Source organism: Schistocerca serialis, chromosome 9 (assembly GCF_023864345.2).
Source record: "Schistocerca serialis cubense isolate TAMUIC-IGC-003099 chromosome 9, iqSchSeri2.2, whole genome shotgun sequence".
Lineage (NCBI taxonomy): Eukaryota > Metazoa > Arthropoda > Insecta > Orthoptera > Acrididae > Schistocerca > Schistocerca serialis.
Genome location: NC_064646.1, coordinates 428,209,932 through 428,354,110, shown reverse-complemented (window position 1 = coordinate 428,354,110; position 144,179 = coordinate 428,209,932). Strand labels below are relative to the sequence as shown.

Here is a 144,179-nt window from a genome sequence, read left to right as displayed (position 1 = left end):
AGCAGAGCTTCACATCTGATGCCATGGACTGGAGTGTCCTGGCAGTGAAACATCCATCATTTGGTGTGGAAGCCACCACGTTAAATTGCCAAAGCATATCTTTCACCAGTCACAACAGAAGGTACACCTGATCGTTCTTTATCATGAATATTTGTTCCGTCAGTAAACATGATGCACCGTTTTCGAACTGAAGCTTCATTCATCTTATTTCAAAAAACTTCAGTTGTCTTGTCTATAAATTTCAGTGAATTTTTTGGATTCAGAAATGGTAATACACTAAGAACTTCAAACTTGATGTGATCGTTCATTTTGTCACACACTTCAAAATTGCACAAATAAACAGTAAACAACTGTTCCTGCTCAGTGTTAGCATCATATCGGTGCCAACACAAAGAAATATTTGTATTTTCTTCATCATCATGTGAATCATGCTGTTCTCATTGTCAATTTTATATTTTGTTTGGATAGACTTTTAACTCTGAATGAGGTGATAAATATGTTTCTCAAAGTATATGTCAAATCATTATTTACTTGTTCAGAGAACATGTATAAGAGCAATGCATTAGTTTGTTGTATCAGTTTTTTTAAATATATTATAAAATGTTAATTTTATATTTATTATATTAATTTTATAGAATTGCACTGTGCATAGGTATGCCATACAGAATTATGACAATTCCTATATCATGTATGTGATGCAAAGGATGATGATAAACTAACCTAAACAATTAAGAATGTCGAGAATACATTGCCAGGGCTGGGGACAGCTTGTCAGATCAAAAGTCGATTCCCATTTGATTGAACGGAACTAAGCGGAATGGAATATCAAAACATTTCTCGCTGATTATTCAAATTACTATATTCACACAGGCTGTCAACGGAATGGAATGCGACGTCAGAGTTAAGGTTTCTTTGGAAGAAATATCTGATGTAGCAGATGTCAAGTTTTTGTGTTGTTACAGTTTTTATTCCATTATTTTGCCCTATCTTCATAACAAATTGCATATGTTTTATTATGACTTGTGTATATTTTCTATGAGCATTCTTCCACAAGAGAGAGGCCAGGTGTCAGAAACTGAAAAATGATTTAAATTTTAAAATACCTAGACAGAGAAAGAGTCTACACTGTACCTAAATAAGAACATAAATAGATGAAGCAATTTGCAATAAATGCCTTTTTTAACAATCAGCTCTACTAAACAAGAAAAATACAGATGTTTTGATGTTATTTGCTATTCTGAAAGAAAGGGAAAAAAACATAATAAATAAGGAAAAAGGCTGCCTTATAAATATTGTTTAAGAAGTTTGTATGAATATTGTGCTAGCGAATAAATGTTGAAGTTTGTTTAGATGACACTTTCCCTATTATTTCTCTTCTCAGTTTGTGGTATTAAGTTAACTTAACAATTAATAAACTTTGTCAGTACTAGTTGCTTAATTCTGATACTGCAACCACTCACTCAACTTTAAAGGTTAAATAATGCTTTTGACAGTTTATTTGTGCTTTATGTTTAACTAACCAGTCCAAATCAATAACAGCGCACACACAATGTTTAGGAATTGCCATAAAACTGTATTCTACCTGCATTTCCTCACTTGCGTAATCTATTAAAGGCCTTGGCTCTGTGCACACTTATGGCTGCCCAACAGACTTACTTCAATCAGCAACCTCCTGCTCCTCCTCCTCCTCCTGGAGTAGACATTTCTTTATAGCCTCTTGTAACCACTCATCACTTACCTTTCTTTGTGCAAGAGAATCTTAGGTGCTTTCTCTCATAGCATTCACTCACTGTCTTCTACTATCACTTACTCTCCTGCCATATTTTCTAAAGAATTCAATAGATCTGCAATACTCATACTGTCTTTTAGCACATTATTACCAGTCTCACCTTGAGCAATGCCATTGTGTATCATAGATTCATTCTGAATACAATTCATTTTTTCTTTAACTACTTCCTTCATCATTGTGCACCTCACTGTTTTCATCACTATCCTCACTGCTACCTCCATTCCCACTACTTTCTTCATTCTCATTTTCCTCCTCCTCCACTTTGTTATTCTCTTTACTTTCATTTTCCTCCTCCTGAAACTCTTCCTTCCTATATTTTTTTAGCTCTGCTCCTATATGAGCTACCTTTAGCATACATTCAAACTTGGCACTTTCATTCTATTTATCTGTAACTTTTGCACTTTTTTTCCCCTTGGATATTCACAAATACTTTCCCTTCTTTCTTGACCAAGTGTAATCTTTTCCACTTTAGTGGAATGGCTCCTTCTGTTATTATTAAGGTACTATTTTACATTACATTTGGGTTATTCACATCCCACCTGTCAACTTTACCTGCTGTCTTTATAAATTCATGGGCACACTATAACATCTCTTATTAATTGGCAATTTCTCCGTTAAAGTGTCTATCGTATCACTGTTACCTGTGTCTTGCTTGAATTTTCACAGTAATGCTTCCTAGATCTCCACACCTTCCCTACGTAATGAGGTGTCCTTGTGAAAGATCTTTATACATTTTTTTTTTCCTACACCAATACTTCTTCAAATGTGTCTTGTCAAATTCCTGAAAACTTTCATATCTCTGTTATATATGAACACCATTTAATATTTTTTTGTTTTCAAACAATCCTCTGTTCATTTAAGGTTATCCATTTGTGACCAGTCTTCTGCAAATTCCCCTTGTAACTCATTAATAAGTGCTGCATGATGTAAACTTCTCTTTGGATTAAATTCTAAATTGGTAAAGTGGTTCTCATGTACAGCTATACTTTCCATTTACAACAGTTAGTGTGCTCCAGGACCAGACAACCATAGAAATCTTTAATTTCATCTTATCCTTTCTTGCATAGGGGAACCTCTTTTCTTACAGCATTATCCAGCACTTGTGCTCTTTCTTTTGATGAGACTTCCACATCAGACTGTCTTATCACAAATTTATGGTTTTGTCTCTTCAATTGTTTCTGTTATTTCAATTCTAGATCCTGACAGTTCTTCATGGAAATTTTTCCTGATCTTAGAAATCTTGTCAACATTGCCCTTCAAATCCAGTTTTAATTCCTCAGTTTACCGCCCCATTCCCTCTACAAGGCTTTCCATTTTTTCCTTAAAAGCCTTTTAGCCCAAATTCCATTTTATCTTTGAACATTATTATGTATTTCTGATATTCCAATTTTAGTGTAAGATTCCCTTCCTGATTCTTTATTGCTGCTAGCAACTGATCACTAAATCAGTTGTTCACTTGTGGTGTCCCATAACCTTTCATGGGAAAGGTCTCGGCACACCTTAGGCTCTTTAAAGTATTGAAGAAAGCTGCATGTACAAAATACAGGAGACATATATAGCTTAGAGGGACATTGTAAAAATAGTACACCGACAAGAGGTGTCTCTCTGTACAGAGTCAAGTGAGATAAGGCGCCACCTGAGTGTGCTGTCTGAATGGTGAGCGGGTGTCTACACTTACTGCTGCAAGTTGAAGGTGCTTTGGAGGGGCCACCATAGAATACGCAATCAAACCTCTCCAAGAATGTCAATACTAGTAAAGACACGAAAGAGACTGGTTGATTATGGGTGAAGGTCCAGATTAGAAGTTGTTGTTATATGGTTGCTAATTGTAATTGTGAAAGTTTATGGAAGAAAATACAGCATTTAAAGCAAAGTCACCATCAAAAGTAATTTATGCAGCTAAAGATAGCAGAAACCCTCTCTCTTCTAGTCAAGCACTTGCACCTTGGAAAAGTAGTTGCTGAGCATGGTGAGACGTCCAGTTGGAACTGACTAGCAGTTTTAGCTGATAACTTTTATTAAAAGTGGCTGTCAGTTCTGTTTTAATATACTGTACATTCAACTAGCTGAAGAGGAGGCTGTTACATCTGATATCAAGTATGGTGAAGCACAGCAGCACCAAGGAACATGATAAACACTGCATTATGCCGACCATTATGAACAGGGCATAGTGCAATAAGTGAATAAGAGCTGAAGAAGAGAAAGCTATTCAAAGAGATATGGCATTGCCAAGGGCAATCATCAACATTAGTTACAAAATAACAAGAGGCTATTGAGCCATAGACTATGGTTTTTCCTCGCCAAATAAGAAGTCACTCACACAAGTAAGAGCTAAGGTGTTTTTGAAATTTAAAATTATGAAGATGAGTAGTGGCTGCAAATATTAGGTGGCTGAAGTATGTGCTGGAAGACCAGCACCCGCAATTACAAGGGTCCACATTGATCCGAGAGCAGGCATAGTGAGCTGCTTTGGGCTGATGCAAAAAGCTATACATCATGCCACTGCTTGCCACCACTCTGTTCAACTTGCTGATGCTGTGACGCAGGTCATTGGCACTGTGACACAGTTTCCTCTCGTCAGTCTGAGAGAACAACAGTTTTCACACTGACATTTGGAACGGCATACCTTTGCGGATCATAGTACTGTTTAAGAAACTATTTTGTGAAAGATGTCAATACCATTCAAGTCATTATTTGACTGGTGACTTAGTGTATGCCTGTGATTATGAGGAAAATGACATCAGAAATTCCTGAGTAGTTCTGCATCTTTCAAGAAGAGTCACAAAAGAGAGGCGAAGAGGCTAGGAGGAGGCATGAAAAGCTGTTACAACACTTCCAATGTTGCATCGAAGAAATGAAAAGACATAACTAAAATGTAAAAACTGAGCCAAGTGAGGAAATCCAAAGTTTACATAAAAGTTTTGATGAAAGTTCTAAGCTACAGAATGAAGAGGTGACCAGTACCATTGAGGAGCAAGAGTGTGAAGAACTGCAACAGAAGGTTACCATTTTTTCTGAAGAAGTACATAAAGAGATTTCATCAGAGTGTGACTTAGTGTGGAAGGAAGTAGATGAATATGGTAAGGAGCTTCATGGAAATGTGGAGGAGGTCAGAGGATTTGCAGAACATGAATGTGAAGATATTAAGGAATGAATCTCAGAAGCATGCACATGTATCAAAGTGTTGGAATGTCACAGTGTGTCCAGTGACACTATTGTGCGAAATGAATCTACAATTGGTTTGGAGGGTAAGTTATAGGCTTTAGAAGACCAGAAGTTTCAAGAAAACACCAAGAATTTGAGTAGTATTAACTCATGCAGGGATGATACTACTAGACAAAGGGAGGAGTTTAAAAAATTATGTGACAAAATTGCTGAAACCTGACAGGCACTAAAATCAGGAAAGCAGGGGAATAGTACCCAAGCCTACATTTAGTAGAAGAGTTGAAATTAGGGAGTGCCATGAATTTGTCTAAGTTTCAAGCCAGATGGAGATGTACACCCACCATACTTCCTGAGAGTAGTTTGAAGATGCCTGCCACAAAAAAGATAGACTTTGCACCAAGTTATTTAGTTTGTTATGTGGCAGAATGGGGAACAGTCTACTCTTAGGAGTTATAATCCTGGCCCAATTTTCAGAAAAAGTTTAAGAAGTAATATTGGTCTCAGGGAATTCAGCAGAAGTTAACATTAGAGTTGTTACATCCTAAATACTATAACAGTTCTTGAGGTAGTTTCAGAAATATACTGAATGGCACTTAACATGATCAAAATATTTAGTAATCCAGTAGAAGAGATTCTATATAGGGGATGGTCCACAATGAATGATTTTTTTATGTTTGTGGAAAGTCTAGATGCAATGAACAAAGAACATGATGATTTCAGTCACAGAGACTCGAATGGGAATCAAAATGGTGACACAAAAAGAGCAAGTACTAATAACAATAGATTTCAAAAGAAAAGAGAAATAAATTTTTGTCAGATTCTTGCCAAAAAAATGGGCAACAAACACAGCACCTATTGAAAACCTCAAACATGCAGATGCTGAAACTTCCTGGCAGATTAAAACTGTGTGCCAGCCCAAGACTCGAACTTGGGACCTTTGCCTTTTGCGGCTAAGTGCTCTACCAACTGAACTACCCACACACGACTCACGACCTGTCCTCACAGCCCAACTTCTGCCAGTACCTCGTCTTGTACCTTCCAAACTTCACAGAAGCTCTCCTGCAAAACTTGCAGAACTAGCACTCCTGGAAGGAAGGATATTGTGGAGACATGGCTTTGCCACAGCCTGGGGTTGTTTCCAAATGAAATTTTCACTCTGTAATGGAGTGTGCACTGATATGAAACTTCCTGGCAGATTAAAAGTACGTGCCGGACCGAGACTCAAAGTCAGGACCTTCGTCTTTCGTGGGCAAGTGCTCTACCAGCTCAGTTCGTAGAGCACTTGCCCGCGAAAGGCAAAGGTCCCGACTTCGAGTCTCGGTCCGACACACAGTTTTAATCTGCCAGGAAGTTTCATATCAGTACACACTCCGCTGCAGAGTGAAAATTTCATTCTGTGCACATGTTGCAACCAATGATAGTGATGGGAAACAGGCAACATCCTGGAACCAGGCCCATTATTCAGGATGTGTTGATGTCAAGCAAGGCCCATACATTAAACAGCTAGTTTCTTTCACAAAAACTATACCATTGAAAGAATGGATTTTAGAATACCAACTATTAAAAGACACTGAGAATAATTTTAATCCAATAGGAGAAATAAACCGTCAGGAGATAGACATGTGTGTTGACTCAGGAAGTGAAATCACACTTGTTTCAGAGTCATCATTATTAACATTAAGACCCGAGATGGTATACCCCAGAATAGTATACATTGTTGATATTACAAGTTCTAAAACAATACAAATAAAACAAGAAATAAGTTTACCTTTAACACTGGGGAACTTTACATGTATGCAAACACCTTTAGTAGTGGCCAATGACAATTTGCAATTACTGCTCAGCGTTGATTGGCTTATTGCATATATAAAAGTTTAGATTTTTCAACCCGAGAATTGATGTGTAATTACAACCATCAGTGATACATGATACCCTTTAAGAACAGGGGAGTAATAAGTAACAGAAAATATGACCTAAGGTTAGTGGCTACATGAAGCATTACGAGTTCTTACACTCACGAGCAGAGCTAAAAGTCTTAGAATCTGATTTGTTAACAGACCAGCAAAAAGAAGACTTATATGAAATATTGTTACGGTATGGAAAAGTGTTTTCAGATAAAGCAGGGGTACTAGGAGATCATGCCTGTAACCTTAAAATGAAGGATGATAGACCATTTTTTGTAAACCTTATCCCATACCAATGAGTATGCGACCCTTGGTGCAGGAGGAGATAGACAGGATGCTTGAAAATGATGTTATTCAACATAATCTTAGCATATATAATAATCCCCTAATAGTGGTACATAAGGTTAGTGGTAGAGTCACGTTAGTCCTGGACATACACCTGGTGAATAAACGTTAAAAAGCAAAATGAGATGGAGCAGTCTGTATTGATGAATTACTGACAAAATTTGAGTGAGCGCATATTTTAGCTCCATAGATTTGATCTTGAGGTATAGACAGGTCACACTAAAGAAATTCAAGAAAATACATGGTCTTTTGTATGAGTAAAAGTCTTATCAATTTAAAGTGTTACCACTGAGTTTGAGTATTTCGTGGTCTGTATTCATTAGAGCTTTGGATGAAGCTGTATTCATTAGAGCTTTGGATGCAGCAATAGGTAAGGGTCTTCTAAAATAGTTAATTATTTATGTAGATGCTATATTACTAGTGTCAAAAACTTTGGAAGAACATTTTAATCTATCAATAAGAACTTTGGATAGATTTTATGTTAAAGGTCTTACAATTAATGACATTTTGGCAGGGAAGAGTTAATGTTTCTTGACATATGGTAGGCATAAATGGGATAAAACATGATCCAGAACAAAAACAGGCTATCAAAGATTGTCCCAAACCAAGAAATGTGAAGCAATTAAGATCATTTTTAGCCTTAGCAGAATTTTATAGGAGATACACACAGGGGCAACCTATGAACAGTCCCAGGCTACTAATACTTCTCAAACAAAAGCCAAAATGGACTTGGAATGAAGAGCAATCTGAAGAATTCAATAATATTAAGTTAACATTGGCAGAGACACCTGTCTTAAGGCATCCATATATGGATAAGCCTTTTAGATTTAATAGTGATGCATCAGAATATCTAATTGCTTGTGAATTGTTCCATTGTGAGTGGGAGCCAACATTACGAGCCCACAGTGCCTTAACATTTGCCATCAGAGCACTGAACAAACGTGAGCTAAATTATACTGCAACAGAAAAAAAGAGTTATTGGCCAAAGTATGGACTATAAAGAAATTTCAGACTCTGATTTTCAGGCATAAAATTATAATTTTTGCTGATCATCAAGCTCTGTCCTTTTTAATGGAAAATTGCCTATTACGTAGGAGACCCATAAGCTTCCAGACATCTTGGACACAATTAATACAGGTCATGAGTGGTCTTAAAGGCAATCTTATACCAGCCTCCTGCAGAACAGTGGGAAGTTCTGGTAACGATGATGAGACCACAAAGGCTCAAATATGTTGAGATGTCTAACTGTGGTGGCTGAGAGCCTTGTGACAACTCACTATTATGCTCACAATACCAGTCACGAATTGTGTGAGTTGCGTAAACAGGAGTTCTGTCATCTTGAAACACAGCATCACCATTCGGGGGCAAATATTGTATCATGGGATGAATCTGATCAGCCAGAATGATCACATAATCTTTGGCAGTAATGAGACCTTACAGAGCAACCATGGGGCCTTTGAATACCATGCTATGGCTGCCCAAATAACCACCAAACCCCTGCCATCTCTCACTCTTGGCAGCAAACAGATTGTGGCCATAAGTTAGAAACAGTATGAAACAAGACTTGATGCATTGTTTTGGAACTTCAGCCCGCCTGCAGTTACCAGATTATTGGAGCCCTCTTCATGTTGCTTCAGTGCTGACTATGTTAGGTACGACATTCAGTACTACAGTGACTTTTCCAGCAGTTGTCCTCTTATTTTTGTCACAATCCTCTTCAATACCATCCAACACAATCACTCAACACACAGTTTTTGTCTGCTTTGTGACTTAGTGCATTACGTTTCGCTGCTTTCCCTATATGCGGTATTAATCTGCTACATGGTGCCTCTTGAATCACCAAAAACCTACCATGGTTATGGAATACCCACCACAGAAGCACCAACAACTAGCCCAAGTTCAAATTCATTTAGCTCTGACATAATGCCCTCACAATTACACAGAACTAGTGATGTAACACGCTGTCACAATCCTTTGACACCGATGCCAGAACCGCACTGTATGCATGGTGCCATGATTTAAAATAAACCAGTGCCAGTGGCACTGTTATAAAAATAAATCTGTGAAACATTTGCTAGAATAAAGAGGTCTGTGATATGAACATTGATCTTAAAGGGCAAACCCTTACTTAGTAAGGGCAAGAACACAAACCAATCAAGCCCATTTTCCACAAGTATATTGAGCAGCATAGCAGGGCCAGGCATTGGCAAAGTTGCCAATTGAAGCACTGTTGTGTGTAGTGATGTGACTGTCTCGGCTGTGCATGGCCATTGTCTGGTACCCATTGCACGGTACATACAGGGCAGTGCCAGTGTCAGTGGTACTGCCAGGTAAGATCGCTTCTGCTACCTTCCCCACCCTACCAAGTGCTAACAGGCTGTGTCACGTTATGCTTTATTCTCTTTTGTTATATTGTCGAGTGTCTCGAATTCAGTGTCAATGGCAGGCAGACGAAAATCTAGCCTTTTGTCGAGTTATTTCACTGTAGATGATAAAAACCACTACATAGCAGTGTGTGATATTTATAAATCTTGGACATTGTTCAAATCAACAGCATGTTTAAAATGGCGCACACTTCACCACTGCACAACAGTGATTTCGCCTCAAGGTGGAGAAGTGACTCATCACTAGAAAGAAGAAACAAGAGTGATGAAGAATGGGGAGTTGAGTTTCACGATGGTGCTTTGAGTTCTAGTCAGTATCATGATCTAGCTCCCTCTCCTCTAACATCACCAGCTACTCCATTTTCAGAAGTACGTATTTCAGTGGCTAACGAACATATGACTGTAACTGCATTCATCAGAAGAAAACTAACGGCTCCTCAAAAGAAGAAAATAGACCTCACATTAGCAAAAATGATCTACACGGATTTACAGCCAGACTTTTTGGCTGAGGACACTGGATTTGTGGAGTACACTCAAGATGTGAACCCTTACTGTGAACGCCTGTCAACAAATGTTTTAAATAATTCACTGATAAATTCTCTGTGTAAGACTTGTCAGCTTAAAATATGAGAATACCTTCATCTTGCACCTTCTGTCTGTTTAATTACTGACTGTTGGGCATTGCTTAATACAGACAGTTTCATGGCTGTTACCAGCTATTTTATTTTGCCAGACCGTATGACCATGTAGAGTTATCTTGTTAGTGGGTTCTTTGTATTCAGGGAGATATACTGCGGGAAATCTGTGTGTTCGGCTTAAGCACATCACAAATGAATGGAACATTGATGAGAACATTGCAACAGTTGTGTTTGACAATGCTTCAATACTGTTAGTGCAATCGAGTGAAGTAAATTTACTAGATTTGACTGTTTCACTCTTATGTTACACTTAATAGTGTAATCTGTGCTGAAGCAGTGTGCATGAAGATCACGAGAGATACCATGGAATACTTCAAAAGAAGCACTATAGCAATGGCAGCCCTTAGAATCTATTTACAGCGAATGACCTCCTAACTGAAAAACTCATCCACGATGTATCAGCTAGGTGAAACTTGATATTTTACAAATGATCTAACGCTTCCATCAGCTTTCAAGTGCTATGAATAGTATGGCTGCTGTACTAGGCCTAAGCTTCCTGCCATTGTGGAAGAAGAATTTATTTTTTATTTATTTATTTTATTTATTTATTTATTTGCCTGTAGACAACATATAGTATATGATTATACAAAAGGTCAGTATGGTTGTATGACATAAATTACAGTTTCTTTGATCACAATCACATTTATAATAATAGAGAATCATATTTTTTCATTATGCTGTAGAATGCTTTCTCTTTCAACCATGTCTCTACCACCATTTTAAATCTATTCTCATGCAATTCCCTCGTTCCATGTGATGTATTGAGGTAAAATGTTTTGCCGGCATATAAAAAATTATTTTGGATTTTACTCAAACGTGTCTAATAATTTTCTATTTGTGCACATCTGACCTGCTTTCATACATGTGGGCATTTTCTTTGGCATACATAAGTGCTTTAAGATGTATAGACTGGGAACTGTAAGAATTTTGTGCTCATACTCATCTGCATTATGGAATACTTCTTTGGGGAAACTCGGCTGGGGCTAAAGAAATGAACAAATCCATAATGGAAAAGGCATCTCTCCTCTGGCAGAAGAAAGCCATGAGATGTATTTTTGGTGTGAGCAATTTAACTTCTTGCAGACAGTACTTCATTGAGCACATTTGCTTGACAACATTCACATCATTATGTGACGTGATAAAAGTTGTGTCATCAGCATACATTACAGATTTATATGGTAATGTGTTGGGCAGGTCATTCACATAGACAATGAATAAGAAAGGTCCCAGTACAGATCCTTGTGGGACTCCGTATTTTACCTTGAGAAGGTCAGATTTGTTGTTTGAGTTTATATGGACCATTTGGTTTCTGTTTGTCAAATATGATTACAGAAGTAATAGTTCTGTTTCAGTTATTCCATATTTTTCTAGATTCTTAATTAAAATGCTATGCTTAATTAAAATGCTATGCTGGAAGTATCCCACAAGGATCTGTACTGGGACCTTTCTTATTCAAATGCCTTGGTTAAATCAACTAAAGTTGTATAGGTATGTTCCCTATTTTCAAAACCTTGTAATATTGATAAGACAACTTCCTGAAATGCTTTTATTGTTGAATGGCTCATAATTCATGACACCTGCGCAATTTTGAAGCCATGCCAAATAGTGGCACATGAAATGAGTGCAGACAAATATATATTGGTGTTGAAGGTGATTGTTTTAAGGAAGGGATTACTTTCTTCCTGCCAAAAAATGATCAATTGAAAGAAGTTTCCTACGTAGCCTTGTGACACAAGTTATACACTTGCTGGTGGGGTTGTCTGGGGAAAGGGAGCAAACAGCGAGGTCATCGGTGTCATCGAATTTGGGAAGGAAGTCAGCCATACCTTTTCAAAGGAACCATCCCGGCATTTGCCTGGAGTGATTTAGGGAAATCGTGGAAAACCTAAATCAAGATGGCCGGAAGCGGGACTGAACCGTCGTCCTCCCGAATGCGAGTCCAGTGTACTAACCACTGCGCACCTTGCTCAGTACACTTGCTGGTGATCGGTTTAAACCAATACTACAGAAATATTGAGAAAAGCAAGAAATTTGCAGCCTGTGCATTCTTGGAGCCTAGGTTCAGGAATAAAGCATATTTTACTATCTTCTTGATGCTGGAAAGATCAAAGAAGATGTCGTCACCGATGTGGCAGACCTAGTTTTAAGACCCCATCCGTAAGAGAGGTCGTGGGGAACTGGATGTTCTGTTGCTACATAGTTGCTGATGAAGATCAACTATGCGAATTTTCACCATGGGCTAACTACAACAATGGTTTAGCTAGATGTCAGCAACCACAAACCACAACACGTAAGTCTCAAGCTAATGTAGAAGTAAACAAACATGAACTCGGTTATTGAACATTCGGGTTAGAGAAATAATGTTTATTTTTATCTTTTTGTTATAGGTACCTGGAAGACACCTTACTAGCTATGCAGGCACATCCGTTAAAATGGTGTTTGTAAAGAATGCTTTAGTATCCCCAACCTTTACTCTTTCGCTGTGCAGAAGTTGCGTGTTGTAGCAGCAACCGCCCCTGTCGAACGCGCGTTTTCGAAAACTGGTCAAATTTTGACGAACAGACAATCAGACCGTCAGCGGTAAAAGTGAAAAAATACTGTTCTTGAACGCGAATGGAAAACTTATTTGAGGGTATTTTGAAGTATCTTGCATGTAAATATTAATGTAAATTACGGTATATCTATATGTGGTTCCTTTTCTGTCAACACACGGAGCATAAACGTTTTTATACGAATATAATGAATCAGTAGACATCGTGGCATTGCAAGTGTTTTGGCACGGTGACGCGATTGTCACTGACACTGCGCACACCATTGCCAGTAGAGGCACTGTAATTTGCATCACTACACAGAACATCATTCTGACCATGCCAGACGCTTGCAAAGTACGAGGTCTGTCCAAAAAATTCCGGAACATTCGTAATTTCGTGCCAACAGTGTGTTGAAGCGAAATGCGATTGGCACGTTTAATAATGTGTAACTGCCAGAAGTTTCATTGCTGTATGTCTGTTAGATATTGCCCAATGCTGTATTAAGTAGAACTTTGTGTCGTACTGTTTGCGAATTTCGAAATGGCAGTTAGAGCAGCAACGTGTCTGCATTAAACTTCGCACGAACCTCAAGAAAACCATTACACAGATGCATCAAATGATGCAGGAAGCCTACATAGAAGAGTGCTTAACACACTGACAGCTACGTGAGCCAACGGTGACTCACAGTTACACGGGTTGTGACGCCAGGTGAGACATATTTGGTTCACGTATACATTGTACTGTGGGCCGCATGAACCATAACTGGCTCACATGAAAAGTTGTGCTTAGACGCCTCGTGAGCCTCATAGGGCTCACAGATAATACGTTTCAACTATGGGTTTAAAAGTAGTGGCTCCACTAAACACTCTCGTGTTCGTAGCACTCAATACCTTTACAGTTGGTAGTCACGGTGATTACTAACGTCGGCGTGCGGGTACAGTCAAATGGTACAGAAAGACTGTTTTTGAAATCCTTTTTGGAACATGTTTGTAGTTGATCAAGTGCTGCACGAATTGGCAAACAAAGGATCAAGTCTCGCACACAAATAATTCCTTTCAGTTGCGCTTGACTGTTGCTATTGAATGCCAAAGATTCACAATCACGAGCATATCGATCAGTGATCTCCACATGTCGATGCACTACACGGCGTGGTCAAAGTCTTAACAAGTGCACTTAGTGTGGAGGGGGGGTAAATGGGCGAAGCTTGTGCAATGTCCGGGGCTGTCGCTAAAATAACGTTTCCTCAGTAGAGAGACCAAAGCAGAGAAGTCAAAGATGATGTTCGGGCTGTTATAAACATGGAGGTAAGAATAAACCTCCATGGTTATAAACGCCTGCCAAGACCACCTACAATAAAACAGACATTAAGGCAGATATCGATAGTTGACAATATGGCGGCAATCGTGGGGGAAACAAACCAGCGTGCTTGTATTTCCATAACGCGTGTGTGTAACATTGTATACGTGACGTTCAAGAGAAGCGAAAGCATTTATTACTAGCTGTTATTTATGTTATATGCTGTGAATGTCGTCACAAGTGCTACGCTGGTATTTATTTTCTAGGTTCTGTAGTAAGTTCGGCATAATTTAAAGTGTAAACTGTTCTTGCGGTGGGTCGTAGCTGTTGTGTATCACGATGTAAATCCAATTACAGCAAAACATACGATAACTCAACGTTTAAATTTCCCAAGGAAACAGCATTGAGGAACAAATGGATTAAACTAATTCATAGAGATAATTTTGATGTGAACGATAAAGCTGTGGTATACATTAAGCGTTTCGAACCTAAGTTTGTGGTTAGGGAAGACGTTTTTCCTGTGGAAAATAGTGAACCAATACGTGTGCCTCGAAAAATACCAAAACTAACAAATGATGCAATTCCAACGATCTTTCCTAATCAACCTTATTATCACACAGTACCAGTTCCTAAGGAAAGAAAGAATCCTGAAGATCGTGTTCAACAGCTACTGGAACGCAATATACGTGACTTTCAGCATTTTAAAAGCGAAGTGCAAAAAGGGAATGTTTGTCCATTTACAATTTTAGTAAAGGATAACTACGTATCTTTCATTATATTAAAGGATGATTCAGTCAGTGATGTGCCATTAGTTTTAGTGTGCTTCAAGATATCAAGTTCCTTGGAAGTAATAGTGTTTCACAAAAATGTGTGTTTGCCTACAGAAACCTTGAAATGCATACTACAGTGTGGGGACGAAGAGAACTTGAAATGTGACAAGTGGACGAAATTTGATAATCTGGTGAGTCACCTAAATGGTTTCACAGATAACTCTACTGGCACCATTGACAAGATTATAATTTTAGTCAGTGTTCTCAAACAAGCACTGAAAGCTGGTAGTGATTTTGACGCTGAAATAGCACCTAAAATAGAATTTGTTTTGGAGCAATTACAACTTGCAATAACGAAGCAAAGTAGATATTCTCCTGAACTTTTGATATGGGCAGCAACCATTTGCTTTTCGTTTCCTGGTGCCTACCATCACTTGAGAAAAACAAATGTGTTAACATTACCTCATCCTGTGTATTTAAGGCAGTTTCTATACACAATGGGTTCAAATAAATCTTGTATTGGTCCATCACAGGTAGCTTTTTTGAGAAAAAAAATAAATTTCTTCAGGGAAGTGACAAGGTAATTTCAGTGATGCTAGATGAAGTTTATGTTAATTCAAAATTCTCTTATAAGGCAGGAAAGATACTTGGTATTGCTGAGAATACTTCAGATACTACAACAACAGGTACAAGGCAGGTTTTCATGGCATCATCTTTACATTCTGATTACAAAGAAGTAATAGCTCTCTTTCCTGTAGAAAAATGTTAATTCTGATACTCTACTGAAAATGACAATTGATGTATTAAAGTTAATGCATGAGCTTCAGTATGATGTTATATGCCTGGTAACAGATAACCATAGCACTAATAGAAAAATGTATCAGCTTATGTGTGGTGGCACTTTACAGCCGTGTATTACAAATCCAGTCGCTCCATCCAAATTTCTCTTTCTTCTGTTTGAAAATGTGCACTTGCTTAAGTGTATCACAAATAACTGGTTGAATGGAAAAAATGAATCCTTCTTAATGCCAAATATTGAGGATACGTTTGCTTTCATCAATACCTTTCTACACAAGGGAATGCTGCGTGTGAATATACTGTCAGTGAAGCAAAGTTTTCAGATTTGAGGAACCTGTTTCATTCTGAGAATAATAAACTGTTGAAACTTGCCCCAAAGCTAGTGAGAAAGGCAGTGTATCCAACTTCTATTGAGAGACAGAATGTTACCCTTGCTCTTAGTGTTTTTGATTTTAAAAATGTAGCAGCACTAGAAATTTTGAAAAGTCAGGGGATTGAGATTTCTGATGGCACTATTCAGTTTTAAAAATTAATCATTAAATGGTGGACTGTTTCTAATGTCCAGCATCCCATGAAAGGCAAATACACATCAGATGATAATTCTGTCCCAATCACTGGACCTACTGACTCCAAACTTTTGTTTCTTGAAAATCTGAAAACATTTCTTGATATCTGGCATGCATTGCCTACTCATGGAAAATTAAGCAATGAAACATATACTGCTTTCTCTCACACACTTGCAACAACAGTTCAGTTATGCAGATACATTTTTAAGACTTACAACTGGTCCTATATTCTTACAGCAAAATTACACACGGATGCTTTGGAAGCAAGATTTGGAGCTTATAGAAGGCTTAAGTGGCTGCACATATAATGTTTCAGTTGAGCAAATCTTGGAATCTGAGAGGAAACTGAAAGTAATAAGTCTACTAAAGCTCAGATCTACTAAACATGGTGAATTTACATTAAACGATTTTGCAGCAAAAGTAAAGTACAGCATAAAACACCAAACGTATGAAAATTTAGATAAATTAGAACCCGCTTTAGAGGAACTAGCAAACATTCCCATGATGGATGAAGACTTGAAAGTCTTGGTTTGTATTGCTAGCTACACCAGCAAAACAGTGCTTGAGAAGCTGTGAAAAGGTGAAAAATGTTCAGGCTGTGAAGAAATGTTGCAGACACAAGATGAAATTTTGTTGCAGTGTGAAACCAAAGAACTCCTTTCCTATTTCAACCAACTGAATCGTGGGGGATTGAAGTGTCCTTCTTCTATGATGATTTCCTTGTTTTGTAATATATAAAAACTTTTTCAAGTTCTGATTTGCAGCACATATGAACCAGAATTTCTCAAACTTGAAAATCAGAGAGATGCAGTACTTGCCTTAGGAACTGAATTGTGTGAAAATGCCATTACTAACCTCAGTGATGTATGCAAATGTGGAATTCCCTTAAACACAATAATCAAGAAAAGTATTAAAGTGCTTTCAAATATTTTTATTAATAATTACACAAAACTGTTAAATGAAAAGTGTGTTTCAAAGGAAATTGCTTGAACACTAGTCAAACAAAAAAGAGGAACTCATGAAGACATTGCAGCAAAAATAACAAAACGCAAAGTGGCCAAGCTGAGCAGCAAATAAATCCAACAGGTACTCAAAATCGAACCGCTTCTAACACATTACATAATGACAGTGACTAGAATTAACTGCATATTGTTTAATACAATTTTGAGCTTTAGTTACACGCTTCATTTATTACTGCTATGTAGCTTTTATGTTGCAAATTATTATTAGTGTCCAAATATGCCATTTATATGTGTTGTGTAGTAGTTTTTTGGATTTGATTTTGAGTTGCATCTCATAATTTTACTTAGTCAAGTACTTATTACGTAATTTGTGGCTTTAGTGACAACTTTTTATTTAAGTTTGAAGATAGAAAAATATGTAGCAATACATTTCTTACGCAATTTAGACTCTGCTTTCCATTTATGAAGTTTGTAAATTATTCGTATTAGGGTAGCGCTGAAATACTTGGTCTAAGAGGGCAGCCATCTTGGTTTCTGTGTTGTGGTCTGATTTATTGTAGGTCGTCTTGCGCCTGCAGAGAACATAAGAAAGAAAGGATGCTCCTAAGAAAGTGAATAGATTGTGCACTAAATGCAATAAGTGTGACAGTTTTATGTGCAATGTGTGTTTTAGCGACAATGACAACGCTCTGTTGAAGAAGTAGAATAGTCTAAGACTTTTATTCATGAACATTGTCAGACCAAGTAAAAAAACTGTAAATAGTGTTATATGTAGCTAATATAATCAAATAAACCAATTGTTTGAATCATTTCTTGAAAAACTATTTTTTATACCTATGTGGTTTTAAATCGTGTGAGCCACACATGGCCACAGATTATAATTATGTTAAAATGTTGTTAGGCCACGAGAGCCATATATGGCTCACGCCTGTTATCAGTCCAGACCAGTCATAAATTGACATTTTTATCAAGCAACTTAATTCTACATGTTCAAAAGAAGAAATCTAATGCAAGAAAACAATTTGACTTAAGAAATAATATTCGTGATAGCAATGCATGGTCCAAATTTCATCATAGCAGTCAATGTGTTAAGCCATACTCGGTATTACGAATAGTTCACACCATTTAAAAATGGCTGTACAGAAGTTAAATTTGGTTAATGTCTATTGATGTCATTCATGTCATGAACATAAACGAAACTGTGCATGCTAATACAAGACTGTCCAAGAGAGTGCAGAAAAATGTAACATTTCTGTTGGATCATGTCATGAAATCCTGACACTGCATCTTGGAAAGCATCCTGTTGCCTCCGACGGCAACTGCCTCCAACGGTTCATAAGTCAAGACTAGAAAGATCCTCACCTTGCAATCTATGAAGAGCTGTTGCATCGCGCAAATGAGAATGACATGTTCCTTAAGAGAATGAGAACTGGTGATGATACATGGGTCTATGATTGTGATGTTGAGGCCAAAGTTCAGTTATCACAGTGGGGCAGGAAAAGTTCACCAAGACCAAAAAAACCTCGTCAGGTCAGTTCAAATGACAAAGCCTGGCTGATACTTTTCTTTGACTTTGAAGGATTAGTTCATTATGAATTCGTGCCACAGGGACAAACTGTTAATCAACGGTACCATCGGGATGTGTTGCGACCTGTGCGAGAAAATGTGAGACGGGAATGGCCTGAAATGTGGCAAGACAGTTCATGGTTCTTCCATCAAGGTAATGTACCCCCATATTCATCCCTGTTGGTGCGTGACTATTGCACAAAAAACGAAATCACTGTGCTGTCTCATCCTCTGTACTATGCAGGCCTGTCCCCTGCGGACTTTTTTATATTTCCAAAGTTGAAAACCCTGTTGAAAGGCCAAAGATTTGCAGCGACAGACGAGACAAAACAAAATTCACAGACGGCACTTGGCGCCATCCAGCAAGAGGCGTACCAAGACTGCTTCTTGAAGAGGGAATGGCGTCAGGTGCAGTGTATCAGTTGTGGAGGAGAGCATCTTGAAGTGGACCTTTCACAATAAATAAAAGGTAAGTGAAGAACAATGTTGTGAACGAGGTTCTGGAATTTTTTGAACGGACCTCGTATTTAAGGCATTGCACAGGTGCTGTTAATGGTCAAATACATCAGCGCCACCTGAGCCTTGGCTAGCACCTGCATCAATGTTCAAGCAAGCATTTCTTGTGAAGTTTCCATATGCTTGCCCAACCTCTATGTATTAGGGTCCATTTCTGCTGCAGTAGAATTGTCAGCTTGTACAATTTTTGAGATGTTTCTAAGGTTGTCAAGGTCAGAATTTTTCGAAAGCAGCAGTCTATACTTTTCCCTCACTTACGAACCCCATTTCCCTGGCACATTCTCCACATTTTTTGCTCTGTGTCATCTGCAGTTTTGAGTGGCTTTGTGAAAACCTGCCCTTTTTTAAACTGGCAGATAACTTGTGGCAGAAAAAAAACGTGGCCACAATGAAAGTTAAGTCATTTCTCACTTCCGACAGTTTGAGAAGTTTCTTTGTCGCTGCAATTGAAGATGCTTAATCATCCAGAGCGATGACCATGTTATATGTACTCGGGAAATTTGAAGTGTAGTAAACTTCTGCTGAAATCCATGTTCTCCATCTCATTGTGATTTTCTTTTCATTTTTTATGTATTTGTAGAGTCACAGGTTTGTCATAGCAGTAATTGGTATTCTTGTCTTTCATAGGTTGAGGGGGAAGAGGCATATCTAGCAAAATGTCTGAATCTTGGTGGCGCTTTCATAAATAGCTTATTAATACTGCAAATAAATTTGTCACGTGAAACATTTATGGGAATATAACTTTCAAAACTGTCCCAATCTTTTACATGTATGGTAGTGCAACTGAGACGAAAACTAATACATTCTCATACTGAATTTCCTCAGGCCACAGGATCTATAATTAATTGATAAATAACTGTGCAACAGTTGAATTGTTAACCTTCCCCAGACACTCTTTTACAAGGAGTAATGCTTTTATTGATTCACCATCCACATGATTTAATGGTCCAACAATCACTACATTTACATGCGACACATCTTCCAAAAAACCAAAACCGTTTTTCGATGTGTTTACATGTTATGATCTCAAGCGGATTTGCTGGTCCATTTAAATATGGTGTCTGGAAAACAGTTGATCGAGTTCCAGTACAGTTTTTGTTTCTCTTAACTCTAGTATTACAGGTAAACAGTTCCGTCTCAGTCTAATATTTCTGTTTCTTTTTCACTGCAAAATAAGTTCATATTTACCGAACATTCTGAAAACAAGACGTAACTTGACAACCCAACACGTTTTAAAACCGGTTGTGTATACATGGGAGCAAGAATCGATTGCAGAATGAGAACACTGACAACTATAATCCGTTCATCATAAGAATAAACCTGATTTAAATAAACACAAACGCAATGATTGGGCAGAAGCCGTAGCACATGTATACTGGTGTTGTTACGCTCTTGGAAGTAGGTCCTACTTAGTGAAACACGCGCGTGGAACACGGTGAAAAAGTTCCAAGAAGTAGGCTGTTCTTAATTTTTGTCATATATTTACGGAGATAATCGGCTTTGAAGTTTTCCCAGTGGTGTATACAGGGTGAAAAGTGATTAAACGGACAAACTCTGGGAGGTTGTGGGGGCATGAAAACAAATATTTTTCCTAATGTCATTTTTTCCTACGAGGATTATTTAAACCGTTGGAGGCCATATTACGCTCTTCAGCTGATAGACGCCATATTACGATCTTCAGTAGTTAGAGGGCGTATTACGCTCTTCAGTTGTAGGCAATTGCTGTCCACCAGTGTAGTAGTGCATTGTCTCTGTTTACTAATGGAGCGATACACCTGGAGTGAGTACGCTGATATGGTTGGTGCATACTACATAGCACACCACAATGGACGAGCTGCACAGCAGGTTTATCAACAACAATATCCTAATCGCCATATTCCGCATCATACCACCTTTGATGCTGTGTACCAACGTCTGCATGAGACCAGGTCATTTAGCAGATTACCTGGACAGGGATGCCGTCGCACAGTAAGAACGCTGGAATTTGAGGAAGCTGTCTTGCAGCATGTGGAGCGGGATCCTTCAGTCAGCACTCGTGCAATTGCGCGTCACATGGGGACGAATCAGACGAATGTAAGAACAATCCTTTGAGAGAAATTGTTATGTCCATTTCACTTACAGTGTGTCAACAACCTGGAACCAGTTGATTATCCACCCAAGGCACAGTTTTCGCAGTGGTACCTGGAATAGTGTGAAATGCATCCTACATTTCCATCCTCTGTGTTGTTTACCGATGAAGCAACTTTCGGGCATGATGGAGATTTCAACATGCACAATTCGCATGTTTGGAGTGAGGATAATCCACTTGCCACAGTTATTAGCGCCCATCAAGTGCGGTTCTTCGTTAATGTGTGGGTCGGTGTTGTTGGAGACTGTTTGATTGGGCCGTATCTGCTACCTAGTTGTTGTCTCTTGGTCATAAAAAAATGGAAAAGTGTTTGTTGGTTTAATTAATTTGCTGCCAGAGAAATCTTCCTCTACCGGGTGAAATACTCCTCATAGGAAAAAATGACATTAGAGAAAAATATTTGTTTTGATGTCCCCTACAACCTCCCAGAGTTTGTCGGTTTAAATACTTTTCACCCTGTATATGCAGTCGATACTGAAACTCCTTACTTAATATTTGGTGTAGTCTGTAGCGTAATGGAATGTGAACCAAATGCGATTATTCATACGTAGGTTCAAATCTCCACAGTAACGTTTCTTTTCTCGTTCAATTTGAAATATCTACATCTCATAATTATAAAACTCATTATTTTTATGAATAATGCACGTCTTCTTGTTTATAATTACATATTGGGCGCGAAATTCCTGTTTCTATTTCTGATACAAATTCTTAATTATTCCATTTCAATTACAAATTCTTAATTATCGATGTTTTATGAAAAACTGTTCATAACAGTTGTTTAAATTAAGAAAATATAAGTTTAATTCTTTAAGGCAAGACTGAATGACCAAACCCTCTTTATTAGTACTATGTCCATCGATTTATACCACAGCAGTACGTAAGTATCGTAGAAACTTCAAAAATAATTTTTTTCACAGCATCGAGCACATCATCCAAATGCTGCATTTTTACATTTGCTATTGTACCATTACAGTATGAACCCAACAGAACTGATCTGGAGCCAAGCTGCGGGATTTGGTCTGAAAAGTAACTAGATTGTTAAGCTGCAAGACGTACTGGAACTAAAGCATGCAGCTTTTTCACATGTCACTGCCGAACGCTGGCGGGATATAGAACGGCTCGTCAAAAGAAGAAGAGAATATGCTGCTCCTGGTTGGCTTAGTGGATGCTGTTGTTGATAGGCTCGCTATGAATGTAGCCAGTAACACTTCCATAACTGAAATGGCTTTGGATAAGGAAGGAGCTATGTGGCTTCAATATGGTGAAGTCCTTCAATTCTCTCTTACGTTACATGCAGCTTATGCAGAAAAAATACCCTGTGGTTAAGTTAGGAATTTTCATCATTCTTGTTTTCAATTACAACAGTACGTTAGCTAAAAACGATAACCTGTTGCGGTTTTCGTCTAGTCGTTTAAGGAGCGTATTGTGGGAGATTTTCAGTGTATCCTTTCACTCTGCTTCAAAATTAAATGACATTTGAAGCTGTATTTCTCCTCTGCTCGTCTGTTTTTACGTGTGAACTGCAGCTGGCTACGTCACTGGAGGCTAGCTGTACCAGCTGACCAAGCCAATGTTATCCAAGTTAAATGCGCCGGTAAAGCTGTTGTCCCTTATTATCGCTAGTCGATGTGCACGTAACGCACAACACAAAACACGCTCTCATTATCGTACTTGACAGTACTCGAGACAGTTTGGCAGCAGTCCTACGTGAAACGGAAATCCAATGAGGTTCCAGCAAACGCGGAAGAATACATAGTGCAATTTTTACATCAGGTTTATTCTTATGATAGATGGATCATAGAAGCGCATTTCAAGAATCGATTTTGAAGCATGTACATGACAACCCAGAAGCGGCATTGGGAAATCAGTCGAAATCTGGTTTTAGATGCCCCATGCAAAAGGAATGAGAGGGATTCAGGCATCAACAAATGTTTTACACTAGTCAAATGCTAACTGCGACTTCCTATTCGATGTAGCAATTGCCATTTGAAGTCAAGAAATCTTGGAAAGTGCATTTTTGTTTTTGAGTCTATTGATAATGTTGAGAAATGAAAGATTTCTTTTTGTGTTTCATTGATGCTCCTATATTTTGCACAAAAATATTTTATAGCCAGTAGAAGACACATCAGATCTGAAAATATTAATGTAATTTTGCAATTTACTGCAAAAGTAATATTAAATTTCGACACATTACTACCTTCCACAAAGTGACAATGGAAACTGAAAGAAAGAGAAATTTTGTACAATAATGGAATCGTATTTTTCAACACTCATTGTTGCTTTTGAAGGAGTTATGATCCTGTAAAAAGGCAAGTAAACAAAAGTGAAAACCGCTACCAACCGTCATTTATTTTTATTGCAACAATCATTGTTGTTTCCAATTATAATGTAATAATTAACAATAAAAAGCAACAAAGGGATTTATTTCGGCAATTATGCATTTACATAAAAAAGGGAACGTAAAACTGCAGCGTTTTAGTCACAAAGATGTAAATTGTAGCGATGTACATTCGAACTGAAGATAGATTTGACACATTTAAGAACGAATTATGCTGAAGTTCTGTTCGCTGATCATAAAGGGGAGCAGGTACTGAGGGAAATGGGCTGTCTCTGTCTTCATGGCCATTCATTGTCCATTTCTATGCAAGCAAGAAATTCTAGAACAAACATCTGTCTTACAGGTAGATTAACATGAAGCAAATCCTTAATGGGGGCAATATTATATGGATAGCAATGCAGGATGATGCATACAATTTTATGGACTGTTCTTGCGTGTCTGACAGTTTCCCAATTGGTACAACCAATAGATTTACCTTGCTATCACAATTAAGTAAGGAAGAGGCTCCAGTCGAAGTAGATGTAGTTTAGATGCAACATAATCTCACTAGGAAACCAACTGTTTCAAAAAAATTAGAAAGTAAGAGGAAAGTTCTGTTGCTAGGTAGCAGCCATGGAAGAGGTGTGAGCCAGATTTTGTAGGAAAACTTAGGTGACAGGTACCAGGTCACAAACTTTTTCAAGTCAATTGCAAGTCTTAGCCAGGTGGTAGAGGATATATGTTCCTTTTGCAAGGGTTTCACAGAGCAGGATCATGTGATGATAGTGGGTGGAGTGGGAAACAGTAATGATAGGGATCATGGCTACAGTATTGATTGTGACCTGGTGAAAATAGCCTCGGCAATGATCCATACCAATGTTGGGCTGGTGCCTGCTTTTGTGCGGGATGATCAGCCCCAGTTGGACCACTCTGTCAGGAGGGTAAATATGGAGTTGGATCAGTTGCGTAGGGCGGCCACTCTGTCAGACATTGGATTGGTTCCTGTCGAGGTTATTGATGGGGGGGATTTCACAAGGCGTGGCCTACACCTCAATAGGAAAAGGAAGGGCAAACTGGCAGGGTTTTTGGCGAAATCCGTAAAGGGGGACACTAGTACTCATGGGTGTACCCCTTTTTTAGACTAATGTCAGTGTCCAATGAGAAGTTCAGGCAGGCAGGTGCTAAAGAGGTCCAAAACTCTCAAAATTTTCACAACAGGAAAGTAAATAATAATGTTACCATATTTAACCAAAATATTGGTGGAGTAAAGAAAAAAGTAGATTCTCACAAAAGTAAAGTAAAAAATAATGTTACCATTTTGCACCAAAATATTCCAGGATGGAAGAATAAAGTTGATGAGCTTCTGGTTTGTTTAGATGACATTGAATCTGATAATGTAATAGATATACTATGCCTGTCTGAGCATCCCATTGTGTCTGATATGGAAAAGGTAAATATCAGTGATTATAAACTAGCTGCACATATGAGTAGAGAGAATAAGGTGAGAGGAGGAGTTGCCAATTATGTCAAAAGTTATCACTGTGTAGAAAGCTTAGATACAAAAAAGTTTTGTCTAGAGCAACAAATAGAAGCATGTGCCTGTCAACTTAAGCTGAAGGAGGGCTCTTTTATAATTGTAACAGTACATAGGTCCCCTTCAGAAAACTTTCATTAATTCCTGGAAAAAATGGATGCTTTGTGCTATCTGTCAGATAGGGGAAAGCTAATTATTATTTGTGGGGACTTCAATGTTGATTCACTGAAAGAGAGTAATAGGAAGAATGACCTGGAAGTCTTGCATGGTTCTTTCAGTTTGACATGTGTCATTAATTTTCCTACTCAGTTAGTAAAGGACAGCAGCACATGGATAGATAACACTTTTATAGACCAAGATAGGTTTAAAAACATAAATTCTTGTCCTGTTGAGAATGGCATCTCTGATCATGATGCTTAGCTAGTTCAGTATATGACATAGCTCCAGTCAGTAATTCAAAACTACCCTCCAGAGTTGTGTGTTCAATTAATGACTCAACAATTAGAAATTTCAGAGAAAATCTTCAGCAGTTAGACTGGGATGAGATATACAAGGAACCTGATGCTAATTTAAAATATAACTTATTTCATGATACACTTGTAAGAGAATTTGAAAACTATTTCCCCAGGAAAGTAGTTAAATCTAATTATAAGAAACCATGCAAAAATCCTAGGCTTACTAAAGGAATAAAAATATCTTGTAACCACAAAAGGGAACTGTATCTAACAATAAGAAAGAGTAATGACCCAGAAACAGCTAAATATTATACAAACTACTGTGCTACATTAAGAAAGGTTATTAAAAAGTCCAGAAGCATGTGCGTCATGTCTGAGATTAATACCTCTGATAACAAAATCAAAACAATTTGGAATATTATTACAAGGGAGACAGGGCAACCAAGAGTACAGGATGACAGCATCACCATCAAAGTGAATGGAAACTTGATAAACAACAAGCCGGAAGTCGAATACATTTTGAATAACCATTTTTTAAATGTTGTGGAGAAAATAGGATCTAAATGTTCATTAGAAGAAGCAAGGCAGTTAGTGGAAGAGGCCTTACCCACACCATTTGATACAATTGAAATTCCACCCACCTCTCCTTCTGAAATTAGGAAGATAATAAACTCTCTCAAGAATGAAAGCTCACATGGAATTGATGGCATTTCCAGCAGGATAATAAAAGCTTGTTCCCAAGAGATAAGTGGGATTCTTAGCCACATATGTAATAGCCCCTTGAAGCAGGGTATTTTCACAGATATACTGAATATGCCATTGTTAAACCACTGCATAAAAAAGGGATACGTCTGATGTCAACAACTACCTTCCAGTCTCTCTTCTGAGTGCCTTATCCAAAATTCTTGAAAAAGTAATGTATTGTAGAGTAGCTTCACACCTTTGTAAAAATAAAGTTTTAACAAAATGTCAGTTTGGTTTCCAGGAAGATTTTTCAACGGAAAATGCTATATATGCTTTCACTAATGAAATATTAAATGCTCTGAGTAACCGAAAGTCACCCATTGGGATTTTTTGTGGTCTCTCAAAGGCTTTTGATTGTGTAAATCATGGAATACTTCTAGATAAGCTCAAGTACTGTGGTATGAATGGGACAGCGCTCAAATGGTTTAAATCATACCCTACTGGAAGAGTGCAGAAAGTTGAAATAAGTAGTTCACATAATATGCAAAAAACTGGTGATTTCTCAAACTGCGTCCTCTGCTGTTCTTAATATATATTAATGAGTTGCCATTCTATATTCACGAAGATGCAAAGCTGGTACTTTTTGCCAATGATACAAGTATAGCTATCACACCCAACAGACGAGAATCAACTGGTGAAATTGTAAATGATGTTTTCCAGAAAATCATTAAGTGGTTCTCTGCAAATGGGCTCTCATTAAACTTTTACAAAACACAGTGTATACTGTTCCACACAGTACGTGGAATGACACCATTAATAAATATAGACTTCAATCAGAAATCGGTAGCTAAGGTAGAATATTCAAAATTTCTAGGTGTATGCATTGATGAGGGGTTGAACTGGAAAAACACACTGAGGATCTGCTGAAACGTTTGAGTTCAGCTACTTGTGCTACTAGGATCATTACAAATTTTGGCGATATACATCTCAGAAAATTAGCTTACCACATTTATTTTCATTCTCTGCTTTCATGTGGCATCATATTCTGGGGTAGCTCATCATTGAGTAAAAGAGTGTTCATTGCACAAAAGCGTGTAATTAAAATAACTGCTGGAGCTCAACCAAGATCATCCTGCAGACACTTATTTAAAGAGCTAGAGATCTTCATTGTAGCCTCACAATATATATATTCACTTATGAAATTTGTTATTAGCAATCCAAACGAATTCAAAAGTAATAGCAGTGTACGTGGCTACAACACTAGGAGAAAGGATGATCCTCACTACTCAAGGTTAAATCTAACTTTGGCTCAGAAGGGGGTAAATTATGCTGTCACAAAAGTCTTTGGTCACTTACCTAATAGCATCAAAAGTCTGACAGATAGCCATATAGCATTTAAAAGGAAATTAAAAGAATTTCTTAATGGCAACTCCTTCTACTCATTAGATGAATTTTTGGATATAGTAAGTGGGTAATTTCCCCAACACCCACATAAAAAAATTAAAAATATTAAGTGTCATGTAATATTTTGTGTAATGTAAAGTCCTCAATGATGCAGCGCTTGATTATCTGCCTTAACAGATATCACTTGTTAATAGTCTTAAGAGCTTTTAGCATTGTACTCGATAGTGGCAAAAAACCGAAGTCTGATAGTTATAAGATAAATACAATGATACACAGTCAAACGACAGTGTATTCTTTCAAAACAAAACAAAAAAGAATCTTCTACTGATGTCGGATCAATAATTTTCCTCACTATGCCACATTGCACTCCAAAAGCAGCTGTCTTTTCGAATTTCGTAATCATTTCCTCTAGATTCTTGGCAGACATCTGCCAACGCCGTTTTTCTTACACTTGAGTGTCTGGAATATCTGCAGGGCTACTGGCGTACAGTCACAGTGCACGTTCCTGCACTGAGACAGTCGTGCCGAGTGTCTCAAGACCGCAAACTAGGGAACATGTACTTTGCGTCTTTTACTTAGCATATTCTGCCCCTTACCTGCCATCTAGTGGTACAATTTTCGTTAAACTTTTTTGTGTTTCCATAACGTTTCCCATTTCATCCATACTATTCCGTTTAAACTGGAACTTTAGTTACAGTCACCTTGCTGCACACACCAATGCTTGGAGTATGATTGTGCTCACAATACTACCCAATCAAGCAATTGACGAGAAAGTTGTGGCGTAATCATCTCCAACCTGTTGGCTGACACTGCTGCTGTATCAGTCCTGTCCGACGGATCTCTGCCTGTGGTAATAACGGTAAACAGATTCTAACACGTTGGTGGATATATCAAAGACAGGTACAAATATAGACATAGATTATGCGTAACTCAACCCATGCATTCACTGGAGAATACCGATACAGTGTGGAACATCTCGAGCGGCTATGGCCACTGGAGAATCCATGGTCATGAATGAGAGACCTCCACATCTCCGATCAACATTAAGTCATACCTTCTACTGAGGCATTGTAGAGAAATTTGCACAGTGTATGTGTAATCATTTCTGATATGGTAGCTGGCACAAAAGACCCTCAATCATTCAGGAAGGGGACATCTCGCCACAGCAAACCTGTCATAACTCACAGACACCTCCAGGCTCATCAGAGAACTTCTTAGTAGACAAACGTTCCTCAAACTTTAAGTGCTTAAGAACTTCCCTCCCCTCTACTTTTCTCTCTAGACCAATCAGCAAGAAGATCCCCTCCTCCTTCCAACCATAACGTTTTCAAAGCTTTTTTTAGCCAGGCAGAACTCCCAGGTGGAATAAAGACACATAATTATAATTAAGATACCTATCCAAAATAAACCCTAATTTTTTTTTTAGTTTGCAGTGATGCGACTCATAAACACGCCTGTGCAAGAACGCTGACTGTTTACAAGATCTGTCAAAACTCCCAGGCAGAATAAGAAGACATAACTTATGAAGTATTAATGTGTGGCGTCCGTGTAGGATTTGTAAATAGGACAGAAATACTTCATGCTTTCCTGGTGATCTGTTGACATCTTGGATATTCAAGAATCCAGCTGGAGGTTCGCGTCGTTCTAGCATGATACTTCAACAGTGTGCCTCGCTGTCTTCTTCAGGTGCTACCTGAGACTAGTCCTTGGGACAATAGATTCCAGTATTTATGCCTGGAAGGAGCTGGGCGGTCCATAATCGGTCTGCGCCAAGTCGAGTGTTCCGTCTGTGGTCCGCCCCCACCAGACTCGGCTTCAATGGATCCCTCCAGTCGCGGATGTTCCGACTGCCGTCCGCGCCCGTTTTGACCGTCCTCAGCGGTTGTGGTCGTAATCTGAGGTGTATCAGACCCGATCTGAGATGTTGGGTACTCTGTCTCATGACTGTTACTATCATTTCCACTTCTGTTTCCTGCTGGGAGCTCCATAAACGGTCCGCGCCGCGTCGTGTGTTCCGTCTGGTGTCTGCGCTCACCAGACGAGGCTACATTGGCCCTCTCTGGTCGCCGGTGTTCCGACCCCCGTCCGCGCCCGGCCTGGCCGTCTTCTGAAGTCGAGTTCATGATCTGGGGTGTGTCAAATCTGGTCTCCCATGCCTGACACCTTGTCTCATGGATGTTCTCTCGGTCTCCATTCCTATTTCTTGTAGAATCCCAGAGTGTCCTACATTGAGTTTTCACAAGCTCTAGCGCTGGATTCCAGGCAGTGCTGATTTGGTATCCCGAGTCTCGGTCGATTAGATTATCTGTGACCTTAATCTCAATGGTTTCTTTAATGACACTGTCCCAAAATCTTGAGGTCTGTGTCACAATCTTGGTGGGTGGGCAAAATATGCTCTTGATGTCATATATCTGGAGAATCCTGCTGATCTCGGCAGAGATAGGTCCAGCATATGGCAGGTATGTCATCTTATTTGCCTCTTCTGGTTCTTTTTCTGGATCCTTTGGCTGATTGGCAGGTTGAAGTGCCTTCTGGATATCTCTAGAGGAGTACCCATTCCTGCTGAACACTGGTCGTAAGTGTTCTATTCCTGTTGCCAAACTATCAGGATCTGACAGAGTTTGTGCTCTGTGGACCAGTGTTTTCAGCACTCCATTCTTCTGTGCCAGTTGGTGGCAACTGCTGTCTTGTAGGTATAGGTCAGTGTGTGTAGGTTTGCAGTACGCACTGTGTCCAAATGTGCCATCTGCCTTTCTCTTCACTAGAACATGCAAGAATGGAAGTAGTCCAGCCTTCTCCATTTCCATTGTGAACTGAATATTCGGATGGCATGAGTTCGGATGTAGCAGGAATTCATCTAACTTCTCCCTACCATGGGGCCAGATGACAAAGGTATCATCCACATACCTAAAAAAGCACTTAGGTTGATACGTGGCTGAAGAGAGTGCCTCCTCTTCAAACCATTCCATAAATAGGTTGGCCATCACTGGTGATAGAGGGCTGCCCATTGCCATGCCTTCTGTTTGTTCGTAAAATTGACCCCCATATAGAAACTATATCGAGGTCATACATGGCTGAACAAGTTAAGGATAGTCCCAGTGAACATCTCTCCAATAAGCCTCAGTGCCTCCTTCAGTGGTACTGTCTGAAGAGAGGCACACGTTGAAACTAACCATGATGTCTGTGTCTGTGATATGTTGCTGGCTCAGCCGTTGCAGTAAATCCTCTTAGTTCCGGATGTAACGTGCACATTTACCCACATGTGGTGTCAACATCTTCTTCAGGTATTTCGCAGTAGGGTAGGTTGCTGCGCCAATATTGCTGACAATAAGTCGCAGAGGAACCCCATCCTTGTGAACCTTGGGGAGTCCATACAGTCTGAGTGGCGCTAGCGCTTTGGGATGCAGCTTGTTGATGACTTGTTCAGGCAGGCTTGTCTCCTTCAACAGGCAGGCTTGTCTCCTTCAACAGTACCCTGGTCTCTTTCTCCAGCTCGATGAGACCACCTTAAAAGTGCTAAGCAAGAGCCTCAATTTCGCAGTGACCCCTAGAAACGTGCCTGCCGCCGCCTTCTTCAGTGCAGTAGAGCAAGTGGCCAACACGCTATCTTCCAGTGTGGCCAAAGAGATCCAAAGAGAGACCTGCAGGGCGATCACCAAGACCAAGCCACCCAAATCCAACATTTCAGGTGATGACAGCGACTCCAGGAGGATGACAGCGTTGTGGTGATGCCCGCAGACAAGGGGAACTCCACAGTCATCCTAGAGAAAACAGAATATGACAGAAAGGTGCAACAACTTCTGGAGGATCCGATTATGGAGGTTCGAAGAGGAGACACTCTCTTCAGCCACATATCAACCTAAGTGCTTTTTCAGGTATGTGGATGATACCTTTGTCATCTGGCCCCATGGTAGGGAGAAGTTAGATGAATTCCTGCTACATCCGCACTCTTGCCATCAAAATATTCAGTTCACAATGGAAATGGAGAAGGCTGGACTACTTCCGTTCTTGGATGTTCTAGTAAAGAGAAAGGCAGATGACACATTTGGACACAGTGTCTACCGCAAGCCTACGCACACTGACCTATACCTACAAGACAGCAGTTGCCACCATCTGGCACAGAAGAATAGAGTGCTGAAAACACTGGTCCACAGAGCACAAACTCTGTCAGATCCTGATAGTTTGGCCACAGGAATAGAACACTTACGATCAGTGTGCAGTAGGAATGGGTACTCCTCTATAGATATCCAGCAGTATTCTCCAGAAATATGACATCAAGAGCATATTTTGCCCACCCACCAAAATTGGGGCTATGCTGGGGAATGTAAAAGATGACCTCGGGCTATGCAAGCCAGGTTTTACAACATACCATGCCAGTGTGGGATGTCATACATTGGGCAGACCACCAGAACTGTGGACATCAAGTGTAAAGAACACAAGAGACACACCAGACTCAGACAGGCAACTAAATCAGCCATAGCAGTGCTTTGTCTGGAACTTGGCCATTCAATGGATTACAATGACACCAAGATTGTGACACAGAGCTCAAGATTTTGCGACAGTGTCATTAAAGAAACCATTGAGATCAATGTCACAGATAATCTAATCAACCATGACTCGGGATACCAAATCAGCACTGCTTGGAATCCAGCGCTTGAGCTTGTGAAAACTCAACACAGGACCCTCCGGGATTCTACAAAAATAGAAGTGGAGACCGAGAGAACAGCCGTGAGACAAGGTGTCGGACATTACAGACCAGATTTGACACACCCCAGATCATGAACTCGACTTCAGAAGACGGCCAGGCTGGGCGCGGACGGCGATCGGAACACTGGCGGCCAGAGAGGCCCAATGTGCGGACCGATTATGGAGCGCCTAGCACAAAACAGAAGTAGAAATGATAGTAACAGTCATGAGACAGAGTACCCAACATCTCAGATGACGACCACAACCGTTGAGGACGGCCAAAACGGGCGCGAACGGCAGTCGGAACATCCACGACTGGAGGAGTCCATTGAAGCCGAGTCTGGCGGGCGCGGACCACGGACGGACCACTCGACTTGGCACGGACCGATTACCGCCCAGCTCCTTCCAGGCATAAATACTGGATTCGGTCGACCCAAGGACCAGTCTCAGGTAGCACCTGAAGAAGACAGTGAGGCACGCTGTTGAAATATAGTGCGAGAGCGACGCAAACATCCGGCTGGATTCCCGAATATCCGAGATGTCAGGACAGAAATAATCTGAAGTACATGCGTCCTCGCCACACGCAAACGAGACAAAGCAATGGACACAGTGCAGCAAAAATAAACTTTCCAACATAGAAAGTCAACAAATGACAGAGATTACTGTACAATAAAAAAGAGTCAGCTTTGAGACTGAACATTGTCTGTCGATAAGCATATTCTCCAAGGACCAATTAATCTACCACCAACATGATTCAAGTTGCGAACTACACATGCACAACGACTGCTGGAAGAAGCTGATTGCGCGTACCTAATAGCAGTAAAATCAGTATTTCTTCACGGTTCCTATGATCCGCAAAAGATTCCAGGCAGCTGAGTGGTGTAGTCAGAACATTACTCTTGGTGTAAATGAAACGCCTAGTCCACGAGCCTGCAAACTCAGAATACGGACAGCAACTAAGTGTAAAACGGCTTGCGCACGCTGATAAAGGGGGGAATCGCCATAGCTGCACAGTTCATGAGCATCGTCTGTTGATAAACTGGTTCTCCAAAGACCAACTAACCTATCATCAGTGGGATTCAGATAGTTGGCAGCACGCGAACAATGACCGTTGGAGAAAGAGGTTGATGAAATAATTGTAAATAATGGAAGTAGGGCGTATATTTGCTACTAAACAGCGCATTTTTTGGTAATGACAAAACTGTATGGGTGAATCCAAAACCTCACAGACACGTAATAAAAATAATATTAGAAAGCTTTTATTCATACAGGTTCCTCTGGCGCTCGGTGGCAGCCTTATCAAAACCGTCTCTGGCGATTACAGATGCCATGGCTAATGTATGCGCTGCTCAGATATCGTTTCGTATTGGCCGCAGTGCGACTGTCTTAAGAGGCAACATGAGTTATCTGATGAAAGTTGTTGCACGCCATTGGAAGGAATTCTGGACTGTTACTACCAGCGACACACACATGTCGGAGATTCCCTCCATTTATCGTTCGCGTAGGGTGATTTTTCGTGCTGTTGCTTGGAGCCAATGAGATTGATCTTCCTGTGGGATTAGCAGGAGGGGTGACTGATGTCTCTGTTGGCTTGTACTCCAAATCTGGCTCCTGCAGGAGTCACTGCCCGCAGCCATGACTGGGTAGTCGATAGAAACGCACTTCATCTCGGCACAAATATGGCGGTGATTGTACTGTTAGGAGGAATGTGGAGCCTTTTTCTCCAGCAGTCGTTGTTCGTGTGTTGCTCACAATTTGAATCCCATTAGTGGTAGGTTAGTTGGTCTTTGGAGAATCTATTTTTCGATAGACAATGAGCCTGAACTGTGGAGCTATGGTGATTCTTTATCAGCGTGCGTAGGCCGTTTCACACATAGTTGCCGTCCGCGTTCTGAGTCTGCAGACTCCAGGACATTTGCGCCAAGAGTAATGTTCTGACTACACATCTCAGCCACCTGGAGCTTTTTTTGTGGATTGTAGTGATTCTACTGTTATCAGGTATGCACAGCCTGTTTCCTCCAGCAGTCATTGTGCATTTGTAGTTCGCAATTTGAATCATTTTAGTGGTAGATTAATTGGTGTTTGTAGAACATGCTAATCGACAGACAGTGTTCAATTTTAAAGCTGGCATTTTTTTGTCGTATAGCGAGACAGGCATGGTGATCTCCATCATTTGTTGACTTTATATGTAGGAAGAGTTTATTTTTGCTGTTCTGTGACCATTGCTAAGTCTCGTACGTGCGTGGAGAGGAAGTATATACTTTGGATTACTTCTGCATCTATTTACGAGTTTTATAGTGACGTCACACATTAATATTGCATGAGTTATGTATCTTCTTATTCTGCCTGGAAGTCTTGCCGGATCTTGCGCATAGGGTTCTTGCACGACTAAGTTTAGTAGTCTTACAGCGTTTCTCCGAACTAATTATATTGCAGGGCTTATTTTGGTTAGGTATCTTAATTGTAATTACGTGTCTTTATTCCACCTGGGAGTGTTGCCTGGCTAAAAATGGGGTCGCCCAACACCAAGCTAGCTTTAAAAGCGAAAATATTGGACGAGGTGGGGATATTTTTGCTGATTGGTCTACAGAGAAAAGTGGAGGGGATGGAAGTGCTTGGAACTTAAACTGTTAGCAACGTTTGTCCTCAAAGGAGTCCATAGATTTCGTCTGATGAACGTGGAGGTGTATGTGAGTTATGACAGGTTTGCTGCAGCGAGATGTCCCCTTCCTGAATGACTGAGTGTCTTTTGTGCCAGGTACCAGATCAGAAGTGATTACACATACATTGTGCAAATTTCTCATGCCTGGAAAAATGTACTGGCTTAGTGCTGGAAGGAGGTGTGGTGATCTGTCATTCATAGCCATGGATCTGGTAGCGGCTGCTGTAGATCAGGAAGCTCCTCATCAAACCGGCATTCTCCAGCGAATACAGGGGGTGAGTTGCTCGTAATCTATGTCTGTGTTTGTACAGTCTTTGATACTATCACCAACATGTTGTGATCTGAGGGTCTGAGGCTCTCAATTCAACCCCTGGTCCTTCAGTCAGTGGCTGGACCTCTCCCTCTCCCCGGTAGGTGGACCTGTCAAGATGATGGCAGAGCAGTGGCAGCCTCGCTGCAGAAGTCAGCACAGTGGTTGTTGATGGCTTGACGACTTGCCAAATTCGCCGATGCAGCGATTACCTGCTTAGCCAGGCGACCATTACTTCTACTTCTAAAAACAGGTCTGTTGAGTTGTTACAGTTACTACAGTCACATTTTCTTTACGCTGAGGTGGTAAAAGTCATGGGATAGCCATGTGCCATATACAGATGGCAGTAGATCGCATACACAAGGTATAAAGGAGCAGTTGATTGGCGGAGCTGACATTTGTACTTAGATGACTCATGTGAAAAGGTTGCCGACGTGATTATGGCCGCGCGACGGGAATTAACAGACTTTGAAAGCGTAATGGTAGTTGGAACTGGACGAATGGAACAGTCCATTTCGAAAATCTTTAGGGAATTCAATATTCCGAGATCCACGATGTCAAGAGTGTACCAAGAACGGCAGATTCCAGGCATTAGCTCTCACATGGACAACGCAGTGGCCGACACCCTTCACTTAACTACTGAGAGCAGTGGCATTTGCAAAGAGCTGTCAGTGCTAACATTCAAGCTACACTGCGTGATATACCCGCAGAAATCAATGCGGGACGTACGACGAACGATCCGTTAGGACAGGTCGGCAAAATTTGGCACTAATGGGCAATGGCAGCAGGAGACCGACACGACTGCTGTTGGTAACAACACAAACACCACCTGTTGCGAACAACACAAACACCACCTGTTGCGGTATTTCCTGGACTTGTGACCATATCGGTTGGATCCTAGACGACTGGAAAACCGTGGTCTCGTCAGATGACTTCTGATTTCAGTTGGCAAGAATTGATGGTAGGGTTCTAGTGTCAATAGGGCACTGTGCAAGTTGGTGGTGGCTTCATAATGATGTGGGGTGTGTTTATATGCAATGGACTGAGTCCTCTGCTGGTAATGGTTATGTTTGTCTACTTGGAGACCATTTGCAGCCATTCATGGACTTCATGTTCCCAAACAGCGATGGAATTTTTGTGGATGGCAACGTACTGTGTCAGCAGGTCACAATTGTTCTCAATTAGTTTGAAGAAAATTCTGGGAAGTTCGAGCGAATGATTTGATCACCGATACCATGCAACACGAACCCTGTCAAACATTTATGTGACATAGTCAAGAGGTCTGTTCGTGCACAAAATCTGCATGTGGAACACTTTCGCAATTATGGAGGGCTGTAGAGTTAGTGTAGCTGAATATTTCTGCAGGGCTCAACGTTTTGTGGAGTTCATGCCATGTCGAGTTGCTGTACTACGCCGGGTAAAAGGAGATCCGACATGATATTAGGTGGCGTTACCTCCGTGTGTGCTAAAATGTTCCTGGTCGAGGTAAGCACTGGGGCACAGGCCGGGAAGCAGACATAGACGCCATGGCGCCTCGGCGTCATGGTGGGCGAGTGTTCTGCCGCAAGTAGTCCACCTTACGGCATGGAGCCTATCTTTCTAGGCCATTGTCTTAAACTATTCATTTCCCACAAGTTTCAAATACACAAACTATCTACACAAAAACTTAGTAGTCGTGAGAAGCGCTAAACGCGCTTTCACCAGGTCTCCTCCTCTCCAAAATGTTTAAAGCAAGTATTGTAAACATAATCCAAATGGACCACTAGTATGTAACGCAGTTCCCATGTATTCAAGACAGTTACCACGTGAATCCTCACAAAGTAACTCAGGAAGAACACCAACCATAAACGCCTGGCGCAAATTTACGCAGCATTGAATTACATAATATAACATGTGGCTTTATAATACGTAGCATTAGTCATCGGTTGAAATAATGGAAAGTTTGACTATTCTTTCAGTTGAAAATTAAAGGAGTTTCAGAAGATATACCATGTTTAAAATTTGCAAAATAAATTGCTTTTAAAAGATAATTAAAAACATTAAACTGCAGAAGAAAAAACTGCTAGACGTAAAATGTGAAAATTATACTTTAAAGTTCTGTGCTGTACAAGCTATGCCACTTGGGAATGATCTTACCAGACCAGCTGTGGCTCTGCATGTAAGACGATCACGTTTATATCACATCACTCAACTTCGTTTGGCTGGAAACCGTTCTCTTTCACTCTTTTCTGAAAGTGCCGACATCCAGTACCTTGACTAAGACAATTACGAAGATCTGACACATGACTTAGTGCAGACAGGGCACTAATAAGTAGCGAGCGTTTCTAGTATTTGGCATCTTTTCGACCAAGGGAGGACTTCTTTGCAGATGTCTTATTATGGTGTATGTGCAAAACTGAAACTAGGTTTGCAGATGTAAGAAAAGTGACTCCACCTAACCGCTACTCGAGTGGCACCACTGTGGATGCGTGTGGAAAAACCCAAATTCTTGTGATGCCACTCGAGCTATGCAAATTTTAACCATGTCACAAAAGTTAAAGTCGCTTCAACTTTGTGACGCCATTTGGATTTTCCCGCCACCAATTAGCATCATTCGAATGTCATCTAGTGGCTGAATTCTGAACAACCATCACAGTAACATGATTTTCGCGTTAACAATCGTGTGTATTTCACAGTTCAAAAAAAGTCTAAAAAGTGGCAGTTAGCAGCAACTGTTTGTGGAGACAGAAAAACGAGTGCGATGAAGGCATTGCATGAAATTGTGTATGGCTTGTATGAAACTGTTCCCTCTTCTGATTTATGTATTGATAAAAAACTAAAACACAAAGCATTTGAAATGCTTACATGAATGAGCGCGACAAAGTGTTACACTCTTGCAAAGAGTGATGCATCTCCGGGTCTATCTGGCACACTGGCAATAACGATTTCTGAAAATTATTTAGAAACTGTATAGTCGTAAATTATAGCATTCTTAAAATATCTTGTTCATTTCCTTTATGTGTATTTACAAAAAAAATCCTGCATTTTCCTTAAAATGCAAGTGATATATCTGCGAAAGTTTAATAGTAATAATAATGCTATAAGTCAATATACAAAGCTAATAATTTGGTGTTGTATGGTAAAAGCACAGCTAACCTGACAGTAACATGATGTCAAGTATGGTTTCATTATGTATGTTGAGTACCTAGCAACTCTGGCAACATGATATGTGTGTTCTCGTTCTAAGTGATGTGTGCCGTGAACCACGAGAACATGATATGTATTTTATCACATACATTATATTAACTTTCTATGTTCAAGATTTTCTGGTAGTTGAAGGTTTTGCCATTGCAGTTATGAGAACGTAATGTTGATTTATGTGATGAAGGTGAATGATGTTTCTATTATACACTCCTGGAAATTGAAATAAGAACACCGTGAATTCATTGTCCCAGGAAGGGGAAACTTTATTGACACATTCCTGGGGTCAGATACATCACATGATCACACTGACAGAACCACAGGCACATAGACACAGGCAACAGAGCATGCACAATGTCGGCACTAGTACAGTGTATATCCACCTTTCGCAGCAATGCAGGCTGCTATTCTCCCATGGAGACGATCGTAGAGATGCTGGATGTAGTCCTGTGGAACGGCTTGCCATGCCATTTCCACCTGGCGCCTCAGTTGGACCAGCGTTCGTGCTGGACGTGCAGACCGCGTGAGACGACGCTTCATCCAGTCCCAAACATGCTCAATGGGGGACAGATCCGGAGATCTTGCTGGCCAGGGTAGTTGACTTACACCTTCTAGAGCACGTTGGGTGGCACGGGATACATGCGGACGTGCATTGTCCTGTTGGAACAGCAAGTTCCCTTGCCGGTCTAGGAATGGTAGAACGATGGGTTCGATGACGGTTTGGATGTACCGTGCACTATTCAGTGTCCCCTCGATGATCACCAGTGGTGTACGGCCAGTGTAGGAGATCGCTCCCCACACCATGATGCCGGGTGTTGGCCCTGTGTGCCTCGGTCGTATGCAGTCCTGATTGTGGCGCTCACCTGCACGGCGCCAAACACGCATACGACCATCATTGGCACCAAGGCAGAAGCGACTCTCATCGCTGAAGACGACACGTCTCCATTCGTCCCTCCATTCACGCCTGTCGCGACACCACTGGAGGCGGGCTGCACGATGTTGGGGCGTGAGCGGAAGACGGCCTAACGGTGTGCGGGACCGTAGCCCAGCTTCATGGAGACGGTTGCGAATGGTCCTCGCCGATACCCCAGGAGCAACAGTGTCCCTAATTTGCTGGGAAGTGGCGGTGCGGTCCCCTACGGCACTGCGTAGGATCCTACGGTCTTGGCGTGCATCCGTGCGTCGCTGCGGTCCGGTCCCAGGTCGACGGGCACGTGCACCTTCCGCCGACCACTGGCGACAACATCGATGTACTGTGGAGACCTCACGCCCCACGTGTTGAGCAATTCGGCGGTACGTCCACCCGGCCTCCCGCATGCCCACTATACGCCCTCGCTCAAAGTCCGTCAACTGCACATACGGTTCACGTCCACACTGTCGCGGCATGCTATCAGTGTTAAAGACTGCGATGGAGCTCCGTATGCCACGGCAAACCGGCTGACACTGACGGCGGCGGTGCACAAATGCTGCGCAGCTAGCGCCATTCGACGGCCAACACCGCGGTTCCTGGTGTGTCCGCTGTGCCATGCGTGTGATCATTGCTTGTACAGCCCTCTCGCAGTGTCCGGAGCAAGTATGGTGGGTCTGACACACCGGTGTCAATGTGTTCTTTTTTCCATTTCCAGGAGTGTATATGATGCACGGGTAAGATATATGAGTAATTAGAGGAAGATGACGCATAGTTTGACAGCAGCTTTTTTAATTTTACAAATGGGGAAATTAATGCAGTACTGACAGTCTATACACATTCTCGCAACTTCATTGTTGTTACGCACTTGCCCAGTGGATCTGAATAAGGAAGAAATAAGATTTCTGGTGGCAGTATAATTTCTGCTTAACTGTAGCATTTAATAAAGGAAATCACAAACTATATTACAGTGTCTTTAAGTATCATTGTACAATGCTAACTCCAAAATTCCATACAGAATAACTTTAATATCTTGTCTTATTTAACTGATATAGTGTGCAAGAGTGACAATAATGCCTTTTAAATGAGGTTTTACGACATCATAAATATCATGCTGAGGCTTCAGGAGTAGATACCACAAAGATATACAAAAGCGGATGCAATCACAAAGATATATACTGTCTTTCAAACAATCCTTTGGTGCAACACATGTAGTGTGTGTGAAATCTCAGTCATCACTCTGTTAAATGACATTGCTGCTGAACAGAGGGAAGATGCAGCACTGCTGAAAACCATAGAAGAGTTGAAGGAGGAGTAACTGACCAAAGGAGAATTCATTTAATTAATAGGCATTGCATAAGAGGAACTGTGATAAAATGTGGCGGAAATGGTTGTTCGTCATCCGAGATCACTGAGGACCATCTATCCTGAAGTATTTCCACGATACTCCAACTTCTTGCCGCCTGGGATTCGTGAGGACTGTAGACAGAATCAGATGCAGGTATCACTGGTTAGATCTATACAAAATCTATTAGACCCCAAGCATGAAGCTTAACTCCAAAATTCGATATAGAACAACTATATTATTTATTTTTATTTACCTGATGTGGAGTGCAAGAGTGAAAAAAATGGCTTTGAAATGAATCTTTAGGGCACCATTAATAGCGTCCTATGGATTCATGAGTATGACATCTCAGTATTATACAAAAGATACAAAAGTGGACACAAACACAAGGATGCCAACTGCTGTAAGACACTATATGAGCCACTGTAAGAAATGCCAGTTATGGAAGCATGTGCCACTCTTACCCTAGGGCAATTGGTTGTTTTTTTTTTCTTAGATACATGAATATTGTACAATTCTAATGCAGAGAGAGTTATGAGCTGTAATCCTTGTGAAGATTTTCATCGATGGTGTAGAAGGAGTTGGCCAACAGGAAGTTCTTTAGTTCACTCTGAAACCGATCTTTATTACTTACAAGACCTTTGATATGCTCTGGTAGGTTATTGAATATATGAATACCCATGTATTTGATTCAAAATGTTGTTCAAATGTGAGTGAAATCTTATGGGACTTAACTGCTAAGGTCATCTGTCACAGAGTGATGTACTTCTCGCAAGTGAGAGACTGTTTGTTTACTCTTAGGACAATGTATCTTTGACTTGTTATATTGTATGTTCTGTGACTATGGAATAAAGTGTTGTTGGACGGCTAATCGCTGCTCTACTGTGATTCACGACATAAGAATTTGGTGCCGAAACCCGGAATAGACTTTGCCCGAGACAATTCCACGATTGTCGTAGTGAACCGAATTCTGGACGCACGTCACGCGGCAATACTACGACGGGGTTTACTGCAGCGATTTGTTACACCACGCAACAAGCTCTACGACGACAACCGCCATCATACACAACTAAGTTCAATTGAATTATCACGCAACATGTTTTGTAGTGCCATTTGTAAAGGCATCTGATTACATTATTGCCGCTGTGTACTGCTATTGTAGCTGTTCGATTAGCGCTTTAACGAATTATCAGATCCTACGCTACGCCTGTAGATTGTTTATGACTAGTGCTGCCATCTAGCGACCATCAATTGAACTACTTCGACTAGCGATCCAAAGATAACGCCTTACTACGACCAGCTGATCGCTAGCCGACACTGCTTTAAACTTTCGAGTAATCGGACGGAATGGACGTGCCAGACCACAAACCAGAAGCGCAATTACACTCTCTAAAGAGAAAACGTATGAGAGAAAGAGCAAACATTACGCGACTCGTGGCGGAAGTTGCAAGGTTGCCCGACACATCGGAAATCGCGGATTATAAATATTACAATGACAGATTGGGAAGCGTTCTGGACCGCCTCGTTAAATTAGATGAGGATATTCACGAGTTGTTAGACGATGGCGAATACGAAGAAGATGTTCCTAAATGCGAATATTATATAGACACCGCGAAACTCACAATTTCCCGATTGTCTCACGAAATAGAGAAACAGCTTGCGAAGTCGGTAGCAGACATAAGGATTCCCAACAATCCGCCGGCACAATCTGTAACAATGAGTGTTCCCACAGCTTCAGTAAAACTTCCGCCGATCAAACTTGAGCCTTTTTCAGGCGCTATTGAGACATGGGCGCGATTCTGGGAACAGTTTGAGCAGTCGGTTGACAAATATCCGACGGTAACTACAATCAATAAACACATTTTTCTTCGCGGCTATCTCTCGGGAGAACCAAAGCATTTAGTGGACGGTATTGCGGTGACGGTCGAGACGTACACAGAAACGAAGAGGATTCTCCGAGCGCGTTATGGCAACAAGGATCGAATAATTCGAGCCCACTTAGATTATCTCGAAGCCATAAAACCAATTAAGCTGTCCACCCCAGAGGAACTTAATTCAACATTCATTGAATGCCAGCGACGTATTCAAGCTCTCCGGGCACTTGGGGAAGACGTGAACGGATACGGTCGAGTCCTCGCGCCGAAAATTTTACGCGCTTTTCCGGATGACATATGCCGCCGCTGGATAATTCACGCCAAGCGTACAGGAATATCCGAAGGGGACATTTTGCAACTGATGGAGTTTCTGAACGAGGAAGTCGACGGGGCGCTTACCACGCAGAAGATACACGGTGAATTTTCAAGCACTTCTAGTAACCTTCCCACAGCGTCCACACTTCACGTACACGCGAAATCTAAAAGATCGACTCCGAAGGATACCAGCGTAAAGGAACCATTCTGCGTCTTTTGTGAATCTGACGGTCATTGGGCGCAAGACTGTAAAAAGATCGTACGCGTTAATGATCGAATAGATAAATTGAAACTAGAAAACAGATGCTTTCTTTGTCTTCAACGTGGCTACAAAGTGTCAAATTGCAAAAGGAAAGAAAAGGCTCGGTGTGTTAACTGTAAAAGACTGCATCATAAGTCCATTTGTGAGGAACGAAAGGATATTAGGGGTTCTGCGGGTCAGACAAACGTTACTTCCGTTGGAAAGGTATCTGTCGCTCCCCACGGTTACACGTACCTTCAGACAGCCCAAGTATGCGTCTCAGGACCTACAGAATTGAGCAGGACAACGCAATGTCTACTGGACGCAGGTAGTCAGTCCAGCTTCATAGCAAAATCGCTGATTGATGATCTGAAACTGCAAACGGTAGACCGACAAGAACTAACCGTTTGTTCCTTTGAATCAAACCCTACACGCCCACGCCACCGCAGGCTTGTTCAGTTTAGTATGAAGGGGCTATAAAGGCACATTTGCATGCCGAGCGTGAGTTTCCTCGGAAACGCGAAATATTAATTAAATAAATAATCAGTGACAAATAAATAAAGCCTATGGCACACAACTGCAGCGCTGTGTCGCTGATAAAACAAAAGCACAATTACGTTACTCTTATGTTTGATTAAGAAAGGGAGAGCTCTGGTTGAAGTGGTGCGAGAAGCACGTATTTTATTTTATTGTCTGGCACACCGCCATATTTCATGTTATAGAAGAATACTGCGAGTTGCAACCACACTAGGCACTCGATTCTGTAAAGAATTTATATTTATAAAAGTAAGTAGGATTATGAACTGTAGGCTTATTCATTGAATATATCTGATTTAACTAACTGTGTAACTTTTTTATGTTTAGTAGACAATCACCTCTGTACGACGTATTGGCATGGCTGGCAAATTATTGTAATATTGAGATTTAGATAATGAGTCCGCACCTACCGCAGCAGTCTTTGGAAACGATTTAATTACGAAGTCCGATTATTTCAGTTTTATTTCACGGTCAACTACGAGTAACATTGCCTTTACGAAAAAGCCATTGTCAAGCGTCTGATACCGAATAATTAAACGTCCACGTTCCAGATAAGCAAATACAATTGCAATCACAATCACCATCATACAGATAGAATAATTAACATATTTAAAATAACAACAACATTTTTTTTATTATTTATTTTATTTATTTTATATTGGCGACTGCGTGTCGGACTTGTTATTTTGTCATTTGTTACATTGTTCTCTTTGTTTCATGTAAAAAAAAAAAAAATCAACTTTCTGGACCTGGACGTCAATGTATGAGAGATAACAAAATCTGAAGATATTTTCCAATTCTGAAATTTTGCGGGAAGACGCAATGAAACTTCCAGCAAAATAAGGTAAGACGCAGCATCTTTGCATTGGTAGGCTTGACCAGACGTATAATTCACTGTATTAGCTTTTCAGTACATTCTGTAGTGTTTCTTTTCTGCATAACAGTTTCAGTGATAAATTTCATTCTCAGTACTTTTCCCTAAACAATAACGTATGCAACAATACCAATACACGAGTGTACAATATGGCCGACTTCTGTACGATATCATGTAACATGGCCAGCAGCCATTACCAATAATCTCAAATTCAGTTTATATTTTTAAATTAACAGACAGCCATTGTTGCTACGAACGATTCATGCTCAACTACATTTTATTTTAAAATCAGTGTCAAAAATTTTCTTGAAACATATATCACGTGTGGCATGGTAATAACTAGAAAACAATACGCAAAAATGGAACAGCAAGGACGTACTATTCAGACGCAATCCGACTCGGACGTGAGACAAGTGTTAGAAAATGACTTTACGACAGCAACCGGTAGTGACGATTCATCAAACATTGACGCAAGTGTTGACGAAAATTTTGACGATAGGCCGTCCACTACAAAAATTTCAAAATCTCAATCAGAGCCCATGTTAATGCATGACGTCACGTCTAATGACGCGGCGGGGGCAGAGACCTTGCAAACGGTAAACATTGCCGACATGTTACAAATGCTAATGAAACAAAACGCAGAAAACATGGCAACCTTAAAGGCACAATTAGAGACACAAAATGAACAGTTAAAAACACAAAATGACGAAATCAAATCTGATCTCATAGCAATCAAGATAGGTAATGACGCTTTATGTAAGCGTGTGGAACTTATAGACGCCACACTGACCAAACAGATGACCGAACTCAGTACTAAATTTTCCCAGCTTAATACGAGACGAGAAAAGACTACAACTGACGTAGCACTTTTACAGACACAAGTAAAAAACCTTAATGTCACGTGTGAAGTTCTTACTGAACAAATTCAAACATATCCTTCAGTACATGACAACCTTGAAAAACGAATTACTGACGTACAGAATAAATTTGACAATGTTGAACAACACCTGACTGACATCTTACAATCAGATGCCACAGCTCATTTTCAAAATATTAATAAAGAATTTCATGATTGGGTTGAGAACAAAGACAAACATTTTGATAGATGCTTACGTGAAAATTTACCAACAATTGTGCACGACTCCGTAGCGCAATACATTACTAATAACAAACAGCTGATCAGTGACGCAGTACAATCCGTCACTGCACCCATGAGACAATTCACCGATCAACTACAGTCTGAATGTAACGAAAATATCAGTCAAAATGTACAGTTCAGAAACCAATATACATTCGAGTATGATACACACATTCCGCACACGACAAATACACAAGAACAAAACACACCACGACTACAACACATACCACGATGTGGAAACACAAACACAAGCTATTATCATGGTAAACCACAGCAACATTATCGTAATTACTCGCCAGCTGAACATACCAGTAATTACAGTGGAATAAATCCATATCACAATGCGAAGGAAGATGAAAGCTTAATGAAACACAGGCAATTCCAGATTTTTATCCCAGAAAAACGAACCATTCATCCGGTGATTTTTCTTAAATCTTTTAGTAACGCATTTCCACGCACTTGGAGTGACCGGAAAAAGATTTCATATATTGTCGGTTACATCCAAGGCGATGCAGCTGTCTGGGCATACAGTCAAGCTGACGTATGTACCACGTACAGTGAGTTTGAGCGTGCTTTTCTGAACAAATTCTGGTCGCAATCCGTCCAGGAGCGACTCAGAAGACAAATTTTAGAACCTGAAACTTTTAACAGTAAAAATGGTAACTTACGCAGATATTTTGAAAAATACTTGAACATGGGACACTTTTTAGACGAACCAGTCGCAACGCGTGATATACTCCGAGCGTTGAAGGCCAAATTGCCTTTCAACATTAAGGAAAAACTTCTACATATCCCGGATGACGATTCAGATTATTTTTTAACAGCTTTAGATTCGGTTGACATGTTACTTGAAGATCAGCGCTTCGCGCGGCAAAACAGCAGCCACAATGTTTACACTAGTGGTATGCAAAACATGCAGGCTTGCCAACACAATTCTGGCGCGCCCACAGTTGGATACGCGGTACAACAAAAACAGCAAACTCACATGCCGTCTCAGTACGGAAATCAAAATCAACACGCGTATTCCAATACAAACAATAGTTACAACAGTAATAACATTTCATGCGGCAATCCATACAAAAGGCACTGCGGTAATAACTACAACGGTAACAACGGATACAAAGGTAATAACAAAAACACAAACAGAAATAGAAATAATAATAACTACGAGCCAAGACAGCATCAAGGTTGGACTCGTAACGATCAGTACTTTCATTCAAACTCTGCTTTACCACAGCAGCCACCAGGTCAAAATTGGAGCATACCTTACGACCGACAGGTAAGTTATAATGCGCAACAGCAACAACAACCGCAAAAGTTTGGAGATCATAATAGGCAATATCCGAATGTGAATATAATAGAAATGACACCTGATGCACAACCTCAATCTGTGTCAGTACCTAGTACAAATGATAATCCAACAAACTAGAAACAGTCACTACTTTGCCCCAGGTCGTGGCTGAAGAATTCTTGGGGGGCGACTTCAATGTTAATCAGTTATTCGACACCACACTTGAACAACAGAATAATGATATGCCGAGTAATTCTAAACAAAAACTACCTGTTTTATTTATAAGATACAACCACAATAACAATATATCAGATGAACTTTTACAAGACAGTACACAATGTCGTTTAAACACAAATGAAATTGTTTTAGCATCTACTACTGGTGTAGTAGGTGGGATTCCAACTACTATTATCCTACATACAGGTGCAGCTGTGAGCGTTTTGTCTTTTAATTTCTATAAAAAGATGTGTGAATTGGAACCTGTGCCTGAGTTTCCTGCCCAAAACTGTAAAATAACTACTGCACTAGGTAATAAGTCATGTAGGGTTACGAAGCAAGTTTTTGTAAACGTTAAAATAGGTAATGGAACTGTACAATGGCCATTCCTGGTTGTACGAGACCTTGTGACAAATTGCATATTAGGAATAGATATTATGAGCGAGAAGGACTGCATTATAGACTTCTCCAAGGGTAAATGTATTTTAAATGATAAAGGCAGTGTAATTATTATTGATTTGGACAGGAGAACTCTAAAGCATGACAAACACTGTACAGGGTACAAGGTTCAGTTAGTACTTGACAATGACATTCAAGACATGCAAACACACTCATCTGACACAGAGCTAATGGACTTGAAAACATTGCTTGATCATAAGATAAGTGAAGCTACAGCTCTCAGTGTACATGAACGTATAAAACTACAGGAAGTGTTATCCAAATATTTACAAGTTTTTACCAAACGATTAGGTGTTATCAACACGTATGTGTACAAGATTGAAGTCAAGCCTCACAAGATCTTCTACCATAAGACATATAACGTACCGTTATCTCAACGACCTGCTGTGTGGCAAGAATTAAAACAAATGTTAAACTGGAAGGTCATTGAACCATCCACCTCACCTTATTGTAGTCCTCTACTTGTTGTCAAAAAATCAAATGGAAGCATTAGGTTAGTGTTAGACGCACGAGCTATTAATGAAATAATTTTACCGGTTCACACAAAACCTGAAAATTTAGAAGAGCAATTACAGAAATTTCTAGATGCAAAATATTTTTCCACAATAGATCTCGCTAATTCGTTTTGGCAGGTGGGTATCACTCCTGATTCTCGGAAATATACTGCATTTATGTTCGGGGGGCGAACCTATCAGTTTTGTGTTCTACCCTTCGGACTGAATGTCAGCTCTGGGGTATTCATTACAGCCCTGGATACCGTGCTTGGCGACGATTTAGTTGAGACAGTCACACACTATGTAGATGACATACTGATAGCTACACAATCTTGGAATGAACACGTTGACACTCTTCAAAGAATTTTAGAAAAATTTGCACAAGCTGGAGTCACAGCCAATCTAAGAAAATCAAAATTTGGTTGCAGTGAGATAAAGTATTTAGGACATATCATTAATTCACAGGGCATACGTCCGGATCCCAGTAAATTAGATGCTATCAGAAACTTTCCTAGCCCTCGAACTAAAAAGCAGTTAAAATCATTCCTTGGGCTATGTTTATTTTTCAGACGGTTTTTGCCACAACCACTTTTGAACAGTAAACATCTGCTAAATCTACTCAGAAAGAATCAAGTTTGGATCTGGTCGGAACAGTGCCAGAATGACTTTAATACAATTAAACATGCTTTAGTGAATGCTAACATATTGAGCCATCCAGATTTCAATTTAGATTTTTGTATGACTTGTGACGCTTCACGTACAGGCTTGGGCTGTTGCTTATTTCAAGTTGTAAAGAATAAAGAGGAGGAACAGATAAGAATTATTGGGTTTGCGAGTCGCACTCTAACTGAATGTGAGCGTACATATTTGGAAAACATATTGCAAACAGAACGATCAGTGGAAGTTGTCAGACAAGGAAATCACACCTGAACAGAAAATACGCACAAATACGAAACAAACATCACAGAAACATAATAAAAAGAAAACAAAAATTCGAGGTAGGAATGTTTGTACTACTTCGTACTCATCATAAATCTGTTGCACTCAAACGACGCAACGCTAAGTGGCGTCTGCTATATGAAGGACCTTATATAATTGTTAACATACCGCACCCTGGTGCGTATCTGTTACAACATCGTAGAACTAACAAAATTATTGGGCTATACGCACACCGAGATCTTAGAGCATTTCATGCTGAATAATGTCAAAGACATACCCATCAAAATATTGCTAAGCAACTCGAAAAACTCTGTTGCTACAACACAGATAATAAGTAGTACAGAAATTTTCGTTTCAGCGTTCCAGAGTCGCAGTTGAAGACAGAAGAACTTTTCTTTCAACGCCGCGGCTCCACCGAGGAGACTGAATATTAAAGTAAAATTTATGATTACGTAGCAGTGAATGATATGTTAATTTTTCACGGAACATTTGTTATTGTAGGTACCACTGACTTGGTATGACACCTGACGAACTGACAGACGTCATCTGTGAAGCGATCTTTTACTTTGAGAAATAGATTAGACGCACATCTCTCAACACGAAAAGCATCTATCAGTAGTCAAGGCCACACAGACACTCTACACACACGCACAAAACGCGAGGAATCGAACATTTTCTCTCTCTTACTATTTTGAATATTTATTGAGTAGTGAAAACGCCTGGTCTTGCCTACTGATGTAATGAATGTTGTGTCTAACCTATCTTAATTTCAGATGACATCACAAAAAACATCGATAATATCCCAGCAAAACCGCTAAAGAGGATGTAAATATCTGCAATTCATGTAATCAAATGTGACACAATGTAATAACCTATAGCGATGTAATGATGATGTAAACATGTTTATGTGCAACTATATTATGTTTATGCTAAGAAAATATGTGACGTGTGTATGTATAATTACTTATTTTTTTAACTGATGTATAGTGTAACTGTTACTATGTAAAAATTTGAACAAAACGAGTGCCAAAAAGACATTGCATAGTGAACCACTGTTCACGGACATTAACGAACATTACTAACTCTGCAACTACGCGGAAACCTATGTGAAAGAAACTGTTAATGCCATTCATTATGCAGCGTATCTATGTAAACGCGATGAACGATTTCCTTGATTAATAACTACGAACATTTAGGTGAGCTATATTCAGCAAAAAACTGAAAATGTGAAGTGCATAATTCGTGCATCGTCTAGTGATATTACTACAGTACCCAACTTCAAGATGTTAACTGGATTAAATGGACACAAAGTGCCTGTCCAGAAAACAACACGACGGGTGGAAGAATTTTGGTTGGAACTTCAGGGAATGAAATGTTCTCGAAATGTGACGGACACTCTTACCTGGACTGTCCAAGGATCGACGCCAGCTATGTGCCGTCCGAGGTTCTGCAACCAAGCTTCCACGGAATGTAAAAAACGAACTGCACGTGGACCAATTACTCGACGGGTAACGTCTGATCTGTAATAAGCAATGCTTTTAGTCACAACGAACTGCATCACTACGACTATAATGAAAATGAGAAATGGACACGCTTATGTATTAATCACGTTGTTATACAACGATGTTACTGTGATCAAAAAACTTTACCACGACGATACTAACCTGTAAAAAATTATTGTGCAGCGGATGAATATGAACTGTAATAACGACACGATGTGTATAGGTCAACGCACCTGAAAAATACGGACATTTTTCTTTGAAGTATTTCAAAACAATACTATGTAACTAAGAACATTCAACAATCTAAGTTGTATTGTGTTATAACAAATATTGTAAATTTAAAACTAAGTTACCTGTCATAGAATGTAGTCTTCATATGTAATCTTGGTTGAATATTTTCTTTGTGCAACGACTGAAAAACGCGCGCACACGAACAATATGATCTGCAATACTGTGCCGCGTGATCTAACTGTACGATATAACGGCAGTGCCGCAGTTACACAGATGCTTCTGCGCATGCGCACACTCTATCTGCCAACATTAGAACTTTTACGGCGCACCCGTGTCATTCAAATTTTGTATATAATGTGTATAATGTGTAATGTAAGTCATGTAAATAGTTGTAGATAACTTAGATTTTCTTGTGCCTTAGGTGAATTGCTCGCCTGCAGGTGTGTCCTTTCGCCTCGCAATTCAGGGGGCAATATAAAGGCACATTTGCATGCCGAGCGTGAGTTTCCTCGGAAACGCGAAATATTAATTAAATAAATAATCAGTGACAAATAAATAAAGCCTATGGCACACAACTGCAGCGCTGTGTCGCTGATAAAACAAAAGCACAATTACGTTACTCTTTTGTTTGATTAAGAAAGGGAGAGCTCTGGTTGAAGTGGTGCGAGAAGCACGTATTTTATTTTATTGTCTGGCACACCGCCATATTTCATGTTATAGAAGAATACTGCGAGTTGCAACCACACTAGGCACTCGATTCTGTAAAGAATTTATATTTATAAAAGTAAGTAGGATTATGAACTGTAGGCTTATTCATTGAATATATCTGATTTAACTAACTGTGTAACTTTTTTATGTTTAGTAGACAATCACCTCTGTACGACGTATTGGCATGGCTGGCAAATTATTGTAATATTGAGATTTAGATAATGAGTCCGCACCTACCGCAGCAGTCTTTGGAAACGATTTAATTACGAAGTCCGATTATTTCAGTTTCATTTCACGGTCAACTACGAGTAACATTGCCTTTACGAAAAAGCCATTGTCAAGCGTCTGATACCGAATAATTAAACGTCCACGTTCCAGATAAGCAAATACAATTGCAATCACAATCACCATCATACAGATAGAATAATTAACATATTTTAAATAACAATATATTTTTTTATTTATTTTATTTATTTTATAGGGCTTTGGCAGAATTCTTCAGTGCCACTTACTGCCTTCGAAAGTACTCACGTTATTTCTCACCAGCCTTCGGTTCCACAACATATAAAGAGTTTACCAGATGCCCGTAAGATTACGCTAGCAGATCCGAAAACCGATTCAACAGAAGACCTTCCCTTGGAGATTCTTGTAGGAGGCGATTTTTATTGGAAGATAGTGAAGCACAATTCGCCCATACGCATCTCTGAAACCTTAGTGTTAGTTCCTTCTCTGTTTGGCTGGATACGTAGTGGTAACAAGTCACAAGCCTGTGTGCATGCAACCGTGGTAAATTTTGCTCAGACTGACCGATCTCCTCTGCACTCTGAAAATGATTTCAGACGCTTTTGGGACTTGGAAACTATAGGGATTACTGCCGCTCAGGATCTACCTGTGAACAACAAGGATACGAGACTTCTTGAAGAGTTTAGAGCATCTTTCTCTATAAAGGATCATCGAGCAGTCGTTACACTTCCCAAAATGCAACATAAAGGGCTTTCGAGTAACAGACCTATCGCGGAAAAACGATTCAAGCACCTCAGGGAAAGATTTCAACGTCAAGAGACATTTAAGCAAATGTATTTCGATCTTATGCTAGACTACATTACGAAGGGGCAAGTAGAGGTCGCTCCCACCCCACTCTCAGGAAAGGAGCTATTTTATCTCCCTCATCATGCAGTGAGGAAGGAGAAATACGGAACCACTGTGGAGAATAGTCTTTGACGCCTCATCTCACGAAAACAATGCACCTTCTCTGAATGAGGTATTAGAAGTAGGACCGAACCTATTACCAGAGATTCTGGAAATTTTACTGCGTTTCAGATTATATTCTATGGCTATTGTCGCGGACATCACACAAGCTTTCCTTCAATTAACCTTGAACGAAAAGGACAAAGACTTGACCAGATTTTTCTGGTTCAAGATTAGCCAGGATCAAACAGGAAATCTTCAAACGACGAACGAACTAACAGAATACCGTTTTAACAGACTCCCATTTGGCCTGACCAGCAGCCCATTTTTACTTTCTGCAACACTAAGAGAACTTGCCGACAAGTGTATGACAGCATTTCCCACCGTAGCGCCACTTATAAACAAGACTGCATACATGGACGATTTTGTGATCTCAGTAGAAGGTGATAATTTGGTGATAACTATATACTATGAACTTGTAACCCTAATGAAATTGATCAGTCTCCCCTTATCAAAATGGGCTACCAACTGTGAACTACTCCACACTATCTGGAGGGCAGAAGGGCGAGAAATCCACACCCAGACTCAAGTTTTAGGTGTAGACTGGAACACCGCAGGTGACTACTTCTGTATCGATCCTAGCGAAATCATCAGAAGGTCGTCAGAAGAGCCAGCCACCAAACGACTCCTTTTACAATGTACGGCTAAATTCTATGACCCACTCTGACTGTTTTCCCCAGTTTCTCTTGTTGGGAAATTGCTATTCCAGGACACATGGTGCCGAGGAATTGGCTGGAATGAACTTATGACCTGGGACTTAGGGGCACGATGTCGCACTTGGATATCTAGCTTACCTTCATTGTCACATATACATGTCCCTAGATGGATAGCTACAGCTCATGGAAGAGACTCTCAGCTGCACGTATTCTGTGACGCCTCGGAAAAGGCATATGGAGCAGCTTTGTACATTCGTACTGTCTTAGATGATGACGTCGTAACCCATTTAGTCTGTAGCAAGAACAGACTTGCTCCTATTAAGAAGGTGACATTGCCTCGACTCGAACTTTTAGCAGCAGTGGTTGGGACCAGACTATTGTGTTACTTTTGCTGCGCAACAGACTTTAAAATTGCCCGTGCGATACTTTGGACGGATTCTACAATAACACTAAGTTGGATTCGCTGTGATCCTAACAGATGGAAGACCTTCGTTTGTAATCGTGTAACTGAGGTACAAACACACACGACTCCCACACAATGGAAACACTGCCCAGGACCAGACAATCCTGCTGACCACCTCTCACTTGGACTCCTCGGCTACCAAATGAATTCTTTGGACATTTGGTGGCATGGGCCGCCTTGGCTTACACGCCCCCCTGAATGCTGGCCAAACAACGATACTCCAACGATGGTACGACTTCCTCCCGAAGAAAAGAGGAAGAAAACGCAGAGCCAAGTTTTGTTGATATCTACGCCAACCAGCCTTTTGAACTTACTTAAATTCAGCTCATACTGGAAGCTCATTCGTATCACAGCATGGACTCTCCGTTTCCTACACAACATTCGTCAGAAGAATAAATCTTCAGGAGAACTTACAGCCACCGAATTATTAGCTGCCAAAATGTATTGGATTCGAGTGGGCCAGAGAGATTCCTTCCCCAACGAATTACATGCACTTCAGAATAACTTACCACTGCCAAGAGAGTCAAAAATCGCACGATACAATCCTTTCCTAGAAGATGGACTGATACGTCTAGGAGGTCGACTGCAGTGCACTAGCCTAAATAGGGAACAAAAACATCCTGTACTCCTTGACGGTTCCCACCACTTCACACAATTGGTTATTCGAGAGACACACATCCGCCTGCATCACTTTAGTGTTCGTTCTGTACTATCCAAACTGCGAACCGAATTTTGGATCCTTAGAGCTCGTCAGGCCATCAAAAGAATCCTATACTCATGCCTCGCATGCAAGATCTTGAAGAATCCACGAGGGCAACAGATCAAAGCACCGCTGCCACCTGAACGAGTTTCACCTGCCAAACCATTTGCTGTAACCGGAATAGACTTTGCTGGCCCACTATTCATCAAAGTGGGGAGGGAAACGCACAAGTCATATATCACTCTTTTCACATGTGCTACCACACGAGCTGTACACCTCGAACTCTGTACAGACTTGTCAATGGACAAGTTTCTTATGGCACTTCAGCGATTCGCCGGAAGACGCGGACTACCCCACACGATATATACAGATAAGGCGAAAACATTCCACGCCACGAATATGGAACTAGCCCAACTTTGGAAGGCATTAACCACCACAAAATCTTATCAGTTCCTCGCCCACCACGGTATTACTTGGAAATTCCTTGTCTCCCGTGCGGCTTGGTGGGGAGGATGGTGGGAAAGAATGGTGGGCACTATAAAGCGTTGCCTACGGAAGGTACTGGGACTCGCAAAGCTCACTGAGGAGCAACTGAACACCACCTTGATCAGTATTGAAGCCGCGGTGAACTCCAGGCCCATCACACCAGATGATTGTGATGCACTCACACCATCCCATTTTCTGGCGGGAGAAAAACTTACGACTATTCCGACGGGACCAGAGCCTTCAGCTAACACGAATTTAACAAAGGAATTCCGACTGAGACAGCAACTCTGTGACAGTTTTTGGAACCGTTGGGTTAAAGAATGCCTATTGGAGCTCCGGAACTACCATGAAGTTAAACGCCCATCGGGACGAGTCATCCCCTTTCGCCCTGGCGACATCATGCTGATCCAAGAGGACCTTCGTTTGCGACATATGTGGAAGAAGGCCAGGATAGAAAAGGTACTACCAGGAAGAGACGGCAGGGTAAGGACGATAATACTCCGGACACCAGAAGGTCACATCATTAGTCGTCCTGTGCAGCTGGCCGTACCTTTGGAGGTCGACCAGGGTGGGGAGGATGTCACAGAGTGATGTACTTCTCGCAAGTGAGAGACTGTTTGTTTACTCTTAGGACAATGTATCTTTGACTTGTTATATTGTATGTTCTGTGACTATGGAATAAAGTGTTGTTGGACTGCTAATCGCTGCTCTACTGTGATTCACGACATCATCAGTCCCTAAGCTTACAGACTACTTAAGGGGCTTCGGAACGCCCTATACTTGCAATGTTAAAATAACGCTTATAAATTACATCTTTCCTCACAAAGTATTTGAGGTAGGAAGTTGAAATTTTTACAGATTATTTATTGGAATATGGGCTACAACTTAACACAGGGATTTTACAAAATTTTAGTTCAGTTATTAAAGATGATTTTTTTCAATTGTAATGAAAATTCACAACATTTTTTTGCAATTTTTTATTTATATATTCAAAAATATGCAGTTTTTTGGAAAAAGGCTGTGTTAAATTATGCAGAAGGTACTGTGTAACATTTACTGAAAGGTTGAAACAAATATGTTTGGAAGATCCTTAGAAAACATGTAATTAGTATGAGAAAATAAAAGTTTTGGGAATCGAGCGACAAAGATTGGATTAACTGTTTAGTGCATTCCAGGTCCATAGGATGGATTATCTTCATCCTCTGCAAACTCCTCCTCCAGCTTCCTCTTGTTCCTCCTCCTGTTTACTCTTGCTTGTATTTCTAGACTCTTTACAGCCCTGTCTGCAGCCCGAAGGCATTCCTTGTCTAAAGCAAGTATCGCTCGTTGTTGTGTTCGTAGATTTTGCTACCATTTTCTTCAGTTGCAGTTACTGCAACACTGTTCCAAAAGGTGGTCATGTATGAACACTTATCACATTTCAGTTGTATTTCACTAGCAAGTCCTATGTGCTTTATTATGTAGAGTTCCAGACCAACTTCACTACAATGAATACATCTTACACAGTTTGAAAAAATTCCTTTGAGAACCGACATATCAAATATTTCATTCACATCTGATTCGCCCATAAAACATTCATAGTTTTCACTCATTGAACCAAGCTTCTTCTGTGAAGTATTTTCTTTCCCACTTTGACTGCTATTGACAGGTGTACTTGAGAGGTTAGGTTCACTTACTTGGTTATCGTCTTTATTGTTTACAGTAATAACATATACCTTTGGCTTTCCAACATTTCTCCTTTTCTTAAAAGCCTTCAGAGGATTTCTAATAACTTTACTTTTACTCATTATTATACTTCAACAAAACAGAGACTCAAGAAACAGAATTAATTACGAATATTTTCGAGATAACGACAGAGTAAATAAATATGAAACAATCGACAATCACATCACTGATATATATTGAACCATCACAGGTTAGCCATAACACATACTTTATCTCACATCACTAAAATGTACCTGATGAACACGGACGTTAATAATAACACCATTTGACAGCAGTTTAACAGCGACACAGTGGGTCACGCCCATGTAGAACACATTTCAAAAAAAATTTTAAAATAGTTGTAGTCTTTGGAATTGAATCAATTATATATCTATTAAAAGGTAATAGTCTGCAGATTCAGAAAACGCAAAAAAGTAAAAATTGAACTTTTCATGATTTTGAGCCTTTCCAGAGCCCCTTAACCTAAATTATCCTAAGGACAAACACACACACCCATGCCTGAGGGAGGACTCGAACCTCCGCCGGGGCCAGTATTTGACTTCTTTTTGTACTAATATTAAGCTTTTATAGTACTTTGGTTCTGGTATTATAATAATGTTTTGCACTATTTCGTGTAAAAAGAGACATATTGGAAACGACAAAGGACATCAATGAGTATATATACTGAGAAGTAGTAGTTAGAATACCATGTTTCTTAAACAGGTCTTTGCATGATGATCTAGGACTGACACCAAATATTATTCTAATGACACGTTTGTGAATTTTGAAAATGTTCTCTTTGTGAGAGGAGTTTCCTCAAAAATACCGCCTGCAGCAGCGCCATTCTGCTGAACTGGAATCAGCTTCTTGGACAGGTTCCCGGTATCGCTAAATGGGAATCGATGCATAATAGTATCACTTACTACCTCACCCACTATGCTGTCACTAAAGCTGTGTCGGCTGTCGAACCTCTGGAAATTGAAAATTGCCTTGTAGAAGACAATATTTTCCAGTACAGAGCACCCCTTATTACGATCTAGTGTGGAGGAAAAGTTTCCAGTCGCGAGTAGTATCAGAGTAAGTTCACATTGTGACATCACCCACAGCATGACAACTGTCTAGCATCCATACATGAATGGCCTCACAGAATGCTTTGATAAGACGATAACCCTTATGCTCTTTGTGTACACTGATGTGGAACAGAGTGATTTGGATACAATACTGCCTGTTGTCACATTAACATACAATACAGTGAAGCAAGACAGCACAGGCGTCACACCGTTCCTTCTGCTACACAGTTACGATGCCAATACAACAATGAACACACTATTCTCTTTTCAACGCCACTCAGTTTGTGACTACGTGGAAAACTACAACACCAGGACCGAAGAAGCAAGGCAGCTGGCTCACTTACAGACCATGGACACTCAGGGGAAGGACCGAATGAGCTAGGAAGCCATGCACTCGCCAGTGAGATGCGGCCTAGGAGATTTGGTATAGATTTTTACATCTGTGTGGAAAAAGAAGCATCGGAAAAGTTACAAAAGTGCTACTCTACACCCTGTCTTATCCTTTGTTGCTTGTCAAACGTCACATATGAACTCATGGATTATGACCCATCATCAAGAAGACAATGGCACAGAGATATCGTTCGTGTCATCCCTACGAAGCCATAGTATGGTGCAAAGGCACAAGTCCACTATGGTGAGTTCTAGGAAACTGAAAACTCGCTCGATGATCTCGAAGCTTCAGTCCGAAGGGCTACCTTCTATACCCATCGTAGGGAAGAGGTTGTGACAACATGACAGAACACGAGGATCTGAGAGTGCCACCATAGAGAAGGTCGTGGGTGCTGTAGTCGGCTCCAACGCGAACTTCTGATTCGCCAGCCACAGTGGTTGTTATAAATATTTTAGCACACAATCACAGCAACGCCGTTCGGAAGTCAACATTCCATAATCTCAATGTCTCAATTAATCCTACATAAAATGTACTTCAGAAACACTCAAAGTAAAAAACATAAACAGATAAAATTATTTGTCTCCGTATTTTGACAGTGACTGTTTTCGAAGTGCATTTTATGTGGAATTAAGTTACTCCTGATATTAGTAGTTGTATGCTAAAATATTTGTTATGATTACCTTAACAACCGCTACCTCTGGTCCCTAAGATGAACAATATCAGAACCGTAGCGGTTAGCGTCGCTAACTGGCATGCTGTAGGTCGCCATCTCAAACCTGACCACCAGCAATTATGTGTTACTTAGTTATCAGTTCTGAAAGGTTCTTGAAATATCTTATCTTTACATATTCTGGAATATTCAGTGTTTGTATAAAGACCAACGTTCTGGAATATTCGATGTCTGCCTAAATAGCTGTACTGTGCGACCAGGAATGAGCTGTGTTCTGGCTGTACATTGGAGTCAATAATAAACGTGCTTTCAGTACTAAGCTTTGTATTTGATTGGTGGCCCTACCATCAGATTTGGACTTGATTGTGGTTTGACGTGACGATATTATTAGTTGCAGATTCACATCCTGCATTGACAAACCTTCTTTTACCTCTATAGGTGGCATAGCACATTTTTCAGGTTGTATGCTGCCGCATCCTACATGTACTTGCACAGTTTCTGTCAACAGTTCTTAGTCACCTGCATGATATACCATTCCCACTGCCGCCTGTCAGATTGATCCTCTGTTCAAATGCGCCACAGGTACCCGATGGATTCCAGTTTAGTTGCTCCTCTGCTACACCATACAGTTATGAATGTCCACCAAAAATTTCTTTCCTGCTTTATCATTGGGACATAAAGCTATACTTCGCCAAGAGAAACGTTCGCTTTTTTCCTATGACACTTCCTGCTCGCTTTGTGTCAGAAATTCCTCACACTTTCTGCACACCTCCTTTTTCTCGAATGTGATTTACGTTTTCTACAAAGACGGAATGTACAGTAATCACGTTATTAGAATGTTATGAGTCGCTTATCCATAACCTGTTCTTCAAATCTGCCTTGATAGAAGGGTTTGATTGATATATGTAGCGTAACATTCGTCCCAAGCAGCTTTTACCCCTACTTTTCCATTGTACATACACTGTCACATTCCTTTTTTAATGGAGCCTTTCGTGACATGTCCTTTTCCCCCCCACAGTGCCCACAAATAACTTCTTGTTAATCACAGTATTTTGTCACATTCCCAAGATCTTGGCAATTCCTGCACTGTTTCGCTGCTAGGTAGTATTCACTGTCACTGAACGACATCCGAGGTTAAACTTTTGACGCTTCAAGGGAGCTGTTTTAATCCCAGGGTTCACTTTAATACCTTAGTGGACCACCTTTCTTCCATCTGACCCTATCTAAAATCGTATTGTGAAGCTTCTTTCAAAGGTTTCCTTGACCCATTCAACTTCAAAGCTCTGCAAATATCCTCTGTATTTTAATGTCTTTACATCTGTGTCTTCTGGCATACTGTAAATATCATCAAAGGCCTATTTTTCTTAGGCTGTCGTTTCTTGCACCTTTCCATTTTCATCATCATTTTCATGCCACTTTGCTCAACACTTTGCACGATGACTATTGTATTAGTATGCTAGATTTTCTGTTTATAAAGTTTCTCTTTAGTGAACTTCACTAAGTTCGTCAGCTTTTGCTGCACTATCTTCGATTTATTATTTGTTCTTGACCTTATGTATTTTGTTCAACAAATTAGAATTTTAACTCATAGATTTTGTTTTACAGTTTACTACATTCGTTGCTTTTTTAATTGCTGCTGTTTTCTCTGTGGTGTTATCGTTTTCTGAATTAACCATACTAACTGGCGCCATTCACTCACAGTTTGTCATCCTGGCTGCACCTGTTTGGCTGGCCACGGTGGTCTCGCGGTTCTAGGCGCGCAGTCCGGAACCGTGCGACTGCTACGCTCGCAGGTTCGAATCCTGCCTCGGGCATGGATGTGTGTGGTGTCCTTAGGTTAGTTAGGTTTAAGTAGTTCTAAGTTCTAGGGGACTGATGACCACAGCAGTTGAGTCCCATAGTGCTCAGAGCCATTTGAACCATTTTTTTGCATCTGTTTGCCCACTTCATGTTAAATCCATTGCTGTGCATGGCCTCCACATTAAACTCTGACAATGCCTTACCTACCACCCTGCCTGCTGATTCGCAAGAAGCAGTGCTGTGCACGTCACATACAGTTGCAATAACAAAGTGGAGGAGGGAGGGCGGAGGGTTGTTACGGGTGTCATGAACTCGAAAAACATTTCAGTGAAAATGTTTATATTTCATATATATCGAATTCCAAATTTCGAAGTTGATTTTCAGAGAAGAAAGTAACATGGGTATTAAGAGCTCCAAAAACGAAAAATACTCCAGAACGTACCATGTCTTGTAACACCGGATGTGTTTCAGTTGTCTTGCCCTTGTGGATGGGCTTGCAAACTCACTAGCAACATTCTAGCTAGGTCAAGGTGACATTCACAAGCTGTCAACTACAAATTTCGTATGGTACACGAGTTTACATGTAGAACTAGCAAATCATAGAAAGTTGCATAAGGAAAGACTCATTAATAAGATAATAATAGAAACAATGATTTCCAAAATTCAACAGTTGAAAGAAATTAGTCTCCCATTATTTATACGCTTATGTAGCCATAGCCTACAGACCTGCCTTCACAATTATACTGTTTAGTGATTTTGTATTTTGTAAATTATGACATTGTCAAAGCTGTGAGAGTTTGCTGATATTCACCGTCATCAACATCAGCAGTGTACCATCCCAGTTTCCCATGTCCTGTTAATTTGACTCTTCCTTCAGTGTGTCCATAATTAAAGTTACAGTTACAAAACTCTGTAGACAGAGAACCACTGCTTAGAGTGACGTCAAATTTGAACCTCAGATTATTCACACGCGGGTAAACATTGAGGAACAAAAAAAAGGAAACTTTTAGCAATAGATGGCCCTGATAGCATCTTCACGTTAATGAGGTCGGCTACAAATGGTACATGAAGCGCAATACGTCGGCTATGGTTTGGGTTGCACATTACACTGTCTGTACTGTTCAATGTGCATGATTGTACAATTTCGGAAGTCGACAGTTGTGGCGGTGTTAGTTGGGTAAGCCCATCCACCACAGTGAGATCGAACTACATCGGATGGGAAAAATCGTTTTTTAATTGTCCTGAGCCCAAAAACCGCACAAAAAGCAAACTGACACCGGTTTTTAACTGTCCTGGTGCCAAAAACCGCATAAAAAGCAAAACGACATCGCTTGCTAATTGTTACGAGAATGGCACAAGACATGATCAGCACGCTGTCCACAAATTGAAATCAAGGAACAGCATGTTCCACAACAGATCAGAGTGTCTTGGGGAGCAGCAACGGTCTAGGGGTGGAGTGGAAGGGGGACACCAGGGGGTGGGGGGACTGAGTTGGTGGACAATATACAGGGTGCAGACGTATTCAAGGAAAAGGAGACGGTGGGGGAAGGGGATGAGGTCGTGGGGGATTGAAGGCGGATATGGAAGGCGAGGCGGAGTGCGTGGCGTTCTAGGATTTGGACGGCCTTATAGAACCTGGGAGGGGTGGAAATCCAAGCAACACCAGTATAACAAAGGATGGGGTGGATCAAGGAGTTGTAGGTGTGACTGATGGTGGAAATATGCAGCCCCATGTCTGGCCAGACAGGAGGCAAGGTGTGTTGTGGGCTTTGTGTTGAATTGTAAGGAGATGTGGAGTAGTGCATGTCATCCACTTGATCACCATTTATATGGAAGTAGTAGCCATCTATTGACGGGCTTTGTCTTAAGACTTTTTAAAATATCACATGTTTGATGCTGGATACAATGTCATATAGAGTGCCACTGGAAATATTTGTATAAAACTGACATTTAAATAAAAACCGTGGCATTAGAACCTATGGAACGTAAACATGTCACATTCAGAGCTAGTGGCATGCTCCTACTGGCTGAAAAGTAGAGGTACTAGCCTTAAGTGACCTCTGGTAGGTGGTGCTCCTGTGCAACCTACATGCATGTAGCTGCAATGAGCATCATGTGTGACTTCATTAGTACATATTATTAACAGAATTAGCATATTAATAAATAGTTGAAAAGAGGGAGATGAAATGGGGTAAAAAGTGTGTCATTAAAGTCATATGACTAGTGAAGAGCCTGTAGTCTCAGGTAAACAGAGCAGACTCTTTAGAAAACGTGCAAACCGCACCAGATGCACGTGCATGAATACACAACCATAACAAGCACAAGTATCAAAGCAAAACCGCTTCAAAGACCACTATCGCTGTATAAGAAGTCCAACACTAGACATTTCCAGTTGACTACAGGCATACTGGACTACTGTAAAAGGACACAGTATGGCAGAGAAATTGCAAATATTAGAAGACAAATGCAAATTGGGAAAAGAAAGGGGGCCTAGTAGAGGTAGTACAGCCTCGCCTGTAAAGCTAAGGGGAGTCTTCATACTGATAAATCATGGTATTTGAACAAGTATACTAGAAGAGGGAGGGGGTGTTATAAGATAGCCAGTAAAATAATCAAGCAATCCTCACTAAACACTGTACATGCCTAGAATTCAAAATGTTATTGGCAGAATAAAAACACACTAAAAATGAAGAAAGGGGGAAGGGCAATGGGTCTAAGATGGCTCATTACTAAAATGTTGAACAACAACTTAACTGTAGATGACAAAATATCAGGAGATGTCTTCTTAATAAACATAGAATCCTGAGGAAAACAAACATTACATAGAGACCAGCAACAAGTCTAAACTTGGCTACCGGGCCATAAGAAGAGGCTTAAAGCCTTCCAGGAAAGGCCTATGTGCAAGCTGAAGCTGATCGTTTAAAGTGTAGCTATTGTTTTCCTCTAAGCAAGAAGACTTCCGGCATAAGAAGTCAGCCTCATTCTGCCAACGGCCTTGTCAAAGAGGGCGGAGGAGTAGATAGAGGTTCAGGGCACTCTCTTGTCCTAGGGGTGCGAAATTGCCCCTAAAGGCGGAAGTATCAGCAATGATCAACGACATGAGGATGCAGAAGGCAATGGAAACCACTGCATTAAAGACATGTAACGTGTATCCACAGGACATGTGGCCTGTAATTGAAGAAATGTCATGATGATCTCTCCATTGGCAAAAGATTCCGGAATAGTCCCCCATTCGGACCTCCGGGAGGGGACTGCCAAGGGGGAGGTTACCATGAGAAAAAGATTGAATAATCAACGAAAGGATAACGTTCTACAAGTCGGGGTGTGGAATGTCAGAAGCTTGAACGTGGTAGGGAAACTAGAAAACCTGAAAAAGGAAATGCAAAGGCTCAATCTAGATATAGTAGGGGTCAGTGAAGTGAAGTGGAGGGAAGACAAGGATTTCAGGTCAGATGAGTATCAGGTAATATCAACAGCAGCATAAACTGGTATAACAGGTGTAGGATTCGTTATGAATAGGAAGGTAGGGCAGAGGGTGTGTTACTGTGAACAGTTCAATGACCGGGTTGTTCTAATCAGAATCGACAGCAGACCAACACCAACAACGATAGTTCAGGTATACATGCCGACGTCGCAAACTGAAGATAAACAGATAGAGAAAGTGTATGAGGATATTTAAAGGGTAATGCAGTATGTAAAGGGGAACGAAAATCTAATAGTCATGGACGACTGGAATGCAGTTGTAAGGGAAGGAGTAGAAGAAAAGGTTACAGGAGAATATGGGCTTGGGACAAAGAATGAAAGAGGAGAAAGACTAATTGAGTTTTGTAACAAGTTTCAGCTAGTAATAGCGAATACCCTGTTCAAGAATCACAAGAGGAGGAGGTATACTTGGAAAAGGCCGGGAGATACGGGAAGATTTCAATTAGATTACATCATGGTCAGACAGAGATTCTGAAATCAGATACTGTATTGTAAGGCGTACCCAGGAGCAGATATTGACTCAGATCACAATATAGTAGTGATGAAGAGTAGGCTGAAGTTCAAGACATTAGTCACGAAGAATCAATACGCAAAGAAGTGGGATACGGAAGTACTAAGGAATGACGAGATACGTTTGAAGTTCTCTAACGCTATAGATACAGCAATAAGGAATAGCGCAGTAGGCAGTACAGCTAAAGAGGAATGGACATCTCTAAAAAGGGCCATCACAGAAGTTGGGAAGGAAAACATAGGTACAAAGAAGGTAGCTGCGAAGAAACCATGGGTAACAGAAGAAATACTTCAGTTGATTGATGAAAGGAGGAAGTACAAACATGTTCCGGGAAAATCAGGAATACAGAAATACAAGTCGCTGAGGAATGAAATAAATAGGAAGTGCAGGGAAGCTAAGACGAAATGGCTGCAGGAAAAATGTGAAGACATCGAAAAAGATATGATTGTCGGAAGGACAGACTCAGCATACAGGAAAGTCAAAACAACCTTTGGTGACATTAAAAGCAACGGTGGTAACATTAAGAGTGCAACGGGAATTCCACTGTTAAATGCAGAGGAGAGAAATGGCTCTGAGCACTATGGGACTCAACTGCTGTGGTCATAAGTCCCCTAGAACTTAGAACTACTTAAACCTAACTAACCTAAGGACATCACATACATCCATGCCCGAGGCAGGATTCGAACCTGCGACCGTAGCGGTCGTGCGGTTCCAGACTGAAGCGCCTTTAACCGCTCGGCCACTCCGGCCGGCGCAGAGGAGAGAGCAGATAGGTGGAAAGAATACATTGAAAGCCTCTATGAGGGTGAAGATTTGTCTGATGTGATAGAAGAAGAAACAGGAGTCGATTTAGAACAGATAGGGGATCCAGTATTAGAATCGGAATTTAAAAGAGCTTTGGAGGACTTACGGTCAAATAAGGCAGAAGGGATAGATAACATTCCATCAGAATTTCTAAAATCATTGGGGGAAGTGGCAACAAAACGACTATTCACGTTGGTGTGTAGAATATGAGTCTGGCGACATACCATCTGACTTTCTGAAAAGCATCATCCACACAATTCCGAAGACGGCAAGAGCTGACATGTGCGAGAATTATCGCACAATCAGCTTAACAGCTCATGCATCGAAGCTGCTTACAAGAATAATATACAGAAGAATGGAAAAGAAAATTGAGAATGCGCTAGGTGACGATCAGCTTGGCTTTAGGAAAAGTAAAGGGACGAGAGAGGCAATTCTGACGTTACCGCTAATAATGGAAGCAAGGCTAAAGAAAAATCAAGACACTTTCATAGGATTTGTCGACCTGGAAAAAGCGTTCGACAATAAAAAATGGTGCAAGCTGTTCGAGATTCTGAAAAAAGTAGGGATAAGCTATAGGGAGAGACGGGTCATATACAACAACCAAGAGGGAATAATAAGAGTGGACGATGAAGAACGAAGTACTCGTATTAAGAAGGGTGTCAGACAAGGCTGTGGCCTTTCGCCCCTATTCTTCAATCTGTACATCGAGGAAGCAATGATGGAAATAAAAGAAAGGTTCAGGAGTGGAATTAAAATACAAGGTGAAAGGATATCAATGATACGATTCGCTGATGACATTGCTATCCTGAGTGAAAGTGACCAAGAATTAAATGATCTGCTGAATGGGATGAACAGTCTAATGAGTACACAGTATGGTTTGAGAGTAAATCGGAGAAAGACGAAGGTGATGAGAAGTAGTAGAAATGAGAACAGCGAGAAACTTAACATCAGGATTGATGGTCACGAAGTCAATGAAGTTAAGGAATTCTGCTACCTAGGCAGTAAAATAACCAATGACGGACGGAGCAAGGAGGACATCAAAGGCAGACTCGCTATGGCAAAAAAGGCATTTCTGGCCAAGAGAAGTCTACTAATATCAAATACTGGCCTTAATTGGAGGAAGAAATTTCTGAGGATGTACACCTGGAGTACAGCATTGTATGGTAGTGAAACATGGACTGTGGGAAAACCGGAACAGAAGAGAATCGAAGCATTTGAGATGTGGTGCTATAGACGAATGTTGAAAATTAGGTGGACTGATAAGGTAAGGAATAAGGAGGTTCTATGCAGAATCGGAGAGGAATGGAATATGTGGAAAACACTGATAAGGAGAAGGGACAGGATGATAGGACATCTGCTAAGACATCAGGGAATGACTTCCATGGCACTAGAGGGAGCTGTAGAGGGCAAAAACTGTAGAGGAAGACAGAGATTGGAATACGTCAAGCAAATAATTGAGCACGTAGGTTGCAAGTGCTACTCTGAGATGAAGAGGTTAGCATAGGAAAGGAATTCTTGGCGGGCCGCATTAAACCAGTCAGTAGACTGATGACCAAAAAAAAAAAAGTATTTGAAAATTTCGAGCTCTTCCCATAAATCTAATTTACACCCTTTTACTTCTTTGTGTAAGATTGCTTTATGAGCAATAAACAATGTTCTTCAAAGGTGAAGTTGAGTTCATTGCTACCTTTTTCCAATGGATATTCTTTATATCTCACTTTCATTGCTCTACCAGTCTGTCTAGTACAGTAACTGGGACAGTTACTGCAGATCATTTTGCAAATGCCGGAATTTGGCAACTGCCCCCCAATATTTTTGATAGTGTTTACAAGACCTTTCTTCAGATTATTATTAGTAGAAAAAGTTATCTTGCATTTATATTTATTCGCCAAAAGGCGTTCTATTCTATAGAACACTTTGCCTAAAAAAGTATCCATCATCGAATATTTGATATTTTAAAAAGTTGTAAGAGACAGCCCTACAGTAGATAGCTACTGATTTTATATAATGTATTTTAAATGGTGATTAAGTGGGTGACATGCACTAGACAGCGTCAACGACTCCCACATTGGCTGCAGATAATGTGATTCTGCTTGAGTACAGTGCATTAATTTGTTTTGTAAAAATTTCCTGTAATTTTGCTTATTGCAAAGTTACTATCTTTGTTCCACCCACAATGTCGTAATTTTGCTACCAGGTATGATACGTACTGAAAACCATTGAAATAATGGCTAAGGTTTAATAAACCTAGATTTTGCGACTGGTTGGCTGTTATTTCTAATCCATTGAAGCTTTTGCATGCACAGTTGCTGAAGTGCAGCTATGTCCAAAATGTTTCAGATAACCCCACAATCAGAAGTCTCATAGATTAAGAATATTTCGGAAATGCCTGTGCAGCAGCTGCTTCAGTGGTTGTGCTATGTGTGGAGGTGCGCCATCTTACATAAAAATTACCCTACCCACAATTCACGCTGTTGAAAGGTTCAAATGACATTGGAGTGCAAAACACTTTCATACCGTCTACTATTGACGGTACAAGTAACGGGACCCGCAGGGCTCAGCTACTCGAAAAAATACGGCCCTAATATAAGGATGCCATCAACCTGCATCACCCAGTCACCTTCACAGGATGAAGTGCTATCGACTGATGTGCATGCGGATTTTCAGTTGCCTATATCTTGCAGTTCTACATATTGACGTGTCCTTGGAAACAGGCTTCGTTTGACCACAGAATGTTCCATAGCCACTCATTATCCAGTTCCATTCGAGAAAGAAATTCCAGAACGAACGTTTGTCTTGCTGGCCTGTCAGCGGGAAACAACTCCTGAACTTGGATGGATAGTAATGCAGGATGTTTCGTAGGATCTTATGTACCATACCTGCAGGGATGTCTACATCTGGGCAATTCTCGTTGCACTGTATGTTTGCACATCAGCGCTCGACTCCTCCTGCACTGCCGTGAGCACATCTTTGACCTGCTTCTGGATCACGGGGTCCCAGTTTCGATTCCAGGCCGGGTTGGGGATTTTCTCTGCCTGGGGACTCGGTGTTTATGTTGAAATGATTTCATCACCATCATCATCATTCGTGACAGTGGCTGGATTGGATTGTGTAAAAATTGAACTGTGTAAAAGTTGGGAATTTGTATGGGCCCTGATGACCGCAAAGTTGAGCGCCTCACAAACCAAACATCTTTGACAAGCGTTGGATCAACTCCTTTTCTCACTTGCTACATTGCACTTCAGTACAATCTGTAGTTTAGAAATTTGTAATCGTTTTCTAGAGACTTTTCGCAGAAACGGACAAATGCCTTTTCTTCATACTCTTGAGTGTCTGGAATTTCTTCAGGGATACTGGCGCAGTCATAGTTCTTGTAAAAGAGCTTTACAGCAGCTTACGATCCTCAGACTAGCAGTCATGTTGGGTGTCTCAAACACAAAATGAAGAACAGGCATGTGCAACACATCTGTTAGTATGCATATTCTGATACTAACCGTGCCATCTATTTGTCAAATGTTCGTTAAATATTCGTTTTGTTTCATAACGGTTCCCCCAGTGTCAGTAATGTGCTGTTCAAAGTTGATATCATCCTGAGCAGTGGTTCTGTTTCTACAGTCTCTTGAAAGTGGAACTTTGATTACGGACACCATGTATAACCTGTCACAGCATGTCATCCATTATCCTCCTGGCAGCCAAGTCATCATTGATCATATCCATCCAACAGGTTCTGGGTCTTCCTATAGGACATTTTCCTTCCACTTCTTTTTCCGGATTTATTGTCGCTGTTGTTGTAGCCGCCAACATACTCGTATATCCACTTGTCGCCGTAGTCTGGATGTATTAATTTGGTCTAAAAGGGACATGATGATAGTGGTTTTCTCCCTCATCTCTTAACATATCCATCGTGGTCTTCTGATTAGTGGATCTAAGGAATTTAATTCCTGATATCTGTAGTCTTGATGGCTGTCTCTCTGTGAGACAGCATGCTTTTATACTGTAGGGCAATACTGGTATAAAATAGCTGTTGAACCTCACTCATTTTGCTTATTTCCGTCATCATATCGTCCCATAGAAAGAGTTTTCCGTGCTGGTGGTATTCAGAACCCTTTTGTACTCTGCTGGTAATCTCTTACCTAGTCAAATTATCACTGAAGAATATGCTTCCGAAGAAAACTGTCCGCACACTCTGGCAGGTGGTCTCCTAATTTCACACTTGTGGAATGCCAATCCCTGTTGACTGCTATCACAACTGCCTTGGTTTTGTCAGTGTGGAGATTGTATTCCAGGACCTGGGGTTTCCACACGTTGACTCTGGTCTGAACTACCACTTCTGATTCACCCCATGTCCTGACATCATCAGCAAAGACAAGTGCATTAAGTTCACCAAAACTTTTCTTGATGTTCTTTATTACAGGAGGCTTAACGATGATTAACAGTAGTGGGGACAGCGCATTACCTTGCTGAATTCCACTCGTTGTCTGAAGTCATGAAGGATCATCCCCCTCCAACTTGTGCACAGCTAATAACAGTCGTCATACATCACCTGTATTTTCCTTATCAGTCCTTCAGGTAATTTTGTTTTCCTTAGGTACTCGCATATCTTTTCCCTTGTAACATATATGATTGCACCGAAGTGAGAAATGTCATGGGATAACGCATAATGTCATGCCAGACCTCCTTTTGTGTGGCGTAGAACAGCAACTCGGAGTATGAATGGAGTCAAAAGCTCATTGGGAGTTCCCTGCAGAAATCTTGAGCCATGCTGCTTCTGTAGCTGTCCATGATCGCGAAGGTGTTGACGGTGCAGGATTTTGTGCATCAACTGATCTCTCAATTGTGTCCCACAAATGTTCAGTAGGATTCATGTTGGGCAATCTGGGTAGCCAAATCATTCGCTCGAATTATTCAGAATGCTCTTCAAAACAATCCATCGTGGTCTTCTGGTTAGTGGATCTAAGGAATTTCATTCCTGATATCTGTAGTCTTGATGGCTGTCTCTCTGTGAGACAGCATGCTTTTATACTGTAGGGCAATACTGGTATAAAAATTGTGGCCTGGTGAGTTGGGGCATTGTCACCTGTAAAAATTCCATCCTTATTTGGCAACATAAAGTCCACATTTGGTTACAAATGGTCTCCAAATATGTGAACATAACGATCTCCAGTCAATCATTGGTTCAGTTGTACTAGAGGACCCACTCCATTCCATATAAACACAGCCAACACCATTATGGAGCCATCACCAGCTTGCACACAGTGCCTTGTTGACAACTTGGCTCCATGGCTTCATGGGATCTATGTCACATTCGAACCCTACCATTAGCTCTTACCAAGTGAAATCGGGACTCAACTAACCAGGCTACGGTCTTCCAGTAGTTTAGGGCCCAATGGATGTGGTCATGAGCCCAGGAAAGGCGATGCAAGTGATGTCATGCTATTAGCAAAGACACTTGCGTTGCTCGTCTGCTGCCATAGCCTGTTAACACCAAATGTGCATATCGCTATCCCATGACCTTTGTCACCTCAGTACACAATTTTCTTTAAGTAACAGTCTGTCAGGTACTTAAAATAACGCATTGCAAATCACCAGCTGTATCAACACAACTTTATTTCTTTACCGGTTTTGGTTCACTGAACCATCATCACTGAAGGTCTGTAACAGTGCAATAAACAGAATGGAGGATAGACAGGCAAATACAGAAAAATACCAATACAGAGGCAAGTTTATAGGGAAGTACCATTGTACTGACATATATATGGGTATCTTACAACTGTAAGTTTTTAGTAGAGGAATAAAGTTGTGTTGATACAGCTGATGGTTTGCAGCGCATTATTTGAAACTTTCATATGCCTTTCTTAATCTAGGAACACAATTAACAAGTTCTTGCATTCCTTCCAGTATTGTTCCGACAGCATGCAGATACTAAAAATTAGAGCCACCGTTGATCTGTTATTTCTTAGGCCATACTGCTTCTCTTCCACGTGTGGTGCCATTATTGTTCTCAATATTCGCTCTATGATGTGGAATTTTCAACCTATGTGGCAGTAGGGTCATTCCTCTATTATTAGTAAGTTTCTGTCTACTGCCTTTTTTAAACAGAGGAATTATAACACCTTTACACCCGTCTGTGGGCACCTAGTTTTCTTACCATGTGCATTGTGTTTTCTGTGTGGCCATTGTAAAATCTGGACGCCTGCTGACTTCATCATGTTCATATGCACTTCATCCACACAAAGATTTCTTTCTTTTATTGTTATTCTTACTCTTTAGTTCCACCAAGGCATTTTCTTTTCCCTCGTTTTCATACTTCTTGTCCCAGAAACTCCTTCCACTTCCTTCACCAAAGTGTCCCATCGCCTAGTCCATTCAGCCCTCCCAGTGTTCACTTAATCTTTAGGAGTATGAGCTACTATACAGTTCTGATAACCAACTTGCTTATCCACTTTTTGGAGTTCCCATACCTTGATTTTTGGCGTTTTCCCACTCTGTGATTTTGGTATGTAGATATTTTTCAAGTCTGCTGTCCACAGACAATGATCACTGTCAAGGCTCTCATGGGATACTACTCTAATATCTGTAAGTCTTCGTCTTTCTTCGTCTGTGATGATATAATCTACTACAGTATTATCCTGCTGTTGCTGTTATAGTTCTTAAGTTAGCTGCATGACAGATGTACTTCTCAAATTTTCGATTGTGCGCTTTTCAAATGCTATTTCCCACCCCTTTGCAATTTATTAGACATTACATTGTAATGATCCCACTAATCACAGATGTAATAAAATTGTTAGTATTACACTAAAACATTTCATGTATTTTATTGTTATTATTGTTGTCATTATTAGCATTAAAATCACAGTTACCTGTGGCGTTTTAAAACTGGGTTAGAGACGGAGTAACATTAGAAAACTGTAATCCGCTCCCCCCTCCACCCCCATATCCCTGCCTTCCAAGAAATGAACGCTGGATCTGTGTCTAGTCTGGTGTCGCTGCAGGCTGCAGGTGGCTGGGACAACAGAGTAGCTGGTAGCAACCAGTGAGCACCTGACACAGCGCTGTGGTCTGTGTGTTGTTCCTCACCTGATGAGCTGTGATGTTATCTGATGGCTGTCATCACAGCATGCCACTCTGTCCAGTGATAGAAAATCTCCTTAAAGATTCAATCTTTTACAAAAATCACACAAAATGCAGAAATTCGAATACTGTATAGATCTCTATAGTCTCTCTTAATATGTCAAATATCTATTATTAATTTAATTCCTGTTTGTTTTTTATTTATTTTTTCCAGATAAAATTTTCTTCTGTGGTAAACAGATTCAAATCTTATGTGCCTATTATTGAAAACTATTGAAGTCAGTGGAAATAATTTTTTATTCATTTTTAAAAAAACATTGATCGACAATGGCACTATCAAAAGTTATGTATCACATTGCACTTGCTATGTGTAAACTTATGAAAACGGGATTTTTTTGCAGTTTCGTCAGTGTCTAATTTGTTACGAACATTACCTTTTAAGTCTATATTTCCTACAAAATCGATGTAAAAATTCTGAAATTTGCATATTTATATATCTCTATATTGTCTTTAAGCATTTAATTAGTTCCAGAGTTACGTTTTTCTTTGAAGTAGGTGCAATTTTTGCATGGAGATAAGTCTTTTACTTGAGAACTGGCAGTCAGTTGGTTTACACAGCTGGAGAAACAATACAGTCGGTGTTGACAGTGCCAATCTCACACTGGCGGGGTTGGTGTTGGGAGGACTCCTTCTCACTATATAGCTGTCAAATGTCAAGTACTTTAAATCATACTACAGTAGTCATTGTGACTATAATGATGTTGTGGTTGCTAATCTCTGGTTTCTTACCGTCACTGTCAGTATCGACCAGGTCATATCTGTTAGTTGCCACTAGGTCTGAAATACTTGCGTTATATGGTGTGTCAAACTAATTGTTCTAGACAATTTTACGAAGAAAGCATTCAGTATTACATGACAAGATCGCCTGGTTATTTCACTAGCAGCGAGCATATGCATAATAATTGCATACAGTGGCCTGTAGTCTTTCTTCGAATGATTATGCAGTCATCATAGCAGAATCAGGTGGCTGGTAAAAGCATCTGAGAAGTAATTTGAGTGGACTTACGCTATTTAGTTGCATCAAGACAATTTAGCAGTCAAACTGAATTTTAACTTTCGCTAGACATAAAATTTTTGTTTAGTGAAATGAATACGCCCTTCTCGAATAACCTAACCTATTTTTGAGATATATGCTCCCTGCGTCATTATTAGTATAAGAACTTTCTAGTTGAAGCTTCATTGAGTCCTCAGTTTCGACTATAGTTCGGTTTCCTGACGAGTGATGAATTCAATAACATTTCTACCAATTCTTTGGCAATTAAGTGCTAGAATCTTGATGTTCTACGTCTCTATATTTTGTTGTCGATCCAGTTTCACTATCTGTATATGAACTGTCAACCATTCATTAAGTGGTCCAGAAATTTTTACAGTATAAAAAATGCACACTCCAAATGTACTCTGCTACCGGTGTAACTGATTTAGCTGTAGATTGATGAGACATATCATTGAAAGTTCTATGGTCCTTATAGCACAGGTCCAAATATCCACTGACTCAACCACCATGGAAACGATAATCTCTGTTTGCGACACTCCACCTGGTTCCACATTGCAGTGCATTGAGCAATACTGTGTACAGTAATTAAAATGGTAAGCTCCGTTTACACCCAACAAGTGAGGTCAGCTGTTTTCACCCTTTCCTCCTACTGCAAATTACAACTGAGGGGAGTCTCAGACCCTAAGTCAGTGGTTCTCACATGAGCAGCAACCTGCAGATGCCTGCACTATGCATCTTCGATAATCACTCCACATCTCAGATGATGCTCTTTGTCAAAAATCCTGAGTATATACAGATTTTACTTCCACCTCAAGGTGCAGTTATCTTATACTATTCCAAGGGGCTCCACAACATATTTATTGGAACTCCCAATAACTAAGTTCCTCCTCCCCCCTCCTCATGTATCCACGTGGATATGGCTTTAAAGCAATCACATGTTCATTTGTTAGGCAAATGGAAGGGGTCTCCACACTCACACTCTGGTTTTAGCAATGTGAACCATCCACAACCATCCACTTAACCTGAATGAGCATATTGCAGATATATTCAGTACACTGGAAGGTGCTATGGCAGCAAAGCTCATGAACAGTACACAGCTTGTGTTTTACCTGGCAGCAGCATTAATATGTTTGGCTGGAGTGTGCAAGGTTGGGAAGTGGAGACTGAAGTTAGGCTTGGGTTGAAGGGTGATAATTCGATTGATAGTAGTGGAGCCAACGAATGTGAATGTTGAATGCCAAGTAAAAGTTGTTGCAATAGATTGACCTACTTGTATATTGTACTTAAACAATGAAAAACATAAGGGGAAGGGATCCACTTCATAGCTTTTGTGAAAAGTTTAACAGTAGCATATTTGCAAAATGACTGTTTTTTTCAACACAATACAATTTAAACTTTTGAGTGAATCTTCAAGTATTGCATTTAAACTATTTCCAGCATAGACTTTAAACTGGAAGACCTGTACTTGCCTCTCTTTCACTTGGATATCGTCAATATTAAAACACATAACCAATACTTTATCAGTAACTACATGGAAGAAAATTTAAATGTGTGGGTTGACTTTAACAAGAGGAGAATGGAATTTTCATTATTTGTTCACAGTATTTCTCAGATTTAATTATAGCCCCTAAACTATAATAACTTCAATGACACACTGTTACAATAGTTTGCACAGTTTACAGGCAAGAAGCTGCACTTTTTTTTTTTTTTACTCTTCACCTGACTGTATATGCCATTTAGCATAGAAAACGCATTTAATGTTGCTGGAGAGTGAAGTCATACAAGAAGTGAATTTGTCACATTTGATTTTAAACTGTGACAAATCGCAACTAAGTATTGCAGTTACCAAAAAGTAGCATTTGCAGAAATCAGTGATATCGGAAAGTCAGAGTTTAGCCTATCTCCATCAAATTCAAATATAAGTGATGACTGTTATTCTACAGTGTTCTAACTATGGGACTGTGGCACAGCAGGTTCCACAAAGTTACGTGAACCACAAAATAAAAACACAGGAAAACAAAACGAAACGTGGTGACCCTTATAAATTTATTAATGTTATGATGGAACTCCTCAACAAAATACAGATAAAAGGTACATACTAGGTTTTTGAATAGACTGCTGGGCACAGGCTCATGACCTATGATCATGTAAACTGGCAGATGTCATAGTAAGATATATCAACCTGCAATAGTCGTTTTTTAAGATGGCTGATACTTATTCATCAATTAAACAATACAAATTATATAGATTTTGTCAATTGTTGACATGGTGTTTACTATTAAATAAATATACAAAGATTATTACAGTTGTTACAGATCTTATGCTTTGTCTTACAACATTTATAATTGTGTCATACACTGATGTGTTATACATATTATATTTATGAATATTAAGTGGCTACATAAATTTATTTTAAATATTCGTTTACAGTGCATTAACTTCAATACAATAAACATGTTACGGTATTTACAAATATTAAGTGTCTATCTATAGTTATTTTCAATAGTCATTTACAGTCCGACAACTTTTGTTTAGGAGTTCATTTATACCTTTAATTTTCTGTGACAGGGTGCTGTACTTTTCTAGGCTGTTATATAGCAAATTATTCTCTGTTTTGACTCGTTTTTCCTGTTTAGATATAAGTAGACCGTGGATCTAGTTTCATGGTCATGTACTGATGTAGTACACAGATGATTTTTTATGTAAAATACAGTCTAGATGATGTATTCACATGGGAAGGTCACTCCAGTCCTAGGTTCTTGAATAAATTCGTGCAATGGGCCCTACTGCTACTGTTTAGTATTATCAATACAGCCTTTTTTTGAAGACAACCTGTATGTTCCAGCACTTGTTTCCCAAAACGTCATTGAATAACTGAGCACTGATTGTATGTAGCCAAAATAGACCATTTTGAGGCATGAAATATTACACACTAATGCAACAGTTTGTCAAGTGTAACATATGATTGATAGTCTCTTTGCCAAAGCCTTTACACATTATGACCATTTTAAATGGCAGTCTGCATTTAACTCCAAGAATATGGTACCATAACACATTCCAACACATCATTGTTACTTTGTCATCTAGTATCATTGTGTTGTTAATTTAATCATAAGTACATACAGTTAGTTTTCACGTTTAAGCTACTTCATTTTTTTACTGACCATTTTATAGGTGTGTTAGACTTTTCATTCAACTGTTTTGTAGTTTGCCCTGTGATCACTTTGTTGCTTTCATCAGTAAACATTATTTTCTCTCCACATCTGACACTCTGTAGAAAGTCAATAATATAAATAAGAAAAAGGTTTAGGCCTGATATATTTCCCTGTGGGACATCCATGTTAATATATTTTGGATCTGACAAGTGTGCAACAAGAAATCCTTTTAAAGTATATGAGATCTCCACTCATTGCACATGATTTTGCAGGAATCACTTAAGCCACTTCAGAGCCATATATCTCATTTCTAGTAACTCTAATTTATGCAATCGAATTCTGTGATCAAATGTGTCCAATGCCTTTGATACATCCAGAAAATTTCCATTTGTATGATCACCTTTCTCCAGTGCCTTAACAATGACTTCTAGAGGATATGCTGTATAGCTTTTCTGGATGTGAGACGATGTTTTTCGTTAAAAAGAATGTTATATTTATTTATGTACTTCATTAATGCCTACAGTGCTGGTCTTGTAGTTAGCTGCCATTGCCTGTGGACTGGCTATAATACATTTTTTTTTGTACATTGTAAATCTTGTGTATAAATATGTAGTTGGAATTGCAAAACACTTTCAGATTTATTAGACTTTCTACTTTGTACACATATATTTTAATATTACTAGTGTTAAATCTGAATACACAGATTAAACTTCATTTTTATAGTAATAATCATAGACAAAAAAATTGAAAAGGAGTTCTAGCATACAAAATATATAAGCAAATATGTGAATTTAAATCTGAAAAACCACGTAAAACACAAGATGAAAGCCTAATTTAGGGTGTGATACAATCTGAAACTTGGGGAAACACATAGTCTAATATTACACTCACTGGAGTCATATGATCACATTGATTTCCTGCTTTACCTGCAGAAGAATGCCTCACAACAATACAAACTATGACAATAAAATGATAAACAATCACCTTGTGAATATTGCGATATGATAAATGTATGTAGCAATTCATCTTAAAAAAGCTTAGAATTACTACTATTTTCAGATGATGTGTAACCTGAATCGTCATCAAATATTTTCATCATATGTAGACAATCAAGAACTGTGTAAACTATTTTTTTTCCGGTTGCTTTTCCTCCTCACTGCACATTTCGAACACAAAAGAAAAACAAAAGCCTATAAAACGCATGAAACAGAGAGATCTCCAATGTCAGCTAATGCCTATGAAACAAGTAGAGATAACGATTTCAAAAACAGCTAATTTTTCGAGTGGTTCCGCTGCTACCAACCAGCGGTTCCAGCAGAAACTATTAAGCCTGCAGACCTGTCAGATGTTTGGGGGAGCCTTAAATATATGTTCGACAGTGCAGAAAATCATCGTGGCTAACGTGACGGAATATTACATTCTGCTGCACATTCCTATTTCCCGCCACTACAGTAATGTTATGTCAGCCTCACGCTGAAAGTTAATGTATTTTTCATTAGTGTTTCAATAATTTCGGAACTGGTGGATAGTATAAAGATTAGCCTCAAGGTTTCTATGTTTTCTGCATCACCATTTTAAAGAATGGGTATTGAAATTGCTTACTTTTGGTACTGAGGACAACAGCCAGGTTTGAACGATTCATTGGTTATTTTTGTTAGTGCAAGTTTTGTGGTATTTGCGCATTCTTCAATGTCACAAACCGAGATTTCAGATAGACACGTCGACTTTTTAATTTTTGATTTGCCATACAACTTGTGCCACTTCTCCTTCCGTTTAGTATGGTGATTGGTCCTGGTTGTGTAAGGTGTACATGTCTGGAAATATCTGTTGTAATATATTAACATTATTGCTGAAGTAAACATTCACAAAATTTGCTATTTCTTTTGGGTGGCTTACTTTACTATATTTGTTTTCAATTTGTGAATTCAAGTTTTTTGCCAAAATTTTGCTGTTTCCAGTTTGATAATATTCGAAGCTTTTTGCTTTATTTTTCTGCTTTCTATTTCTTACACTCAATTCGAGTATCATGCAAATGCAAAATCGTGGTTTTCTGTTTTGAGAAGCTGCTCAGTAAGATTTGTTCCAATAACAAAACTTACTTCTATAAACACAAAACCAGCCACTTTTTATAACTTTATTAATGGCAGTATGTGTTTTGGGATTTACCCATCTTCAATTGGTATGATTCATTATTACTACTATATAAAGACAAGCTATTGTTTACTGTTGTTACCAAAAATTTCGAAAAGTTCTTTACCAATGTATTTCAGATTTTTGTAAAACAGTCCTATAAGCTTCTGGACCAACACAGGTCACACATTTTCTGCATATAAGTGGTATATAAATATATACACACTATATGAAGAGAAAACATTATCAATAACCTTGGATAGTTGGTAACAGATTTACTTCAGATTTTTATTTAATACTCTAATAAAAGTTTGTACTGAATTAGATTACATATTTTCTCAATGGATATGGTACACAAATATATATGTACAATCTACACAATTTGTCATATTGTCCATAGCTTACAGTGCCACACCACAGTCGTCATGCACATCGATACCAGGCACATTAACAATGTCTCACTGCATCCACAATGACAAATGGGAGAAGCTAAAGAAGAGATCCTCTCTCTGAACACAGCAACGTCCTCACGTGGGGGTCAATGGAAGTACTCTCCCAGTTCGTGGCCTCAGCTCAAGCCATAACATCATTCAGTAGGATTAAAGAGTTATTCAAGTGTCAGATCGAAATGTAGTTTTGCAAATGTTGAACATTGTCCTTCAAGAGAAGAGTTATAACTGTGTGCATCAAGTGATGCCTTAATGTTCAATGTCAGCTGAAAATATCAGGTACTCCTGTGGCAAAGCATTGTATTAAGTTAGATAAAACTTTTTATCATTCATGTAATAAAGCGAACTAATATTCCATATGTCCACAGCTCGTAGTCTCGCGGTAGCGTTCTCGCTTCCCGAACACGGGGTCCCAGGTTTGATTCACAGTGGGATCAAGGATTTTCACCTGCCACGAGATGACTGGGTCTTGTCGTGTCGTCTTCATCATCATGATTTGTCCCCATTACGATTGGAGGAAGGCAACAGCAAACCACCTCCATTAGGAGCTTGCCTAGTATGGCAGTGCGGATCTCCCGCGTTATTCCTCTATGCATGGGCTTTAATTTCCATTTCCAGTATTTCATACGGTGTACTTCAGATGAGCTATCTCCCAGAGCAATCAAAGAACTCACATTTATAGTTGGACAGATGCAGTTTCGTCTATTCCTAACAAATACTGACAAGAACTGGAGCTTAACATGCTCGTTTATAACACCAGCTGCCTGCCCTGCTTGCGAGTTGTGCACATGTTTCTGGCTGTCACCCCGTTTTTTTTCTGTCATATTAGTGTGTCTTACCATAATGCACGATGTCTGAGCTTCCACAAGAAATGTCTCCAACTGAGCTTGCACAGTTTCAGCACTGCAGACTGAGCGCCTATTGCTCACTGTCAGCCAACTGCAGTCAATACTACAAAAACAAATAGCACTGCTGAGAGCAGCCGCTCAAAAATTTCGCCCATACCACAGTCAAAATGGAGAATGGTCGAACTATAGGACGCACTTTGTCGCCTGCAAATTAACGGGTATGGATCACAGTGCTTAATTTTTGTCCACATTGGTCCTGATGTGTATTGCCTCTGTGTAAAATCATGTGTCAAAACTGTTTCCAAGAAAGTCACAGACAATAATCTTGTGAAATAGTTGGATGGTAATTTTAATAGTGAAATCCATATAGTAGCTATGTGGTTTAAATTTTTTTCGTCTGATGCAGCAGCAGGCTCAGTCAGTCAAACAGAGTATATCAGAATTTAGAGATCTCATCAGATATTGCAAGTGTAAGTGTCCATGTGGAATTAATTATAGTGAAGTCATGTTACATGATGCTGTTACATAGAGTGTTTGACATGCATGCATTCACACTACAAGTCTAAAACAGCCAGACCCCAAGTTAAAAACAAGTTCTGTCTATAGTGGAATCTCAGACAACTGTGGACTCAACAGAAATTGATTTTAAGGCTCTATGTGTTTCTTTTATTCGTAGTGTACCAGGCACTCAGTTTCATGTAGAGAATAATGGTCACGTAATTAGAAACAGGGCTCAGATAAACAGCAGTAACAGTAAGAACAGTGGAAGTAATAACTTTCCATCTAATACCACACACCATGTTTTGCAAGATACTGGTCGGAAAACAAATCCTCAGTGTTTTTCCAGGCATGGTCAGAATGTCGTAATGCAACTTGCTTTCAGTGTGAACATGTGGGTCACATTCAGTGAGCGTATTTACATGGCAAGCAAGATCTGGGCAACAGCTGCTGTCATGCAAGTGCATGGTGGCCACAGCTACACTATCAACAGGTGCATACGGTATGGGCCACACCTCTCACTGAGGAGCACACTGAACCAAACACTTCTGCATTGTGGAAATCCTCCAATGCAATGCTCCAGCAGGCAAACAAACTTTTCGTCAATTTAAAAGTGGTGGTTCCATTTCCCTGAGAAATAAAGACACTTATGACAGAAATGGTGGCTCACATCTACAGTAGCCTGCTTCTATTTTATCTGCCTATAATGACCACGAAATTGCAGTCCTTGGTATGTGTACTTTGCCATCAACTTTTCAGGGAGTGACGAAGTATGTTTCCTTTCATGTATCCAATCTACAAACAGTGCAGACATTTTTAGCTTACATTTATTTGACTTGTTCAGTTTAAGTGTTCAGAACAATGTTTTACAAACCAGTAATTCTGTGCCTCACACTAACGTTCTTGACTTGAGTTGTAAGTAGAAGGAGCTGTTTGAACCGGGTATAGGACAGGCTAAAGATTCTGAAGCACATTTATCTGTGAAGAGCAATGCGTATCTGCAATTTTTTTGCACCCAACCTGTCCCCCATGCATTACTTGAGCTAGTTCCTCAGGAACCACGAAGATGGCAAGACAATGGCATTATCCAGCTCGTTTCTGCAAGTCTCTGGGCATCGCCCATTGTCATTTTGAAGAAGCAATCAGGCAATTTGAATTTGTTCACAGACTTTGAGACAACAGCAGTGGATTCTTTTCCTCTTCCAAGCCTGGCGGAACTGATGGACAAACTGAGACATGGCAAACACTTTCCAAAATATATTTGCCTGAGGCATATGCACAGTTACCACTTGATGAACAGTTCAAGCAATACTTTGTGGTAAACATTCACTTAGGTTTGTTCCAGTTTCAATGACTATCAATCGGAAGTGCTGCAACTCCTGCTATTGCTCAACGATTCTTGATACACTTAAAAGCAAAAGTCTCTTCTTGTGCAAGATATTTAGGCGATATTTTCGTCGTGACTTGTACGCCTGCTGAGAGCTTAGCAAATTTAAACTGTTTGCTTCAAGTTCCTTCTGCTGCTAGCTTAAGGTGCTGCAAGAAGGTACTTTTTCAAGAAAGAATTGAACTGTCTGGGTCACACATGTGCAGTGTACACATCTTACTAATTTGCACTTGACTTGCAATTACTGATCTGCTGGTATCCTGTAATATGATTCTGCTTGCTGACAAATCATCGGTCTTTGATGACCTTGTTCAGTCATGCAAAGCTAGTCCTACGTCAGATGGGGCAAAAATTGCAACGTTGGGATCTGATACTGATTTCACAGATCATTTCTGAAACATGGGATGGTTGTTAGTTTCCTTTTGTTGTCTCCATACATCCACCACTACTGCAAGTGGGGTATCATCTTTGTCTTCCAGTTTTTGTCTTGAAAATCTTTCAAGGTCAATGTCTATGACTATAGATTACAATTCATGTCAATAGACTTCCAACAGTTATGTACCACTTATGGTGTAATCCATGTGACTACTGCACCTTTTCACCCACAATCGCACATGAAGCTGAATGGTTCATTCGAACATTCAAAAATCATATGGAAAAACTTCATTCCTCCACACACAGAATCAGATACTGGAAATTTTCCTGTCCTCCTATTGCTCCTTCCCATGTGAGAGCAATTCGCCGACAGAACTGCTACTTCTGTGACTGCTGCAGAAACATTCCGTTGCACTAGGTCGGACAAAATTTCAGCCACAGAAAGAAATCCTTACAATGTCTTGGGAAAGAGCCAGCATTGGGAGTATGGAGCTATTGCCAAAGCAATCAGTCGTTCATCTTATGTCATCCATGGTGCTCCTGGGCTACTGCAGAGCCATCAAAAGCAGCTGCAACACACGTGCGAGTATGTCAGTGATTGTGCGGCAGAATGTTTGTCCACAGATCCAGCATGTCACTCAGACCCTCAGTTGCAGTCATAACTATCCCTCTGCCAATCGAGGCTGGTACCTTCCGTTGTGGTGCTCATGGAGATCGACACTCTGCCACCGTCTTCGCTGCAGCTTCTGCCCCCGGCACTGGCATCAGCGATGCTGGTGCCTGCCCAGCTCCCAAACTGATGCCTGTGGATGATACACCCCTGGATAGTCATCATGCTGCTAAAGAAGATCCTCTTGTTGGACAGGCAACCGCAGCGTCTCTCTCTGGATGTGGGCATGCACCCTGTGACTGGATCTCTGGCCTGTCTTCCCAGTCTTCCGCGCAGTGTATATGAGGGTGTGGGCAGGGAGGCACCATTGGCTGCAGTTACATTCCCTGCCTCTTGACCTCCTCTTCTGCATCTGCATTCAGTCGTTCATGATGACTGTGCAGAGGTTTGGGGGGAGGGGGAAGGAGGAATGTGGTACTGTTCAAAGACTCCGTTGACACACCACGGTCAGGAACGCCCATTGGTATCAAAAACATTAACAATGTGTCGCTGCAATTCACAGTGAAGAATGGGAGAGGCTAAAGAAGACATGCAGTCTCTCTTAGCATAGCAGTGCCCTCACATGGAGGTCAATATAGAGAAAAGTATGGAAGCACTCAGCTCTCTTTGTGACCTCAACAAGTAGGATTAAAGTGTTATTCAGGTCTCAGGTGGAAATGTTCTTTTGTAAATGTTGTTACCAAAAATCTCGAAAAGTATGTGATCGATTTACTTCAGATTTCTACACGATACTCTAATGAACATCAGACTGACAGAGACTACATATTTTAAATACATGTATAGTATGTAGATACATATAAACATTGTTAGCAAAAATCTCGAAAAGTTCTTAAAGGATTTACATCATGTTTGTGCATGATACTCTAATGCACATTTGGATGGATACAGGATATATATTTACAATGTATATCATGTATAAATATATATGTAATATAGAATGGAGAAATGTTGTTACCAAAAATGCCGAAAAGTACTCGACCAATTAGCTTCAGTGTTTTAGACGTTACTCTTATGAACATATGATGGACACAGGCTATATATATTTTAATCTATGTAACACATAACATGTATGTGTAATATATGTGGAGGAAATGTTGTTACCAAAAATCTCGAAAAGCTCTTTACTAATTTACATCGGAGTTTTTCATGATACTCTAGTGACCTTTGGGTGGATATAGACTATATATTTTTAGTGTATGTAATGTATAGTTCTTAACAGATATACTTCAGATTTTTAGACATTGATGCAGATATGAGCTATACATTTATTTTAAATGTCAATGTATGGGTTTTCTTTTGTAACAGACTGCAGAAAGAAAAATGCTGAGCTGTGCTGTGAAAATTTGCTATTTGGCTTTGTTTCTCACAGTCAGTTGAACTATGATATCTGGGTATGTAAACCATTAGACAAACATTTTCTCACATATATATGCTTTTTCCTTCTGTGTAATTTCATACAAAAATTGTATACACAGCCATACACTGTTTTGTGTTCTTCCTCACTGGTAGTTTTACATAACACAGGAAAGTTGTTTGTATGGCTTTTTGGCTTATGATTACTAAAGAATCGGAATGTTCAAAACCTTACAATCCTACCCATTCTCGGATTAAAACTAGGCAGTGTCATTGAAGTTAATATACTTACAGACCCGGCAGCTGGAGAGGTTTTCTCATACCCCGTATATCAATGACCCCAACAGATTTACTCATTCATTTAAAGCGACTTCAGTTCCCAGTCCTGAATAAACCAGGCTCAGGATCAGAGAGAAGGGGAAAGATGAGGTGTACAGAGAGGGAGGGGAAGAAATGGACGTATAGAAGGGGAGGAGTAGATGGACAGAGAAAGTGGAGAAGAGGTAATGGATGGAGGTAGAAGGAGGAGATGAACAAAGAGAGGATTGAGGAGGAGATGGGCAGAGAGAGAGGGGGGAGGAGATTAGGATGTATCTTCAGTTCCGACACCAGTTTGTGAAGCACGACCAAGTTTTCTAGTTTAGTACATTTCCGTAATTACAACATTTTTGTTGACTGTAATTTGAACACTTGCTGCTTGTAATAGTCAAAAGAATTGTTATTTTGCACAAGATAGCTGCTGTGTTCAAAATGTAGTCAGTAAAACATTGTGGTAATGAAGACATAAATGTATTACGCAAGAGTACACTCAGGATCTGTGCTGGGTGGAGGGAGTGGGCTACTCATATTAGTTTTGCAGTGAGTGGAGAAATAATTTTGAGGTTTCACATTATCCAGCACTTATTCTGTTTTTCTTCAAATTAATACTGAGTTGATGCCTGTATGTGTTGCGGGGTAGGGTACAAACCGAGTCACACTAGACCATCACATCACGTCAACTTCAGGGTGTTTTCACAATGGACACAGCCCAAATCACAAGCCCAGTACCATATGATAAATGGAAGAAAGCTGGGGTCACATACACAACAACAGTGTCGTCACAGCTAGTGGAATACTGCAGTTGCTGTCCAGTTGCATGTGCGAACTCCCAGCTCTTAGTGGCACAACTTCAAAGACGCAACGTTTGTCATGCCACAAAAAGTCCAATTTGGGTGTACTTTGTTGCGCCACTTTCCTTCCACTTCCTCAATCTAGTGGCAGTACACGAGTATTCTATCGCAGTTATCATGGAGTAACTGTTGCTGTAATCCATTCAATTTCAGTGTGTTTTCATTTTATTACCGAAAAAAGTGAAAATAGTGGTCAGCACGTATACTTTCTCAGCTTCTGGAACTACAACAGCAACAATTGCTTCTCTGCAGCAGTGAGTGTGTGTGTGGGGGGGGTGGGGGGAGGGGGGGTCAATATTTTCAATTTAATGACATATCCTACAGTCTTAAAAAACTGTTAAATGAAAAATAAATAAACTTAATATATGTAACCACAAAAGAGAATTATATGAACTTCGTGATTTGAGATACCAAGCATTGTATATTTTGCGGATTATGTGCAGGAAACAGCTCCTTAGTGTGTTGTGGCAGCTGTTAAACTAAAAATTTGTTATTCGAAATTCCTTTCTCAACGAATATTATAACATTCTAAAGTCTTGGAAGACTATGGTGTCTAGAGATGATTGCCTCTGCAGACAGCATTTTCATCTCCAGCTGTTATTTCTGTTATATGTGTTTGTGATCAGTGATTTATCCATGTGTAAAATCTATCATCAGAGCCAAAATTTATGATTCGGCTTCCTTGTATTTATCTCTTTTCACCACTCTAATGGCAAAACCAAAACAATGACATTCATAACCTCCAATGTGACTTCAATTGACGTTAACCTGAAATCCATGTAGTCATGTAGAATTTGTGGCGTCCTGTGTGAATGGAAGCTCATGATGCCTCTACAAAAAGCAACAAGCTGTCGTCGCACATTACATGCGTGTGTGAAACCGGCTTAAGGTTATGAGTTACCGTCCATGATACAAAAAGTCGGAGTATATTCTCGAAATTGAGAAACTAACAACGATCAAGTTTATTAATGGCAAAAGTAAACTTCATGACGAATATTTTTTAACAATTTTGTATCATAAACAACTGAAAGTAAAACATTTCAAAACATCGATATTTATTAGATAGTGAAAATATTTATTTGATAGTGAATATGCACAAACACAGCATACAATACTGAGAAGCAATAAATAGAGTCTGTTTAAGAAGCAATACATAGAGTTTGATTACCTTGCCTTTCCTTATGTAACGAATAATGTCATCAACAATTGTATTTTTCTCCTTCATATAGCTGACTGTTGCACTTAATAAAAGGTTATTTAATGAAAATTCATTCATCCACTTATGTTCTTCTTTATACACAATGTAGGTGTCAGCCCTGTCTGTCATTATAAAACCCAAATCGTTTGTCACTTTCAGCTATCTGGCCTCGCTTGTGGAACGACAAAAAAAAAATCTCCAAGTCGTCAAGGAACATTTGGAATTTGTGAAAGCAAAACAACAAAAATAATGATCACGAGGATACAAAATCATGAAAATCACTGGTGTAATATGTGCGAGTGTGGCGAATATAGATTAACATTTGATGTTAGCAGACGACGTCACTGTCAAACCTTTCTTCCAGGGAAATCTTGAGGTGAGATGACGTGACGTGATGTAACGGTCAGTTGACAGACTGTGTGAACGCCACCATTTGAAATGCGCTGTGGAATTTTTTGAGGTGACGTGACGGCGAGCATGAATAGGCCTTAAGGTCTGTGAAGCTCTTTTTTCCCTAGAGATGGTAGATGGTGCAGCTACTCACGCGCTGGGTGTCCCATTATGTAACGTCATTTGTAGATGGGTGAAAGCCCGTAACGTGAAACTACAAAAATAAAGCTACATAAAAGTGGCTCTTCATGGCAACGGAGCTCAGTCACGATTATCGTAAATAAATTAATGATAATGAAAATTTTTTTGAGTTGTACAGTGCGCATGGTATGTTTTAGATACTTATATTTTCAGTGAAGGTATTGATTATTAGGTCTCTACTGCTAGTTCATATTTTTCGATTAACATGTAAAATTAATTTTCTGGTAATTACCAAAAATTATTAAGCATTTTAAAGGTTACTGTATTTCGAAACAAATTATTTTACTTTTCGAAAGAGAGATATAGAAATGCGTAACAATGCACAACGATTTTATTGCGATGACGCTGATCATTGGTAGAGATTCCGCTTGATTTCCAGTGTCGACTGGCTTTTATTATGTATCGAAGTATCGATGTCTCGTTATTCGAGTATCGATGTAAAACGTCAGTGTCTTGTAAAGTAGTGTACAAACTACTCCGAATGTTTTGTGTTGGAATGCGGTTATTTTGTTAACGGGCTACGTAATTTTGTTCTGTGCGGCACAAGTGTATGTTTTTATAACCGTTCAGGTGTCGGGGAAGCAAACAGCTTTACCAGTGACAAAAAACACGGTTTCTCTTTGCCGTAAAAAATATTTCTTCAGTTGTTCAATAATATGGTGCGTCTTGGATGTGTTTATTGTGCTGCTTTCTGTGTATTTTTTGCAGAAAGGCGAAAAATACGTGTACTAGAGCAAAGACTTATCGATTAACTTTGATCGTAAGCGCATGCGCTAGAATAATAATTCCGTGTGAACAAGAGAATGTCGAGTTTTCTGCCATCCTTAGTTTACTTGGACGCTGGCTGTTCCAAGGTCTGTTACCATGAGGAAAAATCGCTGTTATGTGAATTCGTCCTGGTTGTGTCGCCTCCACGATGAATGATATAAACGTTATTACGCGTGGGATCAAGTCACTGTATACATATGGCACGAGTACAGCGATGAAAAGTACTTTTGGGTAGTGGAGTCACTATATAAATGGACCTGTTTGGTGCACAGAAGTTTTCTCATTAATCAAGTTCCTCATTAATGGTATAAGTTCAAACAATTATATAATGGCAACTGTAGAGTATGATTTAGACACTTCTGGAGGTTTAATGCCCGTAAGTAAGGAATGCAGCCATATTTGTTGCAAAATGGCTTCTGTTATATGTAATATATTGAACGGCACGTTACAGTACCGTCAGTTGTAGTTACGATTGTTAGTAAGTAATTCTTAAAATATCTTCTTTTTGTAATTAGCAAATCCAAGCCTTGATAGCGCCTCCAGTTAGTGAAGAGGTTGTCAAAACAAAGAAAAAAGAGTCTAAAGAATTGCATCCCTACTACAAGAGACCAGGGAAAGGGCATAATCACGATTGTTGTGATGCTTGCGGTGAAGGTGGCGACCTGTTATGCTGTGATAAATGTCCAGCTTCATTTCATCTTCAATGCCAGTGAGTAACAGTGAATTTCTGTCCTCTTGGATATTTGCTGCATAAGGAAATGTAATATAAGTAATGCATAAGTAGTAGGCCTAGTTGAAAGGATTTAAGTAAATAAACAGCAGTTTATTTTACAAATGTGTTAATCTCACCATAAGCAACGTATTAATTTATTTTACAAATGTTTTAACCTCATCATTAGTAACCTGTTCAACATTTCACCAAAACTCACCACTTTCCAGTGACCCTCCCTTGGATGACAAGGACATTCCGCTTGGTGAATGGTTATGTCATTGCTGCAGAACTGCTGGTGTAAGTTATTTATCAAAAGTAAAATTACCATATGTTTTTTATATGAATAAAAAATTCTTGCAGCAGTGAATGTCATTTTCTCAAGTGTTTGTAACTTTTTGGTACTTTTTAGAATAAATCTGAGAGACTTGCCGTGAATTCCAGTATTTTAAACACAAAATGTGAGAATAAAATCTTTAAACATGTGAAAGGTAATATTTCTTTCCTTTGTTACTGATTTTATAGTTCAGTAATTAATATTCTCCATAGTTGGCATTTCAAAAGTTGTTGCATATGCAGGGAGATGCAGAGGGAAGAAGGAGTGTGAAAAGAATGGAAGTGAAACTGGGCATGTGACCATAGAGAATGACAAATTATTATCTGAAAGTGTTAAAAATGAGGAAAGTGCAATGGATGTGTTGATTAAGGCTGCGTCAACAATGAATCCTAAGCAGTTTGAACTTCCCAGAGAGCTGATGGTTCCACTGCCATTTCCTGGTACTGATAAAGGTACGTAATTCCTTTATAATTATCATAATACCAGGAAATTACTCTGTTATGTATAACATTTTTGTGGTGGACACCCTTTTTGAATTTTCATACTTCTGGAAGTTATTGAAATATATAAAAGTCAGGTCAGCTGAAGAATGGGATACAACTTGTTGGGTTTGACCAATGACATCATATTTAAGTCATAGATTATAATTTGTTGAGCCATAGATAGTGAAGCACTTAGCCTATCTTGGGAAACGAAGCAGCAGATTGTAAGTTTAAATAAATGAACGTATCATTTAAAAAAAAGAAATTGCGCATGTTTTGTTGTTGCCGATCATTTTAAAGAATTTGTGTGCACGTTTTAATTTAGCGATGTATCAGCCACGAGTAAAGAATAAGATATCAGTGTCAGGTTTGTCATTCTGTTCGTCATGTATAATACTAGTGTTCTCTTTTTCAGTTAAGTTACAGGATACCAGTGTTAGAGGTGTTGTTTTCTATGCAATAGGTCATATCTGTATGAACAAAGTACTGGATACTAATGTAAGAGTTGTAGTTTTGCTCTCAAAAGATTATCTGTCTACAAAGCAACAGACTGCTGGTGTTAGACATGTTGTTTTCATCGATATAAGTAATATGAGTATCCTGTTCTTCAGTATAGGATACAAAATTTAGGTACATGTTCCATTCACTACTGGTAATACTAGTGTCCTGGTCTTCAGTTGACCTATATAGGTTATTTGAAGAACAGGATATCAGGTCAACGGTTGCTTCCGATCCCGCCCGTCAGCTTTGACCTGTGATGTAATGGTGTGTGATGTCACAATGGCGCGGAGTTTAGTTTATGAGTGTGTTTTGTTTATAGATGTCGTTTTGTTGCAGTTGGTGGTGTCCTCTGGTGGTGTGTTTGTGGTTTGCGTGTTATGTGGTGTATTGGGTTCATTGTGGTGTTGTTGCTTGTTCTGCAAGGTATTGGTTTTGACTGTGCTACGAACGGAATTGGTTTTATTGAGTTAACAATTTAGTTTTTGTTGTGTCTAAGTTATTGTAGTGCTGTTTGCTATAAGTCGTGTGTTATTTTGTTTAATTTAATTTGTGGCTGCTTTTGTTAGGTATGGATATGACAGATAAATTTAACAGCACTTGTTTGCGTGCAGAAATGGGGGGCAATGCGTTGTCCCTCTAAAATTTTTGCAACTGTATGGGCTGCTGGCAGAAGCGATTAGGTGCAGCGTGTGTCGGCAGGAAATGCAGTTGTCAAATGTTGTCTCGGACTGGGGACGGCTACATGTGGCGGTGCCGTAGGCACAACCTATGGTGCTCCATAAGGTGTGGTACCTGCTTTGAGAGGTCTAGGTTGAGCATGCAAGAGTTTGTGTTGATGACATATTATTTTTGCTATAGATCCTCTCCCAGTTTTTGTGCGCATGAGAGTGGTGTGAGTGAGAGAATGGTTCGTGACTGGTTTTCATTTTGTAGGGAAGTGTGTTCTGAGTAGGCCTATATTAAGCAGAGGGGTAAGTTGGGTGGGCTCAGGGTGGTGGTGGAGGTTGACAAGTCGCAGTTTGATGAGAAGTAGTAGGGAGGGGTAAGTCTCTGGAGGTTTCTGGGTGTGGGGGGCTGTTGTATCTGTGGGTGGTTTTTCAGAGCTTGTTTTTAGGGTTTTGGAGGGGCGGACGAAAAGGAAATTGGTGGGATTTATTGAGGAGTTTATTGAAGTGGGCAGCACAATAGTTTCCGATGCTTTTTCATTTTATAGGGGGTTGGGCGAGAGGGGGTATGATCATTTAGTAGTTAACCATAGTTTGGAATTCAAAAATTATGAGACTGGGGCATGTACAAATATAATAGAGGGGTTTTGGGGGGTGGTTAAGTCAGTTATTGGGAGGGGGAAGAGGCACTCTTCTAACCTTCAGTCTCATTTAGATGAGTATTGTTGGCGGAAGAGCATCCCTGAGGGCTACTGCATTTTACGGGTTTTCTTACGGGCAATTAGTAAAATGTATAGGCCGAAAATGGTTGGTTAAGGAGGTGGTGTGAGGGTGGGTCGCTGTGTCTCGGGGGGTGTACTTGTTTGTGGAGGTAGGTGGGTGGGGGGGGGTGGTTTGATTATGTTGTGGAGGATCTATTTTGTTGCAGTTGTTGTTGAGTTGTGGTGTGCGATTGAGATTTGTTTATTTTTTTGTTTTTATTTGTTGATGGGTCTTTGATTTTGGAGTGATGGTCGAGGTTGGGAGGGGGGTTGTGGGTGGGTTAGGAGTTTCTTTTGGTTGCGTTTTTTTGTTGGTATGTGTGTGTGTGTGTGTGTGTGTGTGTGTGTGTGTGTGTGTGTGTGTGTGTGTGTGAGAGAGAGAGAGAGAGAGAGAGAGAGAGAGAGAGAGAGAGAGAGATATTGTGGTGTGTGTGTGATTGTGGTGGCTGACCTAGAGTTCAGCGCCGTAACTTTTTGTGGTTAGTAGTCATTCTTTTCGGTGTATTTTTTGCATGTTATGATGGTTGGTGGGGTACTTCTGTGTTGTTTGGTTGGTGGTATCGGTGTTCTGGTATTGTGAGTTGCTGTTGACCTATGTAGGTGAAGGGAACTGTCCAATTCCAATGTACGGTCGTGTTTTGGCATCGTGAGCTGCTATTGACCTATAAAGGTGAAGGAAAGTGTCCGATTCCAATGTGCAGCTGTAGCTATGTGTGTTTTGGTATTGTGAGCTGCTGTTGAACTATATAAGTCAAGGGAAGTGTCAGATTCCAATGTGTGTCATAGCTATGGGTGTTTTGGTATCATGAGCTGCTGTTGTGCTGTATAGGTCACAGGAAGTGTTTGATTCCAATCTTGTTTGTGGAGGTGTTGGTTTTAAGGTGCCAATAGTTGTGGTGGTGATGATGTAATTTTTGGAGTTTTATAATGTAGTATCGACAATTGCAGTTGAACTGTATAGGTGAAGGGAAGTGATAGATTCCAGAGGATATTGTGTGTAGTGGGGATGAGGAATTTTGTGTTGTCGATTTATTTCGTCATTTTGTGTCGTTTGGTATGGTGGTGTGTGTTTGTTTATATTTAGTTTGCTCCCACCCATAAACCCCCAATTTCCCACGCTTGTCCTGTTTGTTTGATTGTATTTTTGGAGTAAGATGTGTGTGTTGGTTTTTCGATCTATTTTCGTCTTTGTTGTCATGTTTACGTAATGACATCATAGGCACCATATTGGAGTTGTTGTGGATGGTCGTTTCCGCCATATTGGTGACGTCATGGGTCAGAGCAGACGGTTGGAATTGGACGCTTCTGTATTCCCCAAGGTATGTTGTTGTTTTTGCTTTGTTTGGTTGGTTGATTTTTCCTTCACGAGTAACATAGGTATCCTGTTTCTCAGTTGATGAAAGGATTTCAGTATTAAATTTGTTGTATTTTTCATGTAGTGTAATAAGTTTTGCTGATATTTTTGTTAGTGTTTCTTGTTGTGGCTATGTTTTTAGTTCTGGTTTTAGGTCATACCCACTGTAAGTCTTCTAATTCCCATGTCTGTCTTGTTACTTTCATTTATTGTATGGGTTTTGATTTTTTTTTTCTTTTATTTTTACGTAAGTGACTTTTACAATTATGAGTTCACGGGACGTCTGTACGATTTTTGTTCTCTATGCTACATTTCGTTGTTTCAGAACATTCGGTTGTGCTTTTAAATGTTGGTCATCTGTGGCTTACCCATGGCTTACCCATGATGTCTTTGATCGAAAGTCAACGAGTTGTATCCCATTCTTCAGTATTTCCCAAACGTCCTAACCTTTCATTCTTTAATTCATGTATACTAAAGTGCTTGGCTTGCAACTTGGTTAAAAGAAGTTTTGGGGCAATATGTTTTAACACTTCATTTTCTGCATCGAAAAGAAAGTAGCAGAATTTTTATCATTTAGTATTGTACATACTATTTACTATTGCCCTGGTGGAGCAGGAGTATAAACTAATTACTCCAATACTAAACATGCTACTGAAATAGTGGTGACATCTTCACTTTTCAGAGCCAGGCACTTTACTAATTTGCAAACAGAAATTAAATGTGTATGTCATATAAAATGTGAGATTTAACTATCAATACATTGAAAATAATGTTCAATATGCTATAATTGACTTGTAGCGTAATAAGCCTGCCTAGTTTTTGTTCCAGGTCATAGAAAAGTGAGCATTAACTTTCAGTAATTTTTTAGTGTTTTTTAAATGTGTGTTGTGACATAGATGTTTGTTATTGAAATGTGGCATGGAACAATCTGCTTTGGGGGGGGGGGGGGGGGGAGAATTACTAATGAAGACCTGTACACTTTCCCCCTGCTGCACATATTGTATTTTGCTAATACATTTATTTCATGTAAGTTGAAGCATGGTTTTAGGTGACTCATAAGAATGGAGAAAACTGGCCATGGTGTTTTTAGCACAAAAATTGAAAGTTTAAATGAGAAAAGTCTGACCTCTATCCACAAATTTTCAGAGGCTCCTCAGTGATGTTTTCTCATTTCAGTACAAGGGGCCCATGTTCCCCAGTGGCTCAATGCAAAATAATAATACAGGCATAGTCCATATCAATTCAGGTAGGCTAGGAAAAAAATCTTTAGTCTCAGATGTTACTGAATTTAGCACATGTTAAAATGAAGGACTAAGTAAGGAACACACATTTTTTTGTTTTCTCCAAAAAAATATATGTTCCAAGATACAGCCCTTCAAAGATGACACTGCGTGTACCACGTTGAAGGTGTGAAGTATGGAAAAAAATTTAAAATGCTGTATCTCTGGAACAGTTCTAGATATTTTGTTGTTTTTTTTATTTGAAAGATAATTGCTTTATAATTACAAAGAAATCTTCCATTTGGACTTAGCTGTCAAAGTTCTACTATAGCATTCTGTACTTTTTAAATAATTTATGTTTTTTTTTTTTTTTAATGCGAATCCATACCATAAAGTTCTACATCCCCTGAAAAGGAGAGCTTCCACTTTTAGGTTGAACAGGTTTTATAAACAATTGAAATTTTTGCCATACATAAAACGTTTTATTACCACATTATCACATAACAGGCTCATAAAAATCAAAACCAGCCTTATGTAACATAATTTTAGTTTTGGAAGATCAGTAAGAGACTCATTTTCAAGCATTTTAAATGGTTCCAAAATGTATGTGAAAGGTCCAAAGACTAAAAGTTTTAATTTATACAACTTCTGTGCACTCAGTTTTGTACTGAAATTAGCCAGCCAATGAATTAAAAGTATATTCCACTGCTTCAGTATCTTCCTTTGGTATAGAGTGGTGGCTTCCTGTGGAACCAATAGGAACTGGAGCACTTAGTCTTCATAACATTGTGAACAGGAAGTGAGCACTGATGGTGGTGTTGCTGTACTGCAGCTGGAAACCTATATCCAGCAGCTGGTCCATGTGGTAGCATAAAGTTCACAACAATTTTGTTTAACTCATAACTAGTGTCTATAACCTCTGCAATCCACCAGTCACAGTAACACACACACACACACAACTATAAAAAAAAAAACCTTCTCAGGTTGTGAATCTGAATATTATCCTGATGTTTCTGAGGTGTTGGCTGAACAAATGAAATTTCTTCTTTCTTGCACTTTTAAGTGCATGCAATATGAGTTTGCCCATCACTTTGAGTCCAAAAATGTGTCTTCTGAATTCCTTTCCCAGGAGTGGTTTGTTTGGACCATTCTTCCTTTTTTTTGCTCATGGAATTCTTCGATTTCCTCTTTGGACAAAACGATGAGGGCTGTGGATGTGTAAGATTTCGTGACTCTTGCAAAATCCTCAGCATTCTGAATTGCTCGTCTGGAAAGATTGATTGTAGCAGGTGCTTCAGCAGGCCTTATACACAATCACAAAGCCCTTTCCTATGACCGGTAGCACTGTATACCCAGTCAGTTGGCACAATTCAAACAGCTGGTAACAATTTGTAAAATGATTAGGATTACCATCAGAAATAATGATGATCTTCTGTGCCCTTGTTTGCAGTAAAAGAATTTTGCGCATTGCTAGCAAAGCATGTGTCGAGTCATGTCCTGTGTCATCACTTAAATCTGCAACACTTGTGGTCTTGTTTTGAAAATATGTCACTCCTGTAAAAATTGAAATCTGGTCATTACTCCAATGATACACTTGTTCTTCTTGTGGGAGAATTACAGACCGGTCCTCAGCAAAGTCACAGTAAAGGACTAAACATAGTTCTTCAGCCTGTACACAACCTTTCACTTCTACAATGTGTTGTTGTTGCAGTTTCTTCAGATGCTGATGGTGTGTTACTGCTTTCACTGACCATTTACCAAGTTCATCAACGAAACTGTCAAAGGCACCAGTTTTTTTAATTAGTTTATTTTCCTCCCATGTTGCATGTGTAATTTCTGCAGAGTTATCTGCTACATCTTCCAGAACAAATGTCTGTAAAGATAGTCCTCACTTTCCAGGGCAGTCACCACATTTTTGAAACAAACAAGTCTCTCGCTTGACGTCGGCACGACGTCTTGGTCGGCATACAAAGCCTGTATCTCGTCATAAATCTTGAACACTATGATGTTGATGCAGTGAAGTTGGTGATCCCTTGGATAGTGGATACTGCTTTCGGTTGATGAATGATAATTTTTGTAAAAACTAAAATTCTTGGTTGTCTGTTCTTGAAAAACCAAGTATTGAGTTCACTTTAAGGTTTGGCCATTTATTAGTTCCACTTACCAGATTATGTTTACTGTGAGGTGCTTTCTTTAAAAAATCGTCCCAGTTCCACCAAGTTCTTATTGTTTATCCAATTGGGAGATGACCCAAAATGCCTTTCTGCAGCCTTGTTTCCATGCTCTTTAGCATATGCAATCACTTGCAGCTTAAATTGCAATAGTACTGCAATTCTGTTTTTCAGCCACAGTTTGCAAATAAAACCACAACATAGGTATGACACAAATGGATACCCACACTAAACACAACAATAATTGAAGCTTGAATGAACAATATGACAACTCTTAATGAAGGCGCATATGCATTCACTGAACTCTGTACAGGTGGAATACTCAAAATTCACGAGGAAGCTAACAATTAATTGCTTTAATCCAAAACAGAAATGTTGAAGAAATGGAGCTTATAGGTACCTAGCCTCACTTGCTGCCAATATATGTCACATTCAGTTCTTGGGCCTATTTTGGAAGGGAAAAAATAAGTCTTATTTTCCATATAGCGGAGATGCCGAGTCGCAGATAGGTAGGCACAACAAAAAGACTCTCACCAGTCTGGTTTCAGTTGCCTGAGACTGCGATCACGTGTGTGTGTGTGTGTGTGTGTGTGTGTCTATCGATGAAGGCCTTAATGGCCGAAAGTTTTAATTGTGAGAGTCTTTTTGTTGTGCCTATCTGCGACTCAGCATCTCCGCTATATGGTGAGTACCAACGTTCCTTCTCATAATATTGTACATTCTATCCTGAATGTTCCATTGTTTGATCAAAGTCTTATTTTCCGGTAGTTAGGCACTCTTTCTGTTGCCTTCCTAATTGATGCTTGTGGAAGTGTCATTGTATTCTTTCATATGGCTTGAAAATGATAGTTTTGGTTCAAAGCAGTTATAGAAATAGTATTTGCTAAAAATATTAGATTTTTTGTGTGTTTGACTTCATAATTTTCTACTTTGCAAGATTAATTACAAAACATGGGATATTCCAAGATTCTTCAGTTAACAGAATTTGTTAGTTCAGTAACTAAATCTACAGCATCCATATGGGAAATATTTTTGTAACTTACACCCCCACCTTCCACCCTTCACCCCCTTTCACCAACGCCACTTTCCACAGAAGTCGCATTGCTCCACATAATATAAGGAAATGCAGGCAGTTCCCAGTTTTCTGGTTGGAGATGCCAGTGGTAGCAGTCATGTGTGTGTGTGTGTGTGTGTGTGTGTGTGTGTGTGTGTGTTTTCTTTGTGGAAGCAGACTTTGGCCGAAAGCTGTAATTTGTAATGGTCTTTTTGTTGTACCTGTTTGCAACTCAGTGAATCATCTGTACAGTAAGTAGCAATCTATCCTTTTCCTAATGTTATTTATAGCTAGTTCCCTGTTGGTCATTTATTAATAGCAACTTCGTAGTTTTCATTATGTGTGGTCTCTGTCACAGCTAGCCATAAACTAAAATGAGAAAAAATTGTTGTTAATTTAATGTAGATAATTAACTTGTGTATTTAGTAAGATTCTAAAATATGTTCCATTTTCCTGTAGGTCCAGGAGCAAATAGAATTAATTTACGCAGAACCTCCTCTGTGAAGAAGAAGCCATATGAGTTGGACAATGGTCTCGTGCCACTACCTGTTAGATCATGTTTTGAGTGTCGAAAGTGAGTCTCCAATAAATCAGTGTTAAGATTTACATTAACAATAGTAAAGTTCTTTATCATGTTCATTTTGTACATGTTCTATAGTTGCAAATTTACCATGGTTGAGATCATCAGTGCCAGGTTTAATAAGTAATTGTCTGCAGGCCTCCTGGCCTCAACCTTTGTTAATCATTGTCCTCTCCCATCCAACCCCTTCTCCATTCCCATTCCAGCACTACACAGTCCTCATTCCTCAATCACAAGCAGTCTTTTTACTTCTCCCTTTTTCCGCTATCCCCCCCTCTTCACCTCTCCGCTCCCTCCATCTAACCTCCTGACTGCACATAGCTGCCCTACTCTCTTTCCATCTAGTCCCTCCGCACTCCCCAACAGCATGTCACTGTCCGCCACGCGTACCCTACTATCCCTCCCCCTCCCCACTCCAGCCTCCTCCTTACCGCCACCCAGCCGCTCCCATCATGTACCAGTGCTGCTGCTCGCAGTGTGGACTCTGTTGCCTGAGACTGCAGTCGTGTGTGTGAGTTGCATTTTCGTGAGTGTGTATATGTGTTTGCCATCTAATTTTGATGAAGGCCTTACTGGCCTAAAGCTATTCTTTGTGACAGTCTTTTTGTTGTGCCTATCTGCGTCTCAGACTCTTCGCTATGTGATGAGTGCAACTTTCCTTTTCACAGTATTGTTACATTCCAACCTGGATTTTCCATTGTTACATTTTGTGTAACTGCATAAGGTTTCTGGTGGGACAAAATATGATTAATTGGTTGATGACTCATTGTTTATTCTGCTTTTAGGACACAAGTGTATGCAGATCAGGAAATTATTCACTAGGAAATGTGACAGGGCATTAGACCAGGTGCTAAGACCCACTGAAATAACTTTCATTGTACTAGGAGGAGTTGGTTAGATGTAAAAACTGTAGCTTTTGTATTGATATTTACATCTCAAGTACTTTGTGAACATGTTAAACCAATGTCTTGAAGATAAAAATTGTTAAATGAAGAAAGGCAGCCATTCAATGTGTAGAAAGACATTGAGCTGTCAGTTGGTGCATAAATAAAAATCAGGCTTTCAGCTCAGCTTTAGATTTCAAGTTATTCTACAGGAACAAAAAACCCAGGGCCAAAAATAGCTACTTAAGGCATAACTATAAATCAGCAATATTTTCTAATGATGATGTCATAGTTTTCAGACTGTTTTTCAATTGCTCACATATCTCTATTCATCGTCCCAGAACATACAATTCCAAGAATGGGACAGGAAACTGTCATGTCGTTTTACGCAGCAAGACAGATAGTAGTTGCATTTTTGAAAATAATGACATGCTGTAATTTTAATGCTTCTTTGAATTCATTTGAAAATAATGACATTTAATGCTTCTTTGAATTCATCATATTTTACATGTTGTTACCATTGTAGTCATTTGTCCTAAGACTGATTTTCTGCAAATCTTGACACTGGTCTCTCCTGTGCAAGGTTTTTTTCATATTTGCTTAACTATTGCACCGTCTATCCATTTAAACCTGCTCACTGTTTTCAAGCTTTAGTCTCCCTTGACAGTTTGTACTCTTCACCTATCTTTCTGTTACTGAATTGACTATTCATTGATGTCTTGGTACGTGTCCCATCAACCCAAGCCTTTTTTAAAAATCAAGTTGTGCCATGGTTTCTTATACCCAGTTTGATTAAGTACATCTTCGTTAGTTATCCAATACAACTAACTAATCTCCAGCATTCTTCTTTGGCACCATTTTTGTCTGAACTTCCAGCTACATGCAAGACAAACACGTTCAAGAAATACTTCCTTTCACTTAAATTTAGATCAAATGTTGCCATATTCCTCTTTTCAGAAACCCTTTTTGCGCTATTGTCAGACTGCATTTTCTATCCTCTTTACTTCTGCCACCCTCAGTTATGACCCCCCCCCCCCCCAAAAAAAAGACAGAACTTATCCTTTACCTGCAGTATCTCACTACCTCATCCAGTTCATTCGACATCAGCTGATTTAATTTGATTACACTTCCTTGCCCTAGTTTTACTTTTGTTGCTGTTCGTTTCATCCTCAACTAGGTTTCCTTTCCAAATTTCTGTGTACTGTAGTGTTTGGAAGATGTACAGCTTGGGACGATGTACAGCTTGAATAACATGGGGTGTAGGGTACAACCTTGTCTCACTCATTTCTCAATTACTGCTTCTTTTCATGTCAATCAAATCTTGGCACAATAGCCTGGTTTCTATACAGGTTGTGGATAATCTTTCATTGTATGTATTCTATCCATGATCTCCTTAGATCCCCAGGGAGTGTGTTCCAGTCAGCATTGTCTGTTTTTTCTATTTATTTTTAATCTCTCTTCTTCAAAATCTCATTTGATCCCCCCCGTTGGTTTTTACCGCTCTTTCCATTCTTCAGTAAGTAACAGTTCTTAGTATTTTACGTTTAAGACTTATTAAATTGATGATGAGATAATACTCACACCTGTCAGTACCTGCATTCTGTGGTAATGGAAGTCTTCTTGAAGTCTGATGATATTTTGCTTGTCACATTACCTTTCATGCTAGGTGTAACAGTTTTTTCATGGTTGGTTCTTCTGAGGCTGTTGTTAATTATGATGGAATATTGTCTACTCCATGTGTCTTGTTTCAATTCAGGTTTTTCAGTCCTCTTCAATTATTCTCTCAGTATTGCATCACCTGTTTCATATTCATCCACTACCTCATAAAATATCAGTGATTTATGTAGACATATTCCTTCCACCTTTCAGCCTTCTCTTCTTCTTTGCTTAGTATTGGCTTGTCATCTGCAGTCTTGATGTTCATACAGACGCTTGTCTTTTCTCCAAAGGTTTCTTTAATTTTCAGGGAAGTGGCATCTCCCTTACCAATGGTCATACTAGCTTCCACAACTTAGCATTCGATCTTTGTCAGTTTGCAAACACTGTGTTTTTTTAGTTTTTATTTATTTAAAAAAATATTTTCTCTTTTTGTCTAATATCCCTTGTGCTAGCCAAGGATTTCTGTCTGACCTTGTCTTTTTACGTAGTTTTTCTGCTGCTACACTCATTATTTCATCCCTCAAAGCTACCTGTTCATCTTCTATAGTATTCCTTTTCTCTGTTTCAGTTAGTTGTTGCCCAATGTCCCCCACGAAATTCTCAAAAACTGTTTGAGATTCTCCATATCCAATCTCCTTAATCTCCAAAATTTTTTCATTTCTTTCAACTGATCTCTGCATTTTATAACCAATAAATAACAGCTTGCATCCTTATCTGCTCCTGAAAATGTTTTGTAGCTTACAACTTGGTTAGTAAATTATTGTCCTACTATTATATTATCTAACTGGAACATTTCAATGTTTCTAGATGTCCCATATCTCCCCCCCCCCCCCCCCCCACACACACACACACACACACACACACACCACCACCACCACCATGATTCCTAAGTTCACAATGGTCAAATTGTGTTCTGTGCAAAATTTAATCAGACAGTTTTACCTTTTGTTCCCTTATTCCAGTGCATGTTTTTGTACCATATTTCCTTCTCTTCCATTACTCTGTGATGGCTTCCAGTCCCCTGTCACACTTCAGTTTTAGTCTCTTTTTAGTGTGCTGGACAGATTCTTTTACTTTGTAATATATTTTTTCAGTCTTAGAAAAATGCTATTTTGTTAGTTTAACAGTTTCTAATGTGTGACATTAATCAAATGAATATCCCAATGCTTATCAGGATCTGATAGAGTAATTCATTGTTGGTGTTAACACAGAATTTCAATAAATCGTTATCATATGCTGATTCAGTATCTTGATAAAGATCTAATACAATGTTACTATTCAATATTTTTGAGTGTGTGTTAATACTGTACAGCGTACTGCTTTTTTAAGCTATCACCATAGTGAGTGGGCATAAAGAAAATACCAATAGTATTAAAAAGTAGCAGTCCAGTTTTGTATATACATAGGGATCCATAAAAATTTAGACACTGTTTGTTAGTTAATATCTTTGGAGCAGAATGACATTACATTTGCATGGTAGCATAGTCGATTGGTTTCCCAACAGATCTTCGCCCACATTTTCCAGCTGATTACAGTGCAACGATGAATGAAGTAAGATTGTCATCTGAGCAATACAAGGTCTTATTGAAGTGGTACAGAAAGTAGGATAACGTGATGGAGGTACAGTGGCAATAGCGTTATGTATATAGAACTCAGCCTCCAACATATACAACAATTTATCGTATTCAGGATAAATTTGAAGCCGATGGAACTATTCTGGATGTGCATAAGGAAAGGTCTGGCTGACCAAAAACATCAAGTAGTCCAGCATCCATTGCTGCTATGCGGCAACATTTTACTAGGTCACCTCAAAAATCTGTGAAGCAGGGTGCACGCAAAAGCAGGTTAAGCTGATAAAATGTACAGCAAATTCTGAAGGTTGCAAAATGGAAAGTGTACATTCTAATATTGTTGCACACTGTGAACAAAGGGTGGCCTGGATTGAAGTATGGAGCACACCAAGTAGTTTGAGGGTTTTGCTTTGTGAGGATGAATGGCTTGCAGGGATGGTTATCTTGTCTGATGAGGTGTAATTCAAACTTAACAGTACTGTAAATGGCCACAACTGTGTGTACTGGGCTACTGAAAATCCTCAAGTTCACGTGGACAAATGAGTTAATCTGCTGGGTGTAAATGTGTGGTGCGGTCTGTCATAGCTTGATTTGATTGGCACATTCTTCTTTGAAGGTACCGTAACCAGTGAGGCGTATCTTCATATCCTTCAAACATTGGTTTAACCTGCTATGTGAGAGGTGTATGGAAGTGAAAGATTTTACTTACAATTTGTCACTCTGTCTCACTACCATGGAGATGTCAGAGCCTACTTCTTTGAAAATCTACATGTACAATTGACAGGTCAAAGAATAACTATTGAGTACCCACCACGGCCTTTAGACCTTACACTTCTTGACTTCTACATATAGGGGATCTTGAAGGTTATCAGCAGAAGCTAGCTATACTGAACGAGCTACAAGAAACATTTGAGGTATCTTGTGCAACTATCACACCAGCAACACTGATAGCCATAGTTCAATCTACAGATCAGTGTTATCAGCGTTGTTTGGCTGCTAATGAGTATCACACCAGCAACACTGATAGCCATAGTTCAATCTACAGGTCAGTGGTGTCGATGTTGTTTGGCTGCTAATGGGTGTTACTTTGAACACGTAAAATTATCTTCCCCCTCCCCCCCCCCCCTCGCGCAAAATTTGTAATGGTATGTAATTTTGCTATGTTAACATTGATTGTCAAAGAATGTCTACATTTTTCTAGACCATTCTGTAGTGATCAAGACTGGTCAATAAAATACTAATACAAATCTCAACATCATTGCAACGTAGTTCTTATTTCCATAGTAAAAACTTCCTGCAGTCAATAAATTCTGTTGGTTATTTGAAGTCTCACAAGTAAATTCAATTCAATTGAATAACTACATTCTAACTATTTATAATCTTTAGCAACATATTGTAACTGTAAAATCTGTGTAAGACATGGTATATTCTGTCACCAGTTCAGGGTTTCTTTGTCGTACTTGAATAATTTTAGTACAATTTGGCTTTGTTTCTTCAAGCTCACATTCAGTATTCTTCAAAGTTTTTGTAGAAGCAAATTCTCAGTATCTGATGTGTTTTATGTTAATTTAACATTTTTCATTACTGCAGGTCCAGGAGAAAGCTCTGTGTGACCTTTCCTCACCCAAAAAATTGAACTTTTAAATACTAAAGTATTGATTCATAAGTCACGATAGGTTATAACACAAGTGGTCTACTAACCCAAGAATTGGAAAACAGAATCACTTAGAGCAGAAATTTGTATTTATTTATTTATTTATTTGTAATGCAAATATGGTAGTAAATATATTGTGTTTTTTCACTTTGATAAATTTGATTGCTACAGAACAGCAACAGTTACTATGTATTTGAAGTTCATTTACAAAGGAGTATATCTTTGTAGCTTCCTGCAACTTGTATTATAAATTCCGAAATATTTGTTATTAAATGTTACAGAAGCTGCCGGAAAGCACCATTAATAGCATGTGATTACTGCCCCCTTCTGTTTCATCAAGACTGCTTGGATCCACCTCTTACATCGTTACCATCAGGAACTTGGATGTGTCCTAACCACCCGCAGAACTTCATTGTAAGTAGTAATTCCTTTTTTTATATATTAACTGTAAGTAAAAAAATGTGTTGATTAAGAAGAGAGAAAAACGTGGGCCATGGTAATTGACACTTAATTACCAGTATCAGAAACTGTAGCGGGCTGACTGTTACAAGGAAAAAGGTAGAGACAGTGAAAACTGCATATCGTATACTTCCTCTTGTTTCTCCTGTAACAACCAAAGGAACGAATGTAGTGAACATATTTGTCATCAGTTGTTCTGTTGTTACTGTAATTTCCAACTCTGCTGTGTGATTGGCATTTGCGACTCATTTGTGAGTACATGACTGACAAATGTGGAGTCTTGAGCATTTCCATTACTACTTTCTGGGCTGTACTGTGAGTCTAATCTCTGTCGCCCTATTCCTCCCTCATAGATCAAGCCAGTAATTGCAGGGTACAGGCCTGGCAACCCTGGGGTTCCCAAGCTGTAGGCTGATCAGTGCTACCAATCCTCCTATTACTGTAAACTTGGACATGCATAAACAGCCACAGTGAAGTGTGACAGTGGAGTGTTGTGTGCCTCAACAGGCTTAACTGCCTGGATTTGTTATGGAGTGAGGGGAGGGGGTGGGGGGGGCTACTTGTCTGGCAAGGTGGTTGACTGTTGAGACAAGATAATTCCTAGTGGGCAACCCCTGGAGCAACAATTCCACCCCACTCCGAATTGTATGAGGCTTATCCAGGCAAGCAAGACCATCTGGGCGATATTTAGTACCCCATGAGACCAAAGTAGTCCTTACACCTTAAACCCAAACTCTTGGCAGAAAGGGAGGACTAACACTCAACCAAGTGGAAAGTCCTCCTGAGAAAACACACAGTAAAAATTGTGATAAATAAAACAACAGGATATGAGCTGTGAAGACGGGTCGTGAGTCTTGCTTGGGTAGCTCAGTTGGTAGAGCAGTTGCCCGTGAAAGGCAAAGGTCCCGTGTTCGAGTCTCGGTCCGGCACACAGTTTTAATCTGTCGGGAAGTTTCGTATCAGTGCACACTCCGCTGCAGAGTGAAAATCTCATTCTGGAAACAGGATATAAGTTTGCCAGAGAGAGAGAGAGAGATTCTTTGGAAAGATCTCCCCTTTTTGCAAAGCTGAAGAAGCAGTTGCTGGGTCTTTGAAAGGAGTCAGATAACTTCTAAAATTGGCACTCTACTGCTCTAAACAGGTGCATCACTGCAAGTGTCAAGAGTTATTATGGATAAAAGGAGGGGCCGGGGGCAACTGTCCTATAGCAACTGAAGTGTGTAATACCCTTAATTTCAACAATGGGGTAGTCACATTCAATTTTATAATGGAAGCTGACCGCAAAGAATTAGAGGAAGAATGGTCAAATGTTATCATAGAGGTGAAAAACATTATGAAGGAAGTAAATGAGACAGTAGAAAAATCTGCATAATTTATTTTAACATTCAACTCTCCCATTATACCAGAGTATATTAAAGTTGGGTTTATATGTCGCGAAGTTATAACCCTTACACCACCATATTAGGTGTTGATTGTAGCAGGAAAGCTGTGTGTGTGTGTGTGTGTGTGTGTGTGTGTGTGTGTGTTTTACATGGAGATCAAAAGTATATGAAGCAAATGAACCCTGTACATTTTTGCCAAAATTTAGCAGTAGTTCATGTCATCATCCCATGATGAACTGTCATGTTCACGCTGGGGAAAGAAAAATTTAGGAACTGAAGGCGATAATGAGAGTTCCATGTGGTGCGTCTAAGAAAGTCATCAAGGAAGTGCAGTGTCCAGCATTTCACACATACTTTGCACTGTATCTTACAAGGGAATGGTCCAATCCGACATGTCAAAACATACCCTGAAGTTTTTCACACAGTAAGAATACACCGAATGAGGGTACTGATAACCATGCCGTTGAATGCTCCACAAACCAAAATCATCGTCGTCCTACAGTGAAAGAAAAATATTGTCAAAATTTTATATGCTAAGGCACACTGCAAGTATTTCTTTAGAAAAATGTTAAAGTTGCACATTTTTGCCACAACTGTTGCAGATGTACTTGTTACACAAGTAACCAGCAGAGGGAAGAAAATCAGGGCATTATATGAACATAATTGCAAACGATTTCTATCAATCCAGACTTCAGTTTTTTGATAAGACACATTGTATAACAATTCCAGTAGCACAGTTCTTATGATAATTTTTGAATCGTGTATATTGTGTTAAGAATGAAACAGTTCCTTGTTTATTCCCTGTAGTCATTACCAAAATGCGAAGTATCTATCGAATGATGGTAACAAACATTTTGCTTACACCAGGCACACCCGATAAAAGAAAAATGAATGCATAAAGGCATTTTATAGTAATTACTAGTTTTATTTAGACAGAACTAGAATGGAGTAAGATGTCGTCGTCTGTTGTTCTGTATATTGTGCTGCATACTAGGCATTCTTGATCGAATTAGCAAAATGTGATGCATATTGACAACTAACAAGTTGCTGAACTTGAACAATACTGTTCCGCTGATAAACCTGAAAAGAAAACGAGATATTGAACATTATATTGTCTGACATTTTTCTGAAAAATGCTTTGCGGTGTCAAACAATGTTTTTATTGAGAAGCTGGATCACACTACAGTGGATCCTCACATAGCGAGCATAAATCTTCCCAGTGGTAATTTAATGTGAAACATTCGTTAAGCAAAACAGTTTATCCCATATAAATTAATCTAAAATACGATAATGCATTCCACGCAGAAAAAGTACAAAAATTTTTGTTTATTCATGCCATTTATTCAAAGAAAATTGTACATACAGTATTATGTACTTTATTATTCACGATACATAACTAATTCTTTTTTACTAGCAAGTATCAACAGTCATCTGTTATTGCCAACACTTCAACAGTTAGTGAAAATGTGACACAGCATTATCGTCAAATAAATTTGTAGTGCGTGTAGCCATTGCTTTATTGTGAGTTTGGGCTAACTCTTTGCCTCTGTATATGTCTGCTTGTGTCTGTATATGTGTGTGTGTGTGTGCGAGTGTATACCCGTCCTTTTTCCCCCTAAGGTAAGTCTTTCCACTCCCGGGATTGGAATGACTCCTTACCCTCTCCCTTAAAACCCAAATCCTTTCGTCTTTCCCTCTCCTTCCCTCTTTCCTGACGAGGCAACCATTGGTTGCGAAAGCTAGAATTTTGTGTGTATGTTTGTGTGTCTATCGACGTGCCAGCACTTTCGTTTGGTAAGTCATATCATCTTTGTTTTTTAGATATATTTAAATGATTAGATGCACAAATTAAAAAGTTTGTCACACTGCATGAGTGAGGACACACAAAGCCTTAGTTCTTTGAAACTGAATGTTTAAAAAATTAGAAACGTGCTGACTGGGAAATTTTTGATTGGAATGTTTGCTTTTGCAAAAGCTTCAATGCCTTTTCCTCCCTCTATGAAACTTGTTTGGCTCCATTTAACCTTTTAAAAAGATTGTTCTATTAAAAAGCAGGAGCAGCTTCCACTGGTAAACTAAATACATCACCGATTTAAGGGGTTTCTAGACATTATTTGTCTTTTCCCGTCCAATTTGGTGATTAAAAAAAGCAGCAGACTATTAATTTCTATTTTCTTAGGAATTCATAGCCGTACAATGCATGCTTCATAGTGCTACAGATAGAACTGACAAGGCACTTAGTGTAGAAGTAGAACCGGGAGTACAATAACTACATTGTAACATAACGGAAAGAATTTCGGTGCTGTCAAGTAAGTTACAGATTTTGTTTTCCAGTCACTATAGCACAGAGTGCAGGCACTTTAGGCTACAGTGGCTGATGACTGCGAGCTTAAACAAACTATAACACTGAGTGCCAGTGGGGAAAGGTGCGGTGTGGGAAAACGAGCCCTGCCTCTCTTTCGCAAGGTAGCAGCCTACAGCAGAACACATTGTTACAGGAATCGCCAATCTCTTCTGGTGTTGTAAGGTTCATAATTGAAATTCGGAGTGGACCAGTATTACTTGTTTCACTTATCTTCAAAATGAGAAAAGAAAAGAAAACAGAACAGCTAGCAATGTACAGAATGAAGTATTCAGGGGCGTTTGTCACTCAGTTGCTTGTAGAGGTTGGCAGGATATTGTTAATGACATAGTTCAGGCGCGACCTCTAGCGGTATTTGATACGATCACAGTTCAAAACATGCGCGACCTAAATTTTCACCTTATAAGTGTGCACATTGTACCATCTTTTGAACTTAAGTTAACAAGCAAGAGTAGGTGTGTGTTTATTATAAAATGCTAGGTCCCACAGCTGAGTAGTATGTTACATTACATGGCATGTATTTTAGATAGACCATTCAACTACCCATGTTTGGCATGACATCAGATCATTGGGAGTGTTACGTTCGTACACTTTTTATTTTGCAAACAGGTTCTTATATACTTCACCTTTCTTAATTGGGCTTCGCCAGATGATGTGCAATACCAATAACTGAAAATTGGTTACTTTTTGATATTTATTTGCCAAAAATAAGCTGTTTGGAGCTGTCTGATAAAATAGTTCATCTGGATACAATTCACCATGAAATAGTGTCCATTAAAAAATTTCGCGTTTTGTGGCAGGATTTGCATTTATTTCATATCACAAAATGGTAATTTTTCTGGTCCTTACTCATCAGTATGTTTTTGCACCACTGCAGTTTGTTGTGTGTGTTCAGATTTCCAGTAGTCAAAATACATTACTTTTCGTCACTTTTCGATTAATTACATGCATTGGTAGAGTCTGCACTATATCTTGAATTACTAAAATTACTTTTTTCCAAACGGTGCTGAATTCTTGTGGCTTCTTCTTCATATGGGTCAGGCATGTTGTCACTCATTGAGCTCACAAAATACAGTTTAAATGTCTGTAAGTTCAGATATTGGGCTCAGTTTTGTGTGTCATCTACTAGTAAGACCACACTACTACTACTACTACTACTACTACTACTACTACTACAGCATTCCTCTGTAATACCAAATCTCAAATGTTCCAAGACTCCGTTTCCTTATTTCTTAGCTGTGTTCTCTTTAATTGTATTATTCCAAATACTCACATTGGAAAAATAGCATCTTTTGTTCCAGAACTCTCCTACCAACATTCGATTCGATGTCTCAAATATTGTTTCCATATGATGACGTATTGTTAGAACTGGTGTTGTATTACATTAATCACTGTGTTTTTAATTGTTGTTGCATGTCTAAAATTTGCATATATTAACTCTTTAGCTGTTTTGTAATGTCTTTGTTATACTCAACAGGATTCACATCTACTAACGTCATGCAGAGTTTCAGAAAGACTGAAGTTATGGGAGCAGTATTCTGGCCCAATAGACCAGGATGCTGTAAAAATAAATTTCATGCGCAAAGCACACAGGCAGTATCCTCCTTTCAGAATAAAAGTTCACTTATCTGGGAGGAACAGGGTCAGGGTAAGTAAATAGTTTCATACTTGTGCTCTTTAATACTGCCTTACTATAATAAACATTGCTGAGTTTCATGAGCACAATGTCACTAAAACTTTGCAGCGTTCTGATTATGTGCTGCAGCTTAGGATGTCAACTGTTGGTGGAACATACCACTAAGCTGTTGGTTGTGCTCCAGTTCACTATGGCAGCTAGTGCAGTGCAGTGTGTCTACCAACAGCTGACACAGTTGTCCAAAGATGTTGAGCCTATGTCTTGTTGAAATATTGCAGTGTTTTGGTGACAACCATTCCATTCACAGCCAATTTTCTTCGCCCTCCTTGTCCAGTCCAAGTTAATGCTCAGTCCTAATAATTATTGTTAATGGGATGTTAAAACCTGATTTTTTTTCCCCTGACCTATGATGAAGTGCCCAATAATGTCAACAAAAAAATTTAACATATTTCTGTTGCTGTACAAACGAAACATAAAGCTTCATTGAATTGTCATAATTTAAATGCTGTGCTAAATTGGGGGAGAAAGACATTTCTCCCCAACGAAAGTAGCATGTAGTGCGTTATTGTGCCCGAGTGTAGTATTTAACTGAATACAAATGAGAGTTATAGAAGGACTAAATATTTTATTTATGCAAACTGTGTTTGCAGTAAACACAACCATTCACCACCTAGAAAAAGTGTTGAACATTTAGTAACCACATAAACAAGATATTGTTGATGAACTTTTAAAGGCACCTATCAAAGATTGCTGTAATGAAAGGTTTTCCCTCTCACAAAATGTCAAAAATATTCACTTTATCAGTAGAGGAACCTTTCCATACTGTTTGTTTTAGGGTAGAAAAGAAGCTGTAGATTGTATTTTATTGGTGCTTTTGTCTACAAAGCAGCTTATGTATATGACTCTAGACAAGTCAATTTAAAAGTGTAAAGTAAAAGCTGTGATCCTGTAAATGTGACTTTAAGAAGATTTTTTGAATGTTTTGATCTCAGTAATGCTTTTATGTTTTCTAGAAGTTTGTTGTAAAATTTAACTCCCTTGTAGAAAGTACCAGTTTTGCACCAGGATGTGTTAATTTGACTAGTTGTAAGTTTTTTTTATGCCTATTAAAGTGGTGATGAATATCACCGTTTTTTTCGCCTGTAATCTACAGTTCTTACCTATTACATTTATTTTTAAGACTGTAAGGTTTCCCATATTTCAGAAACATGGAAAAAGAGGAATACAAGTATTCTAGTGCAATAGGTTTTTTTCCCACACTGATTATTCTGTGCTCAGTTGTTTTAGGACAATATTTACTAATTGCTGTAATTCTTCCTTACTTTCCCCTTTTAGTAGAACTGTGGTGTCATCTGCAAATATGATCATTTTATGAGCATCCACATTTAAATGTAGATTATTTATGTACAGAAGGAGCAGGAGTATGTACTGATCTTTGAGAGACACCATATTAAATTACTTTACAGTCTGATAGTGTTCAGAAATAGTTTTTGGTGGACTTCAGTGTTCCTGATGCACACTGCTTACTTACAGTTGCTCAGGAAGGAACTGATCCAGTTGTTGCATAGATGCCGAATACCATATTTTACAAGCTTTGTTTGCAGATTCTAATGATGCACAATGTCAAAAGCTTTTGATAAGTTGGTGTATAACCCTGTTGATTCCTGTTTCATGTCGATAAGACATAGTATGCCACTGATGCGTTGTTGACTTCTTACTTCTGAATCTGTGTAGATGATTACTTAGGATACTGTTTTTATTTTCGGATTCCATAAGTTTGTCACACACAACTTTTTGTAATATTTTTGAAATGCAGGAGGAAACTGTGATGAGTATTGAGTATGTAATTGATTACTCTCTCTCTCTCTCTCTCTCTCTCTCTCTCTCTCTCTCTCTCTCTCTCTCTCTCCCCCCAACACACACTTTTTCTTTATAAACAAGAATAATCTTAGATGTTTTGTAATACATCAGAAAATGTACCTGCTTGAAGTGGGCAGTCACGTAAGTATGTGAGCATTTCATTTAGTTTGGTGCACTTTTCTGTAAGATTTTTGCAGGGGCACCACCAGTGTCAGCATAGTTCAAATTTTTTAGTCTTTTTCTTCTTTTGGTACTTCATCTTGTGAGACAGAGCCAATGTACATTGATCCTTGATGTGCACCTACTTTATATTCATTGACTTGGGCATTCGCATTTATCATATGCTGTAGTCAGCAACACCTGTGAAAAAAATGTATGAATGTGTTGGCTACCTTGAAGCCAGGGTAATTTCATTTTTATTTGCCTAGTTCATTTTGTATAGTTCTAGCAAAATAGGCTTGCTATCTTTGAGGCTAAAGTTTTACAGAGAACAGGTACTACTATTGTAGATACTGACCAAAGTGAAACGGGAAAATAAATCTCCCAGCTATGTTTAGGTCATTAAAAATTTCTCTTCTGAGTCCATTTGTTACTGTGGAACAAACACTGGTCTCGGCACTATTAATTTTGTAGCAATTGGCAAAACAAAACTGTTGAATACTACACAAGTCCACTTGGATCAACTACATGAAAAAATATAAGATGAAAGTTATGTATTGTGAAAAAAAGGCTCTTCTTCAGCACAGTGAAATTGGTTGTGGGTAAGCTGAGGAATTTGAAATTTTTTGAAGTTCCACCCTATTTATCAGATATGCCACTTTGTTTCCCATGCACTCTCACATCCAGAGAATTTGTGGGTGGATAGTTATGTCAGCAGTTGTTCGGAATTTGGCAGACCAACACCACATTTTGGAGATGGAGAAATGTTGATCTAGGTCCATTTTCTACAGAAAAAAAAAAATCTGCCAAGCAGGGAAATTTTCACATGACCTTCATAAATCAGAAAAGACTTCCTACATGTGTGGATATTGCCAATATAATATTGTTAATGTAAGTTAGGTCTGGGTAATTGGTCATGTTAATTAGCCTTCTTTGAACTAACATGCACCTACAATTACTGTTAAGTTGTTTAAGCTGCAACAAATTTCCAATATGTTGTGTAATATTGCTGTATTTTCATGCACCAGTTACAATTATTTATTTATTATTATTTTTTTCATGCTGTATAATCCTTTGACTATTCCAATTCTGATAATATAGGATTGTTTACTGTGCCATTAGGTTCCAGACTCTGTTAAAGCACAGTATCGTTCTCCACCAGATATGATACCATCTTTACGTCAGTTCCTCAGGGAGCAAGAGGTTGCTGCACGCCTTGCTTCCCCCCATGAACAGGAGCAGGTTTGTTACCCCACATACAGTCTTGTGTAGAAAGTAGCACATTTGCTGCCATGTATAACTATTATGTACTACTTTTTGCTACTCTGTTAATGTCACATTTATCTTATTTATGTTACAGTGGCTAAGCAGTGTGATGTCACTACAAATGACTGTTGCATGCAGTGAAAGCAGTGGCAGCTGTTCCGGTTCTATAGCCAGCAGGGAGAAAGTAAAAGGCGATTTTTCATCAGAGTCACATAGTCGCTCTCACTTGAAAACAGAAAGATATGGGTATGTGTATCATTTTCTTGCCAACTGTAACATGTCACTTAGTTATAATAAAAGGTGTTTGTATTCATTAATCTTGCTGAGACGATAAATATAAGTCCATGAAATATATAAATAGAAGACCAAAGATGACAAAATTGTTTTAAAATATTTTTGGTAACTGTTAATATCCAACAAGATACAAAATCATTAGTACATTGTATTTGTCTTGCTTGATAATGTACATCCTCAAGACAAATGCAATAGATAACTACATAAACAAAAGCATTGACTTGCGTCTTACTCAAAGGGGGGGGGGGGGGGGGAAGAACCCTGCCTTCTGCACATAAGTATGCAGCTGGAGGTTGTAGACAACTGAAGAAATAGCATGAAGGAGGATGCAGAAGTGGTATAGATAGTACTAACAACCTGGTCCGGCTTTGCATGGGTAGCATTAAGTATCTACGGCCGGTTGACTTTTCTGGCATAGCAGTATTATATAACTTATACAGTTTAAGCAGAGCAGGAAAGTTGTCAGTAGACACAAATGTTATCTGCTCAGTATTTAATTGGTGTTTGGATTGATATCTCATGACAATGATGGGAGCTACAAGCTATTACACTACCCAGCCCACCTGACTGCTGCAACGGTTTGGCATGAGATACGGCCACATGCCAGCCAGCCAGCCAACCAACCAATTGCATCGCTCTCCACCCAGCCTCAGTAGAGTTTGGCATGAGCTATGTCTGGAGTATCTAATATATCCCTCAGTGCCAGTTGCTGGGAAGTCACCAGTAGCTCACCCCAGCCTCCTGGTTGAGACTATTTCTGCTTGTCTGTGAAGGCGTTGGCGAGGCCTTCTGTGTATTATTGCCTAAGTCATAGTTTCTTTCATATCAACCACAGATTTCAAGACTGTATCAAAAGGAATTTTTGTTGTAGAAGTAATAGCAGCCATGTTGGCTGTTGATTTTACATGGGCAGAGAATCCTACGACACCATCATTTAGTAGAATCATGCTTGTACCTTCATGACCTGGCACTTCTGTGTTCCCAACTTTTTTCTCTTCTTCCCTCCAGCTCCCTATTTCTCATTCTTCAATCCATATCTCTTCCATGTAGCAACTGCTGACTCAGGTTGAACCACAGTAGATATCACACAAAGAAGACAAAGTTAGAACTATTGCTCACTCATTTGCATTTGTTGACAACAATTATTCATATTGTCCCTCTTGGTTTTCATTGCAGGTCGGCACCAATTTTACAACCAAGGCAAGGCCATCCACTTACATCAGTTGTTAGGCCTCAGCAGTTAGGTTGCAGGGAGTCCCCTGAAAACATTCAGGATGATAATTCTAAAGTAACCGATAACGCTATTCTCAATGGACTCCAGAAGTCACATGTTGCTAATACGTTCAAAGGCCTCACAGCAGGATGTAAGTACTTCACATCTTACGTTGTTTTTCTTATGTTATGGGTTGCGTTCTCAGTGCAATGTATCTTCAGCAATTTGAGACAAGAAGACACTCTTAAATTTATATCCCAAAGAGAGAGCCTTGAACGCATTTATTTAAGATACTGATGTCTGTTCTAAATATGTAATTATGAGACTTCAGAACATTTAAAAGTGTGCTTCTTGCATTTGTGGCTACTGCTGATATTATGAGTACAAAGAAACAGCTTAATTATAATTTATTTAATAACAATAGCAATTTTGGGAGACAGATGACAGAGTGTGGCAGAGAGTGTGTGGAAATTTCAGGTTAGAGTTTTGGCAGTAATATTTCACAATTTTTCAACACCTTTGTAAGCAATGTTTATATATGCAGATAAAGTTCAAATGTAGTTAAAAGTTTTAAAGGTGTGATAATGATGCAGGCCAAAGCTTGTTGCCTATTACCAAAATGCCCATGAAGGAGAGTTGTGTAGGGGTTTTCGTTGTTGTAACTATTGAATTGCAAGAAGTGAGTAGTCAAGATGATGATAATGAGAGATAGTAACCAGACTAGAAACATTTCTCTCTCTCTCTCTCTCTCTCTCTCTCTCTCTCTCTGTGCGTGTGTGTGTGCGTGTGTGTGTGCGTGTGTTTGTCCTGCCGAATTTCGACTCGCTCACCCATAGGCAGTATAAAATGTGCCTAGCGGACATACCAGTGACACATATGAGAACGTAATGTAAAGTGATACAAACAAACATGATCTTTTATTCATAAACCAGATATAATAATGAAACTTATATCAACGTAAGGTCATATATATGACATTGGTAAAAGATACGTGCTGTCAAGAGCGAAATTGATAATCATACTCTATGTCTATACTTACTTACTTATGTACTCCTTGGCGCTACAGCCCATGTAGGGCCTTGGCCTCTCTGATGATCACAGCCCAATCCTGACGATTTTCTGACTGTTTCCTCCATCTCCTGACTCCAATCTTTCTCAAATCATTTTCCACACCCTGCAGCCATAGCTTCAGGGTTCTTCCTTTGCTCCTTTTGCTGCCTGGATTTCCTATGTAAACCTTTTTAACAGCTTGGTCCTCTGACATGAGCTCTACATGGCCCAGCCATCTCAGTCTGTTATGCTCAATTTCAGTCACCAAGTCAGGATTTCTATACAATTCTTTCTTGTTTCTCCTTATCCTCCATGGCCCCACCTCATACACGGACCCAAAAATCTTTCTTTATATTTTCCTCTCCCATCTTCTCAAGAGCTCTTCTTATGCTACAGTCCTTGTCTGTATCTATACGGATACGTAATATGTTTCACAGAATAGTATGGAAACAAATATTAAAGATATTGACACTAAACTCACACACAAAACTTCACTAGCTGACGGTAAGTCAATGTAATATTGTGCTCATAAATATACCCTAACACATCAGAACGCAAAAACATTGTTCTGTGCACATTTAAGGCTGACCATATCCCAAAACAACTGCATGAGAAAGGAAGAAAGTGAACAACGGACATCATACTCATATGTATGTTAATTTCTCCGCATAACCACAGGCAGTTGAGATTGGCTACCTACGGCTAATTTTGTACAATCTAGACATATTGAAATACATGTCTCTGTGTCCCTTATACACGTCATGTTTTTGTTGCATTTACCCATGACAAATGTCATTCTGCATTTATATAATAATTATCTGTACATTATTTGAATGTAGTTGTAAGCTGTTAATCTTCACTAATAGTGGTTATATTTAAATGTTTTGCAGATATAAGCATGTGGTCTACTTCTCTCTTTTTATCCTCTTATTTAGTTGTTCCCATAGGTAGTTCGCTGTGTACAACTTACATCTCATTCTATTGATTGTCAGTATTAATTTGTTATCTAGTGTGGCATATTTACATACATTACACACACAGGATATGTCTGGGTATTTTCACATTGAATAGGACAATATACTGGTGCTTTTACTGCCAGTCTGATGTTTGTGCATGTAGAGCAAACATATTTGTATTTTCCAATATGTGAACCATTTTATGTTGATGCACAATCAGCTGGTAAGGTATTGTGTTATAGATCAGGGTCTACATATTTTGTAATCATATCTGTACTAACGTGTTATGTATTATGTACATATTTATGCATGTGTAAGGCGTAGGTTTATGTATTAAGTAGATACATATCCATGTATAAGGAGGAGGGTTATGGATTTTATTTTTGGCAGCGTGTATACTCTACCAATGTCATGTGTATGTGTATATAGTGTTCTGTCTTATTTTTAGCGTTCATAACTACATGACTATCACTTTATAGTATGGTTCATTCTTGTTCTCTTGAGCATCGTTAGTAATGGCCATTGTGTTGAAATTGACCAGTGGTCTCAAGTAAGTAATTTTTATAAGACAATAGCCACAGAGAAATTATAGCTTCTTTCACCCAGTTTTTGATGGGCATAAGGATGAAGAAAACAAGTGAGTCAATCTCCATTATATAGCAATCATCTCTAAACATATTAACTTCTCAAAGATAAACTGAACATATGTAGAAACAAGTCTACCTAACATGCAGCAGCAGGTTAGCACACATATACAGGAGCAGATAGTTTCACCATCTTTGGAAATGTATAGCTCTTTAATTAAATATAAGAGAGAGTGAGGAAGAAGTTATAAGAAGTAAAAGGAGGCATAACAATCAGCAAATTAGGATACAATGCTACACAAGATGAAGAAAATGGCAAAACATGAAAAAGGAAAATAGCCAAAGCAAAGTTTCATCATTATGTAGCCACAAACAGGTGGAGAAATCCCTAATTTAATATATTTATATCCAGATTTTTTTAAAGTACTCATTAGTGTGATAATTTTCACAGATATACAGGGTGTTTATAAATGAATATCGGTGTTTTAACGCTTTATAATATTTATTATGTTAAACTTACATTTATACACTACTGGCCATTAAAATTGCTACACCAAGAAGAAATGCAGATGATAAACGGGTATTCATTGGACAAATATATTATACTAGAACTGACATGTGATTACACTTTCACGCAATTTGGGTGCATAGATCCTGAGAAATCAGTACCCAGAACAACCACCTCTGGCCGTAATAATGGCCTTGATATGCCTGGGCATTGAGTCAAACAGAGCTTGGATGGCGTGTACAGGTACAGCTGCCCATGCAGCTTCAACACAATACCACAGTTCATCAAGAGTAGTAGCTGGCCTATTGTGATGAGCCAGTTGCTCGGCCACCATTGACCAAACGTTTTCAGTTGGTGAGAGATCTGGAGAATGTGCTGACCAGGACAGCAATCGAACATTTTCTGTATCCAGAAAGGCCTGTACAGGACCTGCAATGTGCGGTCATGCATTATCCTGCTGAAATGTAAGGTTTCGCAGGGATCAAATGAAGGGTACAGCCAAGGGTCATAACACATTTGAAATGTAACGTCCACTGTTCAAAGTGCCATCAATACGAACAAGAGGTGTCCGAGACATGTAACCAATGGCACCCCATACCATCACGCTGGGTGATACACCAGTATGGCGATGATGAATACACGCTTCCAATGTGTGTTCACCTCGATGTCGCCAAACATGGATGCGACCCTCATGATGCTGTAAACAGAACTTGGATTCATACGAAAAAATGACATTTTGCCATTCGTGCACCCAGGTTCGTTGTTGAGGCCACCATTGCAGGCACTCCTGTCTGTGATGCAGCGTCAAGGGTAACCGCAGCCATGGTCTCCGAGCTGATAGTCCATGCTGCTGCAAATGTCGTCGAACTGTTCATGCAAATGCAGATAAGATGCCTGCATCTCAACTGCTAGTGGTACGAGGCCGTTGGGATCCAGCACGGCATTCCGTATTACCCTCCTAAACCCGCCGATTCCATATTCTGCTAACAGTCATTGGATCTTGTCCAACGAGAGCAGCAATGTCGCAATACGATAAACTGCAATCGTGATGGGCTACAATCCGACTTTTATTAAAGTGGGAAATGTGATGGTAGGCATTTCACCTGCTTACATGAGGCATCACAACAACGTTTCACCAACCAACGCCGATCAACTGCTGTTTTTGTAGGTGTCGCCACCCGCGCCAACCTTGTGTGAATAATCTGAAAAGCTAATCATTTGCATATCACAGCATCTTCTTCCTGTCGGTTAAATTTCGCGTCTGTAGCACGTCATCTACGTGGTGTAGCAATGTTAATGGCCAGTAGTGTAAATGATATGTCAAATGAAAGAGCAACTCAAACAGTTTTACCAAGAGCCTTTTAAGTGTCCAATATGAGCACTATTTGTCACACGGCACACCATTTGTCACACGGCACACATCAAGTCTATAGCCGAGTTCTTCCCAAACGTTGATAAGTTTGTCTTCAGTGATTGTAGCAACAGCTGATTCAATCCGGTTTCTTAATTCAGGGAGGTCTGCTGGTAGCAGAGGCATGTACACACGATCCTTGATGAAGCCCCGAAGGAAAAAATCGCATGGCGTTAGGTCGGGTGAACGTGGAGGCCATACAAAGCAAGGCCTATCATTGGGCCCCTTGCGGCCTATCCAGCGCTTGGGTACAGTGAAGTTCAATCAATTGCGTACTTCGCTATGGCAGTGAGGTGGTGCACCATCTTCCTGGAAAATGAAGTTCTCTAGCTCATTTTCTTCCAACTGAGGGAAGAACCATTGCTTTAGTGTATCAAGGTAATAACTGCTAGTTACAGTAGGTTCACCAAAAAAGAAAGGCCCATATACTTTCCGCCAGGATATGGCACAAATGGTGCTCACATTGAACATTTATAAGGTTCTTGGTAAAACTGTTTGAGTTGCTCTTTCATTTGACATATCATTTACAACTGTAAGTTTAATGCAATAAATATTATAAAGCGTTAAAAACCCAATATTTATTTACAAACACCCTGTAGTTTTGTGCACCTAAGCCACAAAATGTAGTTTGAAAAAGAAGTGCTCAGGAAATAAGTAATGCTAACATTGGGTATCGTGCACTAAATCGTAGGATATATGGAATGAAACAGAACCAGAAGCAGTGTACATAGACACAAGAGAGTCGTTAATAAGTACTAGTGCCATTTTTGAAATATTTTAATGCTAATAATAATAGTAATAATAACGATGATTTTTGTTATTAAAAACTTCTATTTGGCAATAGACTTTGCCATTATACATTGATTACTGATTTCCAGTGTTTCAACTGCTGTGCTAAATACAGCATTGCAATAAAACTGGTATGTGTTACTAATATTTGTGTGACATTGATAGTAATGAAAATTTGAGCTCATCATTTTCAGTGATCCGTTGCGGATATGTCAGCCAGTCTAAATAAGACCAAGAGGATGACTACTTCCAAGCCATTCAGATAAATGATGAATCTCAGTTGTGTTTGAGAGTGGTTGTTTTATGAACGTCTCAGGAATATATGCCAAGCATTCTTGTGGTAAATAATACAGCACATTTGTGGAAACACTGGCAATCAGCTAGTAATAGAAAATTCACAAAACAAATAAAGCTTTACAGAAAACAAAGTAGTGTTATTGAGTAAGGTTCGAACAGATGTTGCACATAAGTGAACTGTGGTAAGTAATAATTTGCACAGTACACTACTAGCAATTTTGGTCTTCCTTATTCATTACTGTTTTAGATGGAATATTTCTACAATTTGTGGGGATAGATTTTCACTTTTATTTTTTTTATTTTTTATACATATACATATATTGCAAATGCTTTTCTTTTTTGATTTTTTTTTCTGTGTAATGTCAAGCAAATATTTTCCTCATTTTTTTTTTAAGGTATGGCATTTTTATGGGCTAAGGAAATTTAAGTTAAAACAGTTGCATATACACATAAATGATACAGGGCCATTGAGTTGACAGATATGTATTTCAGGTGTCAAGTGGTTTTGAATAGAATTATTTGTTTTTCCACGTAGGTTCTCAGTAAATTTTGTAACTGGAAAATACCATAAAATAAAATTATAAGGTTGTTTTTTTACAAATATTTAAAAGTATGCACATCATTGGGGCTCTATCCTGGTTTCTTATTGGTTTACAACACATGAAATTTTGTAGATGGCAGCTGTGAATATACACTGGGACTTAATTGTAAGAGGTATGCCTGTAACTGGGAAATATAAGAATTTTGAATTCATGGTCACAGAAATGGTGACAAAGACAAGTGAGGCATGTTTGTTATATTTTTATTTTGTTCAATAAGCATTTTTATTATAATTGCGACAGAAAGAGCCCAGTAGTTTACTGAATAAAATATTTTACGAGATTTCAGTCTACATTGTTATTTCTTGCTTACACGTCACCAGTTTTGACTAGGTGTAATTGAATCTGCGAATATCGGATGATGAACAACCGAAGTCAAAGTTATTAGTTTCTCAAAATTCATGTAAACAAATGCCGATACAGACTATTCCAACAAAATACCACATCTCTGTCAGTTACTGTGTATTTTAATATAGACTGTGTATAAAAATACCTGTCAGAAGCAGTGTGCATAGACATGAGAGAGTTGTTAAGAGTGCTAGTGGCATTAGTGCATTATTATTATTGTTATCAAATACTTCTGTTTGGCAGTACACTTTGCCAAAATAGTAATTGCTATTGCCCCACTGGTGGCTGAACTGCACAATAACCCCAGGTTTGGTGTGGGCTGCCGATTGTGTGGGTGGATTGCTGTGGCCTGTTGTGGGGTTGTGAACCACTGAGGGCTATGGTCGGACAAAGCCTCCCCGTTCTTTATATGTCCCCAGTTCAATACACAATGTTAAGGTTACACATATTGTTCTTTTTCTAGAATTTCACTAACATGTGACCCCTGTAACTGCTAGTATCGTATCTGAAGTTTCCTACTGATGAATTGTTCTGAAGATTTTGTCTTAATTTTGCATTAAAACCCCTGTCATGTTTTAGTGGGGTTTGCTGTAATTTTGTGTTTCTGTAACCACTTACAGAGGCCTTCTACCTTTTCATAACCGTGTGAGAATAACAGCGCATACACCTGAAGACTTCCATAAAGTATTTTTTGTGAATTTTTTAAAGTCTGTGACTACTTCAATTTCTGGATTTTTGTTTAAAAAAAAACTTGTTTGCCGCAAAGTCTGCACCTTTTTTTCCTCTATAATAAAACACCACTTAACTTTAATTTTGTTTGATTTTTGTTTCTTTGCTGCACTTCTATTAACTATACTATAACCCATTTGATGCTGCTGAACTGCTCTTTGAACTCTACTAACTGTTGTCCACATTCTAAAGTTTTGCAGTTTATTGTCTCTATACAAGGACTGGTAGAAGTTGTGTGTGTGTGTGTGTGTGTGTGTGTGTGTGTGTGTTTACACATAACTACGGAGATACTTTTGGGTTGAAGTTACATTGAACTTCTGCTGTATCTGCAAGTGAAAACTTAAATGCAGTAGTAATTCAAGCCTTTGAAAATTGAATATTCGGAGAGAAGTTCAACTGGGGAAGGTTACGTGTGAGTGACTGTTAGACTTTCTTGCATCATTTTAAATTCAGGAAAACAATTTTATGTACAGCCACAGCCAGTTTTTCTTCTTGCCAGCAAACATCTTGGATTTATTTACTTCCATTTTTGTATGTAGAATCCTCACACAATACGTGTAAGTCATATGTCCCATTAAGTCCTGTGCTTGAGTTAAAAATCCTGTTGACTTGATACTCCCTACCCAAAGCAAGCCTAGACCTTGCCTGCGACTACTGCAAAATGGCAGAAGGCTACACTTGTTGTCGTTTCTGCCAACTTTAAACTTTCAAACAGTTTGGAAGACTTCCCTTATCTTTCAACTATTTGAATTCTCCTCTCCACTGTATTATTGATAGTTGGTTAGACTTATTGTCAGTATTCAAATTAAAACTGTTTGGATGGACTCTCTTCCCAATGTCACTTCTGCCAATCCTGGTTCCCATCTCTCCACCCTCTCTGTCCATGGCCTTTCCAGTTTAAGTCTAGCTTCCTCTAATTGTGCCTAAAGTGCTCAGAATCTCCCATCCTGCTGGTCTATCGTTCTATTCCCTCTACGTTACATGCAGCTCCAGCCTCCTTTCTGCATTTGACCCTGTGAAATCTATCACTACAAAGCTCAGTCTATGACCCCCTACTCATAATTTTATGGCAGTAGCTGAACTTTTTACTCATGATTAAATTTTAATTTTTTCCTCAAAATCCTGACACACAAGGATCAGGCTATAGACTTTTAGTTAGCTTTTTACTTTATACAAGTACAAACATAAAAGATTTAAATATAGTAGGGACAGTTTTGGCAGAATGTAAATAATTTCGAAGTAAATGAAATCAGTCGCTTAATAGCAGAAGCCTTGAGTCATTGACAGGCACACACAAAAGATAATGAAAACTTGTTAGCTTTTGGAAGAAATCTTTTGCCAAGCTGGAGTACCATACACACAGTGTGTCTGCTAATCAGCAACTGAGCACTTCTGCTATTAGGTGAGTGGTCTCCATTCCCCCTAAATTATTAATACGAAAGCTTTTTAAGAAGTGTTTGTTTCAAATCCTTCACTTCTAGAACAATAAGTGTAAACTGAGTGAACACGTGCTTTCTGAGCTGTCTACAAACAAAATACTAATTCAAAAGATGGACAAGGCAATGGAACAAATTTTTTCAGTGCTAGTCCATGACAATATCAAGGCTAGAAAGAAAATCTTCTAAGATTGAACTGTTTACATCTGCAGTGCCAAAGGAAGCCACAGAATACGTAACAGCACAGGTGGTTACCTATTGGTGAGCTACATGTGAAGCAACAGTTTATATGTGGGGAGATGGTTGATCATAGTAATCAATGAAAAATAGTAAATCAGTATCAGTAGATTAAATGGAACAAGCCGAAATAAGGAAGCAAAGAAAGCATGTGGATAAATTTAATCATGGGGTAGAAAGACTGTAGTCCCTACAAGGCTCGTGAGATATTAAGACCATGTACTAATGTAATTTATGCTGAAGAAGTGTGTCTGCGGTTCACCTTGCATCAAACCACATACTTCTCAACAAATATCTCTTGACATTTTCTCTAAATTAGATGTAGTTGCATATTTTACTCCATTAAAAAAAAGTTAAGATCTTTGTGCAATAAAAATAATCAGTTTTCTTTTGGCACCATTAATATCGAAACACAATTGAAGGAGTTATTAAATTCAAATGGACAGTAACATCTGTGGACTTCACTTGATTTTTATCAAGCCTCAGGGAAATGGAAAATTTGTATCTGTTGATTTGTGCAATCATTAATAGTTCTTACAGTACATAGCTGCAAAAATTTTCACACCAGCCAAAAACAGACAGAGGAAGTCAGATAAATTTGACCTCCATTTTCTGTAACTCTTGCAATATTAATATGAAATTTATATTTGCAGCCTCTTTGCCTAACTCATCTACAGATGACCACTTAGCTCAGCTGTTGGCTAGTCAGCTCAGGGCTTCAACTCAGCATCATATGGTGAGAGCACGTGCAATTCTTTGTCCACTGGGCACAACAGGTCCTCCTTGTGCCATGCCTTACAGGACACTGACAATTGGTACAGGTCAGTATGAGATTTTTAGTGTATTTGAACCATTAAACATATTTCAAAATTTACCGTCATCCACAACAATCATCCATTTCTTCATTTATCTGTTTCCATAGATCTGTTATGAAGGCAACATTCAGGAATGTGGAACAAATCAAGATATATATTAACAATAGTACCAGTTCTTAGAAAGTGGATTAATAAAGATCTGTAGTTAAATTGCTACAAGCCATTTCCTTGCTCAAGCTAAGTCCAATGTAATAAAATTATCCACCACTTTCTCAGATACCTTAAATAACTGCTGTTCATCTCCTCTTGCCAGATTAACATCTTTACAACCACACTGCACTTGATTTAGAACAATAATAAATGTGCCACAAAATTAAAGATTTGTTTGCAGTGGGCGTTTCTAATGGGAATCTTCTTTCTTTAAACCTAAAAACTCGGACAATTTTTAGTAGATGTGGCTGGTTTTTAACTTTTGTTTGATTTTTATAAAATTCTCAGTTTTTGCTTAATGACCACAAAGTTTGTGGAAGACTTTCACTCCAGAATACATGACTCCACTCTGAAACCTAAATGTGGAGGCAAAGTGTACAAGGAATTTATTTATATATTATGTAAATCACTTTTCATTTGAGACAGGCAACAAATGCCATTAACACTAGAACAACAAAAGAGGTCAAAAGGCACATTTGAAACTTTTATTTCTGCGATAACGCTCTTTTTCCGCTAATGATATCAGTTTTTAACGTGTTTTCACCAAAATTTGTGACTATTCCTCATTTCTTCTATTTTTGACGGTATTGTAATACAGTTGGTTGAATTTTCATGATTTCATGGAAATTTCATTAGGTATACACAGAACAGTAGGAGGGTTCAATTGACCTGTGGAGTGACTCCTTTTTAGAATAGTCTGTTCTTACAATTAGAAAGATACTTGCATCGCTTATTGTTTTTATCAACAATCACTCCCTTGAATGATGATATACACATGGTCGGAAAGATTTCAATGCTGGTCATTGTATCCATAAGTGAATTATGAGGTACTAATGTTGATTTCCTACCAGAGGCAAGTAACAATGAAGAGAGCGAGATTGAGGGGATGTAATCAGTAAATGTCTCCCCATTGTAATTGTTCAAACAACAGTATCAAGAGTCAACATGCAAATCAGTGAATATGGTGATTAGAAATGGAATGGGAGGTCATTAACATGTAGTTTCCTGGATGAGGGGCTGCTTTGTATGTCCTGAAGGAAAGACAGAGAGAGTGCCGACTGAATATTCTTGCCACTGAGTGGATGACTATCATCACTGCCTTCCAACTTCTTTCTGATGGGATGACGCTGCATCTTTTATGCTGCATATTATAATAATAACGAACAGGATCATGTGCTTGGGAAGAAATAAAAAGCACCATTTAGACCATATTGTTGGAGGAATTGGAGACCATAGGTGCTTTTTGTGCTAAAGGTGTTTCCTTACATGCCCAGTGGTTGCATTATGGGAGCGTAATTTTATCAGGGATAGAATGTCAAGAGACAATTTCTGTGAACTTTTCAGATTCCTCCTCTGTGATGAGATGTCATTCCAGAATCAGAGCACCCCTGCTGATGAGTTGACTTTTATTTCTGAAATATGGAACAAGCTCGGACAAAAATACTGTGGCTGTTACCGCCCATGTGAAGACATTACAGTTGATGAGCAGTTGCTTCCAAACAAAGCAAGGTGCTGGTTAATTAATTAATGTCAAGCAAAGCTGACAGATATGGGCTCAAGTTTTGAATAGCTGCAGAAGTGGCATCCAAGTACATTTGGATTACCTTTCTATGTCTTGGTAGTAAGTAAATTGCTATTATTGGCCACGCACTGAATGATGCATCATAGGTAAGATTACAAAGTGAGAAATTGTGTAAACTACAGTAAGACTAATACACTGACAATCTAATAAAACAAGAAATCTGTTCTGCATGGAGGTATACCTTTATGCAGTTCTGTTTCTTTGACATTTCAATAATCATTCACTTTGTTGGCATGCACAAGATGCAATAGTGTGCCTTGCTTTGTTTCTTATTGCATACGTCTATTGGCTAACAAAACAACACTAGGTAAGTTTTTTTTGTAGACATGAACATTAAAAGTGTTGTGCTTACGAGCTGAAAGCTGAAAATGTGATAAAAAGAAGCAGTACATTTCTAACATTAGCATTTAAAAACATTCAAAGATTCATTTTGTCTCGCTTTCCGATTGCAGTCCAACTGCAAAAAGATGCAAAAGAAGTAGAAAATCACACATGCAAACTTATTCATGTAAACAAGTGCACTTGAAAATGAGAATAAATTCTCAAAACACATTGTGTTAATCATCAAAACACAAGTAACTGATGCAGTTATTATTTTACAGTCTGAGAGTTACAGAGCAACTTGCTTCTGCATGGTGCTAGTCTGATTCATCAATGTGTGTGCAGTTAGCGAAGCTGTTTAAGCATGTATTTCATAGTTAAAAATTTAAATTGTGTAGCTGATGCTTTTCAAGCCTAGAGAACGTTTTTGTGAGAGGTGTTCAGTATTTATTGGCTCCTGTCAGACATCATATGTTTCTAATTTCTCTGTCTGACACTGCGGCTTCATCTATAAAATGTCTTAAACTACTCAAATTATTTACAAATTGTTATGGAATCAGTTATTATTTGCATTCATTACTTACATAACCGATAATATGTTAACCTAACCTTACAGGTAAAAACAAAAAAAAAAAAATAAAAAAAAAAAAAATTGAGCAACAACAGTGTGAGGGGGTGCAAAATTCACATATTTATTTAACATTACTTGTGTTAATAACGACTCCTTTATTATTTACTTCTTTTTAACTCATTTGTGCAAAACAAAAACATTGTTTTTTAACTGCCATTAGGTTATGAACTGACGATTCCAATTGAGTTTGACTTGATCTGTGAAATTTTACCAGTCATAGTTGATCTACTTGACAGTTATGAGATTTACATTCATACAACACAGATTTCTGAGTTTATCTACTTCATGGTGATATAATCTGAGATTTACATTTATACAACGCAGATTTCCAAGTCAACTGCAGTGTACATTTGGCCCTAAGAATGCCATTATTCTCAGTCAACTACATCCTGAACTAGCAGTGAGTGAAAAAAAGAAGAAACCAAAAAGTGATACCATCTGTAACACCACAGAGTATGGTGTGGACGTCATTGACCAAATGTTTCGTAAATGTTCAACTAAGATTGCTATCAGGCAATAGCTCATACATGTCTTTCATACTATCCTAGATATGGCAGCAATAAATGCATGCATCGTCTACAGTCAAATAACCTAAGAGGATGGGATTCATTCTTCAGCTGCTAAATGAACTCGTAAGGGAAACAACTATGAGCAGGATGGGAGAAGAAAGTAAGTCAGTCAGTCAAAGATCTGACAAGGTCACAGACTGTATCAACCGGATAGTTTTTCTATTTTAGCACTCTGGCAGGACCTAATTTTTTTAAATTATGTATAGCTGTCTCTTTAGAGGCTGTGTAAAAGGAGTTTGTATTGTGTGGTAGGTGACATTCTATAAAATGTTGGCAATTGACGTAAAGAAGTGAACATGATCTGCAGTTGTTTGTGAATTTTTTAATTCAGTTGTATCAATGCTGCTTTTTGAAATCTCTCTCTTATGACATTGGGTGATTACAAAGGTAGTTCAGTGACAGTCCTGTTGTCAGAATTTTTTTAAAAAACTCTTCTAAAAACGCTACTGTATAATCACCAAATTTGAGGGACATAATGATTTTTGTTAGCATTGAAGAGGGTATATTGTTGATAGTAAAGTCTGCCTGCAAAGTAAAGAATATCTGCCAAAGTAAATTAAAATACTTCTATAATTGGTTATTTATTATCAGATGCAATGTTTGCAGCCATTGTGAGAAAGTAATCATTATAATTGGCTACCAAATATCTTAATGTGACACCATTCTGCCACATCTAGTATTCATTTCCATTTATCTTGCTGTTTTTCATAATTATCCATATCTTTTATCCCAACTAGCAAAAGTGTTGTCCTTTTTCATAAAGAAATTGCAAGATTTTGCTATGCTGGTGGTAACAGTATTTTATGTCTTCATTGCAACTTGTCCTCTTTATCAGACAGAGCTGTCTTTTTCTGTGACAAGATGAGTTCAACCCAGCAGTTTACGTCCCTTGTCACTCGTCACTCTTTCTGCTTAATGTGACAGCAATGTGTTTAAAGGAAAGTAGGCCACAAAAGTATTGACACAGTACGTTAAAGAAAAAAATTAAACCATTTGTGTTACAAAATAATTGGGAACATTTCAGCTGCAGATTGCTATTTCAGAGAGTTGTTGAGAATGATTCATTTACACATTTCATAGTGTACTATCAGTTGTAAATGACAGAATAAGCCAAAATCGCAATGGTGATGAATAAATAAATGTTTAATAGTCCAAATGGAAAATGTTGTCCTTTCTAAAATGTTGTGATACTGTGGGCACAAATAAACTGAAAATAAACTTTAAATTTCTTTTCATGAAAAGCTTTGCACATTCACTGTGGCAGGATGACAGCACATTGTTCTCAATATAAGTAACAGCAGCCAGCTGGCGTCACATCAAACGAGCTTTCCATGTAGCCAACGCAGTGCATTGGCATGCATTTCAGGGATTCCTGTTAATGTCCACCATGACTGTCACTGGCTGCACCATGAGGTTGTGTGTTGTCTGCACAGGCCCTTAATCATTAGTTTATAGTCCCAGCGTTCACTTTGATATAGAAAATGCTGATACAGTGTTTCAGCCAACTGATTTACTGGGTTTTGTAGTTGTGTAGAAACTATTCAGACATAGCGTGACATAAGAAATATCATTTATCTTTTGTGTCTGCTTCGGAATTCAGAATTGACCTCCTTTAAAAATGCCAAATTCCTCTTCAGAAGTATGGAATAATTTCATTGACTCTATATCTGCATTTTGTTCTTTATTATGTCAGACAGTGTGGCTTATAGATGGATTTGAACTAGATGATATTTGACTATTGAATTCATTTCCCTGTGTCTGCAGATAGTCTAAATGGTGTTCAGACTATCCATCCACTGAACCAAGGAAAGACATTGATATAATTTTAAGAATGCCATTCATTTCCTCAGCATTTGGGGAACAGCTGTTGTATCGCTTACAGCCAAAGCATATGTGAAATCTAGGAAAGGAATGAGAGGATATAGCATAGTTGTTGCCAATTTCTTCTCTGCAGTCAAGAATTTTTCATTTGGTTATCCTTAAGCACACATTTGAACCATTTCCTTGTTTTATTACATAAGATGAAACTAACATGTCTTCCATATTTGTATTGCAAAAATTCAGTCACTTCACATAAATATTTAGAAAGGATATAGTGTATCACTGTCATTTGCACGTCAGTTTCTTTTACCTATTTTTGTGTTCCATGCACCAGATCTACGATGTCTCACTATAATGTGGAATTTATCACAAATACAAGTATAATAAATAGTCTGAATGAAAATATTGCTTCACTGTGCCGCTGTACACAATTAATGCAACACCCAATCGCACCCTACATTTAAATTTAGTTGCCCTCACTTGCACAGATAAGGTATCTGTTGGAAAATTCATTTATAGAGCAGTAATTGCCAAGCTGAAATGATTTCAATTTTTTTTTAAGCCCCCTCCCCCCTTCATTGCAAGAGTGATGTTTTCAGTAGTGGGAACAATGTTTGACTCAATGCTAAATTGCAAAAATACAGATCCAAATGTCTCCGGTTTGTTCCCCAGATAGTCCAAGCATTTTTATATGTCAGTTATCACTTATTTCACCTCTGGCAATGATTTGCGTATGTGATAAATTCTGAGTTGCTCCAGGATTCTAAATTGAAAAATCATTCCAGGCATACACCTTGACGTAACCAAGGTACTGTACTGTAATTTTTAAAGCCTCCGTCCATTGGAAACTGTTGCAACTACCAGTGAAATAATGTGTGCGACTTCAGAAAATGTACTCTTCATAGTTGTTGTTGTTGTTGTTGTGGTCTTCAGTCCTGAGACTGGTTTGATGCAGCTCTCCATGCTACTCTATCCTGTGCAAGCCTCTTCATCTCCCAGTACCTACTGCAGCCTTCATCCTTCTGAATCTGCTTAGTGTATTCATCTCTTGGTCTCCCTCTACGATATTTATCCTCCACGCTGCCGTCTAGTACCAAATTGGTGATCCCTTGATGCCTCAGAACATGTCCTACCAACCGATCCCTTCTTCTAGTCAAGTTGTGCCACAAACTCCTCTTCTCCCCAACCCTATTCAGTACCTCCTCATTAGTTATGTGATCTACCCATCTAATCTTCAGCATTCTTCTGTCGCACCACATTTCAAAAAATTCTATTCTTTACTTGTCTAAACTATTTAGCGTCCATGTTTCACTTCCATACATGGCTACTCTCCATACAAATACTTTCAGAAACGACTTCCTGACACTTAAATCTATACTCAGTGTTAACAAATTTTTCTTCTTCAGAAACACTTTCCTTGCCATTGCCAGTCTACATTTTATATCCTCTCTACTTCGACCATCATCAGTTACTTTGCTCCCCAAATAGCAAAACTCCTTTACTACTTTAAGTGTCTCATTTCCTAATCTAATTCCCTCAGCACTAACCGACTTAATTTGACTACATTCCATTAGCCTCGTTTTGCTTTTGTTGATCTTCATCTTATACCCTCCTTTCAAGACACTGTCCATTCTGTTCAACTGCTCTTCCAAGTCCTTTGCTGTCTCTGACAGAATTACAATGTCATTGGCGAACCTCAAAGATTTTATTTCTTCTCCATGGATTTTAATACCCACTCCGAACTTTTCTTTTGTTTCCTTTACTGCTTGCTCAATATACAGATTGAATAGCATCGGGGAGAGGCTACAACCCTGTCTCACTCCCTTCCCAACCACTGCTTCCCTTTCATGCCCCTCGACTCTTATAACTGCCATCTGCTTTCTGTACAAATTGTAAATAGCCTTTCAGTCCCTGTATTTTACCTCTGCCACCTTCAGAATTTGAAAGAGAGTATTCCAGTCAACATTGTCGAAAGCTTTCTCTAAGTCTACAAATGCTAGAAAAGTAGGTTTGCCTTTCCTTAATCTTTCTTCTAAGGTAAGTCGTAGGGTCAGTATTGCCTCACGTGTTCCAACTTTTCTATGGCATCCAAACTGATCTTCCCCAAGGTCGGCTTCTACCAGTTTTTCCATTCGTCTGTAAAGAATTCGTGTTAGTATTTTGCAGCTGTGACTTATTAAACTGATAGTTCGGTAGTTTTCACATCTGTCAACACATGCTTTCTTTGGGACTGGAATTATTACATCCTTCTTGGAGTCTGAGGGAATTTCGCCTGTCTCATATATCCTGCTCACCAGATGGTAGAGTTTTGTCAGGACTGGCTCTCCCAAGGCTGTCAGTAGTTCTAATGGAATGTTGTCTACTCCTGGGGCCTAGTTTCGACTCAGGTCTTTCAGTGCTCTGTCAAACTCTTCATGCAGTATCATATCTCCCATTTCATCTTCCTCTACCTCCTCTTCCATTTCCATAATATTGTCCTCAAGAACATTGCCCCTGTATAGACCCTCTATGTACTCCTTCCACCTTTCTGCTTTTCCTTCTTTGCTTAGAACTGGGTTTCCATCTGAGCTCTTGATATTGGTGCAAGTGGTTCTCTTTTCTCCAAAGCTCTCTCTAATTTTCCTGTAGGCAGTATCTATCTTACCCCTCATGAGATAAGCATCTACATCCTTACATTTATCCTCTAGCCATTCCTGCTTAGCCATTTTGCACTTCCTCTTGATCTCATTTTTGAGGCGTTTGTATTCCTTTTTGCCTGCTTTACTTACTGCATTTTTGTGTTTTCTCCTTTCATCAATTTAATTCAGTATCTCTTTTGTTACCCAAGGATTTCTACTAGCCCTCATCTTTTTACCTACTTGATCCTCTGCTGCCTTCACTACTTCATCCCTCAAAGCTACCCATTCTTCCTCCACTGTATTTCTTTCCCCCATTCCTGTCAATTGTTCCCTTATTCTCTCCCTGAAGCTCTGTACAATCTCTGGTTCTTTCAGTTTGTCCAGGTCCCATCTCCTTAAATTCCCACAATTTTGCAGTTTCTTCAGTTTTAATCTACAGTTAATAACCAATAGATTGTGGCCAGAGTCCACATCTGCGCCTGGAAATGTCTTACAATTTAAAATCTGGTTCCTAAATTTCTGTCTTACCATTATATAATCTATCTGAAACCTTCTAGTATCTCCAGGGTTCTTCCATGTATACAACCTTCTTTCATGATTCTTGGCTCAAAATGGCTCTGAGCACTATGGGACTTAACAGCTTTGGTCATCAGTCCCCTAGAACTTAGAACTACTTAAACCTAACTAACCTAAGGACATCACACAACACCCAGTCATCACGAGGCAGAGAAAATCCCTGACCCCGCCGGGAATCGAACCTGGGAACCCGGGCGTGGGAAGCGAGAACGCTACCGCACGACCACGAGCTGCGGACCATGATTCTTGAACCAAGTGTAGCTATGGTTAAGTTATGCTCTGTGCAAAATTCTACCAGGCGGCTTCCTCTTTCATTTCTTAGCCCCAATCCATATTCACTTACTATGTTTCCTTCTATTCCTTTTTCTACTGTCGAATTCTAGTCACCCATGACTATTAAATTTTCGTCTCCCTTCACTACCTGAGTAATTTCTTTTATCTCATCATACATTTCATCAATTTCTTTATCATCTGCAGAGCTAGTTGGCATATAAACTTGTACTACTGTAGTAGTCGTGGGCTTTGTGTCTATCTTGGCTCTTCATTTGTTAAGCTATATGTTCCCGTACAACTAACTAGCTAAGTGAGCTCAAAGGTTGAAGAAAGACAGTGGCATACTATCTCCAAATTGGACTGTGCACAGTAAAGCAACATGTGGGTTGGTGGCAGCTTTACTTACTATTTGAAGTTTTATATTTGTGGGTTCCACCCTTATTTCCAAATTCTGCTTGATTACTAACAGCAATTCATACGAAGGTTAAGATAATGTGATGCTGTTGTGAGTGTGCTTAATTTTTGAACAGTTGTCAACGTTAGGGTTGAGAACATACACCAGATATTATCCTTATAGGAGGTTTCTTTGCCATGCTCCATGCCCGCAAATTTAGCACATAAGACTCCTTGTTGAATACCGTCTGTTGAGAATTGTAATTTTTTTGCTCTTTAATTGTCATCTAATTCTTTAAATTCTTTCTGTGTGGCGCTGTAGTGTCGTTCCAAAGCAAATTTGTGGTATTTGTCGATTATGCAACTGTGTATAGGTACTGAGAATCCATATCCTCCTCGTCTGTCATTCTCATTCATTTTTAACAGCTTGTGATGATAGATCACTAGACTGCCTCTTTTTAGGCAGACAGACACTAGACCTCTGAACTTCTCTTATGCCACAAACAATGCTGACACCACAATTCTACCGAAGTGAAGGAAACCGTGCCAATGGATAAATGCTGCACTGCAGTGCTAAATGAAATGTTGCACTGTACAAAGTACTTCTGAGCCAAGCCTCAGCCCACGTGGGGTCCACACCTAGTCTTCGTCTGCAGGGTGGCGTGCTGTAGCCAAACCTGCTGCAAATCAATCAGTGTTTTTGGTGAAAATTTAATTTATCATTCAGCCCGTTTGTTGTGGTGCCACTATGGGACTTAATTATGGTGCTTGCATCATCAGCGTACAAAACTATTTCAGCTTTTATCAGTATCAGATGGGAGTTCATTTATCTTAATCATGAACAGTTCAGTCAATGTAGGTAAATATTTAGAGAAAATAAATGTTCTTATAGAACATTAGTAGTTATTTAAACAATGGACCTCCATGTAGGAATATCAACAATATAGAAAAAGACAAGATTACTGCTTACCATAAAGAAGACACATTAAGTTGCAGGCAGGTCTTTTATTTTTTATTTTTCCTTATATTTGATTTTTCAAACATGCCTTATTAATGATAAGTAGCAGTCTTTCTTCTTCTACATTGTTAATATTAGATGATGATTCATCACAAAGCTGCCTGACTTCTTTAACATGACTACATGTGTTTAAAGAGTTCAATATGAGCTTTCACTATGGTAACTATGGGTACTATGATTCACTGGTATGTTTACAAATTGTTACGTGAGAACTTTATGTAGTAATTTAGAGTTTTGCAAACTTTTGCAGCCCATTGATGGCATGCCAATGTCTTATTGGTGGTATTTATTTTCTTTCTACATAAATAAAATTTGGGCAGGGAAACTTTAATGTAAATCAGTAGATAAAAGCTACCTTTTTATTTTTGTTAATGTATGTTATTTCAAATTGACAAAATTTATTAATATTTATATTACTGCATGGTATTCTCCACGTAATGCTCATTTACATTATAGAGCTGTGGCTTTAATACTCTAATTTACTAAATGTAATTTTATCCTCAGGTGCAGATATGGATGTCATCTTGGAAAATTATGGCCACTGCAATTTTGTCTCACCAAAACATGCATGCATATTCTTTGATGAGGTATGTCCTTTTTGTCAGAGTAGCTAACTGAAAGTTCAGTTGACATTAAATTTAATTCTTTGAATGATGTACATATAGTGTGATTTAAATTACCTAATTTTTATTCAGTTTTGGTGCAGTTAAGGGGCATGTGCACTGTGAGGATGTAAAAGTTTCGAGGTAAAATGTGTAACCCAATAAAACCAACCCTTAAGAAGATACCTAGACTTACCAAATTGGGAATTAAAAAGAAAATACTCATTTCAACAGAATAAATCTGAGTAGGATGTAGTTGTTGGAGTCACTTGCGAAAAATTTTGGTTTTGGTTGCAGTTGTTGACTGTGTTCGTTTAAGACTGAAGAGAATTAATTTTGTAAGAACAGTGAGCAACAGTACCAAGGATGAGACCTGTCCTTTGAACTGTCTCAGATGTCAGGAATTGCCTTCTATAGTCACCCATATGCTGCGATGAGGAGTAAATATCATTGACTTTACACTTCTGATGTTTGTGTGCTGCATGACAATTCTAGTCCCTATACTGCGTGTAACACAGAACATGGAATCTGTGTGTCTTCCACACACATTCTGCGCACCATTCAGTGATTTTCACAGCTACTGATTAGTTGGTGGAGTTGCTTCTGATCAAATTAGATGAGTCACACAGTGTTTGTGTAGTTACAGCCATAACTAGAAGACTAGATTTGTTTGTGAGTTTGATTGTCATTCAAGCGAACTTAAAATGTCAGTGAATCAGTTATAGAACTTGTGACCTATACATACCCTCTTAAAAGAAAGCACCACAATAAGAAAGTCACCATAAAATTCCAAATGATGATAATAAATGTGCAGCCTGAGAATTTACAAATATTAATCCTGGAAAAGGGAGGTTGTCATACAGTTGCCTGTTAGTAAGAACCATTCTTTCACCTGGGCTGGCTGGATAAGGTAAACACTTCTGTGTTTGTGTACTTTCTGTTAGTTTCAATGTATTATATTGCTACAGTACAATTAACTAGACCTAAGGGACTAGAAAGAATTTGCCAAGAGAAAAGCATTAGACATAGTCTTAACCTGCAATTTGGTACCAAATGTTTTCAACTTTTGTTGAAGTTCCACAACCTCCCCTCTCTCATCCACAAAGTGACTTCCCATAAGTTCAAATTTTTTATTAGTGCAGTATGTTGCTAACACATTTTTGGGATTGTTTGAAGAAGTGATGTGATCATACTCATTTTAAATGTAATAAATATTTTAGAAACATGCAGTTAATGTTTTCATTTGAGCCACACTCATAGGGACAAACAAAAAACATCTGGCTTATTTTTTCTTTTAGTGAACTAAGATATATTTCTATTTTTAACTTCAGACAACAAAACAGTTCGAGTTACTGAACTACAGCGAACATGGCACAATGGTTGACAATGTGCTGTATTCATGTGACTTTTCGGAGAAGGCTGCGCCTATGGGATCATCAAATACTGTCCATCCACTGGTTCAGAGGATACGAGAAGTAGTCCATAAACGAAGGAAGAGAGACACTCAAGTATGCAGTGATCCAGAATCAGAACCGCAAAAGATGATTGCTGGCTCAGGAAAGGTGAGGAATTTTTGAAGTTGTTTCAGTTTTCAGTCTCTACTTTGCTTGCTGCTCAACATTAACTCCTGAGTTGGCAGAAAGTTAGTGCCTATTGGAAACTGCTAATATTTCCCAAAATATTTGATCTATTTTGTTGAAACCAGATATATTATGATCAGCAGAATGTGTACATTGAGTACACAATGTATATTCCATATAGGTGCCAATATTTTCCACCAGTGTCTTCAATTGTTTGAGAATATTCTTAACTGACTTCTGCTGGAACTTTTGTGGTTTATTGTTGAGAACATGCAGGATACGAATTTACAAATAACCCAGAGACACATGGTGTGGTCTGATAAACTTTGTCCTTCGCCCATCATCACAAGAAGTAGCCATACAGTGTAAGACAAAGTCTTCATGTTAGCCTCTTGCGAGAACCACAGCAACCCAACCATCATCCCAGAAAATGATTATCGACCCATTTGTTTACACTGATTGTTTGCAAAATGTGGTGGTGCTCCAACTTGCGTAAAGATGAAGTCTGAGTTCATTGTATTTTGTAAAAGAAACAGACTGATAAGTTGTTTTAATGTTGTACTGCATCGCACCATTACATTGAGGTGATTCTACATTTTCTCTGTAGTCACATGCAGAAAATCTTTTGCGAGTAGTGAGAACTATAGAAATTTACAAATTCTCGCAAGTTAAACACAGCTTCATCTCGCTAGATTATGTTTGAAAACAACTGGGGAAAGTCTTTGAGCTAGTCTACCATGATTTCTCCATAATATCTCATGTGATCGTCGCAATCTTCACAGGTAGTTCCCAATAGTAATACAGCTTCCACTAATGAAATTCATACTCATTTTTTTAAGTATCTTCAGATCATGTATTGTGTTAGACCACTGTCATGAGCTGTGTAACAAGTTGATTTTTTGGGGCATGATGTGAACATTTCCACACCAATTGCTGATTTTCCTCTGACATAGATGTCTTGGGTTGACTGCTTGTTATAGTGTCCATAACGAATCCCCATAAACAGGTGTTTTGTGTGACAATCGTAATTGTGCTTGGATGCAAAGTAACATGTGGCCCATGCACAGTCCACCACAATCTCAGCACCAGCCACAACAGAATGCCACAGCACTGACAGGTTTATATCTGTGAAAATCAACCTACTTCTGCAGAGAAACCAACACAATTGTTTTTATACAAATATATTATTATTTATTATTAATTATTTATTATTATTATTTATTATTATTATATTATTATTATTATTATTACACATTTCAAGTAGACACTTGCTTTCTGCCCATTGTAGTTGGTAGATATTGAATACCTGTTTACATTGTTAACTTATGATTTAAAAATTTAGTCACAGCTCTGTAATTAAAATTAATTTTTTATCAGTGTTTGAGGAGAAATTAGAAAAAGTTATTTCTTTGGTGTTATTTCTATAGGTAGAGATACAGTGCAGTTGTCGAGGAAGCAGTTCTGATGTAATTGGAGATGCTGGAGCTGGTTGGGAAGGGACAGCATTGATAAACCACGGCTCTTTCATAAAGTTTGGCTGTCTAAATTTTGTGTTCAGCATCACTGCAGCTGCTGCACTGACAAAGGATACGGATCAGCAGTCTGTCAAACAGGAACAAATTTCAGGAATGGAGGCCTGATCTGTATGGAATTTTCTAAAAATGGACATAACAGTATTGTCAGCAGAGTCATCTTGTTTGATATATTGGCTTGTTGTTAAAATGAAGGATCAACCTATTGTTACAGAGTGTAGATATGTTTTCAGTACTTGAAGGGATTCTGTGGACTTTATAACTCTCTGAAACAGGAGAACTATATGAGTAGCTGTTTTCAGCATTAGGACGTAGGGCAATGTGGATTGTACAACTGTGATAGCAACTTTGACTTTCTTATGAAACAGCAACCAGAATTTCAGTAGTTATATTTATATAATTATAAATATAGAAATAATGTTCACTCAAAAGAAAAGTTCTTCATCAGGCGCAGTGGAAATTAAAATAAAGTTTTTATGTGCAATAACGCTGTAGTTTTAAGATTTATGAGTATTATTTAATGGACAGTTCATAGTTTAGAAATCCAGGAACTGCCAGATAAGTAGAACTGAAGTTTTAAACAAAAATTACAACTTTTTGCAATATCTTTCGAAGTTATATGTAAGAGTGCTGAGAAACAGATGTATGTAATTATTTTTAATCAGGAAGAATTAAGATGGCTTTCCTATACTCGATTGTAATTCTGACAGTTGATATTGTAAAATGACTACTGTTGTAGAATTTGTTTGTTTTACATTTCATACTTAGAAATACATACAGCAGTTTTTTCTGGAGTTATAGTGTGCAAAAACTAGTATTTCAGAATTTTGTGCTTATACGCCTGTGATCCTATGATTTGAAAATGTCATGTACGAGATTCTTGTAAGATAATTCAGTCAGCTGTCATAATTGGAACCTAGACAGTCATTCCATGTTGAACAGTGATATGTTAGTGTAGTGTAATGGAAGTGTGCACTTTTTTTTTCCTTCAAGATTCTGATAAATGGTAGATGGATTTAATAGCTGAGGAAGATCATGGAAAGAAGACAAATATTAATAGGAGAGGAAGCCATTTTCCTGTTGAAACGGTGAAATAGAATTATTCACTGCATGATTGTTTTATGTGAAACTAGCACTTATTTTCACTGATAAGAAAGTATGACAGGTCTTTAAATGTCCATATTTTTAGTGTCAGTCACAGTGTATTAATTTTGGAAATTACTGAGGAAAAACTTGGAGGAGGGAGGTGAAGGAGACAGTCCTTTTAGTGTTAATTTGTGGTCTCTATCCTGAATTAATACAATTTTGTTCTGAAAAACATGTGAAATAATTTTCATTTAAAATTCTAGTGCAAAGTGGAGAGTAATAACTAATCTTCTTCATTCATGTTAGAATTTGGCTGTTCTTTTATTTGTATGTCTGAAAATAAGATTCCATTGTGCCATTAGTTTTTTATTTGTCTTTAAAAAAGCAAGTATAATAAAATTATAATATTTTTGTGTTTATCTATACCTCATCCCCATTTGCATGAAGAAAATACCTTAACACGTTTGTAATTACGGCAAAATTAAAGCATTTTTCTCACAAGTAGAAACCTATTCATAAGTCCTTAGGGCTACGAGAACTGAAGATCAGTTTATGAGAGAGAGCCACAGTAAACAGGCTGGTGAGGATACTCTAAAGAAACAAGAATTTGCACAATTTTAGAACAAATGTGATATTTAATGATAACTGTTAGGGAATTGACAATGTTTCTTCCTTTGTCCTGATCAAAGTTAAACTGCACATAGAAAAATCAGAAATACATATCATGGGTTTTCTTATTTTTATATTTGTTTATTGCTGTAAGTGTATCTTAGACATATCCTTCATTTTGAAGCATAACATTTCCCGTTCATCATTGGCCTTTTATCCCTTCTGTAACTCAATCCCTTTGTCCCAATCATGCCGAGAATATACTTAAATAGTACTTCATATCCTCGTCAGTTTTATCATGAATTATGTGCCATTGCACTCTTAAACTGAATTGTACTGGTCATGGAAAGAATTAAAATTGTGACTGATTTTCAATGAGTCATCATATTTTGATGTAGATGTTTATTTATAAAAACTCTTTATATTTATTTACTTTTCTCTGGTGGAAGGGCAAAACTATGCTAAAAAAATTGGATGCTAATTGTAACGTAATGATACAGTCCATCAGTAACAGTGATGGAGAAGTAATACACCTCTGAGAGGTTTTCTTTACTCTACTTAATAGAGACAGTGTAGATATGTATATTTTGCCAGAGACAAAATCTCTAATTAATGTTGCATTGTGTCTAATTGTAAAATATTTGTCTATGTAGTGGGTTGTCATTGGAAAATGGACTCACATATATTTTGTATTGTATTATGAATTATTATCTTTTTAAAGCATTGAACCTATGGGAAGAGAAATGGTCTGCTACTATTACAATATGCTGGAATGATTGGTGCTGTTATGAAATGCTTGTGCAGCTATATCTTATGTAGACCTAGTCAGTTGTCAGTGATATTATTCAAATCACATTTAATGGATTGCAGTATTACTGTTTATTTGTTATATTACACAAAAGACAGCGACAGTAATGCAAAAGAATGAATATGTTTGTGTGAAATTTTTTCCCTTGTTGATGGCTGCTGTCATGACATTGTATGTGTAGAGAGACTGTGTGTGGTTTCTTGCAGTGGAGCCATAATGGTCACATTTGTTTTACTGGTAGTGATTTGTGACTTTATGCATCAGTATATATTTAAGGCTTCCAGAAGTAATGTATTTTTATTTTTATATTTAATAACAAAATATAATTTTTATATGATATATGGATCTTTATTTTTAATATCACTTTGCAATCAGTACTGTGATTTTTAACATCCCTGAGTCACTGTTGTTTATATTTGTCTCCATTATTACAAGGGTGAATGAAGATTTCATGCACTTCTGATTTGCTTATACTTCCTCAGTATGGTTGCTGGAGGTCAGTAAAAGTAATGCCCCCCCCCCCCCTCTCTCTCTCTCTCTCTCTCTCTCTCTCTCTCTCTCTCTCTCTCTAGATATGACACTGTCCCTAAGATACATCATTCAACAGATATGATTCAGGAAACTGCTTTTTCCCATAGCTGCAGTTAAATACCTTTATTTGATCATTTACTTTCTAATTATGAACTGTACACACAATTTGTCTGTTACAATTAACCAGTCTTACTCATTATAACTATAATGCCATGTTTTCTATGTTCAGTCAGTATGTGTAGTATAGAAATAATTTACTTTTTAGTAGTTAACCATACAGTAAACTTTGCAAAGGCTGTTACCTAGTAACAAATTTGGTAATGATTGGGTATGCCAAAAAGGACTGGTGCAAATAATTGAAGAGTTGTAACCTTGAATAAGGTAAATTTCACTAATTGAATGTTATAAAGATCAAGCACTGAGAGGACATGAGGTAGATTTAAAATTTGACTCTTCATACAGATCCAGATATACAACTGTGTCTTTAAAAATGCAAATTAGAAATGGAAGATAGTAGCTGAGCTTACAGACTTATACTCTTTCTTCAGAGCATAGACACAAGCACAACTGTTATCCCCAGCATTGTAGCATATCTAAGTTGATAGTTATGTTGGGTGGAACCAGTGGCGGATACAGAAAAACCTCATGGAGGGGGCCCGTAAAGATATCTTGAGCTACCTTTACTTTTACCATAATAAAAATGAATCAAGTCACATGCAATGTTGCAAAGTTTAAGAAAGTTTTATTTAAGACAATGCCATCTTATGATATAAAAAAGTTACAATTGTGGTTCTCTTCCTTAAATGATGAATTCTATGTGCCTATTCTTCCTGGCAAATTGGTTAATCACATCACCAATAGGACAATCAATGTCAGGCTGAGTGTTCAACCAAGATAAGCCATTAAGTTGAACCTCCTTCATTGCTGACCTCAGCCATATCTTTGTACGCTGCAATGGTGAAAAACTTCTTTCTACTGTAGCAATAGATGCAGGTAGACAAGCAAATATTTTGTGGAGCATGTGCCAAGTAGGATAGTCAGATCTAGGACAAACAGACAACACTTGAATCATAACAGAATCAAGATAATTAAGGGTGTTTATACTCGTTTGCTTGTATTGAAGAATCTATCCCATGAGTCTCTTTTTAATCACAAGGAGAGATTCTTCTTGAAAGAATGGATGGCAGTGCGGGTGGCTCTGCAGGGGGGGGGGGTTAGATGTACACCCCCCCCCCCCATATCCCATATGTATCTCCCACTGGGGTGGAACAACTGTGGTCAAAAAGAAAGGTGAAAGGAGATGTCACACATCCCTGCCTTGCAAACACTTGTTCATCATCATAATTTTCATCTGTTTGAATTTAATTTACTGCCAGTTCCCTTTGAAATGTTTACACCCACACACCCCAAAAGTTTTATTTCCAGATCTCATTTATATTCTCTTTCTCATCCTATAACTACATCTCATGTGTAATAGCTTCTTGTCGAATATAGCTAAGTCAGCTCTGGAAAATGTCCTTATCTGTAGCAAACACTCAGTCGCATATCCTGTTTCTGAAATGCTGCCTAATCTGTTGACTTCATAACACCCCCCCCCCCCCCCCCCCCCCACACACACACACACACACTCCCTTCCTTAAATGCTGTGACTAAAAATACCCAACTCAGGAAGTCACACTTACTTTCACAAGGACCTCTGCAAGTCTTAAAATTCCTGCAGTCCCTAGCCTTCAAAAGTCCAGTAGTTATATGGCACTGGCATCCCTGAACTACTGCAGCATCTTTGGAGAGGTATTTCTGTCTTACACACCTAGTTTCATGCACTCGTTCCTCTTCACCAACTGGAGCTAGATTGCAAAAACAGTAAGAAAAACATATCCAATCTATTGTAAAAATCCATTTATGCTGGACTAATAGGAGGTATAATCTTCTTCACTCATTATCCCCAATGGAAGTACTTCTCTGCCCCAACTTTCCTGACCAAAACCAACTTGGGGAACCTATCTTACCTTGCATCTGCTACTTTATACTTCAGTAGAACAGTGATCTTCTCCCAGCACCACAGACCATCCCTTCGTTGATTTCCAGGAAATCCTTATCTCCAACCTTGGCTTGTCTTTTCCCCTTGGCTTGTCTTTCCTCAAACATCGTGATGGGAGAAAGAGCAGCCATTTGTCTTTAAAAGGCCTTATGTCTTCATCCTAACTAAAATGTCATATTCCAGAAGTTCAGAATAGCCTCTGATCCCTAACCCTCTCCCAAATCAGTCTTTCATGCCGTCTCCACACTCCCACCTTCTAAAATCCACAAATCTAAACACTCCTGAAACGTTTGAATGTAGGTGGTTATTGTGGCTCCGCAGGAAGGCTCCCTGTCCAAGACGACCAAATTATTTAACTCATTTGCTGCAGTGTATATTCCTTCATAAAGGACACCAAACACGTAACACAACACAGAGAGGCAGTGGCTTACCAACAGGTTTTTTTTGGGACACACACGCACACACGCACGCGCACACACACACACACACACACACACACACACACACACACACACACACAATGAAGAACCAAAGAAACTGGTACACCTGCCTAATATTGTGTAGGACCCCCGTGAGCACACAACATGGCATGGACTCTACTAAATGTCTGAAGTAGTGCTGTAGGGAATTGACACTATGAATCTTGCAGGGCTGTCCGTAAATCCGTAAGAGTATGAGGGGGTGGAGATCTCTTCTGAACACCACATTTCAAGGCATCCCAGATATGCTCAATAATGTTCATGTCTGAGGAGTTTAGTGGCCATTGGAAGTGTTAAAACTCAGAAGTGTGTTCCTGGAGCCACTCAGTAGGAATTATGGACATGTGGGTTGTCACATTGTCCTGCTGGAATTGCCTATGTCTGTCAATGCACAATGGAGATGAATGGATGCAGATGATCAGATGAGATGCTTACACACGTGTCACCTGTCAGAGTCGTATCTAGACATAGCCCAGGGATCCCA

The 144,179-nt window shown here is 39.0% G+C and overlaps 1 protein-coding gene across 1 annotated transcript; it reads left to right on the top strand.

Annotated features, from left to right (window-relative positions):
* The first annotated feature begins 88,115 nt into the window (after positions 1 to 88,115).
* LOC126419058 (PHD finger protein 12) lies at positions 88,116 to 140,983 on the top strand. Its single transcript, XM_050086134.1, has 15 exons — positions 88,116 to 88,799; positions 88,939 to 89,132; positions 89,363 to 89,432; positions 89,545 to 89,623; positions 89,712 to 89,921; positions 98,137 to 98,251; positions 104,307 to 104,439; positions 109,706 to 109,876; positions 113,006 to 113,125; positions 113,244 to 113,395; positions 114,620 to 114,807; positions 124,254 to 124,421; positions 134,932 to 135,014; positions 136,361 to 136,591; positions 138,037 to 140,983. The coding sequence occupies exons 1-15, from the start codon at positions 88,752 to 88,754 to the stop codon at positions 138,247 to 138,249; spliced, it is 2,175 nt and encodes a 724-aa protein (XP_049942091.1). The 5' UTR covers positions 88,116 to 88,751; the 3' UTR covers positions 138,250 to 140,983.
* Positions 140,984 to 144,179: the final 3,196 nt, after the last annotated feature.

What these genes read in the sequence shown, in the direction of transcription:
- LOC126419058 (XM_050086134.1), top strand. Translation starts at nt 88,752, where the DNA reads ATGGCAACTGTAGAGTATGATTTAGACACTTCTGGAGGTTTAATGCCC. An exon ending in ATTTCCTGGTACTGATAAAG is followed by an intron (nt 89,922 to 98,136) that starts GTACGTAATTCC and finishes ATTTTCCTGTAG; the next exon opens with GTCCAGGAGCAAATAGAATT. An exon ending in GACACTGACAATTGGTACAG is followed by an intron (nt 124,422 to 134,931) that starts GTCAGTATGAGA and finishes TTTTATCCTCAG; the next exon opens with GTGCAGATATGGATGTCATC.